At 37.7% G+C, this 106,561-nt stretch overlaps 7 protein-coding genes and 3 long non-coding RNA genes across 14 annotated transcripts; 4 read left to right on the top strand and 6 right to left on the bottom strand.

Annotated features, from left to right (window-relative positions):
- Positions 1-276: 276 nt before the first annotated feature.
- Positions 277-2,093, top strand: LOC122651802 (F-box protein At5g46170-like). The gene is made up of 2 exons (XM_043845340.1): positions 277-1,700; positions 1,965-2,093. The coding sequence occupies exon 1, from the start codon at positions 476-478 to the stop codon at positions 1,679-1,681; it is 1,206 nt and encodes a 401-aa protein (XP_043701275.1). The 5' UTR covers positions 277-475; the 3' UTR covers positions 1,682-1,700; positions 1,965-2,093.
- A 9,773-nt stretch (positions 2,094-11,866) lies between these two features.
- LOC122651818 (transcription factor TCP2-like) lies at positions 11,867-23,353 on the bottom strand. 3 transcript variants are annotated; one of them, XM_043845368.1, is made up of 2 exons: positions 21,944-23,353; positions 11,867-12,223 (listed from the first exon to the last, which is right to left on the bottom strand). In XM_043845368.1, exon 1 carries the CDS (start codon positions 23,351-23,353, stop codon positions 21,992-21,994), a length of 1,362 nt encoding a protein of 453 aa, XP_043701303.1. In that variant the 3' UTR covers positions 11,867-12,223; positions 21,944-21,991. The 3 variants fall into 3 exon arrangements, with proteins under 3 accessions (XP_043701303.1, XP_043701305.1, XP_043701304.1); XM_043845370.1 differs by having other exon boundaries at positions 11,867-12,229; positions 21,947-23,353; XM_043845369.1 differs by having other exon boundaries at positions 11,867-12,225; positions 21,947-23,353.
- On the top strand, positions 23,332-25,018 carry LOC122651822. Its single transcript, XR_006331516.1, has 2 exons — positions 23,332-23,467; positions 24,932-25,018. It is a non-coding gene; the product is annotated as an uncharacterized LOC122651822 (long non-coding RNA).
- A 1,707-nt stretch (positions 25,019-26,725) lies between these two features.
- Positions 26,726-29,233, bottom strand: LOC122651120. The gene is made up of 4 exons (XM_043844446.1): positions 28,721-29,233; positions 27,987-28,525; positions 27,661-27,853; positions 26,726-27,424 (listed from the first exon to the last, which is right to left on the bottom strand). Exons 1-4 carry the CDS (start codon positions 29,231-29,233, stop codon positions 26,726-26,728), a joined length of 1,944 nt encoding a protein of 647 aa, XP_043700381.1.
- A 5,366-nt stretch (positions 29,234-34,599) lies between these two features.
- LOC122651823 lies at positions 34,600-46,397 on the bottom strand. The gene is made up of 3 exons (XR_006331517.1): positions 46,318-46,397; positions 41,978-41,985; positions 34,600-34,610 (listed from the first exon to the last, which is right to left on the bottom strand). It is a non-coding gene; the product is annotated as an uncharacterized LOC122651823 (long non-coding RNA).
- On the top strand, positions 46,092-76,487 carry LOC122651820 (50S ribosomal protein HLP, mitochondrial-like). Of its 3 annotated transcripts, XM_043845373.1 has the most exons (6): positions 46,092-46,155; positions 46,320-46,397; positions 51,353-51,453; positions 54,757-55,150; positions 58,337-58,343; positions 76,475-76,487. In XM_043845373.1, exons 2-4 carry the CDS (start codon positions 46,364-46,366, stop codon positions 55,129-55,131), a joined length of 510 nt encoding a protein of 169 aa, XP_043701308.1. In that variant the 5' UTR covers positions 46,092-46,155; positions 46,320-46,363; the 3' UTR covers positions 55,132-55,150; positions 58,337-58,343; positions 76,475-76,487. The 3 variants fall into 3 exon arrangements, with proteins under 3 accessions (XP_043701308.1, XP_043701309.1, XP_043701307.1); XM_043845374.1 differs by lacking the exons at positions 58,337-58,343; positions 76,475-76,487 and adding an exon at positions 56,755-56,788 and having other exon boundaries at positions 54,760-55,150; XM_043845372.1 differs by lacking the exons at positions 58,337-58,343; positions 76,475-76,487 and adding an exon at positions 56,755-56,788.
- Positions 57,054-60,539, bottom strand: LOC122651815 (probable inositol transporter 2). The gene is made up of 6 exons (XM_043845365.1): positions 60,261-60,539; positions 59,851-59,921; positions 58,893-59,228; positions 58,626-58,733; positions 57,708-58,304; positions 57,054-57,594 (listed from the first exon to the last, which is right to left on the bottom strand). The coding sequence occupies exons 1-6, from the start codon at positions 60,394-60,396 to the stop codon at positions 57,124-57,126; spliced, it is 1,719 nt and encodes a 572-aa protein (XP_043701300.1). The 5' UTR covers positions 60,397-60,539; the 3' UTR covers positions 57,054-57,123.
- LOC122651118 (secreted RxLR effector protein 161-like) lies at positions 67,402-67,902 on the top strand. The gene has a single exon (XM_043844445.1). It carries the CDS (start codon positions 67,402-67,404, stop codon positions 67,900-67,902), a length of 501 nt encoding a protein of 166 aa, XP_043700380.1.
- Positions 72,843-73,196, bottom strand: LOC122651821. The gene is made up of 3 exons (XR_006331515.1): positions 73,174-73,196; positions 73,040-73,084; positions 72,843-72,953 (listed from the first exon to the last, which is right to left on the bottom strand). It is a non-coding gene; the product is annotated as an uncharacterized LOC122651821 (long non-coding RNA).
- An 8,037-nt stretch (positions 76,488-84,524) lies between the features above and the next one.
- Positions 84,525-89,337, bottom strand: LOC122651817 (probable inositol transporter 2). Its single transcript, XM_043845367.1, has 7 exons — positions 89,334-89,337; positions 87,937-88,095; positions 87,537-87,607; positions 86,327-86,662; positions 86,065-86,172; positions 85,122-85,718; positions 84,525-84,995 (listed from the first exon to the last, which is right to left on the bottom strand). The coding sequence occupies exons 2-7, from the start codon at positions 88,070-88,072 to the stop codon at positions 84,525-84,527; spliced, it is 1,719 nt and encodes a 572-aa protein (XP_043701302.1). The 5' UTR covers positions 88,073-88,095; positions 89,334-89,337.
- Positions 89,338-106,561: the final 17,224 nt, after the last annotated feature.

Here is a 106,561-nt window from a genome sequence, read left to right as displayed (position 1 = left end):
GGTTTAAGCCTAAACCGGACAAAGTTGGCCTTAATACCTCCTTACCCCTCTCTCTCTCTCTCGTAATTTTAAAATACAAAAAAAGAAAAATATAATTGCAACGACAAAAAAGCGAGACAGACAGAGAAACGAAATTGTTTCTCCCAAAAATAAAATAAGAACACACCTTTTTTTCACTCACACACAGCACAGTTCCTCTCTCTCTCTCCTAAAAGCCAGATCCCTGGCTCTACCTATGCCTTTGCCTCATCTGATCTTCTTCTTCTTCTCTCCCTCTCTTAAGTGCCTCTCACCTGCCCCTCTCTTTCTCTCTCTCTCTCATATCTGTTGAGACGATCGTGTCTTATCTCCGACGGTTTCAAGCTTTCGCGGAGAAACCCTTTGCGTTTCCTTAGCTTTAGGGTTTGCCTTCTTTGGTGTTAGGGTTTCTCCCCCCCTCTCTCTCTCAGATCAGATCACTGTCTCTCTCTCTCTTATGTCTTCTTCTCTCCGACCTGATCTCAGGGGTCGAATATGGCCAGAACCAGACCGAGAGCGGGAGTCGGACTCAGAATCCGAAGCAGAGATCGACCACTTCGACAGGTTACCAGATTCTCTGTTACTCATAGTATTCAACAAGATCGGTGACGTTAAAGCCTTGGGTCGCTGCTGCGTCGTCTCTCGCAGGTTCCATGACTTGGTTCCTCAGGTGGACAACGTTGTGGTGAGAGTTGATTGCGTTATCTCCGACGATGATGCCTCATCCGGTGCCGCTGCCGCCGATAAGAACCGAGGCGTGTTTGCGAACTTTGTTCGTTTTGTGTTCGGCGGAATTGTGAAGCCTCTGCAAGCGATCGGACAATTAATTGGACCCAAGAAGAATATTTCAACTTCTACATCGTCGTCTTCCGGGTTTGGTGGTGTTGGTGGTGTTGTTGGAGGAGCTGAAGAGGACGATACGGAGGCCAGTGGAGTTACCCACCACTCACCCACACAGGTCCTTAAGAACTTCAATGAGATCCGTCAGCTCCGAATTGAGCTCCCAAGTGGAGAGTTAGGGGTCGATTCTGGTGTTCTACTCAAATGGAGAGCCGATTTTGGATCGACCCTTGATAACTGTGCGATCCTTGGTGCCTCCTCTGTTCTCTCCCCTGGGACCTCTAAATCGGACACCGGTGGTGATGCCTCGATTGTCGCCGGCAATGCAGACGACAATGGGAACATACCCGAATCGTTTTATACCAACGGAGGGCTGAAATTGAGAGTCGTTTGGACGATTAGTTCTCTGATCGCAGCTTCTGCAAGGCATTACTTGCTTCAGCCGATAATTGCGGAGCATCGTACCCTTGACAGCCTTGTTCTCACAGATGCTGATGGGCAAGGTGTGCTGTGTATGAACAGAGAGCAATTGGAGGAGCTTAGGGTGAAGCCCTTATCTGCTTCAACCGCTTCGAAGCGAACTCTTGTGCCTGCTCTCAACATGAGGCTCTGGTATGCTCCGCACCTGGAGCTCCCCAATGGGGTTGTGCTGAAGGGGGCGACACTGGTTGCCATTCGGCCGAGTGAGCAGGCGGCGGCGTCGACAAAGAAGGATCTCTCTGATTGTTCTTTGGTTTCAGCAGCTTTTGAAGAGCCGTATGGGATGGCCGCGAAGCTTCTGGTGAAGAGACGAACTTACTGTCTTGAGATGAACTCGTTCTGAGGGGAAATGCGAAGTTGAGGTAACTATATCTAATCCCTCTTCCTTTATTGATGGAACTGTGTAAAATATGAATCCTAATTCTCAGATGATAATTGATTCACAGAGGATGTAATGTTTAAATTATAATGTTCTGAAATCCCTTCCTTCCCTTGTTGAAATAAACATCGACTCTCTTAATGAAGTGTAGAGTTTAGCTGGAAGACTTGCTTGTTTCATCTCTCGTTGTTCTGTTTTTTCTTAGCTTTTATGATCTATATACAAATTTTGGTTTTGGAAATTCCAGGGTAAAGCGAGGTGCTTCGCTTTGAGGAGAAGTGATGTAGGAGATGCAGAGTATTTTGGGAGAGGCAGAAATAACTTAACATCATCCACGGAGAAGATGAGAGATTAGGGGAAAGCATTGGGTGCAGGCGTAGGGTTTCATCTGAGATCTTTGGTTCCTCTTTGCAGCCCAAGTGAAAGAGAGAGAGAGAGAGAGAGAGAGGGAGAGAATCTCCGGTTGGTGCTATGTGCTGTAAAGGTGTGGTTGCTTAAGTGTGCTTGAACCAAAAGAAATGCATCTGCTTTTTGTTTTTGTTGCGGGGGGCATGGCATATGCTTGTAAGTTGTAAGACCACCACACACACAATTCAAATCCAAATCCCAATCCATCTAAAGTAAGAAGAAGAGTGTTGTGATGTTGTAAGAGCTTTAAAAAAATTGTAGGCGCCCTGTCCAACTTTAAATGAAATTTCCTTGTAAATGTGAATATTTGTAGGTAACAAATGTTTTGTTTTTTTTTGTGAATATGTTCTCTTAATTCATTTCCACGGCTTCATGTTTGCATTTGGCTCCCCCCACTGGTATCAACAACTATCATCAAGTCAATCCAAGGCTCTTTCACAAAAATAAATAAATAAATAAATAGAAACAGAAAGTCCACTAAGGCTCTGGCTGTTGCAACTTGCAATAGCGCTTCTTCCACAATTTTTTGTTGGGAAGTAATTTTCTGTGAGTTTTTTTTCTTTCTCTGAGCCGGTTAGGATACATATTTCTGTTTTTATCTTTCTTCTTATATAAAATGACCTTGCTGTCCTCTTTTGTTTCCTGGCCACTGGGAGAACCGTCATCTCCCTCTGTTATTTTTTTCTTTATCCTTACGCAAATGGATAGGCCCACTCCTGTTAAGATTAGGCACAGGACTGTGCAAAATGACGCCCTCATCCCCCCTAAATGAAAAAAAAAATCCCAACCCCTTGTGTTGATACCTCTGAACGGGCTCCCATTGGCCCCCCACATGTGTGCAGTGTCACACTTCACAGAATTATAATTAGGGGGAAAAGTTCTTGATTAGGATATGGTGACACTTGTGTGTTTATAACTCTCCTCTTCACATGAAATTACTTCGTTGTCTTCTTACGTACGATATTATTTTGTCAGGCAAGAGATTGATGTCTAGTTGTATAGCGCTTGCATTAGCACAAGGACCAATGAGAGAGTGTATGTAGGAGTATCAACATAGATAGGGATGCATTGTGGATGCTATGTCAACCATAGACCAGTTTATTAGACGATAGGTGGGGATAAATCCTAATTGTGTTATTTGTTAGGCTTGTTTGGAGAGTTGGAATCATCTTTTCTTTAATTGTTCTTTTATTTCAAAAATATGGGAGAAATTTCTCTCTTCATGTACCCAAAGTAGTAGACAAGTTTAGAATGTGGAATCTGAAGCTGTTTGGATTAAAGATGAGTTCAGTAGAGATGACTCCATTCAAAAAATTGGTAAGTTGGTTTTTTGTTCTACTATTCAGCATGTATGGCAAGAGAGGAATTTTAGATTGTTCCGTAATAAGACAAGAACAAGATCCTAAGTTGTTGCTGCAATTAAAGAAGATGTGCTTTCTAGGTGTGTCTTCATTTCTTTTACTGGGACTTAAACCCTTAGAAATCAGTTTCTTGTTGATAGTTGGGGAATTAATATGCATTGGATTTTTACTTTACCGAAGGCATGTTCATGGTTTCGACCTCTTCAGTCTATGTTTGCTTTGCATTGTGATGGTTCTCTATCCCAAGAAAATGCCACTTATGGAGGGCTGATTCGTGATGCTACGGGTCTCCCCATTATTGCTTTTGCAGGTGTGGGTGTAGATAGATCAGTCCTTTCTATGGAGTTGTACGCTATTTTCTGAGGTATGACTTTATGTATTGAAAAAGGTTTCTATGACGTGTCTATTCGGTCAGATTTCAAATTGACTGTGGATTTGCTAAAAGGAAAGATTAAAAGACCTTGGGCATTATAGTGGTTGAGGAGCAAAATCCACCATTTGAGTCTCTCTTTCTTCTGTGGAATATAAGCATGTGTGAAGGGAGGTGAATTAACCAGCAGATTACATTGTCTCCTTACCTACGGGTGATGTGGAGATTATTCTCTAACTGGTTGACTTCTCAGAGGAATTTTGTAAATTGATTAAAAGGGATGCTGATTTCTGATTTACTATCGGTTGTAATTTCTTTGTTTTTGGCACTTTGATTGATGCGAGGACTATCCCGTTTTAGTTAAGGGCTTCTATTTTCCTCTTTAAGTCTATTTTAAAGGGGTTCTAGGTGGTTTTTTGTTTTTTTTATATATTTATTATTATTTTTTAATATAATTTACTTATCCGAAATTTAAAGGTACACTCCCAATGCGGCTTACTTAACCGTTAAGAGACTATACAAAATTACAAATACAGGGAAACCCTCTTCCCTTTTAACTTTTAAGTTGGTATAGTCTGTTAACGGTTATCTCATTTGGTATCTTGGATTTATCTTAATATAACTTTTGATCAGCTCAACCTAATAATGTCAATATGCTGAAACTGTACCAAAGGTTGAGATTTTTTTTTTTTTTTTAATTTTTTTGTCTTTAAAATGACTAATTACCAAGTGGAGGAACAAATTTTGTTAAATGACACATCCATTTAGATTCGAAGTTCATGAGAAATCTTCCAACCCTCTGTCCCCCACCCCCACTAGTCACTATTATTCTTAAGTTGCCATTGTTGTCCTTTAACAAAACCCTAAACCCCACTTTGACCAACTTGACTGAATTTTTCCAGACCCTAGTCCCCACTTTCCAGTGACATGCAAACTCCAACATCCGACCAACTAAGATGAACAGAACCTATTTCTGTAGTTGAAAAGTTTAGAAACGTGGTCCTCATTTCTTAGGCACAATTCCCTCAACCACTGTTCTTGTCATGGAGTTTGGAACTGGTCACTGTTGATTTTGATCTGAATCGTTCATATTTTTTGCAAAATCAAAAGTAATTGGCAAAAAACCTCTAAATCACTGAATCTGAATCAAGACTAACTGCGATTAATTTCAATCCGAATCAGCCGATTCAACCAACCGATACGATCCAATTCGTTGAATCGCGCGCCCCAACACCCCTTCTTCCCCTTATCAAAAAGGGGGTGACATAGGTGGGTTGTTATTAACTCACTTGAAAGTTTGGAACATTACATAGCAAGGGTCTTCATTCTTTACCAGTGATGACTCAATAAAGTGAACAAACAGAAGAACCTAATAGCTAATGCATGGCTCATGGTTGTACAGATCACCATTATCACCATTAATTCTATTTATTTTGTTTTGTTGACATAATCGCTTGTCCTTAACTCTTTATAGGTCCTTTTGATGACATTGCTAATTAATCTAAAGCAATGATGGATCATATTTAATTTACTTACACAACAATGGACCTTCTTCTTTAGGCCCACATACATAGGTTGGATCCACATCCATACCTACCCTAAGTTGACACTAGTGTCTTGATTTTGTGTAGGTAGCTTTGGCATTGTTATTCATCTGCCAATGTTATGTGAAGGAGGAAAGGTTTTCTAAGGTGGGTCACCTTGGATTTCTTGCTGGGTTGTTATCAAATGTAAAATATTTTGATCAATGGTAGCAGGGGTGTCAATTTCCAGGTCGAACCGGTTGGGATGACTGAAACCGGTGGAAAAACCGTACGGGTAAGAATCTGATAATGTACAGATTAAAAGCCTGGTAAACCAACCGATAAACGACCGAAACAAACCAAACCAGATCAAAATATAATTTTTTCTTAATGGTTTGATTTCTGTTTGGCTCAATACAAGACCCGAAACTGGTTCAGCCGATCGAAACTGGATCAGACCAACCAATTGACACTCTATATGAGAGGATGAAATGTACCTCCTCCCATGAAAGAAATTATGACAATTATCTCTCCTCTTTAAAGTTTTTAAACAGAAATCTTGAAAAAGTTATTTATAAGCTTTCTTTTAATATCAAACTCTAGACTGAATAGGTTTCATGGCTTTAATAACCCTTTTTGAGAAGGGGAAGCAGCATGGACATTACAATGCTTCCTTAGTGGTATGACATAATCATGATTTAGGGGGAGAAGCAATGGTTACTTCCACACTCCAGAATTTCATAGTTTCATTCCAAAGATTCCTTTTTAGTGATTTGGGAAGCTCTTCAAACAGAATCTTTCCAGGCAACAACAAGAAACTCTCAAAGCTTTTATTTTAGCTTTATAATACCCTAAAGTTGCTTCACTAGTCTCTGTTTGTACATAAGTGAACCAGTAGCTTCTCACATGCACCATGACAAGCTTTTTGTACACCTTTGCCTCTGTTTCAATAAACTATGGTCATCAATTTATCTTTAAAAAAAAAAAATTAAGGGTCACCAATTCTAGGTTGAAGAAGCCTTCAAGATAACCTTTCCTTCAAACATTTCTTATAGAAGGTTTCTTAACTGATAATTGTGCCTCATAGTACTTATTTCTGGACTTAAAGTGGGAAATCTGCTTTGGATGATTCACAAGCCACAATCCAAAGTTATCAATAATTTGGTTTGGGGTTAGGACCACTTTCATGAATAATTGTTAACCAAATAATCCAATAAACTCTGATCAAGCAAATCATCTGGAGTTAGTGATTTCTTTGGGCCATGGTCTGTCCAACAGTGAGGCCCCATTGTCATATAGATTGGGCCTTATATAATGGATACGAAGCCTTTTTTTTATCCATTTCTTTAAGGCAAAGAATGGAACTAATATCATCTTATTAAACCCAATAACCCTTTTTAACCTCCAACCCTAGTTTTTTGCTTTCCTTAAATAGTTGTGTTTTTAATTAAAAATGAAAGATGGAATGATCCCTAAAGTCCAAATCTAATTAAACTAAATTTCCAAAGTGAGCTGTGTTTTGGTCATGAATCATGGATTTTGACAAACTAAATGCTAGTTCACAGTCCACAAGAGACAGAACCAGAGCCTAAATTTCAATTTGTTTAGTGGGAAATCATACTTTGTTAGGTAAAAAACAAATAGATGAAGACCACAAATCCAGGTAACAAAGATGATGGTTTTCAGGATCTTCAAGAAGGCTATTCTAATATTGATTTTGGTCCACAGAGGTGTAAATAATGCATGTAGAGGTCACTATAGAACCTTCACATTTTCTTTTTGGGTGGGGAATAAAGCACTAGAAGGTATTGGGATAACTCCAAATCATATTGTATCCGTCCAGAGGATTAGGATAAAGAGATCACAACCAATCCTCCCTTTTAGATAATGTTGCTCAGTCATTCCAGTAATGGAATGGTTCATAACTTCTTGTTTCAGTGAACCATATCTGTCTCCATGAAAGCGTTGTAAACCAGGCAAGTTTGGGCTGGGCTGGGCTGGGATAGGCCCAGAACCAAACTGAACACTAAGGAAAAGGCTCATGCCAGGCCTAGCCGAAAAGCCCCACTTTTTATCCAGATTGAAAACCATGAAGTTGGGCTGGACCTGCGGCCCACTCGGAATAGCCCCAACTAGGCAAAAATGTTTATAGGTTTATACAGTACACTTATAATCATCACAACCTATACATGGTTCAAGTAATGGTGCAACTTGTTACCACCGAAGTCGTGAATTAAGAGGTTGTAACATTCTTTTAATTGCCCCTTACTCAAGTTGAAGGAGTTTAAAATCGTAAACCCAAATTAAGACTCTGTTCGATTAGCTACAGAAAGAGCCTTAGGGAGGGCGCAGTTCTGTCCGTCTATGAACCAGCGTAAGACGAGACCAAGTGAGCGGTGCAGTTTAGAATGCGAATTGAGTTCACTTTAGACATTTTAGAGAGATGAAGTAAATTAATGTTTGGGAAATACTTCCCCTTAAAAGTTTTTGCCCATAATTGACATGCCAACTTGAGAAGCAATGTTTTATTATGAATTGATAAGAGTCTAAATCCCAAACCACCTAAGACTTGTATGTCTGGAGAGGCTATGCCACCCCAGTGGGCTCCATCGATGTAACTTTCCTCCAATTCCCCTTCCAAAAACCTGAACTAATCGAGTTTAGTTTAGAACATATTTTGGTTGGCATCTAAAAACATGACATCTGTTAGGTTTCAATTGAACTTAAAACTAACTTTATTAATACAGACCTACCCAGTTGGAAAGATAGGGAACTTTTCCACTCCCAAGTTTCCTTTTCTACTTTATGAATTAGGCAAACTCCATACTCGAGATCTATTCGTAGTGAAAAACACAGGTATATCAAGATATGTAACTGTGTCAAAAAAACAGATATGTAACATATTCCACAATGGGACTAACCCTAAGCTACATGTCACCGACTCACCATATTCTGAATTCCCTCACCAACATGCTAACTATAGATAACACCATTTGTTTTTTAAAAAAAGAATAAATTTGCTAACCAGATTTGTCCTGAAAAAATATTAAAAATTACATTCAAGGTCGAAATATCATTCTTGTTTGCTATCATATACAAAAAGAAAATAAGTAATTTCATGATAGTTCCTAGTAGTCTTAATATCTTTAAACAGATTCGGTTAGAAAAACAATGCAGCAAAATGACGATTTTGCTGAAGAAAACGAAAAGAAAGAGAAATCACACACACACAAGATAAGATTGTACGTGGTTCACCTCCAAGAAGGAAGCTACATCCATGGCCAAGCGATAGTACGAATCCACTATTTCTTTGAAGCAAATACAAACCCTCTCTCACCTCTCTCAAAGAGAAAACAACAATATGTAAGAAAACCCTAATCTCAAAAAGTATAAAATTGCCCCCAGAAACCCACCTGAAGCTCTCGACGAGCTCTACATGAATCAGCGTCTAGTTATGACACTTATGTATGCACTTTTTGGCCCTTTTGGCGCGTTTCGAAGGCAAAACAACCCGCTAAAGAATCACCACAACATTTTCTGTCAAGCTTCACCAATACCAGATCCACATCCCTATACACCTTTAAAATACAAGATAATCCTACTATAGCTATGAGCCTATGATAACTAAATATGGGCTAAGAGGACAACCTTGGCAAATGCCTTTACAAGGCTCAAAAAAACCAAATTTACTCCCTTCTATCTTAATAGAATAAGAGATAGATAATACTATGTAACTAATTACTATCGCCAGTCCCGCTGCTAGAAACATTCTAGAGGTAGGGTGGCGACACCCCACTCTTGGCTGGTGGAAATTAAATATAGATGGGTCCTCATTGGGCAACCCTGGTTCGTTGGGTGCGGGAGGCATATTTTGCGACCTTAATGGAGTTGTAGTAAGCTGTTTTGCTGAGCATCAGGGAGTAGGATCCAACTATAGGGCTGAGATAGAGGCATTCTTCACAGGTGTAAGGCTTGCTTGCAATCTCAAAGCTGAGAATCTGTGGATAGAAAGTGACTCGGAGGCAGTGGTAACAACCATTCTCTCTCGAAAATTTCCATGGTATCATATGCAGGAGTGGTGGTCTGTGGCAGCCTTCCTCGACTCCATACAGTGGCGTATCTCACATTGCTTTAGGGAGGCCAATTCAGTTGCGGACTTACTCGCAAACTTTGCAACTAAGAGGAAAACTACAACTGTGTGGAATTCCCCCCTAGCTTTATTTTGCCGACAGTTTGTTGGGAAGCGCTTGAGCGCCCTCACTATAGATTTAGGTAATTTGTAAGATGTCCAGGCTCAACGCTTGGATTTCTTTAAGGACCTCTATAGCCTTTCCTTTGTAACATTACTCTTTAATTATTTTCAATATACTTCTTGCTGACCTTTAGCAAAAAAAACTAATTATATCACACCAAGTCATCCTAAGTATACAATAATAGCCCTTAAATAACCCCATTCCACTCCATTATACGTTTTATACTTGTCTAATTTAAAAGTTGCCCACCCTCATTTCCCCTAATGATTTTTCAAAAATTGAAAATATCTCGTGAGCTATAACAACATTAACGAACTTTGCCTAGCCTAAATAAAAGCAACTTGGAAGGGAAACACAATACGATGTAAAAAACAAATAAGATGAGTCTAAATTCATTTTTAACTTGCTTTCTTTTTTTTTTTGTTCCTTTTGTTTTTGAAAAGTGAGTGAATAATAACATCATATCTGATACAACTCATATCCCACCTGGCAATGCCAGTTAGACACATAACAAAGTCAGATCAGGAAACTGGCTTAAGGGAAGAAACATCCACGATCCAACCGGGTTTTCAATCACGATCTAAAACCAAAGGCATGCACAAGTAAACTTTACATGTGGACCACCAACCACCAAAGGCACAATTACTGACAAACACTGACAATTCGATTACCAGTCCTCAGATCGGATCGCCAACCTGCCTTGGAGACTACATAACCCTAAAAAAGGCAAAAGGGCATTTTGGGAAACAGAATCAGATATATAAAGGACAACAAAAGGAATGAAGGTGAGACTCTAGGAAGAGAACCATGGGTTTTGGCCATTGAGAAAAGCTCTGAAACCAAAGCCTCCATCTCCGGCCCCGTTAATTGTTGTTTGGCACCAATATCTGACTTAGGCATTAGAGATATCTCCCCTGGGACATATCCTAGGGTGTTGACTCTCCCTGTTTTCTAGTTCCATTATTGTGCAAGTTTGCGTTGGACCGAACCAGACCAGAGGAAGGAAGATCCCAACGTCAACAACATCAAATCCCATCATGACCTGGGACTTTATTGGCCCCAATCTCAAAGACAATCTCCAATAGAATTTGGTAACAAACTTCTTGATGATGAGATAAAAGATAAAAATCAGCTACAACGTTAGAGATCAATAGGATGTAAGCTCGTGATGTATGATTTAAAGGAAGGGGGGGGGGGGGACAACTCAAGTTCTGCTATTCAAGAACAAATTGGGGCTCTTCAGATTTTTCCCCACAATACTAAGAATTGGATTCCCCATCAGAGCAGTCCTATACAAGCAGCCTCATCCAGCACCATCATTTGTATAAGCCTCACAATGTGAAGGCAACCTACATGGACACTATTTGGTGCTGGCTCAAACCTTACTTTTAGTTCGCCAGGATTTGGGTATCCAATATCTGCTTCACCGGTTGATTCTAACCTTCAAACCTTACTTTGCATAGTGGAGATATTAAGCTGCGTCATTTCTTCAGGTGTTCTGGAATCTCCTTGCAAGCCTTCTGACCCATACAGTACTAACCTGTAGCGGTCACTGCATGCGTCTTAATGTCATGGGAGACGAGCCAACCAAAGCAGGCGCTGCATACAATCTAATTCACCCTTTGCCTCTCTTCAGAACCTAAGCACATCCATTTTCCGGGCCATCTGATTAAGGGTTACAGTTTCCACGTCTGTGTCGACACAAATAGAAACCTGGACGAGCCGGTAACACCCCACCCCATCAATCTATATTGGCTGAACAATGCCTCCCAAGCACTAACCCTACAAATAACCTTAATTGGTAGCACTGGGAAACTAGATCAGGTGAACCTTCTGAGTCGTGGTTTCTCAAGGCTCCATAGGCAGTGGCAATCCGAGTGGGTCAATTTGGTTCAGGACTGGGATTGAGCTTCTCTCTCGAGCGGCACAGTGTGCAGCGCACACCGTACGGCTGGGGAGGTCTCGATCCACATGCCAGTGCATAGAGATGTGTGCTGCCATGTGGATTGGAGCTCCCCAATCACACGACATGCGCTGCGTACTGTGCCGCACACAAGTGCGCTAGAAAGGAGCTGGATCCTCAGGACCGAGACCGAATGGCCTATATCCACTCCATGGATTCTTGAAAATTATAACTCAGAAGCCATGTGTTTAATACGATCTCATCAATAAATTTCTTAATACCAAAAAAGAAAAAATTGAGATTTAGCCTGTCATCCACAAGGCAGGAACAGATTTGTAACACCAAAGACCTCAATAAAACATCACTGAGAGGCCAATACCAGGGTTCTTTACTGCGAGAACACGGATGCATATGAAAGTTCAATGGAATTAAAGTCAAAATCAAATTCCCAAAGAAAATTTTGAAGAAAAACGAATTGAAATCTTCTGCAGTGACATGTACCTCACCAAAACACAATGTGTTAATGCATATGCATTACAATCATCAGTATTTACGGGAATGCGAGCTGAATAAACTAATAAATTTCGCAACACATACTAATGCTGTCCTCTTTTTTTGCCTGAGGCAGGAAAGGGCTTTCTATCCATCCATCCAACCACCATGGCCCGGCACTGCACTTCATAAACTTACCTGCAACAAATCCCACTTCAGAAAAATTAGTTCAAATTAATAATGTAAATGAATGACTTTTTGCTATTAATAAGTAACAAAATGCCTATTATTAAAGGACACTTTATTGCACAGCAATCAACAATTATTTCGGTGGGAGTATTTTCTAACTGAACCAGGATGACCTTTTACAATAACTTAAAAACTAGAGAGATGAGAGATAACAAAGAAAAAAGGGACCATTAGTTTTACCAAGCCATTGAATTTATTAAATCAGCTAAAACAACAGCAATGTTGACTAGAATGGTTCAATAGTTGACAGTGTCCAATGACTAAAGGATATATTCATAATTAACAGGAGACTGCACACAAGGTACTAAAACTCGGGTCTCGGTATCAACTCGGTTCTTGGAAAAATCGAGTCGAGTCGAGTCGAGATCTCGCCGAGTTAGTGCATTTTTTTTTCCGATTCGGTGGGTTTGAAACCTAGTTTGGATCTGAAACTTGATATTTAACCTATTTTAGGGCATTTAAACACAATGACACTATCAGATTTTGTAAAAACAAAGTCCAAATATGAGTTTCAATTCAGACCATAGGTTGGCAGGCGATGACGTACTAAAATACCCTACTCTACACATAATTTAGTAATAGAAAGCAAGCAAAACATTCAATTAATAGCTAAACAACTTAAATAAGAATTAGAAATGTTAAAGTAATACATCAAACTGTTTAACAGTGTTACAACTATAATCACATAAAATGACTTTGAATCAAGTATTCAATCCCCGCTAGTGTCACATAGTCTTCCCATGACATAGTGTTGTTGTAATGTTGAATATAGTGCTCCACAGCAAGCATATAAGAGTTCTATCGAGTTAAGTAAGTAAATATATAGTAGATGGGTCATATTTCCATTGATCAACCTGAGATCTCAACCTGAGATCCGAGATCTCGCTGAAATATGTGGAGTTAGGTAAGTAAATACATAATAGATGGGTCATTTCCATGGGCCAACCCGAGATCTGTGATTTCGCCGAGATCTCGCCGACCGCTAGTGTCACTTAGTCTTCCCATAACATAGTGTTGCTATGATGTTGCATATAGTGCTCCACAGCAAGCATAGAAGAGTTCTGTCGAGTCAGGTAAGTAAATACATAGTAGATGGATCATTTCCATGGGTCAACCCGAGATCTCGCCGAGATATGTCGAGTTAGGTAAATAAATACATAGTAGATGGATCATTTTCATGGGCCAACCCGAGATCCGAGATTTCGCCGAGATCTTGTATTATTTTGTATCGTATCCCATCTCGTCTCGGTTTCTCAAAAAACTGAGAAACTCGTCGAGATCTCACGAGTTCTCGAACTATGATTCCACACTTCCAAGTTTGGACTTGTCTGAGTTAGCATCGAAGTCCAAACAATGGACACACATACACAATCCACATATAAGTGATAATTATCAAGCTAAGGAGATATCAACGGTTGGCGACACCAAGAGGAGTTCAACTCAAACTCAAACATTCCAACAGTCCAGGCATGAGTCTTCTTAAGAGTCCAAGATTGCACAAGCTCAAGATCAGATTAAACTCAAGAGTCCAAGATAGATGGCTATCAATGTCATGGCATTATCAATGGCTATCAAAATCAACAATACTTAATGGGTTAGTTAGATCAAATTTATTTCATGTTTTGTCATATAATTATGGGATAGTATATAAGTAAATTTATTTTAGATTTTTAGTACAACATCACACAGGTGATACAAATATAGTTGCAGAAGTGAAACAAAAGGAACTACAAGGAGCACATATATGGGAGGGTAAAATGGGAGGGTAAAAAATATCAAGCAGCTTAGGAAGGAGAGGAAAGCCATAAAAGGATGAACTTTTTTTAAGTTCAACTGTAATGTTGAAATATTGGTAACAAATACACCATAGATGAGTGGATCTGGAGATGCTCAATCATGTGCCAACATAGATTCTTTAAACTAGAGAGAGGACTTTCAGCATCTTCTCCTGATTCCTCTTCCCTTCAGTTAGTTACTAAGGACCACGAGACTCTTAGATCCCATGAACTTCTGAGCAGAGAAGTCATGCTTCCTAGGTGGCAACTTTCTTGCTCAATAACTCTCTGCCACTTGGCACAAAGTCATTGTCCCAACATTTTATTATTTAAAAAAGAGGCAATGTCATGTAGGGTCATCTGGAAGTAAAAAGGTGGAAATCAAATATCAGTTTGAAAACAGACACAACCGAATATAAGCTATGAAATAATCTAGCACTTAGCCCTAGGATTTAAGATTACACTACAAATAATTGATCTGAATTTGATATTTTCCCTACGAGCCATGCTTCCATGGTTGGAGTCCATGCGTAACAACATTCAAGGCCTGATGTATCTCTCCTTTCAACCAGGGAAAAAAAAAAGAAGTAGACAAATTTAGAAGAAAAGATGAGATAGCACTCAAAACTTATCAAAAAAATTTCTCCATAGGCATAATCTCCTTAAATGCAAGGCAAGAAAACTTCAACATTTCTTGAACTTTCTTTTTAAACTTCATTCACAACGCACCTTCAGTCCATTTGATAAGAATACAAAATCTCCACATTCTTCATGGAAGAATTATTATTTGTTTTTGGTGACATTCTTATCAGTCCAAGCATTATGTAAGCTTCGACCATATAATAATTTGATTTTGAATCTCTTTCCTAGGGACGTCTCACTTCCAAGATGGCTGGCACACTCGAAACAATTATACACATAGTTTAAATGTATTTGTAGCTTGGCGCATATTGGCCGAATATAGAGTATCCATAGTTAATGGAATTCAATATTCGGCTTATCTTCGGTGCAATCTTTCCCTATATAGTTGGAGTTTATTCGGATTTTTATCCTCCCAAGTGCGGTGTACTGCCCAGTATCATCTATTTATCTTCTCAAATGTTGAGTGGACGGTTGGATTTTCAAGTGTGGTACAGTACTAGGCAGTGCACCGCACTTGAGAGGATAAAAATCCAAACTCTGGGTAGTGCAATCTTTCCCTGTATAGTTGAAGTTTATTTTTTGTTGTAAATCTCTTGTAATCCTTCCATATTAGCCGACTAGAGCATCCAGTAATCTCTTGTATAAATCCTCTTTGAGGATCAATTCTTACACTTGAAATAATATCTACTCTGACATGGTATAAGAGCTGAACAAGGCTCACGCCACCACCTCCCTCTCCTAGTCGGCTCCTTTCTTTTTATATTTTTTATGGAGACCAATACCTCCACCGAAGATCCCTCCTCTCACTCCCCCTATGGCCGAATCCGCCATGGTCACTCCCATCGTGGCCACTCCCATAGCCGTTCCCAGCATGGCCACACCCTTCATGGTCGTCCCCCTTGTTGCTTCCTCTCTTCTTTCTACCGTCTATCCCTTACCACCCATTAATATTGGATCCCCTCATGCTTTTCTTTCTCTAAAGTTCACCTCCAAAAACTTTCTTCTCTAGAGGACACAAATTGTTCCCTTCTTGCGCAATCAACGTATCTTCGGATGCATTGATGGCACTCTGCCATGTCCTCTTGAAGCCACTACTACAACACAATGGCAACACCAAGATGCTGCCTTGATGAGGCTTCTCATCTCCTTTCTCTCTAAAGAAGTCGTTTTTCTTGCCACTGGTAAGGAAACGAACAAAGACATCTGGGACACACTCACTGCTGCCTTCGGTTCTGCATCAACTACCCACTTCCTGTTATGTGTCGATTTTTATTTAGGTGTAGTTCTTTGTGATTAGAGTTAGTTATTATTAATTTATTATTAATTATATGTATCTACGGGATGGTGGTTATTTATTAAATGTAGTTATTAAAAGTGGGATAAGTTCAGAGAGATATTTTAGAAGTTGAGAGAAATTGTAGGAGTGGGGAAGTGGGTAGTTAATATTAGCCGTGTATTTATTGATGTATGAAGAAGTAGAAAAAAAGGAAAAAAATATTAATTAATTCTTAAGAGTTTATCTTGAGAGAGGATTGGCGACCTCCCAATTGCGCCAAGACGCCATTGCTTCGTTTGTAAAGCAAACTCTATCCCAAATTTATCTCTCTCTTCCTCTCTTTCTATCCCTACTATTTCTCTTTTATTTTAATTTATTTTTAGATTATCTTGCACGTAACAAATGGTATCAGAGCCAGGCATGGCGGAGGAAATCGACCGTCCCGGGTCTCTACAGGTATATCCTCCTCTGTTCAACGGCTGGATGGAAGCGATTTGTTCAACAGAGATTGACCGTCTCGGGTCCATACGAGTTTTTCATCAGGTTTTTCAAATGTTGGTATTGTTGGACCCTACAAGTTCGTGGGCGTAATATTGGCAATTGGCGGAAGCAACTTGGGAATTACCCAAACAAGATTTGGGATTCGGGTGGAATTGTTTTTAATTTTTATTTGTAATTTAGTGGTCTTGAGGACAATACCAAAATTTAGGGAGATGGAATGTTATGTGTCGATTTTTATTTAGGTGTAGTTCTTTGTAATTAGAGTTAGTTATTATTAATTTATTATTAATTATATGTATCTACGGGATGGTGGTTATTTATTAAATGTAGTTATTAAAAGTGGGATAAGTTCAGAGAGATATTTTAGGAGTTGAGAGAAATTGTAGGAGTGGGGAAGTGGGTAGTTAATATTAGTCGTGTATTTATTGATGTATGAAGAAGTAGAAAAAAAGGAAAAAAATATTAATTAATTCTTAAGAGTTTATCTTGAGAGAGGATTGGCGACCTCCCAATTGCGCCAAGACGCCATTGCTTCATCTGTAAAGCAAACTCTATCCCAAATTTATCTCTCTCTTCCTCTCTTTCTATCCCTACTATTTCTCTTTTATTTTATTTTATTTTTAGATTATCTTGCACGTAACACTTCCTCTCTCTTCATCTTTCTCTTTAGGAACTCGCCCACAAACCTAAAGAACCGGTAACACAGTTCCTACAGTGTGCTAAAGCCATAGCTGATGAACTTGCGGCTGCGGGAAAACATTTGCAACAAGAGGATTTCAACATCCATATTTTTCGGGTGCTTCGTTCGGATCTCAAGGACGTTGTATCCACTCTGCTTGCCCGCCCTAATGCCATCCCATACTCCGAACTTCATGGGCTGCTCCCCAGCCATGAGTTCCTATGCACTTCAGTCGTCAGCCATGAACAAGTTGATGTTGATAGAGACACCTGCATCAGTCGCTCCATCTTCTACCAACACTGTGAGTCATCCTCTGCCTATACCGACTCTAGATCTTCTCAGGCTGGTCGTGGTTTTAGCAAAGGGCGTGGGAGCCGTGGTGAACATCTTAGTCGTTGTGGTCGCTCCCATAGTAGCAGGCTTTAGTGCTCTATTTTTCGCCGTACCAACCACATTGATGTTACATGCTACTACTGCCCTCTTACTCCCCACCTCCCTAATCAGCTTTGTCTTTCCATTCCCCGTACCCCTTTTACCAGCCGACCACCCACCCTGCTGCCCATTATACCGGACACTACACCACCGCCCCTCCCCTCCTTCCTACACCACCACACCCACCCTCCACCACCTTAACTTTGTACCTTGATATGGGGGCTACTCATCATGTTACCCCAGACCTTCACTCTCTCTCTTCTTATAATTCCTGTATTGGTAATAATACTCTCCATGTTGATAACAGTAAAGGGTATTCCGATATTACATGTTGGTTCTATTTCTCTTCCCTCCCACTCTTCTTCCCAATCTTTTATCTAATGTTCTTCATGTTCCGATTATTTTAAAACCGTTATTTTCTGTTCAATGTTTTTCATGGGATAACAATGTTTTCTTTGAATTTCACCGATCTCATTTTTTTGTTAAGGATAAAAGAACCAAGTCAACCTTGCATTCCGGTCCGAGTGATGGCGGACTTTACAACTTATCTTCAGCTAATAGTTCCTCTCTAGCGGCTCATCTCACATCTAGTACCTCTCTTGATGGGTGACATCACCGTTTTTGATACCCACATGAAAGTGTCCTTTGTACTATTGTTAGTGTCAATAAATTACTGTGTCGGTCCAACATGAACCTTGTATAGTTGGAGTCCATCTTAAGCGCAATCTTTCCCTATATGGTGAGTTTATTCTTTGTTGTAAATATCTTGTAATCCTTCCATATTAGCTGACTAGGGTAACATGAACCTTGTATAGTTGGAGTCCATATTAAGCGCAATCTTTCCCTGTATAGTGAGTTTATTCTTTGTTGTAAATATCTTGTAATCCTTCCATATTAGCCAACTAGGACATCCTGTAATCTCTTGTATAAATCCTCTCTTTGAAAATCATTTCTTAGACATGTAATAATATCAACTCTGACAGAGTGTAGTGCTATTCATATGTAGTTCACCAAAGTTTTTACAATTAAACCGAAAATGGATAGGCACAGCCATTTGGTTAGGTGCTTAGGAACAGACTTTCACTTGGCCATTCACAAGATGTGAATAGGCTGCCATCTTAAACCATGCAGAGTAATTTTAGTAATGCTTGAGTCTAGTGCAACTCAAGATTTCTATAGATCAAGGAAACCTCAATAATAATAGGTTTTGGATAAGAGATCTGAAAATGCAGACTTAAAAATGGAAGCTGATAATCATACTGAGAAAATGCTTATAGCTCAAGATAGTCTTATGTATTAAAAAATACTACCCAAATGATGAAATCTGAAGTTTGAAACCACTTGAAAATTATTGAAAATTCTTCCAGATTGGTTCTAGTGACTAAAGCAAATAAAACCAACGTACCAAGGGGGTTTAAGATCTTTTCATTACTATTCTAGCAAACTAGAATCCATATCTTACAAACAGCATAAAGCTTGAACTCCATATGTATATGATTGAGGAACAATGGAAGAGGGAGATGAAGACAATGTGTCTGTAGAACATATTGAGCATATATAAATGTGTCTCTTATTTATAGTAGAGCTACATACTGAGACTTTTTTTAATGGGAGAAGTAATTTCTATCATATGGGATCATCTAGATCAATGAAAAGATCTAGAGCCAAACAGTTTGCAAGAGGGCCACACAAGATTTGTAATGTAGAAAAATGAGAACCTAGAATGATGCAGAAAGGAATGTAAATCGCATGCAAACCTCTCAAATTACAGAGATAATCATCTAGCTACAAATATATATAGTGCAACACTAAATAGGCACATATTACCGAAATATCCATGTAGCCTAAAAAAATTTCTTCAGGGGCTACTGCCCCCCGAACCCCTACATGGACCCAATAGTTCATCGAGGCTCTAGTAACAAAATTAACGCACAAGGTGGGTTGATTCTTCCGGGCCTTTTAAAGGACCTTCAAAATCAACCCACAAATGCAAGCGACGACTTTTAGAAACTACAAAGAGTGGCCCTTATAGAAAGCATATTGTAACAAATATGGAGAACATTTGGAGATTCTTACCCTTGTGGAAAGCATTTATTTGGGAGAAAAGGGAGTGTCTTTAAGAAGAGGGTGACTAACCTTTGCATTATCTCTTTGACATTTTAATGTTATAATAACTGTTAAATAAGTGAGATAGCCCATGACATCCTATCCAAAACCACAAGGCATTAGGTGGAGATGACTCAAGGGTATTTGGCAGAAACAAAGATCCAAAAATCAATTAAGGAGTCAAAAGGCTAGGTTCAACCAAGGACATTATAATATGATATGTTTTCTTTTTTCTTGGATATTACCATATAGATAGCAACTATTATAGAAGCATATATTTATTATTTGCAAACAAATAAAGGGCTAGGATCAAATCTTGACATCTATGTGATTTTACTAACGAGATTAGTGGAACGAGGGGGGGGGGGGCCTCAATAATACTTATAACCATTGTACATTACATTTTTATGATATTTTGATGGTACATATGCTAGAAGACAAACCAATGCCAATGAAGATTCTTATCTATAGAGTTATGGGTTACCCTACGAATAAGAACACACGCACACACATGGCACATGATAACTTTATAGCAAGATATAATTTCCAAGGCAGAAAATAAACTATGCCTAAGTTGTTGAGGCGGCCGACTGGGTCACGTCTAGGAATTTCTTGGTCAAACATGGATTAATTGCTTTTAGCAATGGCTAGTCAATCAATGAATGTCATTGAAAATTCAATGAATAAATTCATACTAATGGAAACTAGAGCACAAAATAGATGAAAGCCATCACAACCACTTCTTAATTCTTATTTGATGGTTCATAACTCATATACAGTAGAAAAGCCACAAGCTGCAAGTTTCAACAAAGTAGAAAAGTCAAAACATGCAAGTAGCAAAAGTGTCTAGTATCTTAAAGCCTCCAAAAATCAATTCGCAGCTATTCCCACCGAAAGTTTACAAGACAGTTTTCCTGATGTCACGGTGAGGAGGAATTCCTCACCAATGGCCACCAGTGCTTTTAGATGGTTGCTTGGAATAATAAAGGGTATTTTGGATCTTCAATAAATATGAAAAATAATAATAATATCGGTAGATTTGTGGGTGAAAGAAAACTTTCACCTTCTCTTTGCCAAAAAAAAATTATATATCTATAGCTTCCTCCCAAATGCACTTGGAATGGGGAAAAATGTGCACGCTTCAATTAAAAACACAAATTCAAAAAAAAAAAAACAACAAAATTTGTTTAAATAAACAAATTCAATTCATGACAAACTAAAGGATATGGTTTTGATTTTAATTAATTTGAATCTTTGAAATGATTATCCAAAACTTGTACAAATCCTAGCCCAACTTAAACAGGAATGCAAGCATGTAGCATGTCCAACTTATAGAAAATCTAACACTATCAAAAAAAAAAAAAAAAAATTTAAATTAATTTTAATTGAATCAATCAGTCAACAAAGCAACTTTATCAATTTTCTTTTTGAGCTTCTTGATATTATGCCTACCAGCCGTCAAGTTTGTCTATTGAAACAAAATTTGAATATACAAGGATCTCCAGAGTCCACAATTGGAATACCGTATCTTCAAGAAGCTTAATCCTCTATCTATGAATCAGTGAATCTAATTACTGGCAAATCATAAATCACCATTCATTGCGCAGCATGTGCCATTGTTCTAGTTGAGAATTTGTTTTCCTATGACTTTTCTAAGTTTTCCGTCATTTTTTACACTATTTTTTGGCCTTTTCACCAAGACAATGGGAACCCTCCTGAGTGAGTTCTATGTTCGTAAGATTTTATTGTTTCCCCGTATCTTATTCGAAAGTGGTTTCCATGCGACTAAACCGAGCAATGAACATTGCCCCCCAAGTTCGACAATGCGCCGAATTATAGCCGAGTGTGGCGCATGCGCATCCGCAAGCTAGGCTAGGGTCGCTGACATAATCAATGACGAAGGAACAGTGATTGAAATCAAAGGGTGAAGAGACGTTGTATTGCCCTAATCAATTCGTTCGACACCTGGCCTGCTTACAGATCCTAGAGAAGAAATACCTAGCAGATAACAACACACAACAAGCCGATCCCCATTTTGCGGCCATCAATGCAGGAACCAGACAAGACAATGCATCTAAAAACCTGATAAAGATCGTCCGAGAAATTTTAAAGCAATATACATGCACACACAGGAGACAGGAGGCTCGAAATCCATGCGAAAAAAAGGGACGAGAAACAAACAGGCACTGGAATAGTGAACAAAAATGTATATTTTAAGGAAGTGTAAAGGAAAGCAAATCATATTTTGTTGTTCCTTACCTGCAACCGAGACGGGTCGTGAGTCATCTCTGCTCTTCCAGGATATCAGTTCTTTCCTTTTCCCTTCAGGTCTGATTGCCTGCACCCATCATCATAGTAGAGTTGCAGTCCAGATGGAAACTGATGATTCTCCACAGGTGCAGCAGCAGGTGAAGATGCAGTCCCAATGAAGAATGGTACGCTTGGTCCATCAACGGAAGAAGAGAACCTCTGAAAATGAGGAAACGGAGACGGTGAATTGGACTGAAGGGTCCCCCTATTGAAACCACCGAGGCCAGAAGAGATGCTGAAATTCAAGTTATAGTCACTTCCTGCCGCAGTTGCAACTGGTATAAGGTGATCAGGCATGAAAGAGAACTGCTGCAACTCATGATGATCGCCGGTGACACCAAAAGGCGATTGCATTATCATGGAGTGCGGCTGAGGAGGATTCCCGAAGTGAGTTGAAGCTGAAAACCCAGAAGAATGACTGTTTCTTGACGACGAGCCGAAAATCCCAGCACCGAAGTAATCCATTGGGGTTGAAGGTAAATGCCGGGTGGTCTTGAGGATAAAATTTGATCCACCTGGGTGGGCTGGTTCAGAGGGGCTGTTCTCATTCTCACTTGCCCCAGCACCTCCACCACTGGTGAGTAGCTCAGTGAAAGACGCGTTCTGAGAATTAGGGTTCAGATTGTGCTGATGGACAGCAAGAGCATCCTCCTTATCCTTCTCCTTTTCTTTAGCCGTTCTTTCTCTGGCACGCTCTCTGGCTTTAACACGGCTTTCAGACCTGGAGAGGGACAAGCCCGAACCCTTGCTTGTCTCAGATGTGCTGCTCCCTCCAGATTTCGTCAAGGACATGTGCGGCTGCTGCTGTTGCTGATGATAAGAGGGCTCAGTTTCTAATTCGAGTTCGGCCTGATCAAACCTTGTCTGTGAGGCACTAGACCTCCTTTCATCGCTTGGCCTGGGGGTCTCCGGAAAGGCACTGTTAAGCGAAGGAAGCTCAGCAATAGCGTCCGCGGCGGATTTAATTAGCCATTCCACTGCTTTACTGGGCTGATCGTAGCCCAGACGATCCTGGAGATCGTAGAACTGTATGGCCGTGGAGACCGAGAGACGAACCCTTCGGTCTCTGAGCCCCTTCGCCGTTAGAACCTTACTGTGGCGATCTTTCCCGCCAGATGCCCGAGAAACTCTGATAATTCGAGACCCAGTCCATGAACTCAAATGGGCACTTTCAGTTCCACCACCACCAATGATGCCTCCTCTTCCCACTCCTCCGCCATTTCTAACTTCTCTATCGTCTTCATCATCGTCTTGGTACTGGTCTCCTGCCTTTTGTCCTACCTTGTTGGAATCTCTTCTACCGTTGTCGAACCTCGAAAGCTTGCAAGGCTGCTGGTGAATCTCGTCCACCTCCATACCGCTTTCATACCTTTCCTGATTCCTGAGAATACTAGAACAAGATCTTTGGTTTGCTCCTCTTTTTATCTTTTCTTTCACCCTCTTCCGGAACCCAAAAGAGAGAGAAAAGTCGTCCTCTCGCTGTGTAATTGAATTAGGGTTTCTGAATGCTGGTAGCAAGTCTGGCAATGTCCTTTAGCATTTAGTTCTTGGGGTTGGGTTGTGAACTTGTGATTAAAGGGTCCTTTAAGGCCTTCAATAAATCGAAGTTCGAGAGACAGAAATGTCAGCAGCTCCGCTTATTAGCTTTTAGCAGACCTTTCAAAAGCAAGTCTCTGAACTGATGAGCTGTGTGAGCTATTGCCTGCCTTCGCTATTCTGCAGAAACCGCTCAGACGCCTGCAAATTGTATCAGATGGTTAAGAAGTACAGCCTAAACGAAAGAGATCAGAGATTCAAAAGAGCGGCTTTAGATTTGAGATCAGACTGACTCACTATTCTTAAATAAGGATCTATATAATCCTAGCTTTAAAGATAGACTAAGTTTAAACAACCAAAATAAGAAAAAAGAGGGCCCCCAAAAAAAAACTTTGGCAAAAAGTGTCGCTCGCCACCTTAAATTCCTGTGCTTGCAAGTTGCAATTACCGATCTGAGCTCCTTCTGCTTCAAATTTAAGCTTCTTTGGGGTAAAAGAAGAAAAATGACACCAAAAAGAAAACAGCTGAGACGTAATTGCACACGCGTCACTCTTCAGAGATAAAAACTCCGATCTGAACCTTTCTGTTGTGTCCTAATACTAATACTTCCTTACCCATAAAACAAGACAAATTTGTAGCTTAAAGCCTTAAGAAATGCACAGCTTCAACCTAACCGGAAGAGAAATCTAAACACAAACCTTGCGTTTCTCCAATTTTGATTCCGTTCTGAGCTTCTTAAAGTTTCAAGATAATGAAAATGGCGATGAAATTAAGAATTGTAATGTAAATATGCGCTCATATCACTACGATGGTCGATGTAACAGCCTTTCCGAGCTCAGGGATCTACGTTCTTAACTTAGTGGATGTGCTCCTGAGCGACCAAACAAACAAAACCAAAGAAAACTTCAACATCTGCAGTTCCCAATGTCCTCCATGAAAATTCAACTCCATTCCAGGTCTTCGAAGATTTGAGAGACAGGGAGCGACGGACAAAAAGGAAATCAACTAATGTGACTTAATATACAAACTCGATCACCAAATTTTACCTCGGATTCGATCAAACCACATGGAACAACGAGAAGAGTGAAAGACCCCCTCAGCGAAGCTCGTCCCCGATTTCACTAGCGAAACCTCAGATTTCATGTGCTGATGTTTCCTGCAACTGCTCGCCACAATTTCAAGCTTCGAAATCCAAAGTTCGAACTCCTCTTTACGCAGACTCGAAAATGTAAAGACCGTCCTTAAGTTCAGAGCTCTCCAAGCATGTCTTTACTCCTTCATTTCACTGCAAGTCCTGCAACCACCTCCCCCATTAATGAAACTCAGATTTCACCTGAAAGCTAAGAAATCGAATTTCTCACAAAAAATGTTAATTAGTAGAGATTCAACTCACCTGAGTCTCTCTCTCACTTTGCAATGAAGAGAGAGAGCGCAATAGAGGACGATGGAAGAGCTTCAGCTTTTAGGGTTCTTGTCCGAAGAGAAGAGGGAAAAAAAATAAGAAAATTAAAAATGAGAGCCTTTTTATCCAAAAAAATCAGGGCTTAGTAGAAAGCTCGCTCTTCTATGCCCTAAGCTTTCAGCATTCCAGCAATCACCGGGCTTATCGGGAATGGACAGGGCACAGAGCGCCGTTCACCCTTTAAATAATGATTCTATTACGATAATAACCCTCTTTCCTTGTCAATTAACAAATTCCAACCCCACCCCCTCCCCCTCTTCCTTCTCCAACTACGTAAGTCATGTCACATTCTATTTGTTTGGTTTTCTTTCCATAAATAGCACAGCAAAGAAAATATAATTGGAAAAAAAATCGCTTGCCCAGCCCCTAAAATGACCGCCCCACCCCTTACAAAATGAAAATCTCTCTATCGATGTCCCTATGTATTTATCCTTTCATTGGCCCCCACATTGTTGCGGCAGCATTCTTCTTTTCAAAAATAATATTGGCCAAATGTTCTCTGTGCTGGGGCGTAGGTTCCACCCAGACGCATGGGGTTGGTGAAATGATCACCCTGCCCCCTTGAATGGCAGGCCCATGCGCCTGTGCACAGGCTGTATTGTGGCACAGAAAACATCAGCCCAATCGTATTATATGAATTTTATTTTCGGGAAGGGATGGTAGATCGCCCATGTGTGGTATGTTAGCGGGCAGGACTAATGGGAATGCAGGACGGGCCATCATACAGGAGTGGTAGGAATCATTTAAGAGGGAAGAGAAATATAGGCACAAGATACATTAGCTCATGGTATGCGGGCAGTGTGCCCAGTCTTTTTCCTTTATTTTAAAGAAAATGGAAAAAGTTTCTTGACCCTCTCTCTATGAACTGACCACTTTGCCCTCTATGCATAAAACTATTTCGTTGTTTCTCTCTCTCTCTCTCTCTCTCTCTCTCTCTCTATAATAAAAGTAAAAAGGAGAGAGCCCCCTAACAAGCAGCATATGAGAAAATACACCATTTTTTTTTTGGTGCAATGATCTAATCACTTTGATTGATAAAAGGAGTTACAATGCTCAAGAGATCCCTAGGGAAAGGGGGCTCCCTAAAACAGCTCACAAGGCAGGAGAGTGCCCACTTGGACAAGTTGTGGGCTAATCCGTTTCCAGATCTGCTGATAAAGACAAAGCCACAAAAAGAGAAAGACGCTTTCAGGATGCCAATATCCTGAACAATACAAGAGATGCAATGGGGAATAGGGGGGGGGGGAGAGGGGGACAAGCATTTGATGAGGGAGAGACAATCCGACGAAACCACAAGAGATCAGATCCCCAACTTGCAAGCAGCCGAAAGAACCAAACGGATTGCCAATGCCTCACCAATCACCGCCGGAGCCAAAGCAAAATGCTCGGTAGCAATCAAACAAATCTCACTGCCAGGATCAAAAACAACACACCCCACACCAAGGGCCTTGGGGCGTCATCCAGTAGCCGCATCAACAAAAATGGAGAAGGTTCCCAAGGGGAGAGAAGGGGGAACCGCTCCAAGAGAAACCCCCACATCCAAACGGGTGGGGGGAGGGGGGAGGGAGGTAACCGCATCAATTTTTGAGTTCACCGAAGCAATCCAAGTCCGGGGGAACCGAAGCCTTGAAGCATCTAGCATTCCTCAGCTTCCAAATTTCCCAAACAGCAACCGCATGGGAAGAGAAAAAAATCTTGCGCTCCTTCTTAGATGCCCCAGGCAAGCTGTTCTACTTCAAAATCCAAGCCGAGAGGGAGAGACCAGGAAAAGCATCCACCTTCAAAGATACTGAGGAAGCAAACCAGGCTTGCTTGGCTAACGGACAGTACAAAAGAGCATGCTCGGTTGACTCAGCCTCAATCCCACACCCACCACAAATATCTGAATCCACGATTCTACTCTTCTTCAGATTAGTCAATACTCCAATGGCTCCCAAGCAAGCTTTCCACAAGAAAGACTTCACCTTAGGGGAAGCAATGGAGTTCCAAATACAACTCCAAACCTCTTTCGGAGTCGAAATAGCTTTCTTAGCCGAAATAGAGGAGCATTGGGTCAGTTGAGTACCCACTCTATAAGCAGACTTGACAGAGAAGATACCATTTGGAGCGGGGCCCCAGCATAGCTGATCATCACATCCCTCAGAGCTAATGGGAATCTGTAAAATGCACTCGATCTCGAAGGGCAAGAAGAAGGCACGAAGCTTCGCCACATCCCACTTAGCATGTGAGTCAATGATGTCCGACACCCATTGAAAGGGGCACTCCGGGGGACGAGGAAGATGTAGCCTAAAGCCCTCCAGCGCAGGAATCCACGGGTCGTCCCAAATGTGAATGGCTAGACCATTACCGACTATCCACAAGAGGCCACTGCTCAGAAGCTGCCTACCATGTAAGATGCTTCTCCACACCCAAGAAGGTCTACCACCAGCCTGCACCGACAAGAAGGAAGAGGACAAAAAATAAATACTCTTAAGCATCCTTGCCCATAGGGAATCTTCCTTTGTAATCAGCTGCCACCCAAGCTTAGCCAGGAGAGCTTGGTTCTGGATATTTAGGTCTTTGATTCCTAGCCCTCCATCTAACTTTGGGAGATTTAGGCAATCCTTTCCCACCCAATGGATCTTTCTCTCCTCCTTTTCTGACCCCAAAAGAAGCTACAACTCGCCTTACTGATGTCATCCAGGAGACCATGAGGCAGTTTAAAGTGAGACATGTGGTAGGATGGAGAGGTCGTCACCACGGCCTTTATGAGGACTTCTTTCCCAGCTTGAGACAACAGCTTCTCCTTCCAACCTGCAATCTTGGCAATGGTTCTATCCTTTATATTCTGAAAGGCCGCCTTCTTTTCTTTCCAATCTCTGAGGGGAGACCAAGGTAGGTCCCAGGACTAGTCAACCCATCCACTCTAATGATTCTAGCAAGTATACGCCTCAGCCTAAGGGGGTATTTGGGCTGAAGGAGGCTGAGGATTTCTGTCCAATAATCGTCTACCCTGAAGCATCACAATAAAGTAATAAAACATCCCTCAGACTCCTGAAGGAACCGTGATTAGCCTGGAGGAAGATGAGGCAATCATCAACGAAGAAAGAGTGCATAATAGTGGGGCTAGAATTCTTAATCCTCAAACCGCTCAGGCTCCCATTTTCTACTACACCAGAGATCAAGGAGGTGAGGCATTCAGTGCACAGAACAAACAAGCTAGGAGAGAGCGGACCACCTTGCCTAATCCCACGGGAAGGCTGAATAGACCCCTTCTGGACTCCATTGAGAAGGAAGGAGTAAGACACTGTGCTCACACATTGGCTGATAAGCTGGACCCACTTTCCACACAAACCCATCTTTTGCAAGATTCTAGAGAGAAAAGCCCATTCAATTCTGTCATAAGCCTTCTGCATGTCGAGCTTAACTGTTGCCAAATAGTTTCTCTCTCTCTTCATGTGCCTAAGATGGTGAAAGGCTTCATGTGCAATCAGAACATTTTCAGAGATGCTTCTCCCTTCCACAAATGCCATTTGCTCTGGAGCCACAATCTGATCAAGGCATCTCTTAAGCCTTCTAGCAAGCACTTTCGCAAAGATACGGTACACCACATTGCAGAGACTAATCGACCTGAACTAATCAACTCTTTCCGCCTCCTTGACTTTTGGGATAAGGAGAATATGAGTCTTATTTAGTTCTTTGAGGTGGAAGCCCGACTCAAAAAAAGATCTCATAGCCTTACACACCGCAGGGCCAACTGTTTTCCAATATGACTGAAAAAACACTAGGGGAACCCCATCGGGTCCAGGAGCCTTGAGAAGCTTCATACTAAAAACAACAGATTTGACCTCATCATCAGAAATCGAAAGGCAGAGAGTACTATTCATATCAGCGGTAAATCTAGCAGGGATAAACTGAAGAGCTCTCTCCAAGTTGTGAGCTCCCTCCGAAGAAAAGAGAATGTTAAAGAAGGAAAATATCTCTGCATCAATGTCAGCTTCTTTCTGTAACCACTCCCCCTGCATGGACCTCAGCCTATTAATCTTCTTCCTGCTTCTCCTTTGAAGAGTAGTTGAGTGGAAGAACTTCGTGTTCCTATCCCCCTCCTTCAACCAGAGAGTACGAGCCTTTTGCCTCCAAATAGATTCTTGCTGGTCAAGGAGGAACTGTAGCTCTTGTTGCGCTTTCGATTCCCACTCCACTAAGTAGGGGTGCCACGGCATGGCCTGGATACTCTTGATGACCTCCAGCTGCTCCATTGAGTTGTCAATAAAATAGCATCCTACATCAGAGGGCAGCAAAGTTATTTCATTTGAGGAGGAAAGAGACAAGCACAAAGGGTACCTCAGTGACTTAGATAACCTCTTCCCAAATTGAAAAGAACATAAGGGCAAAAGGCTCTATTTGGTTGGAAAGGAAATAAAAACGAAGGGAAGGTAAATTTTCGAACCTAAAAAAGAAACTTTTGTAAACATTACCCCAAGTGATTGTATAAACTACTAAATCTTTTTATCATATTTAGTAATGATACATTTTACATGTAATTTTTATTTTACATTTAGGGATTTGGATGTAAAATAAAGTGAAATTTAATAACCAAATATGGAATGATTTGGAGTTAGTGATAATGTCACATGGGGATATGATTACAAAAATTTCTTTTGTAAGTATGAAAATTTCACTTTCCTTTAATTCCCCTTAACCAAACAAAGTCAAAGGTTTCTCACGGTGGGGAAAATCTCCTACACCAAACCAATGATGGTGTGAGAAACAGCAACGTCAACAAACCCACATGATCAGAAAGGAGAAAGTATTAGTGCAAGATCCGCATGGTCAGAATGCGAGAGGGTGTGGGAAATCATCCCCATATCACTAGTTGGGGATTTTTTCCATGAGGTAAAATGGAACTTAAAAGAGTGAAAGTGGAATTATGGGAAGAATATACATTAGTCCAAAGTAGAAAATTTGAAATGAATATTCTTATTTGTTTTAGGGCAAGATATGGTTGGCTGGTTGTGTAGCGTTTGCACTAGTGCAGGGGCCAATGAGAGTACATACAATTGTATCAACATAGGTGTATTTTAATTTCATAAAAGGCAGAGCGATACTTTCACGTATTCTTGTGTCTCAACGTAGGAGCCATGCGACCAAATAGTGTTGTTTTTCCTTTTGTTTTATTTTATTTGTTTCAATTTAAATTTCTTAATTTCTTAATTTCTTAAGGTTGGAACTAGCAAAGTAGAAGTGGAAAATAACAACTATCCCATGATAAAGAGAGATGGTATATCCCAATTATAAAAAGGGAAAAAGGACTCTCTCCAGTGGTGTAGCTAGGGGTGTCAATTTTGGACCGGAACTGGTAATTGGACCAAAATCGTCCTACTAGGAATTGAAACCGATCCACCCAATAGCTTATTGGTCTGGATCTGGTCTTAGTGATAGGTTATTGGTCCGGATCTGGTCTGGCCCTTGGAACCGTTGGAACCGAAAGAAATGCATACATTTGAACTTGTCATGCACCATTTTTTCTATTTTAAAATGTTAAAAAATGATCCTTGCTATTTAAACATACAGTTTTTTTTTTGTTTTTTTTTTTTTTTGGGTATATTTAAACATACAGTTAAAATGTCTTTTATTATAAAGTTGTTGTCCAGTTGCTATTAGACCATGACCCAAGACTAAGCAAGACACTTGGCCCCTCAAATTCTAGTATTCTACCCCTCGCACATTTGTTGCACATAGAGGATACACACCAGTAGTTAATGAATTGCTTTTGAAAGATTCTAGCTTGCTTGAGATTTCTCGTTCCAATGGAAAAAATGTTTTACATTTGGCTACTCAACAAGGACATGTTTGGACCCAATTAGGAATCGGAACCGGACCACCCATTAGTTAATGGTCTTCGATCTCAGATTTAGAACCGGTGAACTTATTGGTCTGGATCTGGCCTTGACACTTTAGAGCCGAAACCGATAGAGAACCAGACCGATAGCTCAGAACCGGATCAATTGACACTCCTAGGTATAGCGCGCTCTTGTGCTCAGACACATGATAGTGCAAAATGACCGCCTCACCCCCATGATAGGCCAAAATCTCATTCATGTTGATGCCTTTTCGCGCGCTCCCATTGCCACACTACCGGATAGAAAACTATTCTATTTTTAACAATTAGCAAAAACCAATTATAAATGAGTAATTTGTATTTTTCAGTTCAATGTATCAAACAAATTTCACCAACAAACTATGAATTTTCACTTAGTGATCGCCATGTCAATAGCTATCCACACCAAAAAATGCTTGTAGATTAAGAACAATTTTATATCTAACTAATTTTGGTGTTGGATTGGGGGATACCCAAGAATAAAAACTCTTCTTCAATACTTACATACACATCCATGCAATTTGGCTCAAGGTGATTTACCCAATTTAGGTTTGGTTAATTCTACAAAAGGCCAAGGATATTTCAGTGTTAATAACTTAATATGTGTTTAGTTGAAAAAGTGAAAACCTAAAGTCAAGATTGAGTTAAATTAACTTGAGAAATTAGATAAGTCGAGCAACCCAAAGATGAGCATTTATACGTACAATGTCTTTGGCTTACCACTTAAAATTAATAAGATTTTCTTATTGACATTTTTCAAGGTGTCAAATAATTTGTAATCTTTTTTTTTTTTTTTTGTCATTTTTTAGTATGATATACATTTTTTTCGAATGAAGGTAATAGTATCATTTCACATGTGTATTATAAAAAAATGTGTATAACAATGACATCTTTTGATAATGACATAATAATATGTTACATTAAAATTATTTTTGAAAATAATTTTATACTCTTATATTAAACAACATTTGAGATCAAGACAAGGGAAAATTAAAAGGTGTCAAGTTATACATACACCTATAGAGGTGTCATTCACACACTCCCAAAATTAATAGTTTATTAGAGTGTGAAAGCTTTAGATATATTGGAGGCTTTCAAATTATTCATAAATTTTATTTGATATGGTAAATGGGTTCCTTTTGTGCCATAGTCGACCTTTTCAACTGCCTCTCCCATTGATGCTTCATGGTTCAAGCATTTCATAATCAAACACTTTTAATAGAGGGGGAATTTAGTATTTTTCACTTTTCAAATTTGATGGAATACTCTAACTGTATGGCACATTATTTATTGAGCTATTCTGCTTGTATTTGCAACAATCCCCGTTTTTTCAAATAATTTTCAAATCATTATTCTAAAAATTATATTTGTCAGATTGGACTAGAACCCAAGCTACGAGTAGATGATAACATAGAGAACATATATACAAAGTTCAAGAGCCAACAAAACTTGCCATATAGGAAAAAAACAGTTGACTATGTTTGAAAATTTTCAGTAAAACTTAGTCAAAGTCTCACCTTTTATATTTATTTTCCTAGTTTTCCCTTTTTCTATTTTTACTAATGTAGCCTCAAATTGCAACACCCATGATTCTACAAGTGTTAGAATTGCTAATTTACAAATGTGAATATTCAAAAAATTCAAGGGTGGATTGGAGGACTATGATATCCAACCAAATTAAAAGCAAGTGTCGTCAAATAGAGTTAATGAAGTGAAGGATAAGTCATTGCATGGGAGAAAACACATGTATCAATCCAACATAAACAAACAATCATGACTAAAGGAAAGGAAAACAAGTTTCACTAGGAAGCAATAAAATTAAAGTAAATATAAGATAAAACAAAGAAAAACTAAGGATCGAGTTTTCCTTACACCATAGTGAATGAGAATTCACCATGGGGTTTCAGATGCATGCGGGAGGGTATGGAGATATTTTGGGATACATACTAAAACCCTGTAAGGGCTTGTGAACCCTAGGATGGTGAGGTGAAAAAAATCTTTTTGCAAAAAAATATGTATACAATAGAAAATGGAGGGATGGAAAAAGAGAATGTTAGTTTCTTTTGTTTCAAATACTATATTTCCCTTTTTAACCAAATAATAAAAATATCTTTAGTATATTGACAATAATTTTTTAGTTACCATTCATCTCAATTGAAGAAACAAAAAATAAACCATAATTAATAGAAATATATCACATACTAGTTATTAGAAGCATGCATCAACATTAAGTAATGCAGAAATTTCTATTGCATTGATAGAAATAATTGAACTCCAATATTAAATGGCTAATTTCTTTTCTATACATTTTGGGGGTCAAATGGGCAAATAAAAAGATATATATTAGATGATTCGTAGATAAATTTGGATTTGATAAAAAATGGTTATGAGAAGTAGTATGCCCTAAGTATGAGAGAAGTGTCTTTTAAAAAAAAAGGCCATAGTCCTCATACAGGTTGATCAAATAACTAAGATACCTATGCAACAAACAAATGACTTGAAATTGTGTAAAAGTTACTTGTACTCATAAAAAATGAAGGTAAATGATCAAGTATCCTTATTTGTTTATATCGGATGGGAGGACGATAATACTTCTTTGATTTATTTAGCTAGCAAATCATAATGAAACAATTTTACAATGCCGTATAATATTTTGTATTCACAATACCTTTGTAACATTCACAACTATAAATATTATTATCAAAGAATAAATACATAATTACAATAATGTCTAACAAAGTATACTCTCATCAGATGTAAGTGGAAAAGAAAGTTTTCTTAAATATAGTGAAAGGCCAAAGGTTACTACTATCAAATTTCCCACTTGAACTTCTACTTATGTTAATTAGAGGTGTCCATGTCTAGTTTTTGAATAGGAGAATTCCATAAAAAAAATTACAGCCTGAAAAAAGTAGTTTGTTTTGTGTTAAAGCCAAAGGTGAGTGAAAATAATTAAGATAAAAGCAACCCCTCATATGCATGTCTTAATTATTTAAGGACAAATATTACATATATAGATTCCATAAAAAAAAAATTAATTACATATATAGAAAAATAAATGTAATATCTCATGTTGGGCAAGATTTTAAGGAAATAACCTAATTAAGTAAAATGTCGTTTGGTTATTGAAACCACCGGCACATAGTTGAAATACTTTCAAAACTATGCATTCTATAAAATGGGGCTTATGTGCATTTTGAAGAGCCAAATACATAACTATACAATACGACGCCAAACTTAGGGTCTTATTAGACGATTTTTGTAATCCATTTTGCCTTTTACAGATGTATTAGAAGACTCACATTGTGAGAACCTACATCATAAATGTGGGTCTTGTTTAACAAAACCAAGAACAGTCATTTCTTTTTTTATATATAACCTTCTTTTGATTTTCTTTTGTCTTATGCTCAAAAGTTATTTAATGGCAGGGGAAAAAAAATTTTAAAATAATTTGAAAGTGATTTGTTATTATATCATTATTAAAATCTATACATTTTTTGAGTAGACATGTGAAATAATAAGATTTACCCTCATTGAGAACAAAAAGTGTATTATATTATAAGGGCAAAAAAGTAAGTTTACGACTTGTTTTTCATCAACCTTAGTTACAACAATATTTTTCATATACATATTATCCTTTTGTCCAGGTTTTATACCAATATGATCTAATAATAATGCCAATCAATTTTGTATTTTCCATACCCTTTTTGACATTTTATTAATTCAACTTCTCTCTCTCTCTCTCCATTGTTGGCCTTGTTTACCCAATTCTTGATATTCAACCAGCTTCATGCAATGATCATTTATACCGTCAAGCACAATATCGAATTTAATTTGTGACATGCTTATTTATTTGCTTATTCAAACCATTATGCCTGAACTGAATTGTGACTTATTAATTTAAATCAATTTTCAAACCAATTAGTTCTTTAAAATATTTAGCATTTTAATATTTTACTAAGATCATTCTTTGATAAACTCTTCAAGGCTCAATTAGTCCAAATGGAAAACCTAATTCAGCAAATGTGAATTTATGTTTTTGTCTTTTTAGCAGTCGAGTCTTTGCGAATTCATCCCAAACAAAGCGAACCTATTCTTGATCGAGAAGATGCAGATAAACGACAATAGCTGCTTCTACGACATAAGCTTATCCCTTTAATTGTGTGTGTGTGTGTGTGTGTGTGTGAGAGAGAGAGAGAGAGAGAGTGTGTGTGTGTGTCTTTAATTTTCTTATATTTAACCATTTAAGTAATATATTAATATAATATAAATAATTTATTTTCTAAGAAATAGAATTTCTATTGTTTTCTTAATATAAAGTTGTTCTATACATTTACCCCCCAAAAAAATTTAATATGTATATTCTTTTTTTAAAAGTCCTTTAAATTTATATATTTGGACTTTTTTAACTTTTTCTTGTTGGTAGAAGGCTTTTTTCCTATAATGAAGTAATAGTGGTTGCTTATACAGATGATAAATACTACTTCTCATGCATCTAAGCTGATGTCGAGAAGATAAATAATGGAGGGTTTTTTTAAGAAATATACGTGAACTCTAATCTTTTTGGATCGTGACACATTATTCAAATGTTGATGATGACTTAGTGAACATGTTTTGTTCGAATCGTGATGTATTACTATAATGATGATGATTATAACTTAGTGAACATATTCTCTTTGAATTGACATAAAGCCTCACACAAATAGAAGAAAATAATAGAAATTTATTATAAAAAAAAAGGGTGGGGGACAAAAGATCTACATATTGACTGTGTGGGGATTCCTATTTATTTACCCCCCCAAAAAAAAAAAAAATGTGGAGATTCCTATGTACACGCTCTCACATAAATGACTGATTCACAAGCTCTCTCCTCCAAAATCCCATATATGGTGATTCGTATTAGAGGTTTTCTTCTATACCCCCGAATTAGTATTCAGACGTCGTTGAAAACCTTCTCTGAAAAAAAAGGGTTGAGAAGATACCAATAATCTTTTAATTAATTCAAAAAGGATAAGCCCCAAATCACTGTTACTATGATGTATACAGGCAGTCCTTCCCAAAAAGGAAAATAAGATATGTTAAGGACAGTCTTGTAAGATTAAATGAAAATGGAGGATTTTAATAAGGGATGGGGACAGAAAGGAGAGCACCAGAAGCATAGCTTTTGAAAAGCTATAAAGCTATCTTAAATAAATAAACAAACAAAACAAATTAATAAACATAGGCATTATATTCCCCACCACCCATATGTCGAGTTGATAACTCACTCGCACCCCCAAAAACACTAGATGGTGATTATATTTATAAGTGGCCAAAGCATTTAATTAATCTAAAGCTCACTTAAGTAAGGATTTGGTTTCATTTTTCTTCCCCAATCAAAGCCATTATTTTATGGAATCCGTACGTATAATGATGTGTATCGTTGGCTCTGTTGCATTCCACACTTTTTTCTTATAAAAAGTAATTAAAAAAAACCTCCTTTTTTGGGTGGCTCTCGGTGGGCTACTTTAGATGAAAACTTCCACTTAAATCTGTAGCCAAAGTAACAAAATTAAGAGCTAGAGAAAACAGAAATTTCTTTTCGAAAAACACATTTTACACCCTAAAAATGCATTCTATTGATGGAATAAACTGATTCTAGCTGAAAGAACCTTTGATTTTCTTTTAAAGAAATATTATAATTTTTATGGAAAAAGGCTAGACACACCGCCCATATCCCACAAGCTATCGTCCTCTCTCTCTCTCTCTCTCTCTCTGCTCCCTTTGAAATGATCCCTTCCCCTCGTGTATGATACCATGTCTTGTACTCCCATTAGTGTCACCCATTAGTTTATAGTATGTGGACAGTGTTTCTATACCTCTCCTATTTTTTTATAGATTAAGTGGAAAAATTCACAAAATATCAATTAGGGGTCTTAACAAAAAAAATTTAGAGCATTAGGGGGAGACAGTCAAATTATGAAAAAAATCACAAAATATCTCTTGGGGGTACATTAAGTGATCGGAGATAGCCTAATTGTATATTAAGACACATCTAGGGCCTCAGATGACCAATGTGAGACTTGACTATATCTCTATAATTATGAACATCTCAAAATTTCTCTCATTTATAGTTTCGACATACAGGTGAATGATGAAATAGTTTGACTTTGATGCCATGTCAAATAAAGTGGATTCCAAATAATCGATAGGGTTCCAATAGTCGATTTGAGAATATACATCTTAAGGATGACATTGACAACAAAATGGTTTGGCTTTGATACTTTGTTAAATAATATAGAAAAGTCCATAAAGTACTCCTTAAAAACCTAAAGCATTAGGTGACGATTGCCAAAGGGTTTATTGAGACATATCCATTATCGCACATAGCTGGTGTAGGACTATAAATCTATAATTTCCAACATCTCAACTACGGATGCAAGTTTGTCTAATGTGTATATATATATAAACATATACTATATACAATTATGCAAAATAATATCATACATATAGTCAAAAGAAAAGACTAGCCCGACATTACACAACCCTAAAATGACAATAATAAGGACTACTAGGATCATCAATCAGGGCGAGCCTGGCCTGTCTAACTCAATCAGGATCAAACCTGGCCGAACCCGACCCAATTGCATTGCCTAATTAATATCAACAATTTTAACTGAATATTTATTTTTTTAAAAGATAAACAATGTTATGGGTTTGCATCCTGATTCGTAATTATCAATCATAGCAATGTCTCCGATTTACATATATCAAGAAATATTTGAAAACAGAAAAAAAAAAAAAAAAAAAAAAAATCTCTGAAACTTACATTAACAGCGACGCAGCTGAGGCGTGTTCCCGCTGTTCAAAGCTTATTCCATCACTTGCCAGTAGAAAAGAGAAAAAAGCTAATGGGATTAAATGAATTGAAAACCAAAAGGGTAGAGACTAGAGAGGTTGATTGATAGAAGGGTGGTGCAGGCATTGAGATAAGACCAAAATAGATTATTAATTGATTACTTACTTATAAATTATAATAATAATAATAATAAGCAGTGTTCGATGCAATGCAAGATTTATAGGGTGGTCATAAGTCATAAGCTAAGCCAAGTGTGGATGATGGTTCTTGGAGATGTTGCCACTTGTTAGTATATATAATTTATCGATAACACACCACGATCAGCACGTGTCGTGGTCTCAGTGCACAGAATGGATCAGGCGTGTAATGTATCAATGCAAATCAAGTCCGGGCTTCCCGATGACCAGACACACCACGTGTCGCTGTCTTCGTAAACCATCTCTCAGTCATTGTTTTGCTTCACCGTTACTTTGTTTGGGACTTGGGGTTGGAAATTTTATCAAAAAAAAAATACTTGGGGTTGGGAGAGACCCAACTCTTCTGTTCAACTTCGGATCGGTTTGGTACGGTGTGCAGCGGTGCAGCGCACATCCAACGGCTGGGTTGACACCCTTGTTCAGTGCTCGCTGTCTTGCCGGAGTGGGAGATAATTAATAAAGGTTGGAAGACATGGAGATGAGGAATTTTGTGGAGTCAAATTAAGAATCAAGCAAATCTATGTAACGTACAATTATATCAGTGTTTTTTTAATAATTAAGGTCATCAGAAAGAATCCAAAAAAATGTGTCTTCCCAAAGAGCCAAGGACCGTCGTTCCATTTGACCATTTAATATATATCGTACAAAATTTCGCACCTAAACTACCTACTCCTCCGAGACCTTTCTAAGGGGCTTTCTCTGATATTTTTTTACTCAAGTCACAACTCACTACTCACAACTCACAACTCACGGTAAAAATGAACGGCGCAGTTTTCATGAACGTAGCCCATCCCATCCCCATCTCTGGGTGTGTTTTTGTTTTTCTTTAAAGAAATTAGTGATTGGGTGTGTCATCATGCGTTTTATCAATGAAAAGGGCTTCTGGCCGGACAGCTGGGGTGCCTAACTTCCAGGTATGAGGTACCTACCTCTTTGCGCGTGCTCTCTAATGATATATACCTCCCTGAGTCACCATCTGAGCTGGAAATTAAGGCAATCTCGTCCCATCAAGCTACAGCCCTACTATTCCGTCTCACTCCTTCAACTATTGGCCGGCTATTTTTATAGATTGAAAAAGATGCAAGGCTTCATGAATCAGGATCTTGGTGGCCGTGGTTTGAGAATGGGCATTGGATCGGCTGAATCGGTCAATTCACATTGATATTGATCGGTCGACATTGACATCGATTTAAAACCAATTTTTACAATTTTTTTTTTTTTTTTTGTTTTTTTTTTTTTGTTAAGGATAAGAGATTGCTGCCCGGCTGAGTGTTCCTTGCACTAAGTGTAAGGTCAATAAGAATACACGAAAGAACATTAATATGGATGAGATTTTTTATTTCATAAGAAATGAAGAAGTGATTTCGTGTAGTCTTATGTTTAGACGTAGGATACACAAGGTCCATTTTTTTTATATTCATTCAGTTATATCACATGTATCATTTTCTGTTGGACATTTATGAGTAACATGGTAGGATAATTTCCAATCAATATGTATGGAAAATGATGTCTACCCTAATCATATCATGTGCCCTGTTACAGTTATTGACATTATCTCTCCTCCTTGATGAACCGTGGGATGCCCCCTCCTATGTTTCTAACTCTGTCTCTCTTTCCTGACGTATCTCTCATACGAATTGCGGGATCCTCGCTCTTGTGCTTCCATTGGCTTTGTCTTGGGAGATTCTACCTAACATCGATAGCTTATCAATCCTTTGCCCTAGGGTTTATTAGTTATCTCTACTATTCTTGTGACTAATTGGATAGTTAATTATGTCTTTTTAAAACCATTACACCTGAATCTAAGAAGATAAGATTCAACTACAAGCAAACTAATATAATGACAGGAAAGAAAAAGTCAATTGAGAACTCTAATTTTCTATACTTATCCTGAAACACAAATTAGAATCTTCTAATGGCTTCATAATTAAAGGCTAATGATCTTGTAAAACACAAAAACTTAATTAGAAGTCAAATTTAATTTAAATATATAGGTATTCCACATTATATTATATTTTGTCATATGCTTGTTTGGCCCAAGAAAATAGATCAACCAGGCCAAACTTGCATTGGGTTCATTTGAGTTAGTTTCTCTTTACCAAAAAAAATTTTTTTGAGTTAGTTTCTGTGTTTAATTTTGATATTTGAGTTCTTGCGGATTTCTTAACGTGCAGGCACAGTTCATGAAAACGACTGATCATCAGAAGAGCTGAAAGAAAATTGGGATCTCTAGACACACTTCATAAAGCCAGTCAGTCTGTTCCCTTCCAAGTTTGAAATATGCTATATATCTAACCTACCTTTTTGCCATATTGTCTTGATCCAAGCCCACTCCATCCCACCATTGACCCCACCATGATTCCCAGCCTACGTACGTGATGACTGGTTCCAATATAATTGAATTGATTGGACCGTATTGGATATTATTTGAAGGAAAGCCTATTTTTGCGTTGGGCTTTACATGTTTGGGTCGAAAAAACCCATTAATCAGATCCATGGAGCGACCCAAGTCAGGCTCACTACTACTACTACCGAGGTTGACAAGGCAGACTTTGGCCCAGTCTATGGGAGGTTACCAGAAATGGAAATGAGTGGGGAAACACGTCCTTAACATGAAAATATGATAAACCCCCAAACGTGTCTTCTAGTCATTTTGGGAAATTGAGGTTCTTAATTTTTTTATTATTTTTTTGTTTATATTGGAAAATCATGAATCTATCTATGGTAGTATCAGATTATCAAATCCTAATAGGTAGAAGAAAATGGGTGTCCCCTACCTTTGAATTGTTAGTCCTTTCATCTCACTAAGTTGTACTATGTTTACCTAAAACTGCCAAACTGGACTTGAAGAAGAAGGAGACATCACTAATTGATTGATTCCATGTAGCCTGACCTATTCTATCATATCCTATTCTACCATTCTTTTGTTTTAGATTCTATTTTAAGCAAATCAACTGTGGAATGGAGGTTGTACGGTCTGCACTGTTTTTACGGAAAAAGGTAGAAGTGGGGAAGCAGATTTTTTAAAGGTATGTTTGGTTGACAAGAAATTATATAATAATAGTAATAATAAGATAAAAGTACTAGTGATACTAAATATGCATTTATGTGTCTTTCCCTCCCTTTGTTTCAAAAATTTTCAAAATTATTTTCTACCAACCAAACCAAATATACCCTTGGGTGGGTTATCCTTCCCTTGATAAATGTCGAGGGCAGGGTTTTAGGAATCTGTATCGTCTATGGGATTGGTTTTTTCTAATACTGATCCTGATCACCCTGAATCGATTGGATAGATAGATTTATCCATGGTTTCAAATTAAAAAAAAAAAAGATTTTTTTAACTATCTTTGGTCTATATCGATCCATCGATATAAGTGCTCTTGCATTAGATCAGAGATTGCCAATACAGATACAGCTTTGGTGATTCCACTAATCCGATATCGATTCTTAAATCCATGGTTGAGGCTGGTCTATTTGACTAACTTGGGGTAATAAATTTTACATGTGACTAATGCAGAGAATCATTTATCCATCAAACAATGGAATTCACCTAATCTTCCCTCCCTAGGTTTGATGGAATGGCTAAAAACCCTAGTGGAGCACTAAATATTTTGGTCTTAACATGTGAGAAAAGAATGACGTGGGTATATTATATAAATACTTTTATAAATATACATACATGCCTCTCATATTAGGTGTTATGAAGAATAGAAAGAATAAAGACAAAATCTATACAAATTTAATACATTGAAATTATACAAAAATCTTGAACTTTGTATTAACTTCTCATTGTAGGTGACACTTTACTTGCCTTAAATATCTTCATCCCTGTATGTCAATGCATCTGAGCTATTGATTTGTATTTGATGATTATGGACTTGAAAGTCAATATCCTCTGTAGATACAGCATTTCTCTATTAAAGCCTTTTTTTTATTGAAAAAAAATATATACAAATTACAAACAAGGGGTCCACCCTAGTTTTGGGACCATCAACCTAAGATACCTCTTCCACTTTCTACCTCCAAAGAAGCCATTCCATGAGCAATCCCATTGAAACTAGATAAAAGATCTGTAATGCCCTCAAACAACTCCCTCTCTCTCTCTCTCTCTCTCTCATGCTAATTAATAAAACCATGTTGTCTTGAGTCCTCATTATCGTAGCATTCTTATTGTCATTCCCACGTTTCAACATCTAATAACTAAAAGGGTTATAGAACGCCACCTGGTCGTGTCCAAGGCGTGGACACTGCACCTAGATACGGCCATGAAAGGACCGTCTAGTCCCTGTTGTGGTGCCTGGAATTTTCACCGGGCTGTCATTTCACGCCCAGCTCTGTTTAGGTGCAGTGTCCACGCTCTGTACATGACTGATTAGCATTCTTTATCCCTACATAAAATTTTGACTTATCTTTTTGGTAAACAAATTTTGACTACTTTAATTCTATAGATATCTCACATTCTAATTAATTTTACTACTATGAAATATTTTATGTATTACAATTTTGGGAAAATATCCCCACCTTGGTTAATGTATCACTCACAGAGCTTTTTATTTATTTATTTATTTTCTCTCTTTTGCTTGATCAGTGTGGGCCCCTTACGTACTGATGATACGGTCCCGTGCACTGCCATTGGTAGTCGGCATGGAAGATTCCTCCTATTGGGTACCCTCCACCTAAATTTTTTATAGTCATTCCTATGCATTGGGCTACTGAACGTTTCTGCTAATCCCTAGGCCTACTGAACGTTTCTGCCTTGGTTGCATTGGGCTGGGTTAGGTTGAAGTCAACTTGGCCCAAACCAGCTCAAACTAAGGTGGGCTTCTGGTAGGTCTAAGCCCTAGTTCAGCCCAAAAAGGTAAACTCAACCTCAGTCCAATTTAAGCTTGTTGGCCCACCTTGACATATGTAGTAATCTGATTGGATTGTAAGATGACACCTAAGTACGAGGTCACATGACAGCATGAAGAGTTTTAAAATGAACTGCCAAGTGGCAAATATGTAGGCACATATGGATCGGTGTATGAAAGTTGTCCATTTAAAAACAAGATTCTCTTATTAAAGTAAGGCCAAAAGTTTTGTGCACGACCGTGCCTGCTTGCACAGTCATGCCTCCCTTTTCACGTAATGATCAACTCAACCTATTAAAACCACTATCTTATTCAACCTCTTCCCATCCACCCTCTCAACCTCCATTTGCTTGGGCAGGAGGTGGCTTACTTGTGCAGCCCAAACCCAAGCCTACTAAGACCATGGGTATGTGCAGGTGCAGAAGAATGCAGCCCAATGGACTAGATGTGGCAGAACAGGTGGGTCTAAATTTCAAAGATATGTAGGTCCCATTGTCAGCTTACATACCGAGTTTGAGTTCAATCCAACTCTTCTACATGACAAAGAACTAGAGTCCGAGGCAAGGGAGTCCTTCAAGGGCCCAAGGCCTTCTCGTCGCAAAGTCCTTAGATGCAAGCAGTTGGTCGATTGGGTAGAAATGGGTAGAGAATTAAGCTCGATGGCCTCATGGCCCTGGGATATTTATTTTGATCGGCTTTGTGTTGAACATTTTGAATCCGTAAATACTAAGAAAGTGGATAGATCCTAGATTGATATAGCTTATAGGTTGGCTAACATTTTGGGGCCAATCTGATTTTCTATGAACATGAAATCAAACCGGTGTTACCAAACAGAATCTCACTCTCAATACATAAATCAAGGAATCAGGAATTGGGAGTGTTATCAATTGAGGCCTATATATCTCATGATGTTGATGCTTGTCTTTCTCATAAGAAAAAAGGAGTGGATGGTACAAAATTGAAGGGGAAACAATACATGGGGTATATGCTTGAATTTGATAAAAAATAATTTTACAAATGACCAATTCAAATAATTTCCTAGATATCCAATAATCGAATTTGCTACACCACCCTTTCCCGTGGCACAATTAGGTGTATTGTTAAGAGATACCTTCTTTATTAAATAGTTTGGAAAAACTTTTGTTGAGAATTTACTTTGAAAATTTTTGAATTGTTAAAAAATTATGGTAAAATGCATAGTATTTGTGGGTCATAAAATTTGAAATAGGGTTCCCTCTTTCCATTTAATTGTTCAGCTTAGCCTAATTGTCATAGCAAGTAATAAAAATTATGGACACAGTTTTCCTCTATCCATTCACCACTGGGAGGGAGAGGGTAGAAGAGGGCATCAGGAGGATATTCTGGTAACATACTATAACCCTACAAGGGTTTGTGAACATTCCTCTATGGGTAGACGAAAACTTTCCAAAAATTATGTTGTTTGAATTGTACTCCCCAAAGAGATTTTACAACAGTGAACGGGAGTAATCCATGAGTGTCATTGAAGGTTGTGACAATTAAGATTTCCATAAAAGAGACAGGTTCAGATGGGTGAGGCAGTAGTTATGGCAAACTCTGCGAGGCAACCCGGATTGGTCAGTCCACTTCAAATTGGCTGCTCACCTACTTGACTTGTTCTCCCCATTGTTGACTCCAAAGGTATCTCTTATCCCTCTCAAGCATAGCCTTAAGCAAACTCCAAGTGATTCCTTAATATTTGCCACATGAAAGTTTAGGTGAAGCAAAAAATTTTGTGGACAGGTAGACCCTAAGGTCTTATGCTCACATGTAAATCTTATGTCAATTATTAGTTTTAAATCAACAAAATTGGGATTTTGAAAATTCAAAACTATGGGAGAATCTATAGTATTGAACATAGTAATATCATTACCAAAATATCTCCGTGTATGAACATACATGGAGATCATGCAAATATATGGGGAGGTTACTTTAATTGAAATGGGTTATGAAATTGGAGTTTCCTCCTTGTCGCTATGCTTAATGAAGTATAAAGTTTCACTATTTGCCACATCGCAGTACATGGGTTAGTCCATTTGATAAAGGATTAGATAAGCATATCCTTGGTATAATTCAACTTAAAATGAGTAGAGGAAATAGTTGAAATTACAAAAGAGGTCATTTTGTGTTTTCACGTTCATCTCTATTTGATGGCATTTTGATCTTTTACTAAAATTTTGAGTAGGAGTTTGAGCAACTTTTCTTGCTTTCTATGGACTAAAAATTGGTCATTGAGATGTATGGAGTTGCGCTCATACTCACGTATGAGAATGCCTCCCAGCTGTTCAGATGGAATCCATCCATGTGGGTCTCACAAAGTGGATTCCATCTGAACAGCTGGGAGCCGTTCTCATACGCTCACATACGTGAACGTGAGCTGGACTCGATGTCTGCGGGGTCCTCTATGGGTTAACCAATGTATTGCCAAGTAGTAAATAGTGAAACATTATACTTCAGAAGATATAATGTCGCTTAGAAGGACCCCAATTGTAATTTGATACCATTTCTTTGATATTCAATTGTCAAAATTGTTATATCAGTCTTCTAAGTGAAAAACAAAAACATTCATTAAGAGATTCCTTTTCAAGCAAACCACTTGGAGAAACTTTTTTCTTTTTATATTTAATTTTATTTATTGAATTTTTTAGAAAGAGAGCGCTACCTAGGCCTCTAGAGCCTGCATGCGGACCCTAACCAATGGGAGCATGCACAAAAATATCGACCTTGACGGAATTTCCAACTTTTCATGGGGGCAGGGCAGTACTTTCCATGGGAGCAAGTGGTACTGTGTCTAGACGCATGAGCCTAGCCACACGACTAAGCAGTGTTCTTTTTCTCTTAATATATATTTTTTTCACTTTATAATTGTAAAATATTTTAGTGAGAGATAGGGTTGGTGAAGAGAGTGGTCCTGGAGGATCTTTATCCCTTGAGGTTTGTTGATCGATACGGTTGTGCGGTTCCTCTCATAGAGGGGGTTAAAATGATCATTCCACCCCTTGACCGAACACACTATCCTAGTGGGGTCCACCCCCTTTTATTAGAGGCACTAGAGGACCATACCTGACAGGGGAACCGCAGGTGATAAAAATTTTGTCCTGAACGGTTTTGATCGGTACTTGTACAAAGACACGATCCGGTCTCGTGATATACTTGGAACGGTTGGCCGGCCACAGAGTTTAGTCGATTTTCCGAGTTCTAAAACAATGTTTCGGGGCCTCTGTTGCACGTGTCAATTTTGAACTCTAGAAGGGTACTTTGGTAATCTGCTACACAAACCTGTTCTCTCACTCGATTCTCGGTACAACAACGAAAGGGTTTTGGGTTTATGGTTTTGGAGAAGACAGACTTTTCATCGCCGGAGGAGACGACCACAGTCGAGACTGACGGCGTTAAAGTATGACCTCTCTCTCTCTGGTCACCCGTTTTGATTGGTTACCATGCTTATGTAAAACTTGATCTGCTTGAAGAATTTATTTTCTATGATTCGGATTTTGCTTGTTTTGAAGAATTTCATCTAATTTCATGTAGGCTAATGGTAGTCATCGATTTCATTGACAGGTGGTTTAAGAAACTCTTTATTTAGATCATCACTTAAATCAAAGATGAATGCAGGTTTAATTTCCAAGTGTTCAAGTGGTACGTTTTATCTAGCGTTCATATTAATTCTTGAAAAAAGGTTATTATATTATTGGGTATATAATTGTATTATAACTGTTACCTATATACATGATGGTTCGTTCTTTGTTGTGGTTACTTACTGGGTACTAACCGATAGTTGCAGAGATCCTGAGATAAGTTACTTTATAACCCCTTTCATTATCATCTTCTAAGATCTAATATCTTGAATATGTCAAATACGATATAGCTCATGAATTCAATGCATTTTATCTTTATTATCTTCCTTTGCTTTCTCCTTATTGTAGGATTCTCCACTTTTATGCCTTTCTGTGCTCTGCTTGGAGATTTTTTGAAATTTTATGTGAAATGTGATTGGGTGTGTTTCTTTATTCATGTTCATCCATTGTTCATAGTTAATGGATATTATTTACTTACTACTATGCAATGTATTATGTGCAAGGTAGCATGATTGAGTAATCCGAATGGTATAGTCCAAGTCACCTTGGATGTTATCATGAGCTAGCTAGGAAAGCTCATGATTCCTCCCCCTGTTAATACACTTATCTATTTTGATAGAATTCTTAGTAAGAAAGAAGACATGGAGAAGATAAAGTCAAAATAATACTTGCCATCGCCATTATTACCTTTTCCACCAGACCAAGCTGATCCCATCAAAGAAGATCAAGAAGAAAGTGAAAGGTACCTTGTCAGACCAACACTACACACTCTCAAAGTCAAAGGACAAAAAGTGGGGGTACAAGAAGGTGGCATATTGAGAAGAAGCCTTCAAAAGAAGATTTTCATAAAATCCCTATTGCAGTAGCGAAGGGTGGGAGTAAATGGGGCTGTTGGGGGGGGGGGGGCGGAGATGGAGAAAGTGTGTGTATCAATTGGGGGTAGAAGGAGATTAGCACAGAGTACTGGTCAGCAATTCCACTATGGCAGCTAAGGAGGTGCAACAAAAGCAGAACCCATGGGAAAAGGAGAAATGTTTGATAGTTTGTATTGGCAGCGGTGGAGTAAAGTGAGGGGGGGCGGACATTTTCAAATTTGGGTACAAGTGGCTTGATTTACCTGAATCATCCTCTACTTGGTTGTCTACACTCTCAGATTGTTGATGTAAATTCTTTATTGTAACTAATCAAGTGGTTTCTTTCTTTTTAAAAGAAGAAAATAAGTGTACCTAAAGTCTCCCAAATCTACTTGCTCTTTTTTCCTTTTCTCCTATACAAAGGGTGAATTCCTCACCAGTTTCATAGGGTGATCCATCTTTTGCTTTCCAATTTTACCTGAACATCTTAAAAGCAGAGAACACATTATATAGACTCCTCCCAACGTTTTACTACCCTCCTACACACACACACTATATATATATATACATATATATATATATATATATAGACTCCTCCAAACATTTGACTACCCTCCTACATTATAGCAACTCATGAATCACCGTACTTCCTACAGATTAGGACTCCCATCTCCTACTGACTTGTTATTCAGCCATTACATGGACTCATTTAACTCTAAGCCGCATTACCACACACACACTATATAACTCCTCCCAACGTTTGACTACACTCCTACATTATAGCACTCACGAATCGCATATATATATATATATATATATATATATATATATATATATAGACTCCTCCAAACATTTGACTACCCTCCTACATTATAGCAACTCACGAATCACCGTACTTCCTACAGATTAGGACTCCCATCTCCTACTGACTTGTTATTCAGCCATTACATGGACTCATTTAACTCTAAGCCGCATTACCACACACACACTATATAACTCCTCCCAACGTTTGACTACACTCCTACATTATAGCACTCACGAATCACCATACTTTCTACAGATTAGGACTCCCAACAATCTCCTACTTGTTATTCAGCCATTACATGGACTCATTCAACTCTAAGCCGCATTACCCACACTATATAGACTCCTCCCAATGTTTGACTACCCTCCTACATTATAGCACTCACAAATCACCATACTTCCTACAGATTAGGACTCCCAACAATCTCCTACTGACTTGTTATTCAGCCATTACATGGACTCATTCAACTCTAAGCCGCATTATCCATTCAACCCTGCATACATGGAATTAATTGAAGAAAAACAGGCATATAACATCCTTTCCCTCTTAAACATTACCCTTTTCTTCAAGAATGAACCCAGGAAACCTATTGTTCAGCTGTTGCACATCCTCCCAAGTCACATCCGATGGAGAGAGCCCCTTCCAATGTATAAGCATTTCATTGCGCTGCTTCTGAGTTTGACAATCCAGCATGGTTTGTGGTTGAGAAATGACAATACCTTCTTCTTCTTGAAGATTAGGTAGTTCATGTTGCACTTGTACAGCTGTTCCCACCTTCTCCTTCAAATAAGATAGAGATCTTAAGAGTAGCTACCACTAGATTCATGTCCGTCTAGGAGATGAATAGAAGACTACTTCTAAAATAAAGGATGGATTATATGAGTGGAAGATCATGCCCTATGGCCTTACTAATGCTCCTAGCACCTTCATGAGAGTTATGACAAAGGTACTTTGTCCTTTTATCGACATGTTCCTTGTTCACTTTGACAACATTTTAATTTACGTAAAGAAAATGAAGAACATTTATACCACTTGAGGCCTGTGATTCGAGTCCTACATGCTGAAAGCTCTATATCAACCTCACAAGAAGTGTTCGTTCGTGTTACCCAAGGTTATCTTCCTTGTTTGCACTGTGTCGTTAGGGGCATAGAAGCTGATCTGGATAAGGTCTAAAGCATTGTCGATTGGCTTAAACCTATGACTTTTATGGAGGTCCAAAGTTGTCATGGCTTAGTATCTTTCTATCAATGACTCATTAAAGGGTTCAGCCTATTACTGAGTGCATGAAGCAAAGCAAGGGCAAGTTCCTGTGGGCTCCAGCCACTACAAAAGCTTTCACATTCGTCAAAAAGATGACAAAGGCTCCGGTAATACAACCAGATTTTGACTGCATATTTAAAGTTGCCACGGATGCTTCTCATGTTGGTGTTGGTGACATTCTGATGCAAGGTGGCCACTCTATTGCTTTCTATAGTGAAAACTAGAATGATGCAAAAAAGAGGTACTCCACTTATGATCTCAAGCTATATACAGTAGTACAAGTCTTGAAGCAGTGGAGGCACTACTTAATCGGCTAGGAGTTTGTACTTTTCTTTGACTGGTAGCAATACCAACTTAAGCACACCAATCATCAGCATCAATAGTAGAGAAAAATCTTCGTGTCAAACAAATCCAGATTGAGTTTGCAAGAAGTGGCTCATCACAGCCTAACAGGAAGAACTTCTATGTTCTATTCCAACCTGTAGGTTGAATCCTCTTTATGTTCAATTTGGAGACACTTCAAAGCTGTTTAGACTTTCCAACAGAGACAGAGAGAGATAACGAGAGAGACAAGAGAGACAGAGAGAGATAACGAACAGTCGAGGGTTGTGGTTTTTGCCCGATAGTTTGGGGATCAAAGTAGATTCACAAAAATAAATGGTGTTTATAGTTGGGTTACATTTTGTTGAATCAAATATGGGTCCACCTGTATATGTTGCACATTTACATAGAAAAAGTGGAATCATGTGGATTCATGAACCCAAATCCATTCATCACCAATTTGAACCAAACAGTTTGTATAATTCAGATTCATGAATCAATTGATACATCACCAGTTGGTTCATCTAACCAAACACTTCCTTAGGGATCCTAGTTAGAGTCTAGTTTCTATTTTATAGGTTTTATTAATTAGTTTCTTACTTAGATTAGGGTTGGGTTGTTTTATTATAAATACATGTATGTGGTTGAACAGAAAAGAGACAGAGATTGAAGAAAAAAGAGCTATTGATGAAGCTGTGAGATGCGGCGATGGTGAGATACTGTGCGTTAGAACCCCTGGGTGAGAGGATGATGGGCTGAGATAGCCTGGCTGAAATAGCTGATCCTATTCCCCCCTTCTATATCCCTTTCTTCTTCTTTCCTAATCTTTGATGTTCTTCTTCATAATAGCAATAAAAAAAGAGTTTCAGTTTTTTAATTTTGTTCTTTTTATTGTATTAATCCTGCTGCAATCGATCTCCCGCTGGTTTCCCTGGTTCGAGGTCGACTTTGCATTAGAAAGTTCATATTCTTTAAAAAAAAAAATGCAAAATCCAACTTGTGTGGACTGATATGACTAGAAACTTGTCAACCCGGCAGAGACTTGTGCCACGCTTAGCATATATTGACCAAATTTCCATTACCTATTAGTATTGGTTTAAATACGAAGTCCCATGTGCACCTCATAGAATTACGGTGAATTCATCATTTTTTTTTTGCTTTTATTCCTTAAAATATTTTTAAATTTATGATTTTTTTTTGTTTTAAAGTTTGGCAAAATCAATTCATGTCTGAGAAGCATATTTTCCTTGTTGGGAATTTACTCAAATAATGACCCTTGAATTTCAATTGTTAAATAAAAGTGCATGTCTAACTTGCAAGGAGGCAGTAGAAGGTGGCCATGTTTTGTAACATAATGACTTTGGGCTTTGTGTTGTAGATATGTCTTGCAGCAATACTATAGCCATCCACCTCAGAAAGGGGTTGTAACTTTGAGCCAATCTAGGGTCTGTGCCAATACTCTACTCATCTCTTGTAACACCAGATGCCTTTTTCCCCTTCCTGTTGTTGAATCTTTGCTAAGCTGAACAGAAAAATGTCAGACTGTTTTTAACTATCTGTCCCCTATATCTATTTTCTACAGATTTGTACATTGTGTTGATGCATTTCAATAAAGTGCTGAAATTCCACAAGCCTTCTAATTTAAAATATGTTGAACATGAAATATCAAAATTTGATTATGAGAATGGAAATCTCATATTTCAAAACTTAAAGCAAACTTTTCCTTCTGTTACTGAGGAATGACATCTCACTGACTCTAAATGAGCAAAAACACAGTGGGTCGTTCGATGTTGGGTGGCCTTGGCAACAACTCTCAGGGTTTGCTTGGAACTTCACACGAGATAATGAGGATGACATGCAACAAATTCTTATCTCAAGTAAGTTCATTACTTCTTATCCTGCTTACTTTCTTTGGCACTTGCAAGTTACATATGTAATGATTCAGACATCTTATTTAATTTAAGATAGTCATTGATTTTTTATTTCTCCTCTCTGCATGGAGTGCTCAAATTTGCTTTGGTGCTTTGTGGACATGGGGCTTTATAGCTATGTTTTAAATACAAGTTAGCTATTAGATCAGGAAACCAAAACCTGCTTCATTTATCGAGGAGCCATAAAATTATGAGGCAGTACACCTATGGGCAAGTAGATGGAAGAAAACTAATTTCCTGTGCACTCGGCCATACATGTGACACAAATCCCTATTGATGAAAGTGATTATTGAATAAAGTTTTAGTGTTCTCACCATCTCTTCTGTTTGTAAAGATGACTGAAAGTGATCTGATGGTTAAGATCATATGTTTGGATCAATATTTGGCATAAATAGTGTGGTTAGAATGTTTTCCAGGCATGGAATGCTGTGAAATGGTTTATGGATATCAGGCTTTTCTGCTTTGAACAAAGATCTTTTCATGGCTTGATGTCTCATCCACATGTATGCAAAAGTCTGTGCAAGCCTATAAGAGTCTCATCATGATCTACTCAACTAGCCTAGAATTTAATGTTGTCAGTCAATAAATTAAATGCTATCATTGCTAGCTGATCAGCCTTTTGCTTTTTACTTTACATAACGGGATGAGAAATTCTTAACTTAATTATTAAAATATGGCAAAGTAGTTAATTTTGACCACCCAGTCTCCTAAAATTTGATGATCCACCTATCTTAAACCGTGAATCTTTAAATAATCAGCAAGAGCAAGGGTCAGTCGTTGGGTGGGGCCAACTTTGGGTCATCTTTTGGTCCAGCTCATTGCCCTATGTTGAATAGCCAGCTCAGTTTTAGGAGATGATGGGTTATTGATTATTCCTTTTTTGGTTTTTGTTTCTCTCTCTCTCTCTCATAGTTGAGTTACTTTGATCCAATTGGTTTAGTTTTCATGGTTTAAGTAGTGTAGTAGTTGGTCTAATATTTAGTAAGATAGAATGGGTTAAATAACTTTTATACATTGGCAAGAGAATTAGAACAGGACTATTCTAGCTCTGTCGAGACATGATGCTTTATGAAAACTGAAAATTTTTGTTGGTATAACTGATTACTGCTTTTAGGTGAGCCTTTGCGCAACGGTTAAGTTGTGCGATTGCTACCTGTTGGTTGCGGGTTCAAAACTTGGAAACAGTCCCTCCCAGACCCTGCAGTAGTGGGGAGCCTCGTGCACTGGGATGCTTTTTTTTTTTTTTTTTTTACAACTGATTAGCGTTTTTCTTCATTTTTCCTTGTGGATGCTGGAATGACCATTGCTCAGGTAACAGAGTATGATTTTCCTGTTTATCACCTTATTATTTCCCTTGGTTTTCCTCAATATGTTTATTGCGATCATCCTCAGTCATCACTTCCCATACAAGTCACTAATTTCCTCCATCACATTCCTAACCATTAACCCTAATTCTTCATGACCACAACTTGGAGATTTCAACCTTGTCAGTCTATAACCTTCCTCAAACTCCGAGCCATCCTACCCAGGCCACCTTGTTTTTATTTTCCATCTTGACCATTCTTAACACCCTTATCCTTCTTCAGACACTAATACTAGAACCCCTCATCTCTCTCAATGTAATCTTAATTCTGACCTGCAGTGATTTTTCAATTTAGGGATATGAATTCCAGCTATGCTAATCTGTTTGACTTTTGCATCCATATCTTTCCTGTTAACATATCTACATATTCGTTCTTCTTCTTCAAAATTTGGTGTCTAATTTTTATAATTCTACCTTAATCTCTTTGCTCGCATGTAAAGTAGTTACACACCTACATGTGGTGTTTCAACAAATTTTGCAGCTTTGCTGACCTGTAAAGTAGTTACCCCTACATGTAGTGTTTCAACAAATTTTGCTCACCTAGGCAATGCCTATTATGGAACTTACCTAGGAAGGCAAAATGCCTAGAAATTCCTTGCCGCTCAGATTGCATTGGGCTCTAGTGATCTCGAAGTCATAAGACCCATCAGTATGGAGACTTCCTAAACCTGAGACGTGTTTGTGTAATTGTGCATGCAGAGCCTACCTGTATCAATATTACCAATGATTCTGAACCTGCAATAATATTTTCAAGTAGCCTGATTTCTGTTATAAGAACAGACAATTTGAAGAAATTCTTGTTTTTGAGGATGAAAAGACTCCCGTGTGATGAAAAAATCTATATATCCTCATTAGTGGGTCTTTATTCACCACCCTTCCCATTCTTCTTTTTCTTTCTCTGATATCTTTTCTTGGACAAAATTGAAAGTCATTTGGTATCTGAAATTTGTACTTTCTGTAACTTCTCTGAATGTATTACTTTTCCTTTAGGAACTTGCTGTACACCCAATCTAATTTTGGAGTGATATTTGTTCATTTTTATGCATTCTTTTCTCAGAGTTTGAACTTTCTTTTCTCATATTTTCTTAAGTGTCTGCTGGGCGCTTGGGACCATTTGAGCTATCAAGTATCAACCGCTGTACAAGGCATGGTTTATTTTTTTAAACATTGGTACAAATTTCTTTATTACTGACAGTTTGGGTACTCAGAAAGAATCCAAAATTTTGGCAAAGAGAAACAAAAAGATGATTGTCGGTAACCTGCTCATAAGGTTACATTTATAACTAGTTTGGTGATTCTTAACAAAGAACTCTACTGTACCTATCTGAAAAATAAAAAATGGGAGGCTGAACCTTGGCACGATGGGGTTTGAATAATAAGATGCAGTATTTCTGGTCAGAGAATCCACCAACTTGATTAAGTGTTGAAGTCTCATCAGGGATGATGCATTGTGTAGCTTGTCTTAGTTGGTTTTTAGAGAGTCGAGTTATAAGTTGTACAGATATTACATGTGCCTACTTTGTTCTGTGTGAGTGTTACATGTAAGTGGTGTGAAATCTATTAAGAGAGTAAAATTATTAGTGATAATTTGTACTTAAAAGTTTGAAATATGAATAAATTTATGATATTTCAGTTTTTTTTTTAAAGGGAACTCTGCGGCAGCCTAATTTCATTTTGATAAAGTAAACTGCAATCATCAGCTGACCACATTTAATTGGAATAAGGCTGAGTAGTTGTTGTTGTAATAGCAATTTTCCATCTTGTGCATTCCTATCCAAATTGTTTGACATGTTTCAAATTAGGATTTTGTATCTGTAACATTCTCATTCTCAAGATATGTCCAGTAACTAGTGAGCGGGCTTGAAGTGTTCTTGCATTTTTTGCAGCAGCATAGAACGTTCATACAGATGAGGACCAATCTGAAAGTTGTGGATAACTCAGGGGCGAAGCGGGTGATGTGCATACAAGCTCTGAAGGGTAAGAAAGGGGCAAGGTTGGGAGACACAATAATAGCATCAGTAAAGGAAGCCCAGCCTCGGGGCAAAGTGAAGAAAGGGGATGTTGTATATGGTGTGGTTGTGCGTGCTGCTATGCAGAGGGGCCGTTGTGATGGGAGTGAGATCAAGTTTGATGACAATGCAGTAGTCCTTGTCAACAAGCAAGGAGAGCCAATTGGAACTCGAGTATTTGGGCCTGTCCCACATGAGTTGAGGAAGAAAAAGCATGTTAAAATTCTCACTCTAGCAGAGCATATTGCTTGAGGTATCATTTTCATTCTTTCCTCTTTTTTTTTGGGGGGGGGTGGGGTTGGAGGGGGGGGGGGGACGGGACGGGTGTCAATTGGTTATTAGCGGCTTAATGTTGCGTTGTGAAAGAACAATGTGATGCCATGTTTGATTGGACTCTTTAAGCTGCCTTTTTTGTTGCAAGTACTGCATCAATCTTTGTTAGGAGTAAATGCCCCCCCCCACCCCCTTTCCCACCCCCTTTTTTTTTCTTCTGAACCTTGTATCTGTGTGTCATGCTTAATATGAAAATATTTAAGTTTCATGGACAGGTCGTTTAGTTGCCTTTTATTTTTTGGGAGGGGTGGGGGTGATTGGGTTCTTGTCTTGGTAAGATAGTTTATAAGAATGCAAGGAAACAAAATCGGGAAAAAGAAAGTAAAGATTTTTCAAATTTTATGATTTTTTTTAGAGGAGTTGTTAATCCAAAATAAAAATAAAAAAACTTGGGGATTTTGCTACAAGAGGCAAGTTTAATTAAATTTTCTGCTATTTAAGCAAATAAAAAAGTAAAGATTAAACATGATTCTCTCCGATTCAAAAAAAATTTGTGTTTGGAATCGGGGTGCCACTGATACAGTGTTGAATTGCGCAATGCACTCAAATCTGATTCAGATACTAAAACTCAAGTTTCAATCCCAAAACCTCTACTTTTTCTCAAAATCCCTTTGAATTTTATATAGTATGAATTTTTTTTTTTCCAATTTTGGAGGTAGATTCTGATTCTGATTCTAATTGATGGCCATGGAAGAGGGTTAAGAAGACCTTAACGGAAGGACAAGAATATGTGTACTCAAACAAACCTAACACCCATGCTTGTGATGGTAACAAATATGCGGTGGGTAACACCGTTATGGGAACCAGGGAGTCTCACACCCAGGGAGTTCATCACCCGGGACTTCCTACGCCTGAGATGTGCTTGTGTAATTGTGCATGCAGGGCCTACCTGTATAAATATTAACAATGTATCTGAACCTGCAATATTATTTTCTCAGTTGCAAATGATAGTCTGATTTCTGTTACATAGCAACAGATATTTTGGAGAAATTCTTGTTCTTTAGCTGCAGTATCATGATTTCAAAAGAGGGTTTTATAAGGGCTGCCCAGCCTTCTCCCTTGTCGGTAGAGGGTTTTCTAAAGGGCAGTGTAAAAATCAGAATAGGAGAGAGAAATGTCAAAATGGATCCCACTGTTTATTATGTGAGGACAGTATAAAGGAAGGGGCGCCGTTCTCTGTGCTGCAGCACAGTCTACACCCAGGCACATGGGGGTGGGCGCAATGACCACCCTGCCCCTTGCATAGGCTGCCCATGTGCCTGGGCGCAAGCTGCGCTGTGGCACAGAGAACATTCTCCCATAAAGGAATTTGTACAAGGACAGTATAACAATTTTCAAGAATGGATCAACTGCACGTACCAATAGGTGAACGTACATCTTAGAGCCTATCACATTTTAATTCTGTTTTCATAAAAACCCCTCCTCCCCTTGTATATGGCAAAAATAGTATAGGTGGTTAGGTCTCACATGTATGCTCACCTGTTGGTACGTGCAGAGGAATTGAACTCGAACTCGCAATTTTCCCCCTTTGTTAGTATACCCTATTTATTTTGTTGTAAATTTTTCTCTACATATGATATTTTATATGAAAAATTTCCTTCATTAATTTCTTTTTTATTTTTCAACGCCTTATTTTGTATTTTACATTAAAACATACAGTGGAAAATCATTTTTCACACGCAAATTCTCCGTTTCCACCCTTTTTACATGGAAACAAAGGAAATCAATAGGAAAAAAATTTTCGGTAAGAAAAAAATTACTCAGTAATATTACCAAGTACCATCCTTTGGTGACACCGGGATGCCAATATGTTGTAAATGAAAAACAAAATATATATGTGATCTCTAAATATAAACTAGTTTCAACCTTGGTATACAAATTATCTTACTACAGCACTCTTGATTCGAATTCTTACTTCTCCGTATCATCTGAGCCCTTTCTCCAGAACCTAATGTGTAGAGCTCTCCGGTCAAGCATCTTCTCAACTTCCTCAATTGGTAGCCCCTTGGTCTCTGGTACACAAACCAAGACAAAGAACACGCCAACAACAGAGACTACCCCAAAAATGAGGAAAGTCCATGCAGTCCCAATTGCCTGTGTCAAGGAGAGGAAGGACTGAGCCACGATCAGGTTTGAGATCCAGTTAGCAGTAGCAGCTATACCCCCACAGACACCTCTGAACCTCAAAGGGTATATCTCAGAATTTACAATCCATGGAACAGAACCCATCCCAGGGGAAAAGGCAATGATGTAAAGGGCTAATCCAATTAAAGCGATCCACCCATATCTGCTAGGGCAACCCCTTGTGTACCATAGCCTTTGTTCCCCTTGACACATATTCTTCACTGTTGAATTTGTGATCAAACATGCCCCAGGATTTAACTGCAAAAGTAATTAACATAAAAATTAGAACTAAATAGGAAGTTTAGAAGAACAAAGCAAGCTAGTTGAAGAATTCACTGATTTCTTGTTTAAAAGCTGATGCCCAAGCTTACCTTGTCTGTTAGAGATGCACAGAAGCCACAAGATGGAGAAGAGGCCTTCAAGCACTTCATACAGTCCCAACCAGCAGATGTGGACTGGAAATCTGGGCAGGTCAAGCCAGAGAAGTGGGCTGTGTCCTGCCTGCTAACCTGGGGAGATTGTGCCGTGGTCTCATGGAATGTAGCGGCTAGAAGTGCCAGTGAGACCATAACTCCAGTTAGACTAATAACCAGAAGTTTTTTCCTGCCTGTTTTGTCTACAAAGTATATGCTCACAATGGAGCCAAGGGCATTGAGACCTGCTGTGATAAGGGATAGTAGGAGAGCTGTTTGGTTGGATGCAAAACCAGCCAACTGAACAATTGTAGGGCTATAATACATTACTGTGTTAATGCCCACAAATTGTTGAAAGATCTGTAGTCCAACACCTGCTACCAGTGCTCTTCTGACTGTCCTGGTTTTCAGTATCTTGGTGAAATTAATCTTCTCTGATGATCCTTCTTCCTTGACCTCTGAATCAACCGATTCTTTCAGAGTTTGTATCTCCATTTCAACCTCATTTGCAGGGAATATTTGTCTTAGTATGCGTATGGCTTCTTCTTCCCTTCCCTGTGTAATTTATAAAACACAAGAACCAAAACTGGTTTTGTTAATCAATTGTGGTGGAGCTCAAGCTTCAACTTATCTAGATCAGGAATAAGGGGAACCCAGAGGATACTCATGGTGATCATTATGTAAGTAATATAAATTGTTTGAAAAAGGTCTCATTTTGGGAACAAAAAGAAGCAAAGCTGGTTTTGCTAATCAATTGAGGATGTTTGGAGCTCAAGCTTCAACTTATCCAGATCAGGAATAAGGGGAACCCAGAGGATACTCATGGCGAAAAGGTCTCATTAAGAGAACACAAGAAGACTGAGAATAAGTATGTACCTTTCTATAAAGCCAGCGTGGTGATTCTGGGAGAAACAACATTAATATAAACTGAAGTAACGCTGGTAATCCAGCAACTCCAAGCATCCACCTCCATGTCCCAGGAGCCTGAAATACCAATCCTGATGGGTTTGTTAAGGTTTCTTATCTTTTAAGACTAAACCCAACTGAAGCTTAATTATATGCTTTGTGAGCATGAATAAACAAAGTAAACTCAGATAAAACACTGATCTTCACTACTACTGTTTGAGATTGTCACTTAATTACCTTGGTGAATGCTAAGTTGATAAGGTAAGACAGAAACTGGCCTCCAGTTATAAGGAAACCATTGGTGCTGACCAGGGCACCTCGGACTTTCGGAGGAGAAGCTTCTGAGATGTATAGTGGAGCTGTCATGGACGCCATACCAACGCCGAGACCAACAAAAACACGACCAAGGATAAGTAGACCTGGGTTGGGAGCAGAGGCCATGACAACAGCTCCAACAAAGAAGAGAAAGTCTGCAACCATTAGCGAGATTCTCCGGCCCAATCGATCGTTCATCCATCCACCAATTGCAGCGCCTATGATTGCTCCGGCGACTGCCGTACTGACAATGCTTTCCTATGTACATAGTATCACCATCCATGGTCAGTAGATGTTTTTCTTGAAATAGAAGAACAAGAAATTTACATTCTTAAGATGGATTGTAGAGTTTCTATCTTAAAAGAACCCAAATGGCAATTTATTGTGTATTTCCCTTTTTGTCTGTTGGTGAATTTTGCAGTGAAGGGAAGAGTTCTGAAAGCTTTCAGAATTCAGATTATGAATTCATAACCTGTGTGAATCCCACTTGGCTGGTGAAGCCAATTTTGATTATCATTAAGATGCCCATTGTGGGTATCTGATATGACAAAAGAACATAATGAATGGTCACTAAGGTCAAGTTAAAGTTTTAAGGGGATTCAAAAAGGAAGATGGGGTGAATCTTGTGATGTGAGATAAAAGGAACTTGGGATACTAATGGTAGGCTACATACAGTGAGGATAATAGGGTCATTTCAATTTATAAACAATGAAATTTAATTTTAAAATATTTAAAGTTTCAAGAGGCAGAACTTCAAAATCAACAAAGGAATGAACCGTCTCTGCAATAATATTGCAGGAGAAATTACAATTATTTTTTCCCCAAATTTCATTTTTCAAAGCAACAAATATATTTGAGAAAGCAAAGCACAGTTCCTCACCTGCAGAACAGTCAGCCTATCAACAGACTTGAAGTCATCTCTAATATAAAGAAGAGCTCCAGAAATAACTCCTGATGACCACAAAATCAAGAAACAAAAATTAGTAACAAAAGCCCACAAAAAAGAAATTATAAACGGAGAGTTCAATATTAAAATTTTTATTAAAAAAAAAAAAGGAAACAATCTGCAAAACCCAGAATTCTTATTGTTCTTACTACATCCATCTTTTTCCAACAAAACAAATCATGGGCTCATTGAAAACTTGAGGTTAAACTGATCAGCAAAGAGATACAGATAAAAAACAGAACAGAAACAAGAAGGATTGATGGATAAAAAGGCTTATTAAATCACCGAACTGTGAATGAAAAGAGAAAAAAAAAAAAAAAACAAGAAAAGAGAAGGGAATATACCAGTATCATAACCAAAGAGCAAACCACCGATTCCAGCAGAGAAAGCTAGCCGAAGAACATAAGGGTTCTTCCATGCCAAAGAGAAACATTCTCTGAAAGCCGAAACATCAGTTACTGGAAGTATTCCTCCTTCCATGGCTCAAACAGAGAACCAAGGTACTTACTTCCTCTTTACTTCCAGAAGAGATTGGTCAAGAACTCCTTAAAGGGCCTATTTTTTTTTGAGGCACGAAGAAAGAAACTGACACACAGGGAGGGAGAGAGCAGATACTTTGAGAGAAGAAAGGAAGAGATATATAGTGTATGGACTCCTACAGAGTCTAGGAGGAGGAAGTGTGATTTTATAATAAGCAGAGTGTGCTATGAGATTCTGGTCGAAGTCAACAGTCAACCAATTTGTCTGTTTCAATAAATCCTCTCACCAATTTGATATGTTGAGAGAAAGCAGAGAGCGCTTTTCACATTTCCACAAGTCACAGGTAAATCGGTTTACGTTACGTTTGAAAATCTGAACTCTATCCTTGTTAGTTTTAGTTTTAGTCAAATAACTCTGTTTACGTTTGACCCGTTTCGTTTTGGGGGTTGTCCCCCCTCTTAAATTGTTGTGGGAAGCTTTGTAAAAGGTGGATGGAGACTGGAGAGGCCTCTTTTTTCTAACTTCTTAACCGTGAGGCAGAATCGGGTGCTACCGATTTCGTTTTGAATTGGGCAATCTTAATTTAGTTATTAAAACCAAAGTTTCAATTCCTAAAGAGTTTCAATTCCTAACTGGGTAACACACAGTTATGGGAAGTTTTAGGTGGGTAGGATTGTTAGAATTCTATTTTGAATAGGAATAATATTCTATCAAATTGTGTACTGATATTAAGTTTCTTAAATTCAGGCTAATTATGGTTGGTCTAATAAAGGGATCATTAGGTTATATTAGGAGTCCCATATGGACTGACTTTGGTGTGGGCAGATAGATTCTTATCACGACTATGATGAGTGAGACCTTATATGAATTACTATATAAAGAGAGCTAGGTCCCCCCTCTACCCATCACAAGTAATAGTTTTCAATCTCTGTTGAGGAGTGCATTCTGGAAAGAGTGTGAGATATTCAGTGTTCATCGTTTCTGTGTATACGGTATTCTTATCAAGCCAGTTATCTTTGGAAATAGAAGGGAAGTACCTTGATCTTTAATCTTTATTTTTCGATGCGATCATCATTACTATGGGTTCGAAACAAGGTTAGTGGTTCTGTCCCTGATCAATTATTATTTGTTTATTTTGTGTTCTTGAACGCTCTATGGAGATCCTGGCTTTTAGGGTTTTGTCCCTATTCGAATCAATCTATCCTAACAAGGATTATTGGATTAGGGTGGCTCTGAATTTTTATCACCTTCAATTCGCTGTCCGCTCCAATTCCCTCTAATCCCTCACATAGGAGCAGAAATGACCACCCTACCCCACCTGGGGCAGTGTGTTCGGGCAGGGTATAACATGGTCATTTCTACTCCTATGTGAGGAATTGGAGGGAATTAGAGCGGGCAGGAATTGGAGGTGATAACAATTCGGGTGGCTCCCCCATAATTTTCACCAAAAAAATGTTATTTGTGGATCCCAACCCTCCAAGACCAAAGTAAGGTGGCATGTGATATTGGTGTGGGGTTATTAATTACAACTTCATGAATCTTATGTTTATTTAGAAAGAATCAATAGTTACATGTTTGAAATCTGTAAATATCAGTGAACCTAGCCAGAGAGAGAGACTGGGGGTTGAAAATTTGAATAAGTTAAGTCACAGAGCAAAGCAGCTCACTCCCCTTGACTCCTTGGAGTCCTTGGCCTGATGATTACTTAAAAGGGCTGGTTGTTTGAAGGCTAAGATGCCAAATGAAACACCTGCTCCGATTGGACTATATGAGTCTCTTGGTGACTGCAAAAGAGACTTCCCAATATTTATTAATTAATGGTGAAGTGGGTTTTTGAATGATCCGTGATGGAAAAGAGGGAAACACTCGTGAAGAAAGATAACGTAAGAATGAATAAAAGATCGATGTGGTTGTCCTCCATACACAATGGAAATATTTCTCTGGACGACTCTATTAGATAGATAAGAACAAAGATAGATTTTACCTTTCCTACACGATCCTGTCTATTTTGAAGAATCAAAATTTGAAAATTTTATTCAAAACATGGAAGAACAAGGTGAATAAGCATATTAAGCCATGAAAGTATAAAATAAGGTTATGTTGTTATTTCTTAAATTTGTTTTTTACTAATAAATAATACAAGGAAGAGGGTACGTACTTAGCAGTGGTGATATATAATTAGCGTAGGCAGTTACCATGGTCTTCATATGTTAAGCTCTTTCTCTATTAGTATCTGATGAACTGGCTTAACCCGCTCCGATTTGGGTTAGTATCTGATGAACCGGTTTAACCTGTTTCGATTTGGGTTAGTATCTGATGAACCGGCCTAACCTATTTCGATTTGGGTTAATTAGTATCTGATGAATCAGCTTGACCCATTTTGATTTGGCGGGTTTGTCTCTGGCATCCTGATCTGTTTATTAAGATTATTTTCAGATTCACAATGCATGGTTTGAAACTGATGAGCCTGGTCTAAAATGTTGGAACTGGTCCAACTCCCATTGCTTGGAAACCAATAGCAGTTGAGCCTTGTGGAGTACTTTTTAAGTTTGATTCAATCAAAGCAAAGAGGAAGAAAGGGTTCTCTTGTTATGCACCACAATCCTACATATATAAGCCATATGATATATTTCACGGGGGCGAAAGAGATTAAAAAGAGATATATTATGGATCCTTAACCCCATATGATGTAGAAGTGTAGGATATGTTTACCAAAAAAAAAAAGAAGTGTAGGATATGAATTAAGCATCTTAATTAATATTTCTATAAAGTTTGGAAAGTACTTTATTAGTAATTAACAAAAGGCCTCATGGATTTCTATAGTGGAAACTCCTCTACTCCAGGTCAGTCATAGGAGATTTGAGCTCAATGGTAATCTAGATGAAACTTAAAAGGGAAAGAAGAACAAGTGTACTTTTAGATTTAGATTTTGTTATATGCTATTATAATAAAAGGGCAAATCCAAAACCCAAGAAAGTGTACTATTATATACGGCAGGGTTTAAAAAGAAAATTATCTTTTTGGGTTTTGCTAACGTGCGCCCATCACTGTCAAAGAAATTCTGCTAACGTGTGTTGTCGGGTCGGATCGACTCGTTTTCCGACCCGGTTGGGTTGACACAGAAAGTGCCCGAAATAGGGTTGAACCAGAAATGGTCGGACCGGGTTGAACAGGATCGAACCGAGCCGGTTTGGCTGTACAGCCCGATTAGAATCAAAACTAGTCAACCGTTTTTTGGCCTGAACTTTGACCAGCTCGTGTGGGAGCTAGGAGACTCCGTTTGGGGTCTCGTTTTTTGCGTTAGTTCTGTTTTTCTGTGCTCTACACAGGGGTACCCTCTATTGTGATGAAATATGCATATTTTTAATATTTTTTGTATTATATTGATGCATGTCCTTTTTGAAATTTGTCGGTTCGATCCATTGGGAATCGAAGTGATTTTCTAATTTGCTGGAATACCTACCTCGATGAACAGAATTATTTGTTTTTTGTGTTAGTTTTAAGACATTTAAGTTCCTTATCATGAATTATAAAATAACACAAATTGTTTAAGGATATAAGTAATTTTTGAAAAATCCCAAGAGAGGGTTTTATGGGTTTGACAGGATGCAGCAACTAAAGCGATCTTCTTTGTTGGATTTGTGAAACACCAGTCTCATACAGTTGTGGGATGTCCTTCAACTCTAATGTGTCATACACTTAAAGGTGACGATCATGTATTGGTACTTGAAGGGGTACATATACAGTATGCATGTGAATAGACCGACCCTAGAATTTTGCACACCCAAAGGTGGTGGATTTTGAAAGTTGAGTTGTATTTCTATGGCCACTGGTATGTAGGGATTTTTACAATTACATATTAGGAATTCAGCCCAAAGGTGTTTTCACAACGACGTGTGTAAAATTCTCATTTGCTTATAAGATTTTAAGCTATACTTGCATCATGCTGATTATTGTACTGTTCATTGTTTAAATTTTCAATTACCTTTCCTGTCAACAATAACAGGGTCACTATTAAGATTCTCAATGGGTCAAACTTTAAGAAGTGGAAAGAGGACATTATGTTTGCCATGGAAATGGCAGATGTACATACGTCCCTTGTTATGGATACACCAATGGATCTAATTACTGGTAATACTGAGGACGAAAAATTTGTGTATGCTGCATGGCAAAAGAGTAATCGACTCAGTATACTGTCCATAAAGAGTTCAATACCGGAACACTGAAAAAGTGATCTGCCTGACCAATGTACTACCAGAGAATTGTTAGATGTAATTTCTAAGAGATACAGAGTTTCATCGAATGCTAAGATTGGGACACTTCTGCAAGAGCTATTTAATATGGAATATGATGGTTTTGGGGGTGTTAAGGATTATATTATTAGGATGGTTGATTATCAAACTAAACTCAAGGCTTTAAACATTCATCTTCCTGATGCCCTAATTGTTTATCAAGCCCTAAATATCCTACTTTCTAAATTTGACATCATTCAGACCGACTACATTTCCCAAGATGGAGTCTGGAGTATTAATGACCTTATTTCCAGGGTTGTGTTTGTGGCAGAGAAACTAAAGAAAGACAAAAAGCATGCTGCCCTGTTTAATTCCAAAACCCGAAAGACTACAAAATCTAAAAATCATACACATAAGTCTGCCAATAAACAGTCCGATCAGACTAATAATTTGGGACCCAAGAAAGACTCTTTGAAGAAAGAGAGTGATCGATGCTTCTTTTACAAGAAGAAGGGTCATATAAAGAATGACTGCAACAAATACAAAACTTGGTTAATCAAGCTCAAACAGTCATCGGGTAATGATTCTTTGACTTTTGTTTGTGAATCCAATCTATCAGAAGCCCCATCAAGTTCTTGGTGGCTAGATAACAGTACAACTAACCATGTTGCTTTTACCATACATGAGTTCATAAATCGGAGGAGGCCAAACAAGGATGAATCAAGGTTGGTCGTAGGAATGATGGACATTTTGACGTAGAATTCGTGGGATATGTCATTTTATTATTACATTCTGGTTTTAAATTGATTTAAAAAGCATTTTTTATGTACCGTCCTTCAGGCGGAATTTAATTTTGATTTCAGTTTTGGACATTAGAGGTTACCATTTCAAATAAAGAACAGTATGGTTAATTTATTTTTTAATTCAAGTAAAGTTGGTTCCTGCATTATGTCTAATGGATTGTACAGATTGTATTTGTCTCCCAATGATATCTACGTCTCCTATAATATTGAAAATATTATTTTCAAAAAACCCTTACCTAAAGAAAGGTCTTTCACATTGTGGCACAAGAGGCTAGATCATATTTCTAAGGCAAGAGTGGAAAGACTGATAAAGTCTGACATCTTACTTACTCTTGAAAGTGATCTAGAAACTTGTGTAGATTGTTGTAAGGAAAATGACTAAGATAAAGGAGAAAACTGTAGTCCATAGTTCTGACCTGTTGGAGGTCATTCACACTGACATCAGTGGTCCCTATTCAGTCACATTGTGTAGAAATTTTTATTTCATCACTTTTACAGACAACTATTCCCGATATGGCTATCTGTACTTAATTAAAGAAAAGTCTAAACCTCTTGACAAGTTCAAGATTTTTAGGACTGAAGTTGAGAAACAATTAGGAAAAGTTATTAAAATTGTTAGATTTGGTCGTGAGGATGAGTATTATGGCAAACATGGTGATGCTGGACAGCTTAAGGGCTCGTTTGCCAAATACCTAGAGGACTCTAGAATAGTTGGTCAGTTTATTATGCCAGGAAGTCCTGAACAAAATGAGGTCGCCGAAAGGTGCAACCGCACCTTTATGGACCTGGTGAGGAGTATGGGATAGTAGGACGAATTTACCTAAGTTTTTATGGGAGAGATTTTAAAAACTACTCTTTATATCCTTAACCGTGTACCTACTAAACCCAGTTTAAACTATCTTAGAGTTTGGAAGTGTCCTGCAGAAGTAAAACTATATCATTCGACTTTGAACAAGTTAGATCCCAGGACTATTCGTTGCTATTTTGTTAGTTATCCAGATCATTCAAAGAGATATAAATTTTATACTCCCTGCAGAGGCACTAGGATTGTGAACTCATAGATAGCGAAGTTTCTGGAATTTGATGTGGCCGAAAAGAATGATTGTTGTCAGACTGTTCAAGATAGTGACATGGTTGGTACATCAGTACATTTTCTTCTACCTATTTAGACGGATGTGGGGCATAATACACCACTAGTTACACCTGCTGGAGTTCAGGAGCCTGATATTGATACGATCTCTGACATTCATGTAACACCTGATGAGATTCCTCTTAATCAAGATGCAGTTGAGGATCCTATCACTGATGCAGTTCTAGCTGAGATTCCTCAGATTCAGGGTGAGGCAGTGGTAGCACCATTACTAAAATCCATCAGGGAGAAAAAATCAGCTATACCATCTATCTATGAGGTCTATCTGGGAGAATATTACTATGATATAAATTGTGTGATTGATCCAGTTACATATTCGAGCATTGTTTTTAGTCCTCAGTTAGATTTGTAGTTAGGTGTGATGAGAGATGAGATGCAATCGATGAAACATAATGATGTTTGGGAGTTTGTTGAATTAAACCTGAGGGTTTTGCGGTGGATGGTTCAGACCATCTTGTGTAGACTCAAGAAGTCTATTTACGGTCTCAAACAGGCTTCCAGGCAGTGGTATTTGAAGTTTGACAGTGTCATGACTTCATTCGATTTCGTGGACAACAAAGTGGATCAGTGTATATATCACAAGGTCAGTGGGAGCAAATTCTATTTTCTCATACTTTATGTGGATGACATCTTGCTTTCTAGCAGTGACCTAGGAATGTTGCATAACACAAAGTAACTATTATCTAGGGAATTCGACATGAAGGACCTTGGTGATGCTTCTTTTGTCCTTGGCATTGAGATCCATAGGGATCGTTCTCGCCGTTTACTAAGTTTTTCTCAGAGGGCTTATGTTGATCGTATTCTAGAGAGGTTCAATATGATGGATTGTGAACATGAGAATGTTCCTATTCTCAAAGGTGACAAACTGAGCTTGACACAGTGCCCAAAAAATGAAGCCGAGAGAGATGCAATGAAGAAGGTGTCTTATGCTAGCGCACTAGGTAGTATCATGTATGCTCAGGTCTGTATCAGATCGGATATTGTCTTTGTGATGGGTCTTCTTGGCAGATATCAGTCAGATCTTGATCTTAGTCACTGGGTTGCTGCCAAGAAAGTATTGAGGTACTTGAAAGGGACAAGAGATTATATACAACATACTGACCCGTTCCTGATCTCAAAACTAGTGGGTTATACAGATTTCAACCTTGTTGGCTATGAGGATGATAAGAGGTTCACATCTGGTTATGTTTTCTTGATGGAAGGAGGGACAGTATCATGGAAGAGTACAAAGCAGACATTGGTGACCACTTCGACTATACAAGTAGAGTTTATAACATACCATGGGCTACTACTCAGGCTATTTGACTCAGAAATCTCATAAAGTAGTTGACTATTATAGACTTTGTGGATAGACCCATACAGATATATTGTGTTAACAGCTCTGCTGTGTTGTTTATAAACAACAATAAAGGACTTAGAGGGTCTAAGCACATGGAGGTCAAGTATTTGACCATAAAGGAGATAATATAGAAAGGTGACATTACAGTGGAGCATATTGGTATAGATGATATGGTTACAGATCCCCTAATCAAAGGTCTTCGTCTTTGTATTTTGAAAGACATGTCATTAACATGGGCTTAGATGCATCATGGGATACGGTTGGTTAGTGGGACTTGTTTTTGATCCATTGTAAAATGAAGTTTCTTTTCATCTGTAATTTTTTACCGTATGATAAACTTTGGCTTATATATATCAGTTGTCTTTGCATATAAATTTTTTTTGAACACATGAATGTTTCATTTATTAACATGATGTATATATATCTAGTTTTAAAGACTTAAGGAATGTGTTAACCTTAAGCAAAACTGGAGCATTAAGTTATTAGCCTAAAGGTATGTCTTGTAACACATAAAGTAAAACTTGAGTTACTCAAGATGAAACATACAGATTCGTTGGAATCATAAAGATTATTTCTCTAGTGAGTCTGTGCCACTTAAAGAAGAGAAATTTTGGACTGACAAATGGATAATACATAAGGAATCACTATGTGAGTATTATCTCGTTGCCACACTACCACATTGCATCCATGTTAGTAGAGTTGAGGGCTCTCGTGATCATGGAAGGCTCTGTATCGCTTGATCATAAATGCAGTTACCGCCATGATTCGATGTCTAAAACTCTATGAGATAGGATTGATTTTCTAATACGATATCTAGACCAATTTGTTTTTTAAAACATGTGTACATAAAGTTTTCTTAAAGGTTGTTAGCCTGTGATTTGTTTTGGTCAAAACTGCTTTTAAATCTTTTTTAAAATAAAAAATTTAATATAAGTCCAAGTGGGAGAATGTTAGAACTTTAATCCTATTGGGTTTAATATTCTAATATTATAGACTGATATTTAATATCCTAAACTCAGGCTAATTGAAGTATTGGTCTAATTAAGAGGTCATGGGTTATATTAGGAATCCTATGTGGACTGGCTTTAGTGTGGGCAGATAGAATCCTATTGAGACTATGATGAGTGAGGTCCTCTAGGAATTACAATATAAAGAGAACTAGGTCCCCCCTCTATCGATCACAAGTAATTATTCTCAATCTCTGTTGAGGAGTACATTCTAGAGAGAGAGGGAGATATTCAATGTTTATCATCCCTGTGCATTCAGTATTCTCATCAAGTCAGTTACTTTGGGAATAGAAGGAAAGCACCTAGATCTTAGTCTTTATTTTCCGCTATAATCATCATCACTATGAATGTGAAACAAGATTAGTAGTTCTATCCCTATTCTCTATTATTTATTTGATTGTGTTCTTGAACATCTTATGGAGATCCTGGCTTTTAGGGTTTTGTCCCTATTCGGATCAAATTAATCTAACAATTAGTACTATATATCTCATTATAGAACAAACTCTAGTTTGAGTCACTACGGCTGCATGTCCAATTGGGTAATACATGTGCAATTTAGGGAATGAAGCCTTGCAAGGGCAACAATATGAAGGACAAAAGCATTTAAAGATGTTTTATAACGTACACAATTTTTTTTCTTCTATCAATTTCGTGGTTCAATATCAAATCCTGATTCTATCTTTGATAAGTATTTCGCTCAAGTATCTAGATTTTAAGATTGAAATATTAAACTTCAACTCAAAAATATATTTGATACTAAATGAAAGGGAGAGAGTTTGCTTACACAGACACTGTGCAGTTTCATGCCGTGGCAGAGAGATATTATGGAAAAACATTAAAAATAAGGGAACATATTAGACATTTTACAGGTGGTGGTGCTACAAGAATCTGAGTCTTACACTACAAAAAATATGATTTTTCGCGACGGTAATAAACCGTCGCCAAAAATAGTTTTCTCGTCGCTAAAAATATTGGCGACGGTAATTTTAACCGTCGCCATCCGTCGGCTAAAGTGATGTCGGAGAAAATAACGACGGTAAAATCGCTCCCGTCTAGCAAAATTATTTTTGGCGACGCTTTGCTTCCGTCGCTAAAAATATATTTTTGCGGCTTAGTGTTTCATACTAAAATATATTTTTCGACATACTTTTCGCGCTAAAAATTTATGTTTTACGACGGTTTTAATCGTCACTATAAATGTAAATATTAGGTGACGATCTTTGGTATACCGTCAGGAAAAATCTAATTTATATGACGGACATTTAAATAACCGTCGGTAAAAATGAATCTTTAGCGACAATCATATGTTTACCGTCGCCAAAAAGCCTCTCTTTTTTTTTTTCTCCTATTTATTATAGAGTATTCATTGCTTGTAATTCAGAAAGGGAAATTTTCACCTGTAATCTACATCCATATATAATATTCATTCCCTAAAAGAAAAACCATTAACTACAAAATCCATATAAACATTGCATTAATGCATTGCTTTCCATTAACACAAACTCAAAAGGATTCCTTTAAAATTCACTTTCAATCAACTCTCCACCAATGTTGTTATAACCAAAACACCAACAAAAAACAACCCAAAGAGAAAAAGTTTCTAGCCAAAGGAACATCATAATCTAATACTCCTTCCAATAAAATACTTCATCACCGTTGCTCTCCACATTGCAGATCAAGAACATCATAATCTAGTCCTCCTTCCAATCTCCATCCTTTCGAATTTCATAGTTAGAACTTTCTAGCTTCTAACTCCATTGCACCTGAAGGAAACATAGATGAACAAATTACAAATAGGTTAAAATTCTTTGAAGGACTAAAATAAACAAAAAGGGATCATCTTGACAAGTCATCATCTTGACACTAAGAAGTGGCAAACCATATCCACCTATGAAAGGGCTTCATATTCCTAAGATCTGAGAAGGGACAAGTAAGGGAGGAGAAAGATCAAAATTAAAACAAGGGTACTGTTAGTACCACTACAACAGAGTAGGGTTGAAGAAAGAAGAAGAATAGAACAGCTAAGATGGCTAGAGAAGAAGGAGAAGGCAGCCACACAGCCAGTAGATGTACCACACCAAAATTCTATCTTTCAAAAAACTGCAACTTTCATTGGTTACAACCTTATATTTAAATAGGGAAATAAAGACTCATATCTAGACTAAAAATGAAACAAACACTAAATCAAACTCTACCACTACCTAGCCTATCGAAAGTAAAACAAAAGATGACAAGAAATCCAAATGATAAATCTAGAGCTACATAAATAAATAAACTTTGATATCCTACTAAATGAAAACTAAATTTGGACCCGATTCATCTCCATCTGGGCTCCCCATCGAGTTTGGGCTAGTCCAAGGAAGTGTTCCTGCATCAGATATCCTCTACAAACACTTACCAACAATCTACGATATACAGATACACAAGCACTCAAGCAGCCATCCTCTCATGTAATAAACAAACCACAAACTAAAATAAAAATATCTACAAGCTACATATGTCACTATTTTGTTAATAGAAAGGTCACCATATTAAAGCATCAACAATCATCAATAAGACATGAGAGTGCGGATCAAAATCCTCACAACAAAAAGAATGGAGCAGTTCCTAACCCACCTCTCTGCATGTTTTGAGTAATTCACTTTTGTCCAGCCTATCTACTTTAACTAATGCCTCAACATATTCAGCAAGTGCGGAGGGATTGGAATGTAGTGAAGGTTGACTTTCAAATAGTCTTATCACTCCTTCTGGATCACTTCGGCGGTAAAGCTCTTTAAGTAGTTTGGCATCAGTTGCTCCATCTGCTTCACGTGCTCTCCAAGCTAAAGTGCCAACATAGCTTGACAAACGCCTTTGATGCACATCCAAAAGTCTACTCTCTGCAGGCAAAAGGAAAAAATATGATGAACAAGTAATCAACAAAATAACCAACTATTAAAATAAAAACCAAAGCGACAGCTGCAAATATGCATGGTTTGCTTTGTACAGAAAGAGTCATGAACATCTCTGCCTGTTAAGAAGTTTAGCAACTATTTACTATTCAGTCACAGCAGGCAACCATATAAAGGTTGGTAACCCAAGCAAGAATATTAGTATCAATAAATTGTTGTGGAGTCGGTCTCTCTGTAGGTGGATTCCTATTTCCTAGGCATTATCTCTTTTCTGCTTATCTTGCACTTCTAGTTTCTATTTACCATTATGGCAACCTAATCTAGGTTCCCAATAACATAATCAACCATCATTCCCCATGTTGTCTCCATCAAACCACTATGCAACAAAACCCCTAACCTGCTCACTTCAACCTTAGACACCGATTGGAGTGTTTTTCACCTATTTATTTTCTAAAACCCAGTTCATGAAATTATTCAAGTCCCCTAAACCATTGTTGTTATTCACCTAAAGCTCTAGTTCTACCATCCAAACTTACCCATCACCCATCATTAATTCCAACCCTAGCACTAAACTAATCCCACAACCCTCAAGCTACTAGTCTTCCCCTGCTGCAAACAGCAGCAGTTTTAGAATATTTTTACCTAATCGACTACCTAGTTTGGCTGGAGGCTGCATTAGTTGCAACTATTGGAGATACTACCATTGCGGCACCCTATTATTAGATCAAATTTCTATCAAATTTGGGTATCCTGTGATTGTCCTACATATGGTCAACACAGAACAAGGTTTGGGCAACAGAATATAGTAAGACTTTAATTTTTCTTTCCCTCTATATATTTGCTGATGTTATTATATAATAAATCACATTAAATGAATTAAGCCATGCCAGTACTCGACATTCAACCATACCAAAGAAGTGACTCACTGCAGGCTAACAAGCTTACTAATCACACAGTACATTCATCCACTGCGATAATAAAATTGAATTTAACTATGCAATTAAAAATGGTATATCAGTAATCATACCTTCCCAAGGCCCACATGCACAATGGCAGTTTTGTCAATTTTAAAATCAATACGACCACGTCTCACCTCTTGCACTGCCCCAGTAACATCACTGGTCACTGAAACTAGCTATGTAGCAGGAAGAAAATAATTAAGGGCATTGCGATCGATCCATATGTTTACATCCATTCAATATCAACAAGTGGATAACTCACTTTGGGGTTTGGCATCAAACCACGTGGTCCAAGAATTCTTGCTATCTGTAACAGGAAGATCAAAACCTTTATTTGAAGAGAAGTACTAGTTGATTTGGTTATACATAATATAAATAGTATAAAAAATCCCATACCTTTCCAAGACGGGGCATGAAAATGGGCATCCCAATACACTTATCAAAATTGAGTTTCCACCACCTGCAAGAATCCAAGTTGAGAAGTTTTATAAGTTAAGATATAGTTCAAATTAGAGAAAATATTATATAGTGAGATAACATGATAAGTAACAGTGACTTGGTGATAGCCAAAAAACAGCAAATTTTGTTTTCTCTCTACATGGTCTCAATTCTCATGCTAGATCCTACTGGTATGATATCGTTTATTGTAAGGATGTAAATAATAGTGTTAAAAAATTAAGGCAAGGTATTATGACAGTCATAATATATAAATTGAAAGGGAAAGTTCTCCCTCTCAGTTCTCAGTGGTTTATTTATCAGAGATCAAAGATTTCATATATTGGAGTATGCAAATTACTATTTTTGATTCCCTCAATAAGCTCATCTGCTCCAACTATATCAACCCTTGCAGCTCTAGCTTCATCTGCAGCTGCTCCTTCAGCAAACACAGCTACCCGGACAATCTAATAAGCAATATGTTTCCTTTTAATGAACAAAGGAAAATTGAAGGTCACCTTTCCAGTACCATGTGGCAGACTTGCAGCACCACGCACCATCTATGGCCAAGTCAGATACAATCAAAGTGTAAATGCAAGTTGAATATCCAATCAATTTAAACACTGAAAATTCTAGTAGCAATAGTTGAAAGACATTAGAATTAAAATAGTTTCATACAACTTGAAACAACAAACAACTTGAATAGAACTTTTGATTTCCCATCTCACAAATATAGGGTTGAATGTGCCGCTATAAGAGCTGCAACTTATGCCTGGCTTGTATTTCTTTTGGATAAAAGAGAAGAAAAAAGCAGCATATTACATAACTGCACAGAAAATTTGATAAAGCTTGTCACTCAAAGCACTCCAGGGTAATAAAAATTGGCAAGCATAACTGTCATTCAAATAGGATTTGATTTTCTGTGAACAGAGTTTTATGAAATCTATAAAATGCATTAAAATCTGGAATATGAGAAAAAGATTAAAGGAGACACATAGACACCAAAGTATCTCAGATGATCAAAGAACAAATATAGCGCAAAAGATTACCCCAGAACTCCATCTCTCAGATGATGAAATCGCAAAATGCAGAGTGAGGCTGAAATCTCCAACTCTCACAGCGTCGGTTCCTCGTCTCCTTCTTCCCCTGATGATGAATAACAAGACATTAGATATTCAAAGTCTTCTACTCTTCTACTCTCCTCTTTTACACGGGCGATGAAAATGGGATTAAAAATAATACCTGGTACCGATGCATTCAACTTCAAGCCCGCCGGTTCCGTCGTTATCTCCTTATCCTGGTGGAGCGGTGGAGCAATGGAATAGAGATTGAAAGAGGATTAGAGCGATTGAGAACGATTTGAGAGAGATTGAGAAAGATTTGAAAGAGATTGAGTGAATAATAGAGCGCATGGATTTTCAATAGAGGGGGAAAATAGGGTTCTGAACTTCTGATTATGGCTATAGAGATATTAGGGTTTGAGAGATTGAGTAGTGAGAGAGCGTAAGTTCGGGGGGAGAGTGATAGGAGAGAATGGCGGGATTTTGTGAGGGAATAATGGGTGTTGTTTGGGTTTAAGAGAAAGAAAAGCGGGAAGAGGAAAATTGCCAAGTTAAAAGCTACTCCTCGACGACGGTAAGAATCCAACCGTCGTCTAAATTCTATTTTCCACGACGGATAACTAAAAAACGTCGTCCAAAATTTATTTTCAACGATTTTTTTTTTTTTGGTAAAGTATTTTCAACGATGGATATGTATAAAGCGTCGCCCAAATTCAATTTCAACGACGAATAGTTATAAAATGTTGCCCCCATTATATTTTCGATGACGGTTAATCCGTGAACGTCGCCCCAATTCCATTTTCGCCGACGGTTAAATGTAAACCGTCGCCCAATATTATATTTTGCTACAAAAAATTATAAACCGTCGCTTAATTTTATTTTTACCGACAAATAAATATAAACCGTCGTTCTATTATATTTTTCACGATGGAAAATTGTACACCGCCGCCCAAATTATATAGGGCGACGGTAATAAACTAACCGTCATCGAAAATCATATTTGGCTACGAAACTCTATTTCTACAGTCGGCAAAAATCATATTTCTTGTAGTGTTATAAGGGTTGCCAACATGCAATTTGTAATCGAACAATTCATGATAAATATCCAAATGTATTTGAATTCAAAGTGAGTTTAAATTTTCAGTTACATATCTACATCCTTTTCAAGAAGCAAGGAAAGGTCTCCTTAGCACCGCCCTTCTCAATCCATATATATAAAATATCTTATTTTTTCCATATATGATTGGTGTTAGGAACAATATCTATTTATTATAATTAAGAGTGTCAAACTCTCACTGATGATGGGCACTATTGTCTCTAACCCCTTGTCCTCACACTCCTGCTGGTAATATTCATTTTTTCTTTTGTTGGTCCACTTGGCATGACAATTTGGACTCAATGTTGACAAATCAATTAATTTCCTACTTCCACCAAATTTTCTTAATAATTTGAGTTAAATACTCTTACAAGAAGTAACCCTTATAGAAGCTTTGAGTTGCCCGGCCTAGAAATTTATCAAAGGGATGAAGAAAGTGTCTTTTAATTAGGATTTATATTTTGAGCATGACCCTCTTGGGCTTTTTGTATAGATTAATACTATAGTATTGTATTTTGAATTAAGAAAGGTGTATCATCGTTGATCCAAAATATAGTCTACCCTACCGCTTTCCACTACCAAAGATTCTAAAGTTTTGTTTGAAGGTCTCCAATATAGGCTGCGGACCTCAAGTAGATTTATGCTGTCAATGTTCAAAATTGCATATATCTTATACATGGAAGGGACAACCTTTGCTCACAATACTACTTTCAATCGATATCAAATGGGAATAAGTTGAGAGCCCATTACTACCAAACAAGGATTCTGTTTAAGGACCACCACCATAGATAATAGACCCCCACATCCTTAGCATTCGTCAAACACGTGAAGTTGATTTGCCCTCCAAAAAATATGAAAGCAAACAGGCCAGAAAAAAGTAGTTGGAAACGTATTTGGCTCTCCTCCAGTCATGGCAGGAGTTGGAGGATCCATCCCACAAAAAATAGGGGTGTTTGAGTTATTTCACAGACGGGTCTTCCATGAAATAATCAAAACCATTTCATCTTTTCCATAGAGGTAAAGTCAAGCTATCACCTTTATTAAAGATCTCTATCTCTTTTTTTTTTGTATTTTTTGGTGAATAAGATCTCTATCTTTTTCATAGTTTGATTGATTAATACACTTTATTGGCTATACAAGGATATATAAGTAAAAACATAATTTCTTTTAACAATGATAGTTTTCTTCTTTTGGTAAGAGTTTGTATTTCATTTTTCTAAGCACCATCATCGTCATTACAAGACATAATTAGGGAGTTGATTCTAAATTAGGTTTTTATATATCACCAATTTTAATAAAAACCAGGAATTGAACTGAGAAAATAAAAAATAAAAAAAACCCCAGGTATGGAACTGGTTTGGTCCTGGTTAAACTGGTTCAGTAGCCAGCAGGTATGAGTATTTCTAAACTATGGCTTTGTTAACGCAAGCACCAAGAAATATGAAAAAACAAAAGAGATTTAAGTACGAATGATACAAAGATTTAACGTGGTTCATACACCAATTAAATGTGCTATATCCATGGGCGAAGCTGAAGATGATTCACTATGTGATGAAAGAAAAATACCATAGAATCTCGAGAACACCCAAAACACGCAGCAATAACTCTTCTTAGAAAACCCTAACACAAAAATGCGCAAGTCCCACTTATCTCTTTTTTCTTTTACATAACAAAACAATAAAACAAGGAAATACTCTTCCAAGTCGGGTCGATCCAAAAAAATCTATCGGTCCAAGCCCTCAGCTGGACGACTACCATCACAGACCTCACAAAATTTCGAATCGCCACCAAAAAATGTCGGAGTAGGGCAAACTTCAAAATGGATTCAAGAATTCAAGACTCATATATATATATATATATGAAAAATGGTAATGACTAAGCATTGAACCAGTAAACCACATCTGTGACAATTAGTTATTCTCTCTAGATTTTTCTGGTAAGTTTAAGTTAAGAATGTTGCTTTATCCATCCTCTTTTCCTTATTTCCCTTTTTTTCTTGAAACTTCGAAGAAGTGGGCCAACGATTTGATATAGTGATCAACATATAGTTGTTCAAATACCTTACGTTGCAAACCTCCACCATATATTCTCACTTTGTCAGAATAACTTTGGAACCATTTTTAGGATTTAAGGTCACTTCCAAGGAGTTCTAGATCACGTTCTTGGGAAAGATAAGGGGACTAAAAATACATTCTCTACACCTAAAGTGGTAGCACACCTGTTTGGATTTCAAGCTTTACTTTTATATATTTTTGTATTCTAGGACTTTGGGTGCATGGTTTCATGCTTTCCGCCTTACATTTCAACTTTATTTATTCCTTCATGCTTTTTTGTTTAAAGATTCTCCAAATGAATGATTCAATATATTCATTCAATTATTCCAAGTGAAATGGGGCCTGAATGTTGTTGGTGAAGTCTGATTTGGTCCAGAAAGTGTGGTTGAGACCTTCGAAGGGTTGTTTTGGCCTCGAAACGATATCGGAATGCCAAAAAATGACGAGGCTCCATGCCAAAGGTTGGAGTTGTGTTGGGCTCGTCGAGATCTTCAAAATGAGTACTTTTGAGCCTTATGTTATGTTTTGGTCCGGCTCAGGTTTTTTGGGTATTTTTGGACTAGGGGCATTTATGTACTTTATGGGATTAGGGTTTTCTTATATATAGGGTTATGAGGGTTTGTAACATTTCCCGAGAAAATAGTGAAACTTGTTCTACTACTCGGCCGTGGACGTAACTTCTATTTTGGAGGTGAACCACGTAAATCTCTGTATTATGCATTGTGTGCTCTCTTTATATTTTCATTTTTCTTCTGCAAATCGCCATTCTGCGCATTGTTTTCGTAACACAGAAGTAACTTTATTTCATTAATAAGAACAATTCAATGTGATCCCTTGGATCTTATCAAGGCAACATTGGTTGGCACTTGTCTGATTAGATTGGGAAGCCAAGGAAAAGATAATAGGAGATGCAAATATTGCTACCAACACTAGCTTTAAATGCTAGTGACAATCACAATCACCCCATGTCTTGCCGTCTGTCTTTTGTATAGAAGGTCAGGACCACCATTGAAGGGGGGTTTCCTTCCACCTAAAAGGGTAGATTATACATAAAATCAAGCATTATCAGACAAATTTAATCATTTGATTCATATTGATGGAACTTGAAAACCTTTAGCTTGGTTCTGTTCTTCTAATTGAAGGAAAGTACCATGAACTCATTGTTTTAATTTCTTCTCTTTTTCTCCTTAGACATTGATGGAACAACTTCTAAATCCTTGATTCTAGTCTCAAAAGTAATTAAAGCACCCCCCCAAAATTCCAACATGTGGTTTTCTTGCATGGGTTTAGAGGCAAACCTTGAGCATACATAATCCCAACCCTTGATCAAGAGCAGAGGTAGCAGATCTCACTCAACCCGCGGTCCAAACGGTGAACCCACCCAAGTAGTTCTAAAATCAAAACTATGGTTAGGTTTCGGTTTGTAACTTTCTAATTATGGTACACCTTCCAATTATACCTAAGCATTTTTCTTTCATAGGTTTAGAATTATTTAAGAACACTTATGAATTTTTCAATGTTTTATTGTATTACTTGGCAAATTCTATTTGTAAGGAGAAAGACCTCCAAATTTATCAATCAACAAAAATATAATTGATCTAACGTGCCACATTAAAGAACTTGCCATTTAAAAGATTGGACACAAAATCTCCAAAAAGTCATTTAATCTTGGGGAAATATCATCCCATCCCCTCTAAGTATGTATAATGTCAAATTCCATTCCTAAGTTTTGAATAATGATAATGCCCTCTTTTACATTTGAGAGATTCTATCAATTGTAACAGGATCGTTAAAAAACGCCATTAAATGATAGACGTGAGTATTTACAAAATTTTTAAAATCTCATATTATCCTTAATATAATTTTATTCTAATTTCATCCTCCTCGACACTAAAACCCTTTTTTCATCTTCTTCCCCCCAAAAAACCCCTACGTTCTTCTTCCCCCAAGATATCCATATCAAAGATCTTCAAATAAAGACAGAAGTAATCTACTTCACACCATCTCCAACTTTAGGGTTTATAGAGGTGAGTTAAATCACCTTTCAAGTCATCGTTGCTGCTTGATCCCATTTCCAGCAGTGAGAGAACAATAAAAGGCCCAAGAACAGGTGGAAGCGGCGGTTTGTTGAAGATTCAGCAACTTTCCCTTTCCATCCAGCGAAATCGAAGGTTAAAAAAGTTCGAATCGCTGGATCTCTCTTCTTCTCTTCCCTTGTTTGCTTCGGAACGATCCTTGGAAGCAACTGCGAGGTATGAGAAATTTGCTAATTTTTTCTTCTTCTGCTTCGTTTGTGTGCACTGTCGGTTCATGGTTTTGTTCAATTTCAATTTGGTGTAGAAAACAATTTTCTTTTCTTTTTCTTCGTTTTTCCCCTTCCTGATTTCAACTTCGGGATTGCTTTTACTTCAACTGTGAGGATTGTTATATGTAATTGGAGATTTTATTGAAGTTCTTTTGATTTAACAATTTTGGATTGAGAACCACTAAAATTGTTGGCATTATTCATTTTTATTTTTGCAGAAGGGTTTCGACTTTTGTTTTTTTTCATTCTTTCGCGGTTACAGTGAGATAGAAAGGAAAGGGAAGGTGAGTTTGGGGTTCAGTGGGATCGAACGAGAGGGATGGGAGATGGAGAGTGACGCAGGTTTTTACTGGAAAAACCAACGTAGTCGATCTGCTTGGCTATGGTGGTGGCTTCAATCGGTGGGTTTTGAATGTAGAAGAATAGAAAAAATAGAAATTAGAAAACCAGAAGAAGAAGGAGGGTAAATGGGTAATATTGTCTTGGACGGCTGTTTTAACACCGTTAGTCACCTAGGGCACGGTTGATAGAATCTTTCAAAAGTAGGGGAGGGCATTATCATTATTCAAAACTTGGGATGGGTTTTTGATATTATGGATACTTAGAGGGGAGGGGATGATATTTCCCCTTTAATCTTCTTTTCTTTCTCTAATCAAGAAGAGTAGTTTCATTCTTTCTTTCTCTCTATTTTTTTTTTTTTTTTTTTTTCTCACTTTAACCACGTTTTCCCTTCCTTTTGAAGTTCAAGTGACGTGATAAAGTAGGTTCTTAATTTTTGAAGGATCACGCTTGTGCTATGATATATGCTGCATGTGATGTTTCAACATATTTTGCTCACCTTGGCAATGCCTATTATGGAACTTACCTAGGAAGGCAAAATGACTAGAAATTCCTTGTCGTTTAGATTGCATTGGGCTCTAGTGATCTCATAAGTCATAAGACCCATCAGTATGGAGACTTCCTACACCTGAGATGTGTTTGTGTAATTGTGCTTGCAGAGCCTACCTGTATCAATATTACCAATGATTCTGAACCTGCAATATTATTTTCAACTAGCCTGATTTCTGTTATAAGAACAGAAATATTTCCTATTGACCAATTTGGCCACCATGAAGAGGGCAGCTTCCTCTAAGGAATGTCACAGGCTGGTGCGGTTTCGGCTGGGTTCTGTTCTGGCTCTGCTAGGCTGCGCTATGGCCTAATGATGGGCTGGACAAGGATTTCAGTCACAAACAGCTTTAGATTGTTGGCTTATGTGGCTGCTGTTGTCTAACCTGAATTTGGAACTGTTTAAGTTGGGTGTGTTTCAAGAATAGGTCACATGGAATTCCAAAATATCTCACTGATGTCAATGGGTTAACCAATCACTCAAGTACCCAATTGACCTGGTTCAGATTATTAGTGGAGGTTGAATTCATATTTGAGTACCTGATCACTAACTGGGTACAGTCTGTAACCATACTTACAGAATCCATCTTAAGTTTATGCCCAAGTAAGGTACCTAGTGCATTATTTTAGGCTTTGAGTTGTTATGGAGAGATTATTAACTGAAGCAAATGTAGTAATTCAAGTATTATGACCAGAGGGACCCTAATTATCGAGTTGTCTTTAATTGTAAAAATACTTAGAATACTTTTTCAACCGTCAGCTTCCATATATCAAACCTAACCGATGTAGTTGCATTAAACACTAATCCCGTATGGAAGCCTATGTGCAAGCTTGGGGGAGGCCCTTATTTTTTTGGGTTTCAGTCCAATGGGCTGAAATTGACCTTTGGGTAGTTATATTATAGGTTGGGCCTTTTATTTTTTTGGGTTTCATTGTAATGGGCCTAATTTATAGGCCCATAAAGTGGGGATAAAGTTAATACATGGGATTAGTAGTTACGTGTTTGAGTTAGATTGAGATACTTAATAGCTAGTTAGAGTTCTGATTTGAGTTTATTTACTTTATCGAGCATATGAGTGTGATTAAGAGTCCTTTTTTGAGTCAATTTAGGAATTATAGAAGGTGTTTATATGTGTAATACACCCCCATCAATTGGAGATGATGTGAGTAAAAAATATGATTTTTAAAACAGTTTTAGTGCTGTTAAGAAATGCATACCTTATTTCTTCTCTCTTCTTCCTCCCAAGTAGATCGATCCCATCTCTTTTCCCTCTCCTTCTATCAATCTGATCTCTTCCCTTCACGAAGTTGCTTCCTTTATCTTAGATCTGATTACAGTTTGACCATTGAGCCTGCTTGCATCTGAGATCTATAATCTGGATTTTCAGATTACATTACCAACTGCACTAGTGAAGAACCTATTTTGGGACTCCGATATAAAATTTATAAAAAATAAAATAAAAATACTATAGGGTGATAAATGATCAATCATACTTTTGGTGTTGGCTTTCTTTGGGGTGGGACTTATGTGGTAGATTCTTATCATTTTTACAACATGAGAGACCATGCTTGGTCTGTAAATGTTCTTGACACTTGCTAAAAGACATTATCATGTAAAACCTAACACGATGCAGAGAAGAATGGAAATCGCCAACACAATCACACAATGTGCGCAAAGATTTACGTGGTTCGGCAAGGTTGCCTACGTCCATGATGAGATGAGATCTGTTTCACTATCAATGGAGAATAGGGTTACAGTTGCTCGTTCCTCACACCTCTCTTAGATTTTCAATACAGAGAAAGAACTCTTGCTACAGATTTATAGCGAAACCCTTTACAGAAAATTTACTGAAATACACATATAGTCCATCATCAGAAGTCAAGACACCAAAACCTCAACATATCAAACCATAGATAGTATGTCACAACTCACAACCCGATACCTAAGCAGGGCCCATAGCTGCTAGTGTGACACTCTAATCAATTGTTATTGCGGAAAGCGTGAAATTAATTAAACCATCCATAAATCACCCAAGATTAACTGACCCATCTAAGGCTAGTTAAGTTATATAGTCACCCTCAAGCATATAAAAATTACTATACCTTTAAGAATATACACAAATAATTGTCTTCCAAATTACTATCAAACTTTTATATCAAAATAGCATCCTCAAAAATTATTCTTCGCACAAAGCTCTACCACAAAATTCTAAGCACTTCCAAGCATAGTTATCAAGGCATCGCCCAGGCGTCCAGTCTGCCTTTGCTCGAATGGTGACTTGGTCGCTTAGGTGGTTGAGGCGATTTTTCAACTCTCAAATGCTAGGGTATTTTCTCAAATCTTAAAATTCCATAAATCTTATTATGAAAGAGCATCACAAAAAACCAAAAGAGTAGTAAAATAATCTTTTGTTTTGATACCTAAAAATTTATTTTCATCCTGGAAGATTTTTAATAACATTCGCGCACACCAAATAAAGTTTGAACAGAATGTTACTCTGTCAATATAAATCAGATTTAAGCAATCTTAGACTTGTTGGAAAACTGGTTTTATGCTCTACCTAACACAAAAAGTCTTATGTAAGAATACAATCACTTGGCCAGACAAACTTATTAGAGAACAAGTATGTTTTTTTCACCTAAATTGTAAGCGGTTTAGTTTTCCAAGAACAATATAGATCAATTATGAAAAGAAGTATATTAGAACAATGATCATTATTATGCAAATCTTCTATTATAAGTTGGGTCACATGTGTTGGCTCCTTGTATAGTAAATTGGTACCTTATTGCCATTTTACTATTTCCCTCATCAGATCAGGTCTGGCCCGACGTATTAATATCCTTTGCTTATGTGCTTGCAATAGAAGCATTATTGACAGCTAACTCATGCATCCTTTGATATTCATCAAGCCAGCCTTAGGATGTTGTATATAGTGTAGTACTGCATGCTGCTATGCAGAGGGGCCGTTGTGATGGGAGTGAGATCAAGTTTGATGACAACGCAGTTGTCCTTGTCAACAAGCAAGGAGAGCCAATTCGAACTCGAGTATTTGGGCCTATCCCACATGAGTTGAGGAAGAAAAAGCATGTTAAAATTCTCACACTCACTAGCAGAGCATATTGCTTGAGGTATCATTTTCTTTATTTCCGGTTTTTTTTGGGGGACCAGACAGGTGTGAATTGGTTATTAGCGGCTTAATGTTGCGTTGTGAAAGAACAATGTGATGCCATATTTGATTGGACTCTAAAACCTGCCTTTTTTTTGTTGCAAGGACTGGATCAATCTAATCTTTGTTAGGAGTAAATGGAGTCCAGCTCACATCCATGTACGTGAGCGTACGAGAACGTCTCACAGTCGTCAAAATGGAATCCACACAGTGGGATCCACATGGGTAATCCGGCTCCTCTCCAGGAGTTGTGTAATTGTGCATGTACCTATAAAAATATTTCCATTGTATCTGAACCTGCAATATTATTTTCTCAGTGGAAATGATAAAAGTCTAATTTCTGTTACATGACTATATATTTTGAAGAAAAATTCTTATTCTTTAGCTGCCCAGCTTTCTCCCTTGTCCGGAGAGGGTTTCTACCAGGGCAGTGTAAGAAAGAATCTGCACACTATAAGCAATGAGGGGTTGTAAATGGTATCAATCATATGGGCCCACATGTGGTCTACAAAATCAGAAGAATAGGAGAGAGAAATGTCAAACTTGAGACTCACTATTTGTTTTATTTTTCCATGTCTTATTTCTCATTTTACATTAAAACTTACATTGTAAAATCATGATGTTTCACACGGAAATTTCCCTTATTTTCCATCCTTTGTACATGGAAACAAAGGAAATCTGTAGGAAAATGTTTTTTTTCACTCAGTAATACTACAAAGTACCAACCTTTGATTCGAATTCTTACTTCCCCGTATCATCTGTGCCCTTTCTCCAGAACCTAATGTGTAGAGCTCTCCGGTCAAGCATCTTCTCAACTTCCTCAATTGGTAGCCCCTTGGTCTCTGGTACACAAATCAAGACAAAGAACACGCCAACAACAGAGACTACCCCAAAAATGAGGAAAGTCCATGCAGTCCCAATTGCCTGTGTCAAGGAGAGGAAGGACTGAGACACGATCAGGTTTGAGATCCAGTTAGCAGTAGCAGCTATACCCCCACAGACACCTCTGAACCTCAAAGGGTATATCTCAGAGTTTACAATCCATGTAACAGAACCCATCCCAGGGGAAAACGATATGACGTAAAGGCCTAATCCAATTAAAGCGACCCACCCATATCTGCTAGGGCAACCCCTTGTGTACCATATCCTATGTTCCCCTTGACACATATTCTTCACTGTTGTATTTGAGATCAAACATGCCCCAGGATTTAACTGCAAAAGTAATTAAAATAAAAATTAGAACTTATTAAATAAGAAGCTAAGAAGAACAAAGCAAGGTAGTTGAAGAATGAATTCAATGATTTCTTGTTTAAAAGCTGATGCCTTGCCCAAGCTTACCTTGTCTGTTTGAGAAGCACAGAAGCCACAAGATGTAGAATAGACCTTCAAGCACGTCATACAGTCCCAACTAGCAGATGTGGACTGGAAATCTGGGCAGGTCAAGCCAGAGAAGTGGGCTGTGTCCTGCCTGCTAACCTGTGGAGATTCTGCCGTGGACTCATGGAATGTAGCGGCTAGAAGTGCCAGTGAGACCATAAGACCAGTTAGACTAAGAAGCAGAATTTTTTTCCTGCCTGTTTTGTCTACAAAGTATATGCTCACAATGGTGCCGAGGGTATTGAGAGCTGCTATGATAAGAGATAGTAGGAGAGCTGTTTGGTTGGATGCAAAACCAGCCAACTGAACAATTGTAGGGCTATAATACATTACTGTGTTAATGCCCACAAATTGTTGAAAGATCTGTAGTCCAACACCTGCTACCAGTGCTCTTCTGACTGTCCTGGTTTTCAGCATCTTTGCGAAATTAATCTTATTTGATGATCCTTCTTCCTTGACCTCTGAATCAACCGATTCTTTCAGAGCTTGTATCTCCATTTCAACCTCATTTGCAGGGAATATTTGTCTTAGTATGCTTATGGCTTCTTCTTCCTTTCCCTGTATAATGATTTATAAAACACAAGAACCAAAACTGGTTTTGTTAATCAATTGTGGTGGAGATCAAGCTTCAACTTATCTAGGTCACTTATTCACCCAAAATAAACTTATTTAGATCAGGAATAAGGGGAACCCTGAGAATACTCATGGCGGTGATCATTATGGAAGTAGTATAAATTGTTTGAAAAAGGTGATCTCATTTGGGAACACAAGAATCAAAGCTGGTTTTGCAAATCAATTGAATATGTTTGGAGCTCAAGCTTCAACTTATCCAGATCAGGAATATTAATGGTGAAAAGGTCGATCTCATTAAGAGAACACAAGAAGACTGAGAATCAGTATGTACCTTTCTATAAAGCCAGCGTGGTGACTCTGGGAGAAACCACATTAATATAAACTGAAGTAGAGCTGGTAATGCAGCAACTCCAAGCATCCACCTCCATGTCCCAGGAGCCTGAAATACCAATCCTGATGGGTTAGTTAAGGCGTCTTATCTGTTAAGATCGACTAAACCCAAAACTGAAGCTTAAATGTATGCATTGTAAGCATGAATAAACAAAGAAAACTCAGATCATCACTACTACTGTTTGAGATTGTCACTTAATTACCTTGCTGAATGCTAAGTTGAGAAGGTAAGACAGAAACAGGCCTCCAGTTAAAAGCAAACCATTGGTGCTGACCAGGGCACCTCGGACTTTCGGAGGAGAAGCTTCTGATATGTATAGTGGAGCTGTCATGGACGCCATACCAACACCGAGACCAACAAGAACACGACCAAGGATAAGTAGACCTGGGTTGGGAGCAGAGGCCATGACAACAGCTCCAACAAAGAAGAGAAAGTCTGCAAACATTAGCGAGAATCTCCGGCCAAATCGATCGCTTAGCCATCCACCAATTGCAGCACCTATGATTGCTCCGGCGACTGCTGTACTGACAATGCTTTCCTATATACAGAATATCACCATCCATGGTCAATAGATGTTTTTCTTGAAATAGAAGAAGAAGAAATTTACATTCTTCAGATGGTTTGTAGAGATTTTCTCTCTTAAAAGAACCCAAATGGCAATTTATTGTGTATTTCCCTTGTTGTCTGTTGGTGAATTTTGCAGTGAAAGGAAGAGTTCTGAAAGCTTTCAGAATTCAGATTATGAATTCATTCATAGCCTGTGTGAATCCAACTTGGCTGTTGAAGCCAATTTTGATTATCATTAAGATGTCCATTATGGGTATCTGATATGACAAAAGAACATAATTTATGAAAGGTCACTAATTAAGGTAAAGTTAAAGTTTTAAGGGGATTCAAAAAGGAAGATGGGGTTGATATGACAAAAAAACATAATTAATGAAAGGTCACTAATTAAGGTCAAGTTAAACTTTTAAGGGGATTCGAAAAGGAAGATGGGGTTGAATCTTGTGATGTGAGGTTAAGTAACTTGGGATACATACTAATGGTAGCTAGGCTACATACAGTGAGGATGCTAGGGTCATTTCACATGTATAAACGATAAAATTTAATTTTAAAATATTGGCTGATGTTCTTTGTGCCGCAGCGCAAAGTGCGTCTAGACTCATGGGCCTGCCATTCGGTGGTAGGGTGGTCATTTCATCAACCCCCATGTGTCTGGGAGCAGCCTGCGCCCCCGGGGCACAGAGAACATTTGGCCTTTATTTAAAATTTCAAGAGGCAAAACTTTAAATCAACAAAAGAATGAACCGTCTTTGCAATAATATTGCAGGAGAAATTACAATTCTTCTTTTCCAAATTTCATTTTTCAAAGCCAACAAATGTATTTAAGAAAGCAAAGCACACTTCCTCACCTGCAGAACAGTCTGCCTATCAACAGACTTGAAGTCATCTCTAATATAAAGAAGAGCACCAGAAATAACTCCTGATGACCCCAAAATCAAGAATCAAAAGTCAGGACACAAAAACCCACAAAAAGGAACTTATAAACAGAGAGTTCAAGATTAAAAAAAGAGAGTAAACATTCTGCAAAACCCAGAATTCTTATTGTTCTTATTACATCCATCTTATTCCAACAACAAAAAAAAAAAAATAAATTTCATGGGCTCATTGAAAACTTGAGGTTAAAATGATTAGAAAAGAGATACACATTAAACAGAGAACAGAAACAAGAAGGATTGATGGACACCAAACAAAGACTTGTTAAATCACCAAACTATGAATGAATAGAAAACAAAAAAGAAGGGAGTATACCAGTATCATAACCAAAGAGCAAACCACCGATTCCCGCAGAGAAAGCTAGCCGAAGAACATAAGGGTTTTTCCATGCCAAAGAAAAACATTCTCTGAAAGCCGAAACATCAGTTACTGGAAGTACTCCTCCTTCCATGGCGTAAACACAGAACCAAGGTACTTACTTCCTCTTTACTTCCAGAAGAGATTGGTCAAGAACTCCTTAATGGGCCTATTTATTTTGGAGGCATGAAGAAAGAAACTGACACAGAGAGAGGGAGAGAGAGAGAGAGAGCAGATAATGTCAGAGAAGAAAGGAAGAGATAGATACTGTATGGACTCTACAAACTCTAGGAGGTGGAAGTGTCATTTAATAGTAAGCATGCATGTTCTTTGAGATTCTGGCCGGCCGAAGTCAAACAGTAAACCCATTTGTCTTTTTCAATTGGTTTTATTGGATTATAATGATTCCTCAATCCTCTCCCCACGTTTTTATTTTCTTACTTCGCTGCTCAACTGCTAAAGAAGAAACTAAAATAGTAACTAAGAAATAAATAAGAAGATTGTTCGTTACCAAAAAAAAAATAAAAATTTATAAGAAGATTATGATAAATGCTATTGGATTGCTGTCGGGTGCATTGAATGTCAATGGCATTTATTTTTTTTATTTTTTTAGGTAAAGGTCAATGGCTGAGTTTGAAAATAGAGAAGAGTTCGACGGCAATGTGAGAATCAAGAACGGAATTTTTAGAGGTCTTTAAGGCTGTTTTTAAATTTGGGTTTGAGCTTCACTTATAGGGTATTCTGGGTATTATTTTCTGTGTATAATTTTTTTAAAGAATTTATAAGAGTTATATTGTGAGTAAGTTTTCTTGTTGAGTGAGTCTCACATATAGCGTGTTGTGAGTGAGGGGTGTGTATTATAATTTTTCTTATATTAGCAAAATGAGCTCCATGCTATTGCTCTGTAGACGTAGGTCACCATGTCGAATCATGTAAATCTCGTGTCTTTGTATTTTTTACTTTTCCGTAAGTCTTGATTACACATTTCTATTTCTATTTCTATTGATTAATGCGTGACAGATTTTCGCTAAAAAGATAAGCACCAAAAATATAAATAAGTTGATAGAACTTCTAGCTTTGATATGGTGATGGACATGAGAGACAGCTTTTCACATTTCCACAGATCACAGGTTAATCGGTTTACGTTACGTTTGGAAATCTGAACTCTATCCTCGATAGTTTTAGTTTTAGTTCAAAACTCTGTGTACGTTTGACTCCCCCCTCCCCTCCCCTTAAATTGTTGTGAGAAACTTTGTTAAAGGTGGATGGAGCGACCTCTTTTTTCCAACTTGTTAAGCATGAGTCAGAATCAGGTGCCGTTTTGAATTGACCAATCTTAATTTAGGTAATAAAACCAAACTTTCAATTTCAAATGTCTGATTCTGATTTTGATTGATGGCCCCTAAAGAGCGTTAAGAAGACCTAATACTTTTTTTTTTTTTGATGATAAATAAAGAAAAATTATTAACGTAACAAGGGTCTGTTATTTATCAAAACATAACAAGACACCAACTATCCCTTAAAACTACAACAAGAGATGCAATGAGAATAATTTTATAGGGATAATTAAGTAAAATCACATCCACTGTCAAAAGTTAAAGAAAAATCGAAGGAAAAACAAGAATTTAAACAAGATTTCGTTTTAAAGGATTAAATGGTCATTAAACACAACCCATCTTCTCCTACCCAACCTCTATCTCTTGTTTCCGGCGGAGCTTGGCCTCCTTGAAGTAGCCGGCGAATTTTGCAAAGAACGCCTTGGCACTTTATGCAGCTCACCATGTGTTCTAAGTTCTAACAAGCAGCACTTTTATGGGCTGCCTATCATTTTGCTGAAACATATTCCATCTCATCATTTCCTAAAGATGCCCCTACTATCTCTATTACAAATTTCATCATATTTGTAAGAAGGAAACAATTCACCAGAATCAATATGCCGCATTTTTATTCTTCACTCTACAATAACAATTTAGAATCTGTAACAGAATCCGTTTCTGCTACTGCAATTCAATGGAGTCACCCGAAAAATCCCTCAGCTTTCTCCAAACAGAGGAGCACTGCTGCTTCATTATTTGTATCCATTTTTTTTGCAGAAAGAAGGCAATACAATAGAGGATTAGTCATACCCTAATCCCCACAGCATACAAAAAATCTGGAGAAAATAGAAAGAATAGTGATCAAATGGGTTTGAACCCAAAAAACTGAGCCCTAGGTGCCCAGCAAAAAAAAAAATTGGATTTACAGTTCTCTAGGACCAGAAGAAGTGAGTTGTGCTACAAAAAGAACACTGTAAGAGTTTATGTTCTTCAACCCTAATTTGATGCGTCCAGTAACGAAAATGGAGAATAGGCCTTGGTAAGAAATGGGTTTTTTTGCTCAATAGTTGACTTGTAGTCTTCATCAATGAGACAGAGAGAACAAGCTAACTCAAACAATTTTTCATACATGCCTCATAAAGGGGATTTCCATCCAAGACAATCCATTTCCCTTCCTCGATTTATAGAAAAAAAATATTGTTCCTGCATTTCCCCTTTTTCGCTTCAAGTACATTGCCTACTGTTCTTGGTGACCATTCTCTATAGCAGAATCGTCATTTTCTTCTTCCAGACGAGGCCACTTCGCTTTCGGTGAAACCAAAATAGGTTCAACGATCTCTTGAGGTTTCTGAGTATTGTTCTGAGATTCATATATGACTTAGAGTTCAAATTCGCATTCAAGTATGCTTTGCTGGTGGAGGATCCGAACCCCTTGTTCTGAAGCCTCAAGCTCCAAATCCTCAAGCTTCTCTCTTGTGATCTAAAGGAACAGGGCTCACAGCTGCTGCCACCCCTTCTTTCGCCATTGATTTGTTACAGTGATCTCTACCCACTAAAACAAAGACCCTAAACCTAGCTTGGTCCAACAAAATCCCACCTAGAGTTTCGAGAAATACAGAAAATGGTAGAGAAAACGAAACTGAATCCAAGGATGAGAGGAGATTTGCGAGAGGGTTGAGAGAGAGAAAGAGAGGTTATGGGTTCACGGAAATTACAGTGACTTAGTGAGTGATCATGCAGAGGTGAATGTTAGAGGAGGAGGCTGGAGATGGACGGAGGGATGCAACGAGTATATTCGGAAATTACATAAATGCCATTTGAAGTTTCAATTTACAATATAATCATGAGATTCTTGTAAAAAAAATAAATTGTCTAATTTACCCCACTTAATTCATTCTTTTATGTCCCATTCTTCATTGTTTATTGGTCTTTTCACTATTTTGTTATTTTTCCAAATGTAACCTACCCTTGTTACATGAATAACAACCCTAAATAAAAAGACCTAATACGGAAAAACGGGGAGATGGGTAAGTACTCAAAACGAATCTAACAACCAAGCTTATGATGGTAACAAAAGTGTGGTGGGTAATACAGTTATGGAAAGTTTTGGGTGGGTAGGTAGGATTACTGGATTAGGGTGACTGCCCTTAATTTTCACAATCCTCCAAGTTCAAAGTAAGGTGGCATGTGATTTAGTCTTTTTTTGATAAGAATGTGATTTAGTGTGGGGTTATTAATTACAAATTCATGGATCTTATGCTTATTTAGAAAGAATCAATAGTTACTACATGTTTCACATCTGTATCTTTATAAAAGTGAACCTTTGTTTTTTTATGGTAAAAATATAAAAGTGAACCTAGTCACATGTATGATTCGTCCCGTACATTACTACTTGATAAATGATGCATTAATGACGACAACCCATCGTCTCATGTTGACAAATCTGTTGCCAAATAATTATTTGAAGAAAATATCTCTACTTGGTGGTGTCCTATGCCTTCTTATAGGACATCGTAATTTGACGTCTTTGCCTCTGAATAGATATCCAAGTATATGTGATTACCTATTGGTGTAGATGCTTGTATAGAGATAATGCGATCAAGTAAAGATCTCTTATCCAATTTAATTTATATTAATTCAAACATTTAATTTACTTTTGAGATTATAATTATTAATTACTTACATTCGAGAATTTGCATAATAGCGGCCGGGGAATAACTCTGACTTTTGAATCTCTTCATTGCTTGTGGGTGGAGAGAAACCAAACAAACTATTTGCAAAGTAATTTAAAACACACAAACCTCACCCCCACCGAAGTATTAAATAAATGCAGTAAGTACTCTACAAACACTAGCCCCTTAAAAAACTTGAGCACTAATGTGCAAATAATTTGGGTACATAGAATAAGTTGGGCAGTTATGTTTTTTGTTTTTTAAATTAGAAGAGAACCAACCAAAAAGAAAAGGAAATTTAGATTAGTTTAAAAGCTATCTAGTAGCAAACGAACAATTTGGATCTTCTACTACCGAGCTGTTCGGTAGGATCCTATTGCTAAGATACAGTAAGGCGAGGTATAATCTCCTTACCCCTGCCCGAGCGGGGGTAAGGCGATCATTTACCACCTTCCTGTGTCTTGGTAGTAAGGTCCTACCGAGCAGCTCGGCAATAGAGGATTTGAATCCATCAAGTGAACTGCATAGTCAATTTCACCAACTCCTTCAAATAGAAGATGCATCATTGATAGAGAGTCATCTAGTAGTTTGACAGATTGATCAAATGGAAAGCTATATATGACCAAGCGAGCTTATTTATTTACCTAAGCGATCAATAATCTCCAAAGCATTACCTTCTAATTAATTTCCTGCTAAATTGAAAATACTAAACTAATAATAGATCTTCAAGTTTTCAGTGTGAATCTATGAGGGAGAAGTGAAGGAAATCAGAGATTGTCATACATACATTGAGTTGATCGACTGGCGATGGAATCTTGTTGGCTTTTAGGAGTGAGAATAAGAGAGCCGAGTATTGGAAAATCTTTGGATTCAGGTCACCGTTTTACCCTCTCATAATTCTTCAACCTGATTTGCAGCAATATGGGAAAAAAAAACACATTATACGTCCATAATGCGTTGCGACATGCACATTCATTGTCAAAAGTGACAGTGATCAACCCAAAATAATCCAAATATTTCCAGAATGACATAAACATCATAAACAGATCCCAGAAGTTGTCAAAAGTACCGATGTAGGGTACAATTCTGTAGGACTTAAAAAGACGGACACAGTGATCCAAATCGAAGTCCAAACAAGCGTTCATGCGCTACGAAAAGGTGGTACATGATGTCACTCTCGACTCAGATTGGTTTGATCCAAAACCACGGTTCACCCAATCCGATTCGGCTCGTTTCATCGCGTCAGGTTGATGGGTCACTTTCCGATCAACATGTCACATATTCGGGTCTAGTCCGGATCACACGTGTAACGCGTAGTGCAACAGGGCTGGGTCAAACCTTACTAGCTCCCATTGACTTGGTCAAGTCGACTCGGAAACACTCCTGATCACCGCCTAATTGCCTTTTTTTTTTTTTTTTGAATTATTATTTTATCAACAAACGCTAACAGCCCTTTTCCGATTAGAGTTTTAAATTGCAGTCTTTTGCAATTAAAGCAATTGAAGAATTAGAATATTTACTTTTGACATTAAATCATCATGATGATTAAGCATTAAAAAGAGTATCTAAAACATGATGGTAAGCATTAAAAAGTACGATTGAATTCATACCCCAAAACAAAAAAAGAAAAGTCCGATTGAATGAAAAGTTTTTTTTTTTTTTTTTTTTAATATCTAATTTGTAAAGCATCGGAAAATGATGTGGATTAAAGAATATTCCAGCTTCTTCTTCAACCTTTATGTTTCACGAATTTGAGCCCAGTGGAATAGAATCCGCGACTGGCCGTAATTGTCGATGGTGTAATAGGCCATCACCAGCCAGGTGACTGTCTGGAAAAAGATCGTCAGCGCATGGTTATTGGGAAAAACCTTCTTCAGTTTGGCCAAAATCGATTCTGTTTGTGCTGCTTTTTTTGGTAAATATAAACCGATGGATGGGCTTAAACCCATTTACCTAGTTAATTAAAACCAAAATAGAAAATACTAGATGTGTCCCTAATGTCATCTTCCCCAAAAGATCGACATTACAGGTTTGAAAACCCTAAATTTTCACTTCCAACATTTAATGTGACTGCAAAAGAGACTTCCCAATATTAATAGTTTGGTGAATGAAGTGGCTTTTTGAATGATCCAAAGTGATGGAAAAGAGGAAACCACTCGTGAGAGGAAAGATTTCACCACCCCCCCCCCCCCAAAAAAAAAAAAAAAAAAAATAAAAAAAAAAATCGTGAAGAAAGATAATGTAAGAATGAATAAAAGATATGGTTATCCATACTCCACAGTCCATACACAATGGACTTGATGAAATATTTCTCTGGACGATTCTCTTAGGTAGATAATTAAGAACAAAGATAGATTTTACCTTTCCTAGACGATCCTCTATCTATTTTGAAGAATCAAAAGTTTTTGAAATTTTTAATTAAAACATGGAAGAACAACGTGACTAATAAAATAAGGTTATGTTTAAATTTTTTACTAATAAATAAAAGGATTAGGGTACTTAGTAGTGGTGCCGTGGTGGTGAGGTGATATACAATCAGTTTAGGCAATATTAACCAATTAAGGTCTTCATATGTTAAGCTCTTTCTCGATTTGTTATTTCTTTGTTTAAGAAGTTAAGAGTGGCGTTATACTTGCCTGAATTGAAATTGCATGAGAAATGGATATATTGTGAAAAAATTACGTGGTACACTCTCGACCTGCCACATGTAAGATCCATCCCCTACATAGACTACTTTTTAAATGATGCATTAATGAGGACAACCCGTCTCGTTCACAAATCCATTAAGAATAAATAATTAAATAATAATTTATATTAATTCCAAATATTTAATTTAACATTAGAGGCTATTATTAACTCTAAATATCAACAAAATATTTGTATATATCTTCAAATATATGGAATCTAGGGAGTAGAGTGTGGACAGAGAGATTAGGTTTGTGTCCTCTTGTTTGAATCGATCTGAAATCAACCATTATATTATATTATATTATATTATATATAGATATATATTAGAGTACTGATATAAACATGTTAGTTGGTGTTTACTTGAGGAAGAACAGACCAGTTGGGTAGGATTACTAATCTTTAATGCTTATGAATGTCTTTGTTACCTTCCAAAACACATAATAAGTTTTCTTAAACTCAAAAATGGCTTGTTGAATGAAGAAACTTCAACTAAGCTAGCCATTCTTGTCAATTAGGTAATCACATGATCATTAGGGCCTAATTAGTCACATGATCCCATTGTTAAAAACTAATGATGTAATAAGGACCAGCCCATATTTGTCAATTGGATGCTCCGTCATGTGTAGGCTGCATGAGGTCTCTATCTGGTCTGGCCCGTTTCGATTTGGGTTTGTCTCGATCTCGTATCCTGATCTGTTTATTAAGATTATTTTCAGATTCACAAGAACATAACTATGTTTGTTAATGATATAGATTCTAAGTCATAATCTAGTAACCAGTTGAGCTGGTCCATGCAAGAGGTTATCATATCATCTAAAGATGATCGAGAAAGTAATCAATCAACCAGACAAGAATATGAATCAAAATAACCTTAGCTGTTATTCTCTTGATTATTCTTTTGGTTGAGATCCCAATTCCTAGGATTGATACCTTTGCTATAACTATAATCGTTGAAGTGATTAGCATGATTGTCTTGATTGATATTCTTGTTTGGTAACAGACAACTAGGTTTGGTTCTATACGTCCATAAAAGTAGAGTACCTAATTACTTGATGGAGAGTATTGGGAAAATGAGAATCCTATGACTAGCTATTTCTTGTTAAAAATTGCACTTCTTTTCTGTGTTTTAACTCCATATATGCTTCTAGATAAAGAAAAATAGGGAGCCAAGGAATGAAGGAAAAGAGAAACAAACATAAAATAAATGGAAAACCTAGATGACCATTTTCTAATATCATTTAAGAATTTAGTTAATATAAAGGAGATTTTCAAGAAAGTGATTCATGAAATAAGGCCTAAGCCCTAGCTTGTGGCCTAGCTTGTGTATTGTGCCTATTAAGAGGCAAAGAGAAGTACCTTATTCTTCCCACCCACATGACCTGCTAGCTTCCACTTCTTTATTCCACAACACGTGAAGCACACTCATACATAAAATTAATGTCCTAATTAACCCCATATGATGTAGAAGTGTAGGATATGAATTAAGCATCTTAATTAATATTTCTATAAAGTTAATTTGGAAAGTACTTTATTAGTAATTAACAAAAGGCCTCATGGATTTCTATAATGGAAACTCCTCTAAGCATAGTAGATCCGAGCTCAATGGTAGCCTAGATGAAATTTAAAAAGAATAGAAGAAAAAGTGTAATTTAGGTTTTGCTTTTGTTATATGCTATTATAATAAAGTGGCAAATCCAAAAGCTAATCTGTTTGGCCACAGGTGTACTTTAAATAGACAGATTATATATCTTATTAGATGATGAATTGGCATTAGTGCATGCTTATATATCTCATTATAGAATAAAATCGAGTTTAAAGATGGAAAGGATAGAAGGGAACCCTAGAAAAAGTGAGGCAGAGGATGTTCTAGTGGTCAAAGTGATTAATTTTGTCTTCTGGTGTGAAAGGGAAAAGGAGAATGGACTGTGTGTTATCAAGTTTGGAAAATCCGGAGATTGGACCAAAGCTCTAGCGCGGAAGAAGAATATCCAAAGCATTTTAAAGATGTTTTTTGTCCATTACCCAAAATTTTTTTTTTTTTTTTTGTCCTAATACTTAAAAGGTGATTTGGGAACTAATATATGTAATGACACCTCATTATAGCATATAGGACCTAATTAGGCTAATAATGAATAATCTTGTGACATATTGTTTATTAATTTACATTTAAATATTTTGATCCTTCATAACAAATGTAAGTTGCATGTAAAGCTAATTCTTGCTATTTCGAAAGTTAACAAATTTTTTTTTTTCTATCAATTTAGTGGTTCTAATATCAAATCTTGATTCTATATTTGATAAGTATTTTGTTCTATTATCTAGATTTTAAGATTGAAATATTAAACTTCAACTCAAACATATATTAAAAAAATTGATAATAAATGAAAGGGAGAAGGTTTGCTACACAGATAGTGTGCAGTTTCATGTTTTGCAGAGGGTTTGCTACACAGATTTCCATTGGGACTATGATGAGTGAGGTCCTCTAGGACTTACTATATAAAAGAGAGCTAGGTCCCCCCTCTACCCATCATAACTAATTATTCTCAATCTCTGTTGAGAAGTGCATTCTAGGAGAGAAAGAGATATTCAATGTTCATCATCCTTGTGCATTCGGTATTCTCATCAAGTCAATTACTTTGGGAATAGAGGGAAAGCACCTAGATCTTGGTCTTTATTTTCTACTACGATCGTCATCACTATGGATGCAAAACAAGGTTAGTGATTCTATCCCTGTTCACTATTATTTATTTGATTGTGTTCTTGAACGTCCTATGGAGATCTTGGCTTTTAGGGTTTTATCCCTATTCGGATCAAATTAATCTAACAATTAGTGCTATATATCTCATTATAGAACAAACTCTAGTTTGAGTCACTACGGCTGCATGTCCAATTGGGTAATACATGTGCAATTTAGGGAATGAAGCCTTGCAAGGGCAACCATATGAAGGATAAAAGCATTTAAAGATGTTTTATAATGTACACAATTTTTTTTTCTTCTATCAATTTAGTGGTTCAATATCAAATCCTGATTCTATATTTGATAAGTATTTCGTTCAAGTATTTAGATTTTCAGATTGAAATATTAAACTTCAACTCAAAAATATATTTGGTAATAAATGAAAGGGAGAGAGTTTGCTTGCACAGACACTGTGCAGTTTCATGCCGTGGCAGAGAGATATTATGAAAAAACATTAAAAATAAGGAAACATATTAGACATTTTACAGGTGGTGGTGCTACAATAATCTGAGTCTTATAAGAGTTGCCAACATGCAATTTGTAATCAAACAATTCAAGATAAATATCCAAATGTAATTGAATTCAAAGTGAGTTTGAATTTTCAGTTACATGTCTACATCCTTTTCAAGAAGCAAGGAAAAGTCTCCCTAGCACTGCCCTTCTCAATCCATATATATAAAATATCTTTTTTTTTTTCATATATGATTGGTGTTAGGAACAATATCTATTTATTATAATTAAGAGTCTCAAACTCTCACTGATGATGGGCACTATTGTCTCTAACCCCTTGTCCTCACACTCCGGTTGGTAATATTCATTTTTTCTTTTGTTGATCCACTTGGCATGACAATTTGGACTCAATGTTGACAAATCAATTAAGGATAATTTACATATAGCACCTCTGAGGTTTGACGAAAGGATATTTTTACCCCCTAGTTTTGAAAAATTCTACGTACCCCCCTGAGGTTTGCAAACGGTAACAAATAAGCCCATTCCGTCAGTTCATGACTAACACTTTTTTAAAATTAGACTTGAACTGACAGAATTGCCCTTACAAAAAAAGAAAAAAAAAAAAAAAAAAAAAACACTTGCAACTCATCTTCCCCAAATCGATTGGGAAGATGAGTTGCAGGTACAACACCATGGATGTGGATCCGATGGGATCAAAGCTGACACCATAACAAACCGTAAGGGTCCAACTCAACTCAACGGCAGAGAAATCAAGCAAATCCACACAATCATTGACGGCAGTGGAAAGACAAAAATCGTCCAAGGCATTGGTGAACTTGGAAACCAGAGAGGTGACCTTGCGCACTACGTCAATTATGGACATGACAGAAGCTATGAAATCTGAAGATGGAACATTGAAGCACTCAGTCTACAGATAATCATCTGCGACAACGAGTGGGGATGAAGAGAGAGAAGAGAAGAGGAGAAGGACGACCAAAAAGAGGAGGCTGATGGTGGAAACTAGAAGGGGATATATAATCTGCAGTACATACAACTGTACAAGGGGAGAAACTAGAAAGGGAGGAAGCCACTGCAGTTTCACTACTGCTTATTGCTTGGATTATTGAAGAAGAAGAAGAAGAAGAATGAGGGTTGGAGCAAGGGGTGAGTAAAGTAATTGAACCTCTGCAAATTAAAGTTGGGAGTGAATGGAATAAAAAATGGCAGTATAGGTTAGATACATAATGATATAATGAAACAGATCCATGCGATTTTCCCTCCTCATATTAGGGTTTTGATTTTCGAAAGCAGAGGTTTGATTTTTTTCGGAAAGCTCGCATTCCTTTTGCTGCTTTGTTGGACCTACACTGAATTTGTTTTTGTGGGGGTTTGTTAGATGGGCTAATGCCTGCGTTCTTGGTGCACTGTGGCTGTTTCTTCATTTCTGGATTTCCCCGTCAAAGATTGATTCTGTGAGGAGCATTTCGATCAATGCATCTTTCACTATGGAAACCTATATCCCACTCTGCGTCCCTATGGAAACAATTAAGTTGTCAGCCCTTTACTACCAAACAAGGATTATGTTTTAGGACCACCACTATAGATAATAGACCCCCACATCCTTAGCATTCGTCAAACACGTGAAGTTGATTTGCGCTCCAAAAAAATATGAAAGCAGACAGGACCAGGAAAAGGTAGTAGGAAACGTATTCGGCTCTCCCTTAGTCGTGGCGGGAGTTGGAGGATCCAGTCCAATAAAAACAGAGGTGTTTGGGTTATTTTACAGACAGCCCCCCTATGAAATGACCAAACCCCCCTATTTTTGCCAAGCTGGATGACTCCCGCCATAGCTAGAGGAGAGCCAGGTCCGGTAGGAAATCCAATTGGTCCCAAACACTCCCAAATCATTTACAATATGAGAGAGAGAGAGAGAGAGAGTGCCCAACAAGAATTGACACCAAAGATGGCTTCTTTAGCTCTCTCATTCTCATCTTTTCCATAGAGTTAAAGTCAAGCTATCACCTTTATTAAAGATCTCTCTCTTTTTCATAGTCTGATTGATTAATACACTTGATTGGCTATACAAAGATATTTAAGTAAACACTTAATTTCTTTTAACAATGATAGTTTTCTTCTTTTGGTAAAAGTTTGTATTTCATTTTACTAAGCACCATCATCGTCATCATAATCAGAATCAGTATCATCATCGTCATCACAAGACATAATTAGGGAGTTGATATATATCACCAATTTTAATAAAAACCAGGAATTGAACCGAGAAAATTGAAAAAAACCCAGGTATGGAACTGGTTTTTGTCCTAGTTAAATTAGCTTAGCAGCCAGCAGGTATGAGTATGTATTTCTAAACTATGGTTTTGTTAACGCAAGCACCAAGAAACATGAAGAAACAAAAGAGATTTAAGTAAGAATGATACAAAGATTTAATGTGATTCATATACCAATTAGATGTGCTACATCCACCGGGGAAGTTGAAGATGATTCATTATGTGATGAAAGAAAAATATAATGGAGATCTCTCAGGAACACCCAAAACATGCAGTAAGAACTCTTCTTAGAAAACCCTATATAACACAAAAATGCCCAAGTCCCACTTCTCTATGTTTTTTTACATAACAAAACAATAAAACAAGGAAATACTCCTCCAAGTCGGGTCAATCCAAAAAACCCTATCGGTCCAAGTCCTCAGCTGGACGACTATCATCACAGACCTCACAAAATCTCGAATCACCACCAAAAAATGTCGGAGCAAAGCAAACGTCAAAATGGATACAAGAGTTCAAGACTCACCATATATATATATAACAGGTTTCAATATATGATTACTAGAAAGAGAATGAATATGAAAAATGATAATGACTAAGTATTGAACCATTAAACCATATCTGTGACTATTAGGTATTCTCTCTAGATTTTTCTGGTAAGGTTAAGTTAAGGATGTTGCTTTATCCATCCTCTTTTTCTTATTTCCTTTTCTTCTTGAAACTTCCAAGAGGTGGGCCAACGATTTGATATAGTGATCAACATAGACTTGTTCAAATACCTTACGTTGCAGACCTCCACCACATATTCTCACTTTGTCAGAAGAACTTTGGAATCATTTTTAGGTTTTAAGGTCACTTCCAAGTAGTTCTAGATCACGTTCTTGGGAAAGATAAGGGGACTAAAAATACATTCTCTATACCTAAAGTGGTAGCACACCTGTTTGGCTATCAAGCTTTAGTTTTATATATTTTTGTATTCTAGGACTTTGGGTGCATGGTTTCATGCTTTCCCTTACAGTTCAACTTTCATTTATTCATTCATGCTTTTTTATTTTAAAGATTCTCCAAATGAATGATTCAATATATTCATTAAATTATTCCAAGTGAAATGGGACCTGAGGTAGTATCAACTTTATTTCATTAATTAGAATAATTCAATGTGATCCCTTGGATCTTATCAAGGCAACATTGGTTGGTACTTGTCTGATTAGATTGGGAAGCCAAGAAAAAGACAATGGAAGATACAAATATTGCTACCAACACTAGCTTTAAATGCTAGTGACAATCACAATCAACCCATATCTTTCCTTATGTCTTTTGTATAGAAGGTCAGGACCACCATTGAAGGGGGTTTCCTTCCACCTACAAGGATAGAAAATACATAAAATCAAGGATTATCAGACAAATTTAATCATTTGATTCATATTGATGGAACTTGAAAACCTTTAGCTTGTGGTTGGTTCTGATCTTCTAATTAAAGGAAAGTGCCATGAACTGAAGTTGACTTTTGTATATTTAAGTATGCCTGCGGGGCTTTTGGATCTTGTGCAAAAGGATGCATTGGGTCATTGTTATTTTAGATTGTAATTCTCTATTCTAATATATTACTTTTTTTATTCCAATAAAAAAAAAAAATACCATGAACTTATTGTTTTAATTCCTTCTATATTTTACTTTACCATGAATAATGATAATGCCCTTCTTTACTTTGAAAGATTCTATCAACCGGACCTTTTAGAAAACATCATTGAGTGATGACTTAAAAAACGTCATCACCCGACGTAGGCATTTACAAAATTTTTAAAATCCCAAATTACCCTTAATATAATTTTATTTCAATTTTTCCCTCTTTCCCCAAAACCCCTGCGTTCTTCTCCCCCAAGATCACTATATCAAATAAAGACAGAAGTAATCTATTTCATGTTGGCTAAACAACGGTCCAGGGATCAAACCATGGTTCCCTAGGGAGACCAAGATATTTATCTTTAGGGTTTTGCACGCCCTGGGTTAGCCCATGGTGTCCCATGGGTGCCCCATTTTAATTTTAGGGTTTCCCATGGTCGCCCATGGGAACCCTGGTGCATAAAAAAAACCCTGGTGCATCCCTATTAGGGTTTCTCCTTCCCTATTGCATTCCATAAAATTAATTATCACAATAGGGAAGGAGAAACTTGTCTCTAGTCCATCACATGGCAAGAGGGATCCATCCCATACTTGAATGCGCAGCGGAAAATAATCGATTCGAGTTTCTTTCGCATCCCATAAATATTAATAATCAATGAACAGAAGGAATTAATAAAGAACTGCTAACCTGGTGAGCCTCAAGTGTTGCTCCTCCAATAGACAGTGGTTCTTCCTCCAATGAGCGCTCCAAGCAAACAGATCTGAACCTCCAATGGTGCTACCAAGGTTCTACACGCCAATCCCAGATGCCCTCAAACTCCTCAGCACAGATCTAGGGTTTCACAAACCCTAACTCTCAAACACAGGTGAGAGAAGCAAGAAGAAGAAGAGAGATCACAAGAGGGAGAGAGAGAAACCAAAAACGTAGGAGAGAGAGTGTCTGCTCCAAAAACGTGGAGAGCTCCTCTTCTGCGTATTTTTGGTCCCCTATTTATAATAATAGGGTTTAATTAAATCCTAGATAGATTTAATAGAGCCCTAGTGAGAGTCTGACTCTCTCTCTCTCAGTCTGGCAGTTCTGTTTAAACTCAAAGTGCTACACAGGTGAAGAAGCGAGAATCTAATAGGGAAAGTATTAATTAGATTCTTTATTTAATTATTAATGGATAATTACAATTAGCACCAAATCCATTAATTAAATAAAGAGCCAATTAAATTAGCAAATTCCAAATAACTCCCTATATGATAACAATTTATCATATACAACCCCCCCACTAATCAACACCATCATTATGGAATCTAGGGCATGTACACATGTACTGCCAAACCCCAATCCATAGTACATGTCCATATAAGAGCGTCTGTGCATCCGATCGGGTCCTGCAAAACTCGATAAAATACTTTATTTGAAATAACTATAAATAATGTATCATTTTATGTAAAATAAATTTTGCAAAACCATTTCCAAAACGGTACTGGATCCAGATTCTGATCCGACCATGCACAGACAGTCTCTATCTTGGTGTTCCCCAATCGGGCAGTGGTGATCGTGTTGGATAACTCCTTCACTCACAAAGTGTTCACGCATTCCCAGAACACCGGCTTTGACTCGCTTGAGTCTCGCCATTGATGAACCAAAGAATGCGATCACACTTTGCAGTGAGGGTTCCTTCAGTGCAGTGTGTCGGTGACACATGTCTATCCCTTCCTACATCCGCGGTACATGAGGGAATCGACAAAGTAGATTCTTCGCCAATGCACACATCAAACATGTGAGCACTCGCATTCGTACCCTGACATCACATGTCTAGGCATACCCAATGCGACGACCATATGATAAGGGTGCCCGGCCCAAACCCTAGTCGTGACTACCATTTTAAGTATAACTTACGGACACATAATGCTCAAAAAGTTTATATCGCATGTGACAATATTAAACTAAAATGTATAAATGTTCAATACAAAGGTGAACCGGGTTGAACCGGACCGAACCGGGTTTGATGGACACACACTTGTCCAACACTTCACACCATCTCCAACTTTAGGGTTTATAGAGGTGAGCTAAATCACCTTTCAAGTCATCGTTGCCGCTTGATCCCATTTCCAGCAGTGAGTGAACAATGAAAGGCCCAAGAACAGGTGGAAGCGGCGGTTTGTTGAAGATTCAGGAACTTTCCCTTTCCATCCCGCGAAATCGAAGGTCAAGAAAGTTCGAATCCCTGTATCTCTCTTCTTCTCTTCCCTTGATTGCTTCGGAACGATCCTTGGAAGCAACTGCGAGGTATGAGAAACTTGCTAATTTTTTCTTCTTCTGCTTCGTTTGCATGCACTGTCGGTTCATGGTTTTGTTCAATTTCAATTTGGTGTAGAAGACAATTTTCTTTTCTTTTTCTTCGTTTTTTTCCCCTTCCTGATTTCAACTTCGGGATTGCTTTTACTTCAACTGTATGGATTCGTATTGTTATATGTAATTGGAGATTTTTTTGAAGTTCTCTTGATTTAACAATTTTGGATTGAGAACCAGTAAAATTGTTGGCATTCTTCATTTTTATTTTTGCAGAAGGGTTTCGACATTTTTTTTTTAATTTTTTTTTATCTTCTTTCGCTGTTACAGTGAGATAGAAGGGAAAGGGAAGGTGGGTTTGGGGTTTCAGTGGGATCGAAGGAGAGGGATGGGAGATGGGAGATGGAGAGTGACGCAGGTTTTTACTGGAAAAACCAACATAGTCGATCTGCTTGGCTATGGTGGTGGCTTCAATCGGTGGGTTTTGAATGTAGAAGAAAAGGAAAAAAAAAAAAGAAGTTAAAAAACCAGAAGAAGAAGAAGGGTAATATCGTCTTGAACGGCTGTTTTAACACCGTTAGCCACCTAGGGCACGGTTGATAGAATCTTTCAAAAGTAGGGACGGCATTATCATTATTCAAAACTAGGGGGTGGGGTTTGATATTATAAATACTTAGAGGGGAGGGGATGATATTTTCCTTTAATCTTCTTTCCTTTCTCCAATCAAGAAGCAGTAGTTTCATTCTTTCTCTCTCTATTTTTTTTTTTACTTCTCACTTTTAACCACGTTTTCCCTTCCTTCTGAAGTTCAAGTTAGGTGATAAAGTAGGTTCTTAATTTTTTAAGGATTACGCTTGTGATATGATATATGCTGCATGTGAAGTTTCAACATATTTTGCTCTCCTTAGCAATGCCTATTATGGAACTTACCTAGGAAGGCAAAATGCCTAGAAATTCCTTGTCTGCTTAGATTGCATTGGGCTCTAGTGATCTAATAAGTCATAAGACCCATCAGTATGGAGACTTTCTACACCTGAGATGTGTTTGTGTAATTGTGCATGCAGAGCCTACCTGTATCAATATTACCAATGATTCTGAACCTGCAATATTATTTTCAACTAGCCTGATTTCTGTTATAAGAACAGAAATATTTTCTGTTGACCAATTTGGCCACCATGAAGAGGGCAGCTTCCTCTAAGGAATGTCACAGGCTGGTGCGGTTTCGGCTGGGTTCTGTTTTGGCTCTGCTAGGCTGCGCTATGGCCTAATGATGGGCTGGACAAGGATTTCAGTCACAAACAGCTTTAGATTGTTGGCTTATGTGGCTGCTGTTGTCTAACCTGAATTTGGAACTGTTTAAGTTGGGTGTGTTTCAAGAATAGGTCACATGGAATTCCAAAATATCTCACTGATGTCAATGGGTTAACCAATCACTCAAGTACCCAATTGACCTGGTTCAGATTATTAGTGGAGGTTGAATTCATAGTTGAGTACCCTGATCACTAACTGGGTACAGTTTGTAACCATACTTACAGAATCCATCTTAAGTTTATGCCCAAGTAAGGTACCTAGTGCATTATTTTAGGCTTTGAGTTGTTATTAAAGGTTAGTTAAGATTTAGTGAGAGATTATTAACTGAAGCAAATGTAGTAATTCAAGTATTATGACCAGAGGGACCCTAATTATCGAGTTGTCTTTAATTGTAAAAATACTTAGAATACTTTTTCAACCGTCAGCTTCCATATATCAAACCTAACCGATGTAGTTGCATTAAACACTAATCCCGTATGGAAGCCTATGTGCAAGCTTGGGAGGCCCTTATTTTTTTGGGTTTCAGTCCAATGGGCTGAAATTGACCTTTGGGTAGTTATATTATAGGTTGGGCCTTTTATTTTTTTTGGTTTTATTGTAATGAGCCTAATTTATAAGTCCATAAAGTGGGGATAAAGTTAATACATGGGATTAGTAGTTACGTGTTTGAGTTAGATTGAGATACTTAATAGCTAGTTAGAGTTCTGATTTGAGTTTATTTACTTTATCGAGCATATGAATGTGATTAAGAGTCCTTTTTTGAGTCAATTTAGGAATTTTAGAAGGTCTTTATATGTGTAATACACCCCCATCAATTGGAGATGATGTGAGTAAAAAATATGATTTTTTAAAACAGTTTTAGTGCTGTTAAGAAATGCATACCTTATTTCTTCTCTCTTCTTCCTCCCAAGTAGATCGATCCCATCTCTTTTCCCTCTCCTTCTATCAATCTGATCTCTTCCCTTAACGTAGTTGCTTCCTTTATCTTAGATCTGATTACAGTTTGACCAGTGAGCCTCCTTGCATCTGAGATCTATAATCTGGATTTTCAGATTACATTACCAACTGCACTAGTGAAGAACCTATTTGTGACTCCGATATAAAATTTATAAAAAATAAAATAAAAATACTATAGGGTGATAAATGATCAATCATACTTTTGGTGTTGGCTTTCTTTGGGGTGGGACTTATGTGGTAGATTCTTATCATTTTTACAACAT

The sequence above is a fragment of the Telopea speciosissima genome, chromosome 2 (genome assembly GCF_018873765.1).
Source record: "Telopea speciosissima isolate NSW1024214 ecotype Mountain lineage chromosome 2, Tspe_v1, whole genome shotgun sequence".
Lineage (NCBI taxonomy): Eukaryota > Viridiplantae > Streptophyta > Magnoliopsida > Proteales > Proteaceae > Telopea > Telopea speciosissima.
The sequence above is the reverse complement of the archived record's forward strand: the minus strand, read 5'-3'. Positions and strand labels throughout refer to the sequence as shown.

Excerpts from the sequence above, each read along its gene's own strand:
- LOC122651802 (XM_043845340.1), top strand. The coding sequence starts at position 476 with ATGTCTTCTTCTCTCCGACCTGATCTCAGGGGTCGAATATGGCCAGAA.
- LOC122651818 (XM_043845368.1), bottom strand. The coding sequence starts at position 23,353 with ATGGAGGTGGACGAGATTCACCAGCAGCCTTGCAAGCTTTCGAGGTTC.
- LOC122651120 (XM_043844446.1), bottom strand. The coding sequence starts at position 29,233 with ATGGAGCAGCTGGAGGTCATCAAGAGTATCCAGGCCATGCCGTGGCAC. Across the intron at positions 27,854-27,986 it reads CTTTATTGTGATGCTTCAGG|AGATTGGAAAGAAAAGAAGG; the intron begins GTAGACGATTAT and ends GTCTCCCCTCAG. Across the intron at positions 27,425-27,660 it reads TCCTGGATGACATCAGTAAG|GCTGGTGGTAGACCTTCTTG; the intron begins GCGAGTTGTAGC and ends TTGTCGGTGCAG.
- LOC122651820 (XM_043845373.1), top strand. The coding sequence starts at position 46,364 with ATGAATGCAGGTTTAATTTCCAAGTGTTCAAGTG. Across the intron at positions 46,398-51,352 it reads AATTTCCAAGTGTTCAAGTG|TGGGTCGTTCGATGTTGGGT; the intron begins GTACGTTTTATC and ends GCAAAAACACAG. Across the intron at positions 51,454-54,756 it reads GCAACAAATTCTTATCTCAA|CAGCATAGAACGTTCATACA; the intron begins GTAAGTTCATTA and ends CATTTTTTGCAG.
- LOC122651815 (XM_043845365.1), bottom strand. The coding sequence starts at position 60,396 with ATGGAAGGAGGAATACTTCCAGTAACTGATGTTTCGGCTTTCAGAGAA. Across the intron at positions 59,922-60,260 it reads GCTCTTTGGTTATGATACTG|GAGTTATTTCTGGAGCTCTT; the intron begins GTATATTCCCTT and ends TGTGGTCATCAG. Across the intron at positions 58,734-58,892 it reads TCAACTTAGCATTCACCAAG|GCTCCTGGGACATGGAGGTG; the intron begins GTAATTAAGTGA and ends TTGGTATTTCAG.
- LOC122651118 (XM_043844445.1), top strand. The coding sequence starts at position 67,402 with ATGGATTGTGAACATGAGAATGTTCCTATTCTCAAAGGTGACAAACTG.
- LOC122651817 (XM_043845367.1), bottom strand. The coding sequence starts at position 88,072 with ATGGAAGGAGGAGTACTTCCAGTAACTGATGTTTCGGCTTTCAGAGAA. Across the intron at positions 86,663-87,536 it reads ATAGGCAGACTGTTCTGCAG|GAAAGCATTGTCAGTACAGC; the intron begins GTGAGGAAGTGT and ends TTCTGTATATAG. Across the intron at positions 85,719-86,064 it reads CACGCTGGCTTTATAGAAAG|GGAAAGGAAGAAGAAGCCAT; the intron begins GTACATACTGAT and ends ATCATTATACAG.